Source organism: Gouania willdenowi, chromosome 21, assembly GCF_900634775.1.
Source record: "Gouania willdenowi chromosome 21, fGouWil2.1, whole genome shotgun sequence".
Classification (NCBI taxonomy): domain Eukaryota; kingdom Metazoa; phylum Chordata; class Actinopteri; order Blenniiformes; family Gobiesocidae; genus Gouania; species Gouania willdenowi.
Window position 1 is genome coordinate 11,018,353 of NC_041064.1, and position 144,179 is coordinate 11,162,531.

A 144,179-nucleotide genomic window follows, 5' to 3' on the forward strand; every position below is an offset into this window, starting at 1 on the left:
GAGACACAGATAAAAGCTGTAGAGGCCTTCTTCCAAAAACAGCAAGTCCATGCTGACGTGCTAGGTTAGCTTGAATAAATTGTGTATTAGCGGGCCAAGCCCGCGGGCCTGGGGGACCGCATAACCAGCGGTGCAATTTTTGTTATGGGTAGTCTGTGTGGTCTTCTGTTTCTACCCTGTAAATTTTACAGCCCTCAACATAATAATTCAGCTGAAATAAATGTTTGTTCATTTATGTTATGATGTAATAAGCCACGCCCACTTTGACCAATCGCAAATAAATTTGAGATATGGCCTCAGGAGGGACCCAAGATCATACCCACCAAATTTGGTCTTGCCATTTATGAGATATACATTTCCCATATTTGCATATATATATATATATATTTATTTTTTTTTTTTTGGTGTATAACTTGACCGTCAAAGAGACGGAAAACTTTAAACCCTGGCTTACTGAAACAGAATAACTTTATCCACTAAGCAGATAAATATAAGGCATTTCTAGATGAAGATAAAAAGCAAAATTATTCAATCGCCCATTTGTATTTTACATCTCGGATAGTAAATTGGGCTCTAACAAATTTCTACTCCTTCGTGCATTCGTCAGCGACACCACAATTAACATTAAAGTAGGGTCACATCACACTGAACCTGTTACATTTACTCTTCATTTCAATCTTTGAAATACATTAAACTGATTAACTTGAAAATGTATGTATAAATATGAGCAACCTGGATGTGACTGACTCAGGTGGCTCTAGTAAATTGAAAGTGAGGAGAGTTACCGGTCCAGTTGGTTGTACAGACGCAGCTGGTATACGAGGGGGCATCATCATTCCAGGCATCATAGGTGGCATCATGCCTGCCATCTAAAAAAAGACACATCATGAAATATTCATCAAGCATTTCCATACCAGCGAGAGCGGGCAGACGTTTTAAGACACAGTGTGAGATTGTGTGTTGCTCTCAATTGATGGGTGAAGGAGAGACTGAGAGCGAGTGTGCTTTGCACATTTAGCCTCGTGATTCCACAGCGTGTGATCTGTGCTGCAGCGAAACACTAAACTATGCCGTTTCAACGCTATTTCAGACTTGTTATGGTCACACCTTGATCCAACACCTTCACCAATATCACACCCATTTGTACATGACAGACTCTCATGGACTTGATAATTGTGTTGGGGTCATGCATAAATAAATACAATTAAATTATAACAGGATTTTTTAATTATAATGGCATGCATCTGCGTCTGGAAGATTTCTCCTCTATGTTGACCTTATTAAAATAGTGGGAGAAAAAAATTAACAATTAGCATTTCTGGAAAACATGCTCGTTTTCAATACAAGCTCGGTCATCTTTTCTCAGCTGATATTTTAAATGTAGACAAGTAAAAGTTGAAGAAACCAAACCAAAAAAACAATTTCAGCAACAAAAGCGTTTTTTATCTGCCGCTGTTCTTAAATGAGCATTATAATGTGCCTGACCTTGTGCATCATTACGAAATGAATCACATGATTGTTCATGTGCCAATGAACGTCTTTGTCACGGACTGTCCTCAATGCCCCGACACGGGGACCGGATCACAATAGTTGGTGAAAGGGGTCGGTAGCAATGTCGGTCACCCACCCAACCCGACCTGTCTAGAAACACGGACCACTGTGTAACTGCACAGCAGAGAACAGTGAACGGAAGCATGTTGACCAGCTTTTCTTCTTACATAATTATTTGAAAGACAGCAACAATGATGAGTTGCTGCACATTTGTCTCAGCACGTACAGTACCTGGTATTAATAATTCATTGTGTATTTTTATTCATGCACCTTTTATTTTAAAACCCAAAATCCAGCTGATATTGTAGGTTTCATATGTTTTTAAAGCTGCTTTGATTGCGCACAGCAAAATGTTCCTTGTGGGATTTATGATGCTCATTTAAGTTTTGTTTGGATGTCTATTTATTTTCACTGAATAAGCTTTTGTGTTAGATCAGATTGAAATAGCTGAACAAGCTAATATTCTTGTTATTTTTATATGTATTTATTTATTTTGTAATGTGATTACTGTTGGATTTGGTGATTTATTATAAATAAAGATAATATTGATACATTTGTTTGGTTACTTTAATGAATGAATACCAACACACAGACCTTGTTTAAAAGTATGAAATAGCAACAAAGTGAGGCAAAGAAAAAAAAGATACATAATAAATTGTGACAATCGTTAATATCATAATAATCGTTGACTAAATGAGTCATAGCACCCTGAATCGAAATCAAATCGTGAGGTTCTTTAGATGGCCCACCCCTAAAAGTAAAGCAGTAACGAGCTTTGATTCACTAATTTTGGCCCTCCAAGAGTTATACATTTTCCGCGCTGGCGGTGCTCACTCACGTGCCACGCCCCCTATGCTGTGAAAAATTTCCGGTGAGAACCCTGACGGAGATTAAAACTTTCCCTCCATGAATGCAAAAAGAAAGAAAAAGATAAATAATAAAAAAAAAATGCTTACAAAGTAATTGAAAAATATGTATTGAAAAAGCTGTCTTTGTATTTTATTTCCACATTGCAACTAATTGGGTTCTTACCAAGAAACATCATGTTACTTTAAAATATGGCTGTTAAAAAAAATAAATAATCTTTTTTATAATCTCTAACAAACCAACTGGTCTGAATTCGTGATTGTAATTAAATAATAATAATAATAAGAGCATCTGTAGATTTTCCACAAAGCTCACCTGTCCCATTGGTGGCATTATGCCCGGAGGAATAATACCAGGTGGCATTGGATTCATGGTAGGGGGTCGCTGTCCCATGGGTGGCATACCCATTGGGGGGTAGTGAGGGGGAATTCCTGGCGGTCCCATCTGGACAAAGAAGAAGCGACAGGAAGAAACTTTCATTAAAATAAATGGAGCGTTTTTGTTCACCCCTGCTTGATGACTGATAAATAAACGGGAAAGTATTCTGTCACGCATGAATCTGCCAGTGACTTACAAACGGAGGAGGCATCCCTGAGGCTGGTACACCTGGATAAGGTTGCGCTTGACTCGGACCATTATTAGCCTCAGATGAAGACTGTTACGAATAACAAACATAAAGTGTTAGGAAACTCAGGATAAGTGTAAAATAAATTCTAATCATTGATTAGTAAACACACAGATTGTGTTTGTTTTCTTTTTAGTGAGAGGCTGGCTTTATTTCTGTGCAGCCTTTAAGTAAACGCAAAGTAAACTCCAAAAACACAAAACGACAAAAAAAAACAAAAAAAAAAACATATAGGCTCAAAAACAACACGACATCATTTTTTTTTTTTTTTGAAATGACAGGAAAACATATGAAATGACAGAAAAAACAAAGAAAGAATGCAAAATTACTACAAAAACACACACACACAAAAAAACACAAGACAAGAATGCACAACAGGACAGCAAAGTCACACAAAACAAGAAAAATGGAATATTCTGTACGTGAAAACTGTTTGTATCCAAAACGTAGAACAAAATTAGGAAAGTGTTGTTTTTAAAGGATTTTTAAAAAATGGCTGGGAGTGAAGCAAATGTGTGAACACAAACAGAACAGTATGTCACCAACACCATAAATCGATCTTTTGAATTGTGGTTGAAAATGTTACTTTTTCCACTCTTTTTCTGCTGCCCTCCTTCTCTGTTTTTTTATTGGTTGTAGAACTTAAATAACTTTTATTACTTCTGTTTTAATCTAGTCCTAACCAGGAACAGCGGTTGCAAATTGGCCAAGGCTAGAAACTCGTATGCATGATATCTACTTTGCATATCCTATAAAGCAGTGTAATATGTATTTGTCCATGTCAAATACACAAATAAATAAAAATCAATGCTCAGATCAATCATTATTTAAAATGCTGACGTGAATGTTGATAATGAGGAGCTCAGACCACACAATCACATTTTATTTTGTGCCCCTGCTGTGATTATGTGTCTATGAACATTCATTTTTTGTGCTCCCAATTTTTTACTTTAGAAGAAAATGGGCTCCTTTGGGAAACATAACAGTAAAGAGCAATGCATACTCAAATACAGTTAACTCATTTGCCACTGAAATATCATCACAAACTATAACAAGGAATATTTGGGAGGTCGTTTTAGAAGGTAATGTGAGGTGTTTTTTGTTTTTTTTATCGTTGGCAATCAGACTTCATGAGGTGCATTGTCAAACCTGTCTGTGAGAAAAGTGAGCCAAGAATGTCGTTTCTCTGCATATTTCAATGAAATGTTACTTTTACAACGCAAATAGACAAAAAAAAAAAAAAGTACACGTGTTTTGATTCAGAGAGCTATTCTTTAGATGCATGGATAATTTAATTTTTCCAAGAATGTCAAACACATCTGCCTGACAGCCTGCACACTTAGCAAGTCATTATAAGCTAAAATGTTATATCACAACCGACCATACAAAAAATGTCTTTTTACAGCTCACGATTAATGCCAGATTTGCACTAATAACATTAAATAAAGAACATAGCACATCAACTAATTCATTTGTTTTTAAATGAGCCAGAATTAGAAGAAAAAAAAAAACAACCTCAAATAATCCAGTCGAGATCGCTCTAATACTGTGTTGTATGGTAAAACGAATGAATGAGTAAATAAGGGCTCTGACTACTCTCCGAAACCGAACCATTCATAAGTAACGCTAGCATGCTGAATTACAGCTCCTATAAGATTAAAACACAAAACACGTACCTGAACTTTTCATATACAGACAAAAAGCAGTTTATCTAATACAGTTCGCTGCGACAGAATTGCTTCTCTTTCGTTTCAACACAACCTCCAGGACTTAGTCTACGCCTAAACATTAACAGCTAGCATAGCCTCTTGCTAACAAAACGTGCTAACCGGTGTCGACAAAGCTACTACGGCATACTCGAGGAAAGAAAAAGGAACGCTGCCAACATAACTATAAATGTTGATATTTCAACTTGAATTAGTTATCTGGTTTGATGTCATACTTAAATATAATGAAGAAACTTGTATCTCACCATTTTTAAAACAGACACGGCGTTACCTCCGAGAAGGGTGAGCGCCTCTCAACAACGAGGCAGCGGATTGGTTCGAGGAATGACTCTGTGCAGCGTCCTGTTGCGTAAAAATGCGCATCAATGCGCAAGAATAATACATTTTATAATTTTGGTACGTAATTAATTCAATTTCTTTCATCAACAATGTTCAAATAAATGTCAGTCATCTCTAGGTTTCACAACATATATTAAAGGAAATCCTATATTCAAACTCAATTTATGAGGACGACACAAAGCTATTTATACGCTTATAATAACGAGTTTTTTTTTTTTTTTTGCTTTTGTGGTGTTATGTTGTATACATAATTTCTGTTTTGTTGCATTAAATATAAAAAAAAATAATGCAAATATAGATGCATCAACTTATTAAGTTTCAGCCATTTTTCAGGATTAAAGAAAAAGGAACATATTTTTTTCATGTTCATAATGTTCAACACCTGTGTAGTTTTAAAAAGTTTTAAATTGTGGTATTATAGGTGCCTAGCCCCATAGGAGCGGCATATCTTGCTTTAATTGGTGTTTTGAAAGGTAAAGCTGTGGATTAAACCCCCAACATCTTGATCTGAACGCAACAAAGTTTCACCCAAAATGTTGCACCTCAAAAACGTACATTGTGAAAATGTAATGTGCAAGACGTTGTGTTACAACTGTTAATACGAATTCCGTTTTACACATCAATAGTGTAAAAAAAAAAAAAAAACTATGTAAATGAACAAATATCTAATCTTCCAATTTGTGGTTCCTGTGAAAGACACATCACTGTTTAAATATTCATTATTTATTTATTTATTTTAAATGTGTGGTTGTTGGTGAATCCATGTCTGCAGACCTTTACTGGAACTGGCACTTAACCTGTACTGGGTAATTTTCTTTCCCTTAAAGTTCAGTTAGTCAATGAATCAATATATTTATATCAGTACAAGATTTATTTATTTTTTAAATATGCAGATATTGAATACCATTTGCAAGCTTTAAACACAGCGCTTCACAGAAATTAAGCATAAAAACTCGACCTTAAAATCAAATTATAACATTAAAAAATATCAGCTAATAAGTTTATTAAATGTCTTCTATGTATATTTAATCCCGTGCAGTTTCACATTGTGTTTCCAAAACCTCGACGCACCCTGGAACTTGTTGTACTTGAAGATCACTTATAACCAAATGAGCCTATTTTGATCTGTGGGAAACTGGAAGTCACCTAACAACAGAAAATCTAGGAAAGCAAAAAAAAAAAGTTTACACAAGTAGCATATTCACCTTGAATGATGAACTCATGCAAGGACTAGTTGCTTGGAGGTCAAATAACTAACCCTGAACTATCTATTCTGCTCAAGCATAAAACATTATAAAAAGAACAGAAATTGAAATAAATTTGAATGTGTCAAGGTACTGTATTGAAATACTATATATAATATACAATATAAGATGAGCACCTCATAAACTACTTTGAAACATGAATCATTATGGTATGGGAATATTCTACCTGTTTTCAGACATATTTGAGTGAGTTTTCATTCAAAAAAGGAACTTGTTGGCCTCAAAAGCCCCATAGTTCTTTGTTTGAAACCTTTCTGAAAGTGTCTAAATTAAAAACCCATTTTGCAGCGTTTTTTTTTTCTGTGCCGTTGTTTGCTGGAGCGGTCCCTGGAGTTTAGAGTGTTGTTGAGGTGTGAAGTAAGCCGCAGAGAGTACAGTACAGGAAAACAGATCAGTCTTTATGTGAGGCTGACTGCAATAAATTCTAAAACATTTCCTGACAACTGTGGGAGAATTCTCTATCAGTTTTCTTAACAAGCCTAAAAGGTGACAGCAAAGGGCAGAACATGATCAAGTACCACCACTAATGACTGGAGGCAGTCAATCAGTTGCAGAAGGTATAAATGATTAAAGATTGTGTTAGTTGGCATATTAGTAATATGATGGATGGATGGATAGATGGATGGATGAATGGAGAGTATTCTATTAACAAACGTAGGTTAACATAGGTTGTCAGGACTGCGGTGAATGTGGGTGTGTGTGATTGATTTACAATATATGAGGTGGTCGATTTCTGCCCCGGGCATCACACACTGTAAGCTTTGAGTCGAATATAATGCTGACCTGCCTGGGCACTCTTCTGTCATCTGACAATAGACTTCCTCTCAGGCATAGCTTATGTAACTATCAACAAAGCACAACAATACATCTGCTCTTTCAATTACATTTTTGTATAGCATTTTTAAAAGGCACTGGATATCCGTATGGTTGCCGTATCAATATACTGACATTCTATCTGTACGCAGCACCCCTATTTGTCCAGTTTAGGTCACGTGATAGGTCAGTCATTGGTCAGTTTAGGCTGCATGACTAAGACAAACCTTACCCTAAAACTAACCCTATCCCTAAAAATTGTTGTAATATTGGATTATAACCTAACCCTAAACCTAAACCTAATGGCCCGTGCCTTGCCTTTGATTCCCTATTCCACACTGAATGGTCCGAGGACTGTTCAGGGGGTTTCATCGAGTCCCATAATCAATAAACCTAACCCTAAGGCGCTATATACGTGTACTTTGGTAACCGTACCAATAGCACCAGGGGATGTCCGTACGCCAACCGTACAAATAGACACATTCTTTTAAAAACAAGAGCACTCAGAGAGCGCAAACCTCCTCCAAGCGCCAAATATCCTCTTTGCCAGATATTCACAGTGATCATCCTGTGATGATGTCCAATCTAGATAAAGCTGGATCCAATCTTGATTTAACTCAGTGAGGAAATTGAGGAACCAAAATTCATAAAGATTAGTCAATTATGAATCAAGATATTTTCCAAACTGACCAGGAAACAGTTTGTTGATTGGGATCCACTGCAAAATTTAATGGAATCTAAGCTCTACCTTTGGTTCAAAGTTTGTCAAAATCCCGTAAGTACTTTTATCGTAATCCTGCTAACAGACTAAACAAAAAACAAACAAAAAGAAAATCCATTATATTTGTGATTTGATGTCAAAGATTTCGTTCCCTCATTTGCTGTGTAGATTTTGATTGAGAGTTGGCCAACTGTTTTTGGTAAGATACCTTGCTGGGTTGCAATTATCACTCACCGGTCAGCACACAAAGCTGTTGATTGCTGAGTAGGAGCCATTCCCAGTTTCCCTCACTGAAAGACCAACCTGCTGATTTTACAGATATAAATCACTTAACTGATTAGCTCCACCGTTCTCCTGTGTTTAAAGGTCTTACCACCTGTGTAGTCCACACATACCCACTGCTTTTTAATATGGATAGTTTACAAGTTCTTTTATAGGTATTTATGAAACATTTGTTTGACACAAGATATTTAGCATTTTTTTTTATTTTTTATTATTTATTTATTTATTTTATGAAAAGGGTGGGGAATAGTTGATTATTCTAAAGTGAGAGTGAGATGTGAAGTTGTAGTTGTGTATATTGTGCTTATTGTGTTGTGTAATCAAGTCAGTCTGGTGACAAGTGTGAAGCTTAGGTATAATGGTGGACAGAGGGAAGGAGTGAGTGGTTATACCTGAAACAGGTATTTAGGATCAACGTGTCTAAGGTTAAGCCCAGTATGAGTTTTATCCCACAGCCCAAGGCATTCCAGTGCATCGTAGACCAATGTATGTGCAAGAACCGCGACTGAAAACCCAAGCGCTGCCCCGAGCCCGAAGATGCAGCCAGGCCAGCAGAAATAGCGGGGGCCAAGGAGCCCCATGCCACCCCCCCACGGCCGAGCAGCAGATATTTAGCATTTAAAAACTTTAAAAAAAAAAGTTCACTCTGATACAGTAAAAGCTTTTATTCACATGTGAACTTCTGAATAAAGAAAAGAGCCTAAAAAATTGCCTTCTGGTGAAAAGACGTCAGACTAGTCAACCTGTTGGCGATGATTGGCTCTATTTTCTCTGTAATATTTCACAGATGAAAGACTGAAGGTTCATAAATAGAGCCGCCCCAATTATGTTCTCATTTCAGTGCCTTAGCGAAATCTTGGGTTTGATGTAAATGGCTGTCATTAGAGGAACTGTCATTTTTTTTCTTGCTCAAAATGTAATCATGGCAAAAATAATACATTTTTATCTCTCTTTTGAAGTATGCATTTCAAACTGTTTCAAAATCGTCACATCTACCTTCATTGTCGAACTTGAGATTTGGCATCAAACGTCCTTACTGAATGCATGTTGTTTTTATTAAATAAATGTGCATATATTGTGTCATAATAATACATTAATCAATCAAGCATATAAGGTCTTAGTGCCGATACATGTAGCAACATATACAGTGTAGACTTATAAAAGAAGGGCTTGTACCTGAAGTAATGGGGACTCAGGTGGTGAGTTGTCATTATTTCCTGCAAAGGTCTGAACACTACTATCTTCTCTCTATTTTCTGCCCTCAAATGAGGGAAAATTGTGGGAGAGAAAAAAACATAGACAAAATTGGGACACAGAGATGATACAGCAATATTATATTTGTAATGGAGGTCTTGAAATTGACTTTTATGCTCCATGCTCCACATTTAAAATTTTCAGCCCAATTTTCCACCAAAACGTATTGACTATTGTATTTTTGTTGGAGCATAATTTTTGTCCACAACATTAGGTCTTTGATGACCTTTTTTGATTCTCTTCCGGGGAGGTTCACGGTTTTAGATTTGCTTTCATGTTTGGTTGAAAATAGATGTTCAAAGTTAGATAAAAATGCACAGCTACAGATACATGTACACTTTTACAAGTTAATAAATATAGTGCAATAAACAAGATGAAGTCACCACTTCACTGATCTATTGTGAACTTGCCAACTAATCCAATGAATTTTGGAGCAGGACTTCCTTTAAACACAGGTTTGTAAACTCAATCAAACTCTCCTGGTTAAATAAAGGTTAATTGAAAAAAAGCATATGGCATTTGAAGAACTATTAAGATGCTTTAGAGTTGAATAATAAGGATATTGAGACAATGATTTCCTTCTACACTGAAAAAAGAAAATTGTTGGACCAACGTGATTGAATTAGAAAACATGAGTTTTACTAATTAAATTTCAACTGGTAACACCTACATGAGTTTAAAATAAAAAAGTTAATAAGTTAAAATAACACAACTGATTTAATTAACATGGAATTCATTATTTAATTGTTCTCAAGGCAGTGGTTTGCATTAGTTAGTAAATTTAAAGTTTTTTTTGTTTTTCCAACTCAATAATGTGTATAACCCAGAAGTAAAATACTGTTCCTTTGTTAGCTGATACTGTCTATTTCTTTCTTTTCCTTCTGCTCCGTTAAGACTGAGGCACCGAAGAGCAGTTGAGTCAGGTTTTTCAACCATGGGGTTGTGACCCCATGTGGGGTCGCCTGAAAATAAAATGCGGTCACCAGAAATGTCTAGTAATTGATCAAAAATTACTGATTAAGATTATATTTTTAGTTTTGAAATGATTATTAAATGATTAATTTTTTTTTAATCAAATTTTTATTCTTGATGAACAATAATGAAAAAAAGAAGTAAAAAGGAAAAAAAGTGGAAAAAAACAGGAAAAAATATATTCTTTTCCACACACAATCTCAAACAAAAGTATTCTATACTTTCACTTTCTCAAATAAAATGCATTTTAAAAAATATCTGAGCTGGCACATCTTTTCACTTATTTATGCACTAATCCTGGTTAATCTGTAGGAGGGATCAATGAGCCTGTTTTTTTCACACAAACTACTAGTTTGATGTAAAGCTGTCCTTACATAGTGACAGCTTTAGCAAATATGACAAAAAGTAATTTTCATACTGTAAGAGTTGCAGACTGCACCTTTAAGGTAACAGGCCTTTATCAGGGGGCCATAAAGGGGTTTTAACCGGCAACCCTCCTGTTACAAGGCCACTTTAGTCACCAATAGGCACCACTCTGCTTCTAACCTGATATTATGGTTAAATGAAAGAAAACTTTTTTTTGTTGCAAACTAAAAAATAATTGTTTAGTTTGCTTAATAACAACAATTTTGATTAATAATAAATAATTGTATATAACAATAATAGGTTTTGTTTTTTTTAGCAAAATTCTTGATAAGGGGGTGACGTCATGATATCAGACGTACAGCATCACGAGAAAATTATTGATCGTAAACTGCCTTCACTTTACCAGAAATCTGAATGGAACTCACTCAGAACTTTGAGTTACTTCAATGACTGTAGAAGTATAATTCATAGCGTGGAACAGAAGAAACCTTGAGCCGCACAGCCTCTAAGAAAGGACCCAATAGTTCAATTTAATACAAAAGACAATTTGTTAACTTATGGGTGTAGTAAATCAGTGCACCCAAGCCATGCAAATGCCATACCACATGGTGATGCATTTAAAACGCTTTCTAAACAGACTTTCATTGATGTGAAATAGTCTATCACATGTCATAGTTAGTTAATAACTGGGCCATAAATGTTTGCCTGTGTAGAAAACTTAAGCATTTAGTCTTTGAGAGAAATTATCTCACTCACATGCAAAAGGAAAAAAAACAAACACATTATAGATATTGAAACGTCTTGCAATGCATTGTAATGGCTTGCCTGCCAGTAAACGCATCATGTTATTGACCGCTTGTTAATGTATAAAGCTCCCAAGCTTGTTCTCTTTCCTTCTCAGGCTTTTCCATTTTGTATTAGAAGCTGAGTGCAGCCTCACAAACATTAATACTCCTGAGAACTGCTCCAACATGGGATAAAAATATTTTTTTTTAGCCATCAAATTTGATCAGTTTATCTCTGTAAAATGGGAGCGGGTGACGGTGTAATCTCTGGATCAAATGTGGCTTTTCACCTCTTTCCAACCTGCTGCTCTTGTAAGATTACTTTAAAGCACATTTGCTGCTTTTAAGGGAAGAGCCTGTTTAACGCCCGTGGATATTATTCCTGAGGAACAGCAAATTACGTTCTTTTTTTCCCCCCACGAGTCATGCTTAAATTCATGAAATCAACAAGCACATTGATTCCTATAGTGAAATGTAAATGCTGTTATACAGTCTATACTGTTTTCTCGTCACAGAACGTTGTGCTCTGGTCATGAACGAGCAGTCATTTAGCTAATACAGTGCTCGTGTGTCTGTTAATATCTAGCTTGTTAATCATCGCACATGTGGACTAGAATTCCATGCTAAAATTTAAACGCAACGTACAATCCTGTCAGACCAAATAAGAAGAAGATACTAACAGGTCATTGTGACAAATAAAAAGAGCGTGATATCACAGCTGTTTGGAGCTCAGGTTTGCTAACATAGCTACATGGATCTCAGAGGACATGTCTGTGATCACTGTAGAATTTAGCATTCACTGTTGAATCCCGAGATACTGGGCAATTTGGGATAAATTCCCTGGGAAATTGCTCATCCAGGGGAATTGTTAGACATCTGCTATGAAAGAGGACTAATACTGTCAAGCATCCAAACACACTGTAAACCCGAAAAGTAATTAGGGCCTAGAAACTTAAAAAGTAGCTATAAAGTTGAAAACACTTAGAACTATTGACTTCTGCGTAATAACTCCAGCCAGTTCATTTTGTCTTCATTTTGAATAGTATGTTAACATTTCATTTATTCAAACAGCATTTCTTTTAGGAAATGCACTTTGATTTCCGGACATGTTTTGACTGTCAACTGCCAGTTTTCTTCAGAGGCGTTTGCTGATCGCTTTGATGTGTCCTTGACTTCCGCGTAATAATTCCAATAAGTTAATTTTGTCTTCTTTTGAATGATATAATAAGGTTTCTTTAACAAATTATTCAAAAAGACGACAAAATGAACTTACTGGAATTAGTACTCGTGAGTCAAGGACACATCAAAGCAGACATCTCTCTCAGATTTATCTATTTATAAAGCAAGGAACCTCTGTGTGTGTGTGTGTCTCAAATATCTCAGCACATCAGGATCAGACTGACCTGAGAGTTTCAACATGGCTGCTGCTTGGTGTGGGTGTGCAACGTCGGATTTGTTTGGACCGCAATGATACTGTTCATGAATTATTTAATGAGGCCTGTTCTGTTTGCCGAGGTCTGTCTGTGTGTGTGTGTGTCATTTGCTAATATTAAACTTAATCCTGTAAATAGCAATACATACTTCCTACGGGCACTGCACCAGTTACTTTAATGAACATTTATCAAAGTGAAAAAAAAAAAAATTTTGTGTGCTTTAATTTCTCATGTTTACTGTAGGGATTAACTATAATGTTTTTATTCTTGATAATAGATTGGTCCAAGAAGGCAAACCAAATCTGTTTTTCACGTTGTTTGTGTGGCACATCTTCTCCTGATCAATCATTAACTTTGTAGAAGTATGCCTATAGAGGTTTGCCAATTCACAACCACTTGAAATCACAGTTTGTACATAAAGACTTTTAATTGTGCTCCAAAATGTGAATATGTTGCCTGAGCCGGTAATATGAAATCACCACCTGCTCTATTTTTTAAATGAGTTTGCAGAGTTTGTAGCACATCAAGTGAGGGGTGAAAATACATTAAAACTTACCACGTGATATGAGACACTATTGAGGGATCAGATGTTGCTTTCTGTCTAACTCTCGCCGCTTTTGTCTTTATTACTTTTTTATCCTCAGTTTTGATTTTAACCTTAATCTGGGTGTTTTTTTTTTTGTCTTTGTGCATAAAATTGAACAGTAAAGGCTTTCAGCTAGTATAAATCCTACACTTACTTCAGAAAGCTTTTATTGATATTATAAATCAATGGCGTGTTTACTTTTTAGTGCAGTTTTAAATCAACACAGGCTGACTATTGTATATAGCCCTATGTATGTGGCAATAATACTGTAATATTTGGTCAAATTTGATTTGCAAAAATGCCACAAATTAGCCACTGGTCAGTTCTGTCACTTTAGGAAAACAAAGTAATACTCTCATGTGAAGAGATAAAATGTTGTTTTGTTCTCCAGTCACTTTCAGCACACGATTTCAGCCAAAATGACCACTTCTCACTTGTCTGGCAGTGTTTGATTTTAATTAGATATCAAGTGAAAGTGTCCAGGTTTGCTGGTCCTATTTAATCTTCTCCATCCCAAATGCTCGGTTCTCTCTCTTATCTCGGGGAAACAGTTGGGCTGGAGCCAATCCTGGCCGGCTTTGCAATTGTGTTGACTTCACAAATAGAGTGAGCCTTTCATCCTGTTTCTCTAAAGCTCTGCTACAACAGGTCCGTACTGCCATACAGCCATTTATCAAAAAGATGCATTTCTTTACCATTTGGACTTGGGTTTTTTATCACTATCAACTCACAAAGTGAAGTGATTTAGAAAAGACTGTCTGTTGTTTCGGAAGAAGTTTTGCATTTGAATAGAGAACCTGCAACATTTCATTCCAATGTCAATAAAGTTAAAATTAAAAAACATTATTCTTGCAATGATGCTGAAATGAAGCCATCAGTTCACTAAGTATTAGGACACAATAATGCTGTCAGCTCCTTCACTAGCTGAGATGAAATAAGGAACACACCACGGAATATTAAATGTTTCAAAAATCATATGAAACTATTTGTTTTTTAGCCTAAATTAGATTCTGCCACAGATAATCCTTTCATAAAGCTACATAAACAGAGCGTAGATTCCTATTAAAATGCCCATTTTCCACCATTGAAATTTACATGGACTGATTTATCATATTGCTGTGAGCTAGCTGATTCCCATTAAAATTGAAAAAGTATCTTTGAGACTGTTATCTAACGTAAATCTTGAAGCAAAATTGGTGAGGTCTTAGTATATCTTTGGAAGAATAGTGGTACACTTATTAGGTCTTGTCTCGGTCTCGACCAGTGGCTGTGCACTGTCGCTGTCGCCACTCAACGTTCTGGAAGCCAAAATACGGGGCTTAGGGATGTAGTTTTATGTCATTTGGAGCCAAAGTCTGCGCAGTAGGGTCCGGCAGGAGGAGCCCTGGTAACTTGCTCCGCCCATTCAGCGTACTGCCTTGATGACTTACGCAAGCCCAGCTATGCCAAGAACATACATATCTTTCCTGCCGGAAATTCTACCAACGGTTTGTTCAGATCATAAAGGTTAGTATAAAACCACAATATATTTCAACTCAAATATCTAGTTAAAGTTTCCAGGGGGACACCACAGACGGCCGGGGGAGCAGGTGTGCTGCGACTAGCGGTTCCACCGGGGGCATGCGGAGCAGGCCCAGGCTCTCCATAGCATCACTGTCGAGGGATGAAGCGCCTGGTACTGAGCTTCTGCTGCTGAACGGCTGGTCCTTCCAGGAGTGCGCTACCTTGTCCAGCAGCTCCAGGAAGACAGGGACCTGGTCGTCTCGGTCATGAGGGCAGGCCACGGGATGGACAGACAGGCAGCGGCTCATCTGCAGACATCCAGCATGTCTGAGCTGAGGAGAGGAGAAGCTGGTGTGCTTCCCTCAGCTCCCTCCATGGAGGCGACAGAGGCAACAGGCTGGTGTACAGCCAGGAAGAAGAGGTTAGCTAGCGCTGGCACTAAGCTAATGGAGGGCCGACACTCGGCGCCTTGTGACCGCGTGGAGTGGCGAGGGCGGTATCGTCACCGAGCCACCAACTGGTGTGTTGGGTCCGGTGCTAGACAGCCATGGTATTGCGTTGAGGGAAGTGGTGAGCCGAGCCGAAGACAGGTATGTCAGCGGTCGGCTCTCGACGGCAGTGGAGGGCATCGAAGCAGTGTGAACCCGAGTGTGGAGGCAAGGAAAACACTGGTCGACCTGGTGTAGTTGAAAGAAACAGAGAAGGATATCGATAGTAGCGTCCGGAAACGGAATCCAAAAAAGGGTCCACCTGGGGACAGTTAAGCTGCTGCGAAGCGAGAAGCTTTGACTGAGAAGAAGTTTTTGAATGGCGCTGTATTCTCCGCCCACTCTACTTATAATAGGTGGGACTACCTATAGCGGGATGAATACATTTCACCAGCCAATCAGGATTGGCGGAATGAGAAAGGGCTTCTGAGATATGACGCAGAGGCATATATCCCATAGTGAGACATCGAAACAAACGTTATGAAAGATAACTCCTTTTTGCATGACATTTGCAGTCATCTGGATCAGTGATTATGATCGTGGTTCCACGATCATTCGCACTTTAAAGGCTTGGAAGAAATTTCTACCCACCTCGTCTGTAGTGGTAGCATTTCAGAGCATGGTGGAGGCCGCAAGTCGTTTTATTATTAAGATTAACCTAACCCCTAGGAACGAGTTTCATAATAGTGTATCATATTTTCCTGCAGTCTGTACCTTCTACTCGCCATCCGAGGGCGATAAAAGGGTTATATAGCCCTTTAATAACATTACAGTAGTTCCAAAGAGAGGGGCACCCTAATCTTTTTGAAAAATCACAATTAAATTAAACTTGGTGTGTCATCATAAGTCAAATTTCAGAAAGATTGGTCAACTGTAATGAACCGTGATATTATTTTTGAAATTTCACCAATGATGAGAAATAGGGATTACATTACAGTACATTGTTCTGGATCCTTTTCCAACATGTAATGGAATCGTAAACGGCCTTAAGTCAATCTGTAGTTAAAATGTTGTCAAGTTCTGTTAAACACAAAAGATGTGATCCTGCAAACAGACAAAGGAACAAATAAATGCCTGCATCCCGGTGATAATTACCTTTAGTAATCAGTCGCCCCCACTCAGTGTCAACTGGAAATTCAATGCACCCATTAATTAGAATAATTACCATTGATTGTTGTGTTACCGTTTGAGTGACAGCTGTTCCTTGTTAGAATCCATTTCACGTGCTGATTTCCTAAAAAGAAAGCCCGAAGAATGCGATGCCTATCATATCTGGATTTGAACATGAAACTGAAGGTCAGGAGTGGGAGATGTTAATTCACTTAAGAGGGACTATGGCAATTTCCTGTCACTGCATGTAAAGCTCTGACTGGGAAGAAAAAATAAATAAAACCTGAGAAGCTTTTGATTCCACTCCTGTGTTCTGGCCCCTGAATCCCAACGTGTCATTTTCCTTCTGTCAAATGTGTCCAACCTGCCAGTAATCAGAGCCTCCATTCAAAGGCTTATGTGATGTGACAACTGTCAGAGCCATTCAGCGTGTCATACTCACATCGATCGAGGAAAACACAATGCAGTGCTCACAGCTGAAGGTGGCATCACTGGGAAAATACAGAGTTGTTCATCCATTCCACGACCCTTTTTGGAGTAAACAGGATGTTGACAGACATTACAGATTCATACACACAAGAGGAATATAAAGCTGTTAAAGAGACGTGATCGATATGAGAACCAGTTTTATTTATACAATGTGCATCATACTACAAAAAGAAATGTAGCCAGGGTGATACACTGGCACCTACACTGACTATAGACTTTAATAGCACTATTGTAAATGATTGAATAAAGGGTTTAATTTATTATAACTTCAACATGCAACACTTGCTCTAAAAGGATTTAGAGCTTGTTCTATCTGATGCTCCCTTTTTACTAACAATATGCATTAAGCTGCAACCTATTTAAAATGCTTATTAAAGGTTGATTTAAGTATGAATAAATGAATATTTAATGTATAATGTGGCAGCAATATGGTATAGGACAGGGGTGTCAAACTAATTTTAATCCAGGTGCCAAATACAGACTGGTTTGATCTCAAGTGGGCCACAGACTTTTGCAGAGAAAACAAGTAACTTCAACCCTATTGTGCACTAGTTTGCACTTCTACGTATAAATTATGGTAAACATGAAAGGCAGCAACAATATCTAAGCAATTAGTGACAGATATCAGTCCCTGCAAGATCTTTCCTTGATTTTTGACCAATTTTTATTTGATTTGGGGAAATTTTGTGGAATAATTGAAGGAAACTTGCAGGATTTTGGAAGAATTGAGAGTTTAAAAATTGACTGCCATCATATGATATTTGAAAACTGTGAACCCTGTGAATATTTTAGAGTTTCATTGAATTTGTGTGTTTGGAGGGACTGAGATATAAGCAGTAGTAGTAGTAGTAGTAGTAGTAGTAGTAGTAGTAGTAGTAGTAGTAGTAATCAGTTGGAAATTTACACAATGATTTATATTTTCTCTGTTATTTTTTATTTCTCCTAGGGGCCGATTTGGATGCTCTAAAGGGCCGGATTACGCTCCCGGGCCTTGAGTTTGACACCAGCTGTAGGGGTTACCACTTCTGCCTTAAAGTAACACCCGCAACCCTGAATGCAGGATCGGCGCGTACAGAAAGGACTGAATGACTGAATGAATGATATATTGTTGAATATCAAGAAGCTAATTCTACTGCTTTATGTACAAATTAAAGTGTATTTAAACAGATTTAACACTTAACAGTACAGCAGATGATGCTTTAATTAGGCTGTACATGATGATTATTTTTGTTGAAGGTATAAATATAGAAGTAATGTTAATGAGGTCAATATTTTTAATTAATGTGGTGGAAAATTATTTAAAAGAGAGAGAAAAAAAACACTCTTTCGACCTAATCCTAGTGCCTGATATAAAATAAAACTTTAAAAAAAACTTAAAACTTAACAGAAAGCATGAATTTAGTGTTATTACTAAATTTGGAGAATCCAACCTGAACTTTACAGAATTTTTTAAACAATAGTTGCCTTCATTGTCTGCTAGATCTTCATTACAGAACAGTACTATTTGTGAGGCAAACTAATCTTGACACGAACAGAATCAACTTGTCTCATTTTAGGTCCAAAACAAGCCCTGAAAAATGTCAACACCAGCATAAGCAGCATCACAACAACAACAACACAACAACTGATTAACTAGAGATTTTAATAACAGGAAAAAAAAGACCTAAAATTATTAACTAATATTTCCATGGACTTGAAAGTTGTGCTGCTTGTGATTGCCTGTAAATCACTGTACATTTCTCCTCTAAGTCATTCAGGTATCATTCCCATCCTCCCACCTCTTGTTTTTATGCAGCCTGTTGCTATGTACACTGCTATCTACCGTCCTATCGATCCTCAGTAAACACATTACCACATTTATAGGCATTATTATAGGTCATAGGTTCCCAACATGAAGCAGTCTGGCAGGAAGTGATACAAAAACAATTTATTTATGTAGTTAGATGCAGCTTGAAGGTTTTGTTTTCATGGACTAAGGAGACTACTGTCCCTGAAAAGATTTTAGCATTTTAACACCCAGGGTATGAAGTAACTTACTCACTACTCTGAGGATGGCTGATGTGTTTTGACTCTGCTGTCATTGAAATGCAGCCTGAAAGCAAGCAGAAGGGCACAGAAGAGCTCACAGAAAGAGAGAGACTCATGAATCACAGAGGTGAGTTAGAGAAGATGGATCATTTCTAAAAAAAAAACTAAAAAAAAACCCATAAGGTTGTGCTTGGCAAAGACTGATAGGAGTTTATTCACCGTAAAATTCTCATATTCTGCCAAAACAGTGTTATTATTTTTTCACTATGAAGCAAATGTTTTTTTTTTCTTCTTTGTAATAGATTTCATGCATCAGCAGCTGTCGAGGACAAATAGATGTTTCAAATGCGTCAGGCTGCCATGCACAGTATCTCCTATATAGCAGCGTGTGTGTGTGTTTCAGGGATGACCACTGTCATTTCACTGCAATAGAGCATTAATTTTTTACTGTGTGCCTGAAGGCATTGTGCATTCTTTACCATTTCTCACACATGTCCTCCTCTGGGGTTAGCTGTAAGATCACAGAGGCCGATGAGATCATCATCTGTTCGTTTCCCATCACTCACATCCTTTTTATGGCATGATGCTCTCTGCACTCACACCTGCTGGGTAAAAATAACCCGGCATCATGTGGCATCACACTGACAAAAGCTATTTTTAGAAAGGAAAAAAGGAAACCAATTCACCCCTCCAATAATCTTTCAGGTATCAGGCCTGGCAACATGTGCGTGGAAAGCTTGTGAGATGAAAGTACCCCCCCCCCCACCTCTGTCTGTCCTTGGGTCTATCTAACACCGGCACAGCCTGCCTTTATTGGCTGCCAACCAGGGGTGGACTGGCCATCTGGCATACCGAGCATTGTCCCAGTGGGCCGTAGACCCAAAGTGGGCCGGTCCGGTACGCTAAGTTTTTTTTTTCTTATGAGCGAGTGAAAGCAGACATGGTAACAGGTGGCCAAAAATGGACTAAAAGTGGCAAAAATGTGACAAGAAAAGAGTGAAGAGTGACTAAAATGGTCCAAAAGCAGCCAAAAAAATGGGCAAATAAAGAGGAACCAGGTGGTATGTAATGGTAAAGGGTAGCATAAAAGGGCAAAATGTGGCAAACAATTGTGAAAAATGGCAAAAAAATATGGAACAAAAAGGAAACAAGTGGTTTTTATTGGGCAAAAGTTAGCTTATTTGGATGAAAAGTGGCCAAAAGTAATTAAAGATAGGACAAAGTGTTAAAAAGAACTTGCAATAATGGGGAAAAAATAATAATTTATTGGCAAAAGGTAGCTAGGTCTAAAAAAAAGTTTCAGAACTTTTTGAAAAGAGGCAAAAATTGGACAAAGGAAGTTGCAAAATGGCCATAGGTAAAAAGGGGTTCAAAAGTTTGCCTCTTTTAAGGTTTTCTGAAGGAATAACAATTAAAATGAAGACATAAAGAGCCACATGTTGAGCATCACTGAATTAATTAACAGCGTGTATACATGATGTAATGATAATGTAGTGGGCTGGTCTGGACACAAAATGCCAGGGTGAAATTTTTGTCCCAGCCCATGTAATTGTGACGTGTTGGCTTCTGTCTGTACGCAGCACATGTGACAGGCTGTGGGTGGCCCTGTGGAAAATGTCATGGATTCATTCACATCGATTTGAACTCAGTCTCATAATTCAAAGCTGCTGGTATGAGCATGAGCAACAGAGGCAGCCAGGACAACAGTGGCACGCACATTAATGTTGGAATGTAAAAAATGGCGCAGTGTTTGTATGTTTTTAATGTAAATGGGTCAATGACGTATAAGAATTTCACTGCATGTTCTTTCATAAAATGGACATCATCGGACATGGTTTACATCAATACTATGATGGAAACAATTATACAGTAGAAATACTTTAATATAACCAATATAGGTCAGAAAATACTGTAACATACTGAATTACAGAAGGAATTTATTAAGTAACATGTAAAAAAATAATTTAAAAAATCAAAGTGACAAAATCAAGAATAAAGTCAAAATGTCGAGATTAAAGTTGAAATTTCATGAATAACGTTGAAATATAACAGACGAGATTAAAGTCAAAATTTTGAAAATAAACTCAAAATATAATATTTTGACAAAAGTCAAAGGTCTGCTATGAAAGTCAAATCTACGGAAGCGGACTAGCTCCGTAGCTCTTTAATAGCCACAGACTGGACTGAATGCTCCACCTTTCCCAAACTTCCCCGTTTTTTTGTTCTGAACAGATTAAGTTCAAAGTCCTTAAAGTGATTACAACGCAGTGTTTATGAACTAAAGAATCTCTTTGTTATTAAACCTGACTTTGAAGTTCTAGTTCAAAGCATTTATAGATACACAGCATTTTGTAGACGGCTACGATTTGCGTTTTGTTGTCATATATGTAATTGGCCCTCGTCAGCTTCAGTAGATTTTACTTCATTAGAAGACCTTGGACTTTTATTACGGTATTGTATTATGAGTTCATTTTTGAAATTTCAACTTTTATTCTTGTTTTTCGACTTTATTCTCAACATTTTGACTTTATTCATGACATTTCCCAAAATTGTTTTCTTCTTCAAAATTAGCCCTAATACTACATATTTGGTATGTTTTTATGCATTTGAAGCTTTTTTAACTAAAAGAAATGCATTTGGACAGAATATTTAGGTGTCACATCCTTGACCCAAAAAAAGATGCAAAAAAGAAAAAAAAAGGGGTCAGGTTTCCCATATCAGGCCCTGGTGTAAGGACATGGTGACAAATAATGTAAGAAGGAAAAGATATAAGGAGACATTGTGACTTTTGTGGTGTTAGATTCAGAGTCAAAGAAACCAACTCTAAATCAGCAGTAACTGCAGGGCTCAGATTAATGACAGCCGTGACGCTCCTGTGCCTTCTCACAGCTGCAGAGGCCAGACAGGCTGATTGCGCTCTAAAGAGTCTCCATTTCCACACTTTATGAATATGACCACGGTGCACCGCCCTCACATTCACACACCTGACAGTTTTATACCACCCCAGGATGAGCTGTCCGCTCTTATTCTGTAATATTTGTTAACCCTTCCACTTCTGGCCTCTTTAAACTCAGCTTTCGTTCTCATCGTCAAGCAGAATGTCAGAAAACCATTTGGCACACCTGGTTGGCTGGAAAAAGAATGCTCAGCAGATGCGTGTCCAGACAGCTTGAGGGCGGCAGTGTGTGGAAGTGACAGAAGAGGAAATGTAGTTTGATTTATCTTGTGTATATTATGTATTTCCTTTTTCTCTCATCATTTTTGACAACAGCATTCGTCCTCTGTTACAAGAAAGCCTTAGTGATCAGAAATAATCATGTCAAAGTTCTATTTTGTAAAATTGATGTATGTAATACACTATTCTAAAGCCCTATATGATATCAAAGCTAATTCTAAATGCAGTCAGTGAGTCAGGTTGACTTGAAAGAACAAATTAGATAAAGTTCACTTGGTCAGCACGGAAACCTGTTTAATGCTGTGAAAACAAATCCAGAATGAACAAATAAACATGTATTAAATGTTTAGTTTTTTTGCATTTTAGTTCAATAAATGAGTGAGTTTTCTGTTACACATTTTAGCGATTGACAATTATATTTAAATTGTACAGTCGGTAGATGGCTCGCCATACTTGTATATATCTGTATTATATTTGTATATTTGTATTTTTTGTTTTTTTTTACTGGAATATGTACTCATAATTAATCCTTATTCAAATAACAGTATTTTACTTCATTATGTATTTTTCCTTTTTATCTCTCTTTTCTTTGTTTAGTGTTTCTTTTAATCTGTAATATTTCTTGAGCCACTGTAAGTAAGTTTTGGTAATTTCCCCCTGGGATCATTAAAGTATGTGTGATTCTGATCTTCCCCGTGACCCTGAAAAAAAGGAACAAGCAGGTCTGTAAATGGAGGAATGGATGAATGGATGGATGATTCTGATATTGTGTTATCCCTGATGTAAGTAATTTAACATTTTTGGTACAATGAAAAAGGAGTTTTACAATAGGTTTAACAGTTTCACTCATTTATTCATGTTCTGATAAAAGACTTACAGCTACATTTTAATGTACGGGTAGTGATTGGTTCGAACTAAGAAAATTGTGTTTACAGACTTTTCCAGAGAATGGCCTGAGAAAAAAGTCCTTCAAAGTTCTGCCTGGTAAGTATTGTAATATTAAATAATAACAGTAGGCCAAGTCTTTAGTTTAGTGTTTATTTGAGCTGTTTACATTCATTTACTTACAGAAATCACATCATTACTCAGTAATGGAAGTTCAAAAGGAGTAGGCTGAAGCAAGGAAGCTTATGTGCGCCAACCCCTGTATTCATATTCTCAGTACTCGTACATTTCACATTCGTATTCCCATTGTGAACTCAACCGACAACAACTGCATCTCACAAATTACATTACATTGGAAAAGTCACCGTCAAAGTTCAAGTCCACCATTTTCATACCCAGACACACACAACCACGAGCATGTACCTGTTTATGAGTTACAGTTTCCTATTACAAATGCAAATGTAAGTAGATCAGTCTAAATAGGAATATCAAACTCTGTCTAAAAAACACATTTTATTTATTTATTTCTCTGCATTAAACATAACCTGTCCATGATGAGGAGCTGTGCACGGCCACGGTGCATGTGTCATACCATTCTCAGGAGCCTGGTGTTAATGATAAAGATGTGAAACGTTAGTATCTCCTGCTGATCTTCATTTCCTGCCCTCATGGTAAATTTGCTAATTCCTGCTCACAGAGAATGTTCCGGCCTCTTGTTTTTTAAAACTCTTCATGTGAAGTATGTACAGTATGTGTTCCTGCCTTACATTATCAACAGCAGAAGCAACTTCAAGTGGCTAGTTTTGCATAGTTCTTTCCATCCCATCACAGCATAGTGCGAACATCATTTTTCTACCCTGTCAATTCTGCAGCTACTATTAGAGCGGTAAAAGCCACCCACACTGCAGCATGGTGTGTCTGGAAACAAAGACAGCGCGCCTCCTTTCTGCTTTTCAAATTACTAATCAATTTCCTCTCAAAGGGAGCTGATTAATGGCTACAAAGAGCAGGAAAACAAGCAGCAAAACAGATCAAAGCATCCTTTAAGATCAAGCCCTTATTTAGGTGGTGATTGAAGAACTGTGCACAGCATTTGGAGTATTATAGCCAGGCTTTATCTTTTAATGGATTGTTTCTCCACTCAGTTCTCACGTAAAAGCAACAACATCTAGCACCATTATCAGATTTTTTTTTGTTATTATTTTTTAGGAATATTCCTTCATTCTACTAACAGGACCACTTTGAGCTGCCACAGTCGGACAGGCAGGAGTTTATTGGTCAGATGATGGAGCTGACCTTTGATTTGCAGGAAGAAACAGCGAGGACAACAGAACAGCAGAGGTCTTTTAGAAAGCAGCTCCTGGAGAGTTGCAGGCTGGATGCTGATCTTTAGTGGCAACTGTTAGCGTTGTTAAGGTGGGGTTCCGTTAAACTGGAATGTCATCCCACACACTCGTGCAGCAAACATTTGGTGGCAATGGCGGCACCTGTGATGCAGGCCCTGACAGTGTGACAGAAGTTTTACCCTTGAAAACGCAAGCACATGGTAGAGGTATAGGATGCTGTCCTAAACAGAACAAATTCTGAACTGAAAATGTTTAAAGTCATGAATCGAGTCATCGTTTGAATCTTTTCCTTCTGATCATTGTCATTGGATGCTGGAGTCTGCCCTGACTGGATGTCAGTTTGTTGCAGGTCTAAAACTGTATTAATAATTTATGAACTACGTGCATTTATTGCATGGGAGCAAATAGAACTACCTGGAGAAAACCTACGCATGCTTATATGATTTACACAAATTCACAAGTTATTTTAGGTGTAACGTTATTAACCATCACTACTGAACAGACTTTAGTGTAAACGAACCATTAGTTACCTCAGTTAACTGGCATTTATTTATTTGTTTGTCAATTAGTAGGATTGTGACAAAAGTGTTTTGACAAAAGTTTGGTCAAATATAGACCTTAAGCCATGAAGATTCCATTAAATTTTGAGGGGATCTGGATTAAAAAATGCTAATTCCTTATCAATAGTGAAAATTAAAAACTTTATATATCCGTATGTCATTGACGTATTTTTATGAAATTTGGCTCAGTCAATTTTTTTTTCTGTTATCCCACCAAGTTTCATCTGGATTGAGCATTTCAACGCGAGTTGCCAAAAAGTTAGTGTTCCCATACGTTTGGAGCAACTGTATGGTTATTAATGGGGAAATACAATTTTTCCAATCTTTTAAATTGTGAATGTTCATAGTACCATGATCACGGTCACTGATCCAGATAACTGTGAACATCTAACAAAGAGGATATTTGGTGCTTGGCTGTTGTTATTGTCACAATTGGTAAAAAATAAAAATAAAAAACACACATGTGAACTATATGAGGACAAGGCACTGCTGTGTGGTAGTTTCTTTTAACAACATACTTCTTTTTGCTTGTTGTGAAGTCACATGGCCTATGAGATAAAGTAGATACGTTTGATAAAGCTTAATTGAAGCAGCAAGCATAAATCTATCACACCATCCTCCACAGAACAGAAATAACTTTTCCACTTCCTTCCATTCCCAACTAATGAATATATGCTGTCATTGGAGAAGCTAATCTTTACTCTGCAAACTGTGCATCCCAACAAAGTATGTTTGCTGCAAATTGCAAAGCAATGTGCTAACTGGCATTAGCCACCATTAATAAATCACTTTAATTGCCAGACTAATATGTCATTGATGCTGCCAGCTGTTATTACCATGTATATTCATGGTTGTATTTGCATCAGAATGATGATTACTGTGCTGGGTGGTATTTTTCTTCTAAGCTCTGCTGCAGCACAGCCCAAATGGATGAAATCAGCGATGTGCCCGTAAAGCACCTGCAGAAGGAGCTGGGGCGATAATGGAGCCAGGCCTGAGGGAGGAAGAAGCTTGCAGCACTGTGAGAAGCAATTTGAGGAGGCTCAATAAGTCATGACCCTGTGGAGGTGTTGTCATACGGTACTCAGGCTTACTCGCATTGTGCTGTGACACAACCAAGAGTAGCACCATTAAGCATCAATTCCCAAGGAAGCGCATCTGATCTGAAACACGGGACACTTTGCTCATCTGGCAAATCAGAACTGTAGCACTGTTGATGGTGAAGGTACAACTCAGCAAGTCTTGTCATATGAATACCTGCAGAAAACTACTACACTTATGAAACAATGCAGTGTTCCTCTGCAAAGTAGAAATGATAATAACTCCAGTAAGTTCATTTTATCTTCTTCATTTATTCAGACAAGGTTTTTCACGAAATTTAATCCACCTTGAGGTGTCCCTATGAGTTTTCTCACAAGTTCTCTCCTTATGAGAGAGCTCGTAGTGACACATCAAGGCATATCACCTCTGAGGAAGACTGGCAGTTGACAATCAAAACATGTCAGGAGATGACATTTCCTGAAAAACCTTGCCTGAATAAATGAAACCTTAAAGCTGATATCGGAATTTCTGAGAAACCTCTCGTCCTTCCACTGCCTCTGCAATCTACCAGAAGCCACGCCTCTACTTTTCTGCACGCGCATCGCAGAACATAACAAGGTCGCATCAGGTCGCATCGATATAGGTTTATGGGTCAGGTAAGAGCCAAAATCATATTTACCTGTTTGCTGTTGTGACGCGCGGCCTTGTTTCACAGTTGCACAGTTTAGCATTCACTTTGGTTGACAGTCTCAAAAACAGGAAGTCAAAGCCTATTGGCTGGGTGCACTCGGCAATCCATCCAACACAAAAAATAAGAGAAAAATATACTGAATAATAAACTGACAAACGACAACAAAATACACAAAATGACACCAAAAGCACACGCACTAAGAAAGAAAAATACTATTACCAGGCAGCAACACACAAAACGACAACAAAAACACACTAAATGAGAGAAAAATATACTGAATAAAAAAAGAACAGACAAACGACAACAAAACACACAAAATGGTGATGGAAATAATTTTGATTAGAACATGAATTGAAAATACAAAGGTCATTGTTGGTTCCACACCGGGAGGGAGATGACTGTAAAATATAAAAACTATAGAAATAAATCTATTCAGGAGACAATAAATACTGTTTCATACCACTTATTTACAAAATGAGATTCTTTAAAATGTGTGTTATCACTCATTCATTCCATCATTATGCTCTATAGTTGTTTTTTTCACAGAATTATGAGTAAAATGTTGGAGCCGGACAAAGGGGGTACTTGGATTCAGAAATAACAGAAAGGGGGTACTGGAGCGAAAAAAGTTTGAGAACCACTGAAACAGTGCTTGTAGAATCTTCTGTCGATGCTCTGAGAAAAAAAAAAAACATCATTCAATGCTGTTTTGGTGCAATGCATTTAATGTGGTTGGTTGGCTATGATGTGATGCATTTGCTTGTCGTGTGGTCATTTCATTTTCATAGTTTCACGAAGTCAGTTGGTCATTTTAAAACAAAAAATAATAATTGACTTAGTAATGGTTGGGTGTAGAAATGTAACTAATTACTTTACTTCTTTTAAAACTTACTTAAACACAAGTAAAATTACTGATATATATATATATATATATATATATATATATATATATATATATATATATATATATACAGTATATACTCAAAAAGTACAAGTACCCATAAAATCAACTAAATTACAGTAACGTGAGTACTTGTAATCCATTACGTTGAAAGGTGGTTCATTACTCAGCATTGACTGACGACAGTTGACAGCTGGGGGCAGTGGAGTGTGGTGCACAGGCAGGTCCAGACTGTTACAGCTGATTCCTCCAGATAAGAAGGAAGGGAGCACTTCGCATCACTGCATCTTTGTTTATCCAAGAGTTCAGCCTGTTCTACATCAGCTACAAAAGAACACACAGTGCTTTGAAAACACCATAAATCTGAATTGTGTTCTCCATTATGTTGAATCATAGGTTACATAAAACATTGGGATATCTGGGTGAGTATAATTGTTTTACCAAGTCAACAAATTGTTTTGTGATGCCAGCCTGGGTCGATTGAAGAGAGAAACTATTAAATATTGTTTGTTGTTTTCATATCCTGCTTTTATTTTGAAGTTGATTTATTTATTCTGCCTGTTCTGCTTCCAACAGTAATTTAATAGACTTTGTCGTCTTTTTCTTTTCAAAGCTGTAGCGTTTTTCAGTATTTTCTTAGTGATAAGGTCATCAAAAAAATGGTTTAATCTTCATCCATGTACACATTTTCAATTGCACTTTGTTTAACCTTTATTGATGATTTGATTTAAAATTGCAGCTCAACACATTTCCATCCATTAAACAATCCACCTTGGTTGATTTTCACAAACTGAGTAATATTTTCTATTATATAACATTTTCACATTAAAAACACTGTTTTAAAAGAACCTGATGTTTCGTGCACTAATTCATCACATTGTGTTACTTAATATCTAGTCTGTGACTGTGACAAACCTCAGTCTACCGTTAAAATGATAGTTTGTGTTCTTTTTTACAGTGAGTTTGTTTTTTTATCTGAGTTTAAAACTGCAGTTTCTTTACATTTATTTGAGTTGAGGAATGGAATTGTTTCTTTATTATGGGCCACAGCTATAGTTATAAAGGCATTTCTGGCTATAGGCAGACAAGGCATCTCCATTGGGCCCCATGCGCCACTTGGGCGCCATAAAGCTGAGTCCTTTATATTAAATATACCTGTCTTTATACATGATATGCATAGAAATGTAATGATGGATAAAAGAACAAGATAAAGTGACATCATAAGCTGTGGCTAGTTGTTGTTGTCTTTAGAGGCATAAATAACTCAAAATTGTTGGTCTCCATATGGCCAAATATGGGGCAGTTTGATGTCAAAAAGAGAAATTTCAACATTTTTACACACAAGTTGGAAGGTTCACGAATAACTAAAGCCCCTACAATGTCCAACCAATAAATGGCAGATATCAGTGATGGACCTTCTCATGAAAAAAATCCTTGAATTTGTCACAAAAAGCTTGTATAATTTAGGACAATTTTGTCGGATTTGTTTGTAATCATTTAAGATTTTAGAAGATTGGAATGTTCTTTCGACAATTGTGATTAGATTGACGGCAGGAGTATGATAAAAGCACAAGAAAACTGTGAGATCTGGAAAATATTGTGGAGTTTCATTGAATTTGTGAATATGAAGGGACTGGGATATCAACATCGGACTTATTTGGTCATTTACACAAAGATTAATGGTTTTTTTCTGTCATTTTTACTTTCTGCTGTGGGCCAATTTGGATGCTTTCAAGGGCTGGATTTGGGCCCCGGGCCTCCAGTTTGACACACGTGATTTAATGCATTACAAATCTCTCTATGTTGTTGCAAATTGTGACACTCCCCACAAACAGAATCTTTTATAGTCTGGGTGGTGGTGGTCCTTGTGCAGTTGGAAACCACTGATGGAGACAATAAGGGAAGCATTGGAGCTCTGTCTAATCCATGTCAGGGAATAAGCAGAGTAAGTCCAAAGGTTGTGCACAGACTGATGCTTATAGAGTGAGTCAACTTGAAGCTTCACAGAGTTCACAGATCTTTTATGACAGGGTGTTCTGTACATAATGCAGAGTCCACCATTTCAACTCCTTATTAATGCAAACCTAAGAAATGTCAATGATGGCTGTGAAAATACAGGTTTCAGTAGTAAAAATACAGGGTATTTTTTCAAACAAGAATATTTAAATTAGCCTGACTAAATAATGTAAACATCCATTAAATGTGCCGATTAGGGTGTTTTCTTTTCTCACTTGCCTTACATTATTAATAGCAATCCTGAAGCTCCCATCCTGTGTAATGCATACAAAATAGGATTTTTAATGTTAAGTGGATTTTAGAAATACACACTCAATCTAATTAAAATGTGAAAAGTGAACTCTACGGATTAATTGTGTGTAAAGGGCTTACGGCTTTTAAGCTGTGAGCAAGAAACGTTCTGCATATCTTTCTGATTCTTCTCGGAATTTCCGAGGAAGCGCGTACAATTGCTCTGTCTCATGACGTTCTTTAACAAAAGGCTTCTTGCTTTCTTAAAATGTTCTTTTTCCACGGAATAAACCCTTGTTTTTAAATCTAAAGAAGAAACATTTGGTGCTTTGTCCTGTCGAAAACCAAATTGCTCATAAGCTGAATTTGCAGCTGCAGAGTTGACAGAGAGGTCAATAAAAACAAAGTCGGGCAGGAATTAAAATGGATTGCAGAGTCAATACTACATCATCTAAAGCTTTTTATACTCGTACAACAAAATTCCATGACTGAAAGGAGAAATGGGTTGCTCCTGTCATTGTATCACAATGTAAATAGAATAACAAGCAGATCTGGCACAATCTGGTCAATGACGTGACTAGAATAATGCTCCATGAGTGGAGCACTGAGTCATTCTGGGGTGGTGATAATGGTGGTGATTATAATTATTTTATATATAATTTTTAGTATTATAATTCAGTTACTTTCGTTATAAAAAATATAGTTTCAATAGAATTATTCACAGACCCGCTGATCACAAGACATAAAGAAGCACAATATAGATGCAATACAGTAAAGCTTTTTTAAAGTTTGATTTGATGAAGTATATTGCCAGAAAAAAAGGTGAAAACTTACATGCCAAAATATGATTTTTAGGCCTTATGTTGACCTCTTCTTTGCTTGGGTGAGTGATGTTAATTCATGAGTTAATGAGTCATTACTGCAGTGGTTCCTAAACTTTATTGAGTCGTGACCCCATTTTGATGTCACAAATTTCAAAACATAACTTTTTTTTTTTAAATCATGTTTGTGATAGAGTGTTACAAGTAGCACTATAGTGACAAAATGCGCCAGCTCAGATATACTTACCTGTATACTGTATTTTCTTTAACAAGATTTATATTTGAGGAAGTGAATGTATAGAATATACAGTTGTTTGAGATTGCGTGTAGTGTTTTATTTTGAAAAATGATAATAATCTAAAAATGAACAAAAGCAATTTCAATCAGATTTTTTTCTTTAAAAATGTAATAGGCATTTCAGGTGACCCCATTTGAATTCCAGGCGACCCCATATGGGGTCGCAACCCCAAGGTTGAAAAAGACTTGCATTTCTGCCACTCAAGTTGGCTTTTGAATTTCACCACTAGCTAAAGATGAGTCAAAAGAAAAAGTTTAGGAGATGTCAATTAGTAATACATGTGTCGGCGTTTCTGGCTATATGCTATGTAACTGCAGAGCGCCCTAATCAACCGATAGGCCCCCCAAAACACACAAGACAGAATAATATTTTTTTTAACCAATCAGTTAAACTTATTTAAATTTGTTAAAGGTAACCATTGACAAGAAAGTATTTTCACGTCCAATAAGTATGCTTATAATCACTAATAATAATCGTACACTTTCTGCTGGATGCTGAATTCAACATTAATGACAATGAGAAATACATCATTTCCCCTGCAGTAACCCTTTGGATGCTAAAAAGCCACGCCTTTAAATCCAACAATGCAATTTTAATGATGAGCATTTTTTGACTGACCCATTCACACATTGGATTCCAATGATGGCTGGATTTTTTTTTCTTTTCAAACGTTCACATCTCTGTGATCTTCTGCTGTGAAACACTGATAACAGAACTGTGACTCATCCCATAGCTAGAATCCATGGAGGTGAGGTAATGCAATCACTTTTCATCACCACGTGGATTTCTCACAGCTTGGTTTCCACCAGCACAACAGTTGTCATTGGATCCTGACACCAGGTGCCACAGCTGGCTCAGACTGAAAACATATTACAACAGATCAATCTGCATTTCAAGCTGGTATAAAGATAGATAAAGTAGCACATTAAAAAAACACGCACTTCCCTTTCTTTTGAGGCAGTGTGCTGGATCAAAAGGTCCGCACAACTGCGTGGTTAGCTGGGAGCTAACCACGCAATAGTGCGGACCTATTTCTTAGCATAAAGATAGATAAAGGCAAAGAAAAAAGAGCCATACACAGTGTAGGATAGTATGAACAAACTAACCTTAAAGTTTGGGGATCTGGTACAATTTAAGACTGCACAGATAATGTATAAAACAAAATAAACTGCTACCACGAAACATACACAATAACTGTTCCCAGACAGACGGGGGTTATAACTTCAGAGGGAAACTAAACTTGAAACAGCATTAGTCTCGGACTAATTTAATGTGTATTTCCATTTGTGGGGTGGTTTTGTGGAACAATCGTGATGAAACAATTAAACTAAGTATGAATATATCTTTGAAAAGTACAGAAATGAAGAAGGAGAACGTAATGTTGATTGCGCCTGTGCATTTTGTCTGTTTTTCTTCATAGCTCGAGGAAGCATTTATTTGTATTATCAATTTAGTTTATTTCATTGAATTTTGCAGTTGTTAATGGTGACGAATGGGGGTAGGACCTGACCAAGCTTTGACTTCTTTCCATTCCTTGTCAAACAAATCAAATGTGTATGACATTAAAATTGACCTTTTTTTTTTAAGTTCATAGAGATTACTGTTGAGATTTGTTTATTCATTTTCATTTTCATCCATTTTAGTTGGAAATAAATGAATAAAAGGTTAAATCCAACATTTACAGTAGAATATATTCATCTATTTGGGAATGTATGATGCCATAAAAGATAATATACATTAACAGAATAAACCGTTGTGACTGATTTCCTGCTATTTGGAGCTTTTAGTCATTATCTAGTTCATTGACTGGACTCCTATAACCAACCAATCAAATGACAGCAAGCCAGGACCCTGGAGCCTGTTTTAGCCCATAATCAACACCCTGCAGATGCAGTCGCAGTCGAATACAGCCCACATACAGTACATTTCACATGTGAGGAAGGGAGATTCTACTGTTTTCAGTTCAGCTGTACTATTGATGAGCAGAGAGTCAGGATACCTTAGGAGATGTGTTTCTTTTTCCCTATTTACAGTGCTATAACTCGTGAGTAAAAGCTGTTCATTGTATCTTTATGACGTTTTAATATGCAGAGTAACATGTTAGGGATTTATCATATGTGGATCTGCTTATAAGCCATGCAGACAGCATGGAGTTTAAGTGCCTGAGTCTACTGCAGATGATTGCTTGATGTTAGTGACTGAGTGAAAAATGTCTAAGATCTCTGCAAAAGCAGATCCAACAGTCAGTCAAAGCATTGACCCAGAATCAAAATCACTTATGAACAATATTTGCTGTTTTTTTTTTTCTTTCTACATTTATCTCCAACCTCTTTGAGGATCTTGGTAATCAATGGGTTGGCAGCAGACTAAAGATTGCTCTCCGCTGGATATCTAACAGCCTCAATATTTTACTGTGAGCTATTCTCAGCGCTCACTAATGGAAGCAATCACACAAAGCTGAAGGAAACAATGGGTGCGATGTATTGGGACTTAATCCTGTCTGCTTCACATTGTACAGCACAAGGCTGAATATATTTCAAGGATTTTAATCCGAGTTATTTATTAAATATATAAAAAGCAGCTGTAATCTAATGTATTTAATAATGAGGTTTTTAATTTTGGTCACGTCTTCAGCAAAAAAAAGAAAGCTTAAGTCTAAAAAAAGCTTTCAAGACACATTTAAATATTAATATTCCAATTAAAAAAGATGCGCGAGTGTGTTTGTGTTTGGTGAAAATAAACAAAGACAATAATGTACTTGTAATTTTGAGTTTGATTTTCATACATCTTGGAACATGCAGCAAACAATTTACAGCCTTGGATTTATGAAGATGTCCTGCAATCGTTACTGCAAATGTTAACATTTGAGTGCATGGCTTACATACAAACCAAACGTTTATATTAAATTAACCTTTTTTCCCCATTTATAAGTATTTCAGATTTTTCTGACATGGGAATTGAAAAGAAATGACAATATTTCTCTTAATTTCATCACATCATAAGCAGTGGACGGTTGGTTCTACACCATAACAAGTCACAATAAGGATTTGTAAAAGAAGGTATGGTTAGAAAAGGAGGCATTTCAACATTTAGTTGTAGTCTTTATTTTTTGACTACTTGCACACATTTCTGAAGCTCCTGGGATGTTGGACTCAAGATCAAGGTGGGTCAGGAGAAGACGCAGCAGATGTTTTTTTTTTTTACAAGAGCATAAGAAGATGTTAAAAAAAGACTAACATAGACTTTCCCTGGGGGTTTATAAAATACAATTTAATAATGTGGAGTTAAAGCATTCTTTTTTTTAAAAAAAAAGGTCTTCTATAGAAAGTTAAAATCTTCACACAAGTCAGTAAATACCCTACATATGCATACTTGTGCAGATTGAAAAGTGACTGTGCGTGTGCGTGCGTGTGTGTGTTTTACAGCTTTGTATAATTAGGGAATTGTAACTTCAAATAACGTAATACAAAATTTCTGCTTGGGCAAACGAGACTCATCAATATTCATGAAATAATATAAACCTTAATTAAGAGGAAAGCTTTGAATACAGGATGGATTTATTCCAATTAACAAGATACAATGGATTCTGGGCTTTCTTCTTCTTCTTCTTTTACACCCATGAAGACACTCATTCTCTTTCCCAGCATATCCATAGAATAGCATTTAGTATCTATACAAGTGCACATGTTGAACAATATTAATTCCTCATTGTATATTTACAAAGTTGAAGTGAGTTTTTAAAGCAGCAAAGACAAATTGTTTGACACAAAGCAGACAAAGAGCCCTGCTACTGAAAATACAAAGAGTGCATGGTTGGATATTTCCAAAAGATGCTTGTTTATACCTCTGGGAGACGAATGAGGTCACAGCAGTGTTCATCAATGATACCTCTCACATGTTGATTGTTCCTTTGAGGTATTTCAAAAATAACAATAATAATAACTAATGTGGGCTTTGTTCTGCTTTGATCATCACGGTTTCCATAGTCACCAGTCAGTAGGCTCCAACAATAACCGCCTCTGTTTCTTTGGACGGTCTTCTGTCTGTGACCAAAAAGTTGATCATCCCCTCGGACTTGATGAGAAGGTTACAGCCCAGGAAGAAAATGCCGAACACCACCGTGAGGGACAGGACGCACATGACGGCTATCTGGACCACCCTCATGATGAAGAGGCTCCTCTCATCCGGAGCGGCTGCCACGAAGCCATTATCAGTGACCACGGAGGAAAAGTTGCAGCACAGAATCTCCTCGGTCTTATTGAATAGTCCGCCTTCTGTTTGATTAAAGCCCGTGTCATTCATCTCTACTTCTGGAGAAAAAAATAAACAGGGGAAACAAACTTTCACGGATGAAGCAGAGGAGAGGAGACGCGCCCTGATGCTGCTGCTGGTGGTGGTGGAAGTAGTAGGAGCTACTGATGAGAAATGAGCATGAAGTAAGCTGAAAAGTGAGGATGAGGAGGCAAGAAGAAGAAGAAGAAGAAGAAGAAGTGATCCCTCTGATCACTGCACAGCATTCCTCTGGAGTTGAACAAGTTGTGAGCGCATCGCATTACTGACGATTTCACGTGCTGCTGTGTTTAAAAAAAAAGAGGAAGCCACACACCACTGCATGCATTAAAAAGGCAAACAGTAATACATGTTTGACCATGCAGCAACAGCGCCCCCACCTGGCCAGGCTACAACTGGGATATAATACTGTATGTTGGATAGTGCAGTGGTCACCTAGTGCAGGGTTTCCCAACCAGGGGTACGCGTACCCCTAGGGGTACATGAACACATTGCAGGGGGTACGTGGAAAAATTAAGAATTTATTTCCAAGATAATAAAATATATTCTGGGTCATTTCAAAAGTCCATCAATAAAATGGTACATGTGCGCTATGACTTGTTTTTAAAATTGAAATGCCTGTTTAAAGGGGATATATTCAAAGAAGCCCCGTTTGTGGTAAATGTCATAAAAGTTATAGAAAACATAGACAGGTTATATATCTGTTTTGTATTTATTTATTCATATTATTTATTTATTCTTTTCTAATTTCAACTATTATTTTCTTTAATAACAATATAATCATAATATACAGTATAAGTATTAATAATACAACATTAATAATACAAACGTTTGCTATAATATTATTTCTTATATTTTGCATTTTTATTGCCTTGAAGGCAGCATCATTTTATGTTTCATTTGAGTTAAATAAGAAGATGATGCTTGAATATTAATTGTTCAATTTATGAAGATGAAATCTAATGACTTGCGTTGAATATTCAGTTGTGTTATGTTCTACTTTTGGAGACTCATGAACACGTATGAGTGAGGGGGTACTCATGGTATGACAAAAAGGCTCAAGGGGTACACAAGACAAGAAAGATTGGGAACCACTGACCTAGGGCAGTGGCTCCCTATCTTTTTTATCCCATGTACCCCCTTCACATTTTTGTCAGATCATGTGTACCCCCTCCCCATATCACAAGTACCCTCTCCATAATTTAATATGCTTTATTGTTTGTGGAACAGCAGGTTCTCCTAAACCCCAAAATGTTTCTCTTAATCTACAAATTCAAAACATAAAATTAAGTCAAATGTAATTCAAATACACAGTTTAAAGTGGATTTATTAAAAACAGTAAGTAAATACAGTCTTCTATTTAAAATGTAGCTAATTATTGTCTCCTACAATCAGAAGTGTGATAAAGTGGCCTATAGCATTAAATAATCCTGTTTCAATATATTACAGGAAAATATAGTATTTCATTGAGCAATAGTACTGTTAGTTTGTGGTGAACTTGGCAAAAAAAAAAAAAGCCTAAAACGGCACTATATTTCCCGATTATTACTACATTTTTGGCAAATCTTTCTGAGTACTTCCTGCAATGTGCTCTTGAACCCTATAGGGGTACACGTACCCTTGGGGTCCATCCATGAAGTCAGCAACATGATGGTCCATTGTTCCATGAATCTGTGATAACCACATTTATTTATTTAGTTATTTATTTGAATAATATCTACTGTTATCCAGTAAGTTTACCCTTACGTCTTTTCCTCTATTCTGAACTGCTCTGTTAACACACCTTCAGAATACTTGTCTTTGTTTATAACCTTTCACACTTAGCATCAATATATGTTATGTATGTGTGTATATACAGTATGTTTGTGTTTTTGTATGTATGTATATAGAGGTGTTAACTGTCAGTTATATTTGTGTTGTGTTACAGTATGAAATGTATGGTGTTATATATGCAATATGTTACACCAGTGGTTCTCAAATATTTCACTCCAAGTACCCCCTCTTAAAAAGCTTGACCTTCAAAGCAGCTTCATGCTGAGCCCAAGATTAAAAAATTTACTTAAAAAGGGTATAAAATGCATGTAAAATGTATCCAAACCTGACTAAATAATGTTTAAATTAAGTGAAAACCATGTCTAATGATAACTTAAATTCCTTACTTAAGTAATTAAAATTTCACATGCATGAATAAAGTCTAAAATTGTAGCCGGATCCTGAGGATCCTCTTGAAAATGAGAGGATTCATGAGTTTGGGTTAAAAGTTACAAAAAATGGAGGGAAAGGTGGTGAAATGGGATTTTATAGACCACAAAAATTGGTTAAAATTAGCAAATTAGAGTGGGCAAAAACAGACAGAAAAAGCTGTAGAAAAAAAAAAAAAAAATGAAAAAAAAACTCAAGTGTCAATATTGCTTTAAAAGAGGCAGAAAAAAGTAGGAATTTTTTTTGTTTAAACTGGCAAATAATGGGCTTGACAAATTGTGGTTAAATTGGCAAAATTATGGACCATTGTTATTGGGGTAATGTAATTTAAAATAGGGAAAATTAGTGTAAACTGGCAAATAATGGGCAAATCATAAATGTGGTTCAATTTGCAAAACATTAACCTGAAATATAATGAAAAGAGGTTAAAAGTGACAATAATGGGTCAACATATGTAGCATTAGGTGGAAAAGTGATGGATGATGGAAAGGGTGTATAAGTGATGAAAATGTCTTGAAAGTGGGAAAAAATGTGCAGAAAAGGCATTGAAATTTAATGGAAAAGTGCCATAAATGGGAGTAATGTAGCAAAAATGCAGTAAAAGGAGCAAAAATATGGCAAGAAAAAGTGATGATATATTCTTATTTTCTTGAGGGCGTCACGCGACCCCCTCCCTGTGTCTCGCGAGGTTGAGAACCCCTGGCCAAGTGTGTTGTGCTTGGGTCCTGGTGCATGTTAATGTGACTAACATGCATGCATTCATGGAAAAACAGTTGCTTGTATGGAGTTTCTACTGACCTTGTGTGAGTCAACTTTGAATGAATGTTCATGTCAAGGATTTGAACAAAGGGCTCACTTTGCAGTGTGACTAAGGCAGACCATGATAACTGGCAGCCCTCTGTCTAATTTTCTGCTTAAATGCACAAAATGGATCCAGACAAACAGAAAAAGAAACAAAAATAGAAATGTTTCATGTTAGCTTTTTGGGTGATATCAAATGTGCCGATAGTGTCCAACACTAAATTTCCAATATATGCCTACCGATATAGGTTGGCATATATTGGAAGAGATAAGATAAGATAATTACATATTTTTACTGCTTATTAAATTTTTTTTTACTGATTATTATATAATTACATATCCTTACATATTATTACAAATCATTACTGCTAATTACATATAATTACATATCATTACTGCTTATTACATATTATTACACATCATTACATATCATTACTGCTTATTACATATTATTACACATCATTACATATCATTACTGCTTATTACATATTATTACACATCATTACATCTCATTACTGATTATTATATATTATTACTGCATATTACATATAATTACATATTATTGCTGCTTATTGCATATAATTACTGCTTATTACATATTATTACTGCTTATTACATATTATTACTGCTTATTACATGGTATTATTGCTTAATATATCCACATATTATTACATATAATTAGGGCCCGAGCACATCAGTGCATAGGACCCTATTGTAATACACCTTGTTTTCACTATTATTTTTGTTATAGAGGAAATTATTGCATTTTTGAGGGCCTAAACACATTTAAAAACTCATGAAAATTTTTACGCACATTCGGACTGGCAAAAAATTTGAAAAGATGAAAATTGCAAAAATCAGACCGATTTACAAGGGTGGAGAAAAATGGAATTTCACTAATTATCGACCTATATCAATATTACCACAATTATCAAAAATTCTGGAAAAACTGTTCATGAACAGACTCGACAAATTTATAGAAGACAATAATATACTACATGAAGGACAATATGGATTTAGAAAAGGACGTTCAACAGCAATGGCTATAATTGACATCACGGAGAATATAAGAGAAGCATTAGAAAAAAAACTATTTGTATTCGGAATTTTTCTGGACCTAAAAAAAGCCTTTGACACAATTAATCACGATATTCTTGAACAAAAACTTCAAAATTACGGAATAAAGTACAACGCCTTAAAATGGATTAAAGGCTATATGACAAATAGGAAACAATATGTTGACTTTGAAGAACACATATCAAAATGCCAAACTATACAATGTGGTGTTCCACAGGGTTCAATTTTAGGGCCAAAACTGTTCATTCTATACATAAATGACATTTTCAAAGTCTCAAATTGCCTCAAACTAACGTTGTTTGCAGATGACACAACCATTCTATGCACAGGCAAAGACATTAACACTCTAATAGAGTCAACAAATGAGGAACTATTAAAAATTCAAACTTGGTTAGATGTAAACAAATTAGCCCTAAACGTCAGTAAAACAAAATTCATTAATTTCGAAAAGAGAAATAAAACGGTAGATATAAGACTGAAACTAAACATGGAAATAATAGAACAAGTAAAAGAATATAGGGTACTAGGAGTGTGGATGGACGACAAGCTGACCTGGAAAAAACATATACAAATAGTTAAAAACAAAGTTGCCAAAAGCAGTTACATCCTATGGAAGCTTCAACAAATCCTACATACCAAATCACTTAAAACAATCTATTCTTCACTCATAGCATCGCACTTAAACTACTGCTCCGAAATATGGGGTAATAACTACAAAACGTATCTTGAACCACTATTTAAACAACAAAAAAAAGCTATAAGAATTTTACATAAAGTACCATACAACACACACACAAACGATTTATTTGAGAAGTCAAAATACCTAAAACTGCAAGAAATAATACACTACAACACACAAATACACGCATTTAGGGCTGCATCAAAAAAACTACCACATCGAATACAAAAACGTTTCACATACAATCAAAATCCCTATGAATTCAGACATAATAATGTGTTTAGACCAAACAGGGTCATATCAAACGTTGGCAAACATAGTACTGTGCATAGAGCCATGAACCTCTGGAACAGCCTTGACGAAGAGATACAACAGTCAGATAATCTGAAACAATTTAAGGACAAAACGAGGAGTACATTTTTACACACATACAGATCTCAAGTCAACTCTTCAATGAACGCTACAGTGATGACATGGAACTCATTAACTGGTCACTGAGCGCCATTGACAAAATCTTCTCAACGAGGCAATTGCTTCAGCACGAAATACCGTGTCCAAAGGACACATACCCAAGTGGATATGTCGTGGATGCACGAGGGAGAAGCCAGATGCTCTGTCTCTCCCAGCTGACAGTAGAAGATGTGGAGGACATCTATCTGCTAGGAGTCATGATCTTTGGCCTGCTAATGATGGGGGTATGTGTATGTGCATGTGCCTTCCGGATGGATCGTAAGCAGAGGCGACTTTCAGAGGATATGAAGGTACTCCGAAAGCAGAAGAACTTCACGTTTGGAGAGTTGGAGGAACGTAAACAACGACTGGAAAAGAAAGCCCGAGGAAATACGGAGGAAAAAGACTGTGAGGAGGAGTAACAACAGGAACAATGACTGCAGACGAGAACACATCACAAAAAAAAAAAGGGAAAAAAAAAAAAAAAAAAAAAAAAAGGGAAGAAACGAGGTTGGATGTAAAATTACCTGTGTTCAAATTAGGGGACGGATCTGGATAAGCATAATGCTTTTTTCCATCGCCCTTTCCGGCATGAAAAAGGACAAAAAAAAAAAAAAAAAAAAAAAAAAAAACAATGATGTGATTTTGCTCTGAATGTCAAATGAATTTCTGTGAATGCAACCATGTCGGAAATGAACTGAATAAATAAAATAAATAAAAAATATTTTGGGGGAATTGCACATGTGATCGGCAAAATGACTCAATAGCACCCCCTTGAAAATTGTATTGGCTCCCAGCTTGAACTGAGTGGAACTTCTACGAAATTCTGTAGAAATGTGACATCATCACTGTAGAGAGTGATGACATCATCACTGTAGAGAGTGATGATGTTTGTGGATGAGTTTAGTGACACAGAAATAATAGCTTCAAGTAAAAAAAAAAAAACAGCACAGAGGCTGTGGCTGCTCTTCTTTCCCAATATTACAGTTATCATGATATGATGAATGTTAATGAAATGCTTGGTTTGGATTTGATTCACTAAATCACCAAAGGGCAAATTAACCCCACTCTAAGAATATTTCATCAGCAGATGGCAGCATTGCTTAACCTGCTTCACCAAATGTCTGAAATCAACAACTTTAGATACATAACATTCATTCCGCAACCAAGTTCATCCGTTCATTACCTGACAGGTGGTTTTGTTTCATTTATTCACTGTGTTTAAAACAACCTGTACATTCCTCCATTTATTGATTATCATCAGCACCTGTTTAGGAAAATTGATTACAACATAAAGGTAACCTATATTACAGATTTTGTATGTATATATTTTTTGGTTGGACGGTAGATGAATGAATGAACCAGAGGAATTGATGAAAAATTCAAAGGTTATCAACGTAGTGCAGCAGAATCATTGAAGCTAAGGATCGGGTGCGGATGGATCCACCACAAAAATATTTTGATATCAATTATTTATGGCGATTATTTAAATAAAAGGACTCATTATTTATGTAAATTCATTTGTTGAGCGCATTTCAATTCATGCACAAGGCAAATCAATGTGCTTTAAATCGGGTGTTCTCAAATGGTGTCACCCTGGGACCCACATGTTACCATGCATAGTTCATTAAACTGCAACTCACTTCTTTTTTTTTTTTTTTTAGAATTCAACCAGCCAAAGTTAGTTTTTAAAAAAAATTGCTGTTGAAAACACACATATAATCTTTTAAAAAACACAAATCTATATATTTTCCTATGCTACATGCATTTCACAGCATGCCTGTCAAAAAAAAAAAAAGTTTCAGCATGAGAGACATTGAGTATGTATTTGTTTTTGCCCAGGTGTCCACGTCCCACCCAATACAGGTCTGTGAGCCACTTTTGGGTCCCGACCCACCAGTTGATAATCCCTGATTTAAATTATGATTAAAACGTGCGACAGAAAACATCAGAGTTCAAAATTCAATAAAAACCTTTTAAAAATGAACTCAGTTTGAAATAAACAACAAAAACAGTAATTTAACAATAAAATGATTAAATAATAAATAGTAGATGGTGGGGGAAGCTCCAGCCTACATTTACCAGACTCGTCTCTTGAGTGACGTTTCTATCAGCCAATCAGAGAGCAGAGTGCTACCCATCAGTGGGTGTGTCACAGCTGAGGTTAGATTGCGCTGAGTATTATTGCGCGTGCCCTCTCCCTCCGTTATAATACTCACTCAGCGTGCGTGTGCGTGCGTGGAATGAATTGTGAAAATTCTCGTAGACCGGCTGACTGAGGCTCACCCGAGGATCTTAACGGCTAAATGAGTCCAAATATTCACAATAATGACAGGCTTTACTGGACGGACTGTGGAGCTCTCTGCAGCGAACTGGACTGCCACGCGCGCTCAGGTGTCGCGGTGAGATGAGGTGCACGTGCAGAGTCAGTGTGCGTGTGGGCTCCTTTAATTCAGTTCTCAGGTACAAATAATGTCCTGTCCACGCTCAACACGTTGTCTGAGAGCAAAGCTGGAGCAGGTCAACGCTTCACTCAGACCATAATTTAGGTAAGTCATCAATGTCTTCTCTGTTACCTGCTCATCCTGCACAATGTCACCATCATAATGTGGATAAATCACACCGTAGGGTGTTGTGTGCAGACTATATATACTACACGGGTTAGACCTCATTCCCTTTCAAATGTGTGTCATTTATATGAACGCTCCAGTCCTATTATTACTGACACTTTCCACAGCTGCTGCACAATCATGTTTTTGATCGATTTAATCGAACTTGGAGGCTTCATGTGTGTTTAGTTTTGAAAATAGCAGAAATCATGAACACACTTTTACGTGCCCTGCAACTCAATGTTTTTTGTATTTTGTCTGATAAAATAAAAGACTACTGTCATGTGCCTAATGGGTTTACTCAGCCCTTTAATCTCCTCCTGTTCCTGCCATGGGCGGTTTTTATTCTTACTACTACTTAACTCTAGCTTACTATTGTATGTTAACATGATTTGATCCCAAGTGTTTAATGCATGGGGCTATAGACCAACATATTTTTTTATTTAGATGTTCTTATCATGGTCTAAGTCAGGGGTCTGCAACCTTTACTCTCAAAGGAACCATTTTGCCTCATCTCACCTGGATTAAAGTTCTCCTGGAGCCGAAAAAATACCTTCTCAATGAAGACAATACAGTATATTAAATTATATACAGGTCAAATTATATATAATAATGTTTTATTTGATTTGATGTATATTGATGATGTAAATAGCAACTTAAAAACAGTTTAAAATGAAATAAAATAAATTGACGTCAAGAAAGTTGATGGTCTGTAGATGTTGCATAAGGTGAAGTAGGAAGGTGGCTGAGTCATTGCACAACATGATTAATTTACAAATTGTTGTACCTTGATTTTGTCATTAATAATTAATAGCCTCTGTAAAAACAAAACAAAAAAAAACTATTTATTTCAATTGTTTTTTTTTTTTTTTAAAGCTATAGGGAGCCATTGCAAAAGAGTGAAAGAGCCACATGAGGCTCCAGAGCCACAGGTTGCAGACCCCTGGTCTAAGTCAACAAACCCAGTGTGACTTGGGGATTGATTTTTTTTTTTTTTCCATTAATAATCTGAATCAAGAAAACAGTTTAAATTCTTAGATTATCTCAGGGAAAACTGCTGTAAACCTGGTGTTCAGATAAGGGAACAATAATAAATAAATTTTAATGATTAGACCAGCCAAACACATTATAATTAGTTGCCTTCGGGTGTAATAAAAACATTTTTGTTGAAAACAAATGTGTTTGGGTATGTAGTATTTGTGATAATAGGATTTATTAGGATTATAGTGTTTTTAGATGTTCTTATTATGGACAGAGTCCGCAAACCCAGTTGTTCCTAAATAGTGTAGCTCAGGGATTTATTTCCCATTCAATAATCTGAATCAAGAAAACTGTTTAAATACTAAATTATTATTTCAATAATAATTAGTTTCCTGTGGGTTTAAATACAAGAAAATAAGTGTAACAAAAAGGAAGAGCGCAGTTTGAACTTCTCAGAAAAACAAAAATGGCAATTAGTGTGTGAAAGTGTTATAAGAAATTGCTCTTATTTAAAAAACAACTTTTGGGATTTTGATATCAATTAAATGAAAACGGGTTCGAAGTTGAGAACCAACGCAATTAGCTTAAAAACTAAATTAATCCACAAATCACCTTTTTTTTTTTTTCTCTTGAAAGCAAATGTATTTGGGTATGAAGTAGTTTTAATTGGTTCTTTTCCAACTCTTAACATTTTCAAAGTATTTCAATTTGTTGTATTTTGTTGTAAAAATGTAAGAGTGACTCTCCTCTATGGGTTCAAACCAAGCGACTACTGTCAAATTTTGCTATTGGCTGAGAATGGTAGTTTGTGACGTGTTTGTGGCTTCTTACGTCATGATCCACCACTGTTGGCCCCGCCCCTCCTATAAAAACTAACAACTGTCAACTCTGTAGTCTGTGGTGAGTACTAGGTTGGATTGAGAGAATTGTGGATAGAGGGGTATAGTCAGTATTGAGGAACTAGTTAGCTAGCATAGATAGTTCTTTGGAGATATTATAGTATAGACTGGGTGTGTTTTAACTGCTCCAGGAGCAGCTTTGTCCAGTTTCTACCAAAATGTCAACCAAAACATTGGGATTTAGGTCCTGGTTCTGCTGGTGTTTCTTTCCCTACAAACAAGGACGATTTAGTTGTCTTAATGGTTTTCTACAATTGTAATTTCTACCCAATCAAATCAAATTCATAAACCTGGTTTCAAATGTGTTTAAATTGGATTGACGTCTTAATGATTTATTTCCTGTGTTTGGATGTATACATGAGTAAGAGCATGTAACGCCTTTAATAAATCTTTTTGGTCAGCCGCAGAACCATATTGTGGCTTTTCATCGAGCATTCTAACACAATGATGGTCTATACTTTACCCACAGTTACATTGATAGGTGGTCCGTCCTTTTTAGTTGCTTTTAATTACATTTAGGTCAAACTCAATTTTAAAAGGGACTTCATCATGCATTCAGAGGAGGCAGTTGCTAAATGGCCGCGCTGTTGTGACAGCACAATTATCTGTCGCTACAGAGTGCTGTTAATAAAGGATTGTAAAACTAAAGGATTGAAAAATAGTTTTTCTTTTTTTGTAGTAAATCAAGAAGCTTTTCGTCATTGTTTCTTGGACAGAAAACTAAATGTCTGCAGGTTGTTTATAAGTTTTCCCCAAATATGCCACAGCAGATGGGTAAAGATGTATACAAATAACATGAAACTCATTTATCTGCCTATAAAAAGGGGATAGCTCCATACCGACAGATGTTTCTGCTGACTTAATAGTTTAATTGATAACTCATCATCTAGAAATTCAGATTTGGTCTCCTGTGTTTGTTTCATAGCCAGTGATTTGTGTGGATACTCAATGGTCATGAATTGTGTAACATGTCTTTCTTTTGGTGCAAAGTCATTCCCATTCTGCGAGTGAAAGATGACAAAATCTGTCAGATCTATGTTGGAGTCACTGTAGCTCTTTTCTTAGTTGTTGAAGTAATGTAAATGATATGCATTTATAGATAAATTAATCTATATCTGGCTGTTTAGCATGGGTTGAAATGTCTGCTGTGGCACGGGTGCTAAAGATTTAAGCATTTTCATATGTCATTCTAATCATAACAACTTCCAAAATAAAATGGGTTGATGAAATGTACATTTAAGAAATGTTTGTTTCCTTCTTAATCAGAAATGTATCGAGGCATATACAGTGTCTGATGCCAATGAGATGTCTTCACCCTTGCAATTGCTTTGGGTATTTAAGCTTGGCAGATAAGTGTGGGTAGCATGGCTAATGTGTGGAAGAAGTCTTTAAAAGGTAAATGAGCTTACGCTCATCCTTTTAAAAGGAAGAACGAGACGGGTTTGTGGTCAGTCTAATGCAGGATGTTGGATGTGACCTCCAATTGTCCATTCCTTTCATTAATGCAGGAGGAAAACGCAGCACATTCACATCTACATCACGCTTTCAAAGCTGGCAAACCAGGCATTGTAGTTGTTTATCATTAAAAAAACACTTAAATTATGATAGAGATTGTAAAATCATTAATTTATGTTTTTGTTGTACTTGGATGCTTGAATCCCACTGCCTCATGATCCCATGCTGGATAAATGTGATATTTTAAGCAGAGGAAACCAATTACTATTCAATGATGATCCAATACAACTACTAATGAAACTTTTGTTTTAATGTAATCTTTTTACAACTCGAGGGGATTTACAATATAAAACTTCTACTTCAATACGCTTTTGTTTCTCTGCGATATTAAACTTTACAAATCAGTTTATTTCATCTTTTAAACTCTAATGAAATTTGTTATTGCAATTGTAGTCCCCAATGAATTATCCCGCAGGCAAGTTTGTTTTACATTTTAATCATTTAGGGAATTGAACTTGCACTAAGAAAAATAGTACCAAGAACAATAATATTAGCAGAAAAATAATAGAGTTGAAGTAGCTGGCCGATTTAAATTAGACAACTAGATTCAGCTGACACACTAACATTTTTCTGTATTGTTCCCTTTGCTTTTCTTATGATTGTGTTGTCTTTGTATGCAACTGGTAAACTAATGACAGTGTGTTCAACCTGAATAAGCTGGCAAAGGCTTCACCATTCCTCTAAACTCATGGACTAATAAAAAGCATTGAAGCAATATTTATTTCCAGTCGTTACTGTAAAAGTAATGTCTCTTTTATTACACTTTTATGTTTTCCTTCCCACTGCAGGATGACACACCCAGGTCAAATCTGCTCACTCTTGGCCCTCTTTCTTCGCCTCGTCTCCAGTATTCCACCACCTCACCAGCCACGGGACACATCCTGAGGAACTCGCCACCAACGTCTGTGTTTGGCACCTGGCTGACATCACAAAGAAGTGATGCGGCGGTTTGTCTATTGTAAAGTGGTGTTGACCACCTCCTTGGTGTGGGTCCTGGTGGATGTATTTCTGCTGCTGTACTTCAGCGAGTGCAACAAATGCGACGACAGGAAAGATCGTTCACTGCTTCCTGCGCTGAGAGGTGAGTTCTAGCGAACACCGTCGGAACACATTTAATAAATGCTTTAGGTGACCAAGTAAGCCACAAATTAGATTTCATTGCTTTTTTTATCAGATAAATCTATAGTTTAGGCCTAATGGATTAATCATTTGCTTGCTCAAACACAACTTTTTGTTGCCATTTTAGTGTATTGCATTGTGGGATGTGGATTTGCGGAGATGGAAGTGTTTTTACTTCATTCTGATATCACAGGGAATACAAACTAGAGCAAAAATTGCATCAAGTGAATCCTTGTTGTCCTTGTCTGGTGGAAAACGTAAGAATAAAGTAAAGATATTCCTATGCATTTGTATTCGGCGCTCCACATTCCCAAAATGCAATGCGCAAAAATGTCAACAGTGTTCAGGGTGGAGGTGAAAACAAACTTTCAAGCTGCAATATCAACTTTTTTTCTTTCTTTTTGGAGTAAATGGTTTTCGATTTGTTACTGTGAGGCATACACTGATTTTATCGAATCAAAAACAATATTGTTGGTAGCAGCTTTGAGTTTTGAACAACTTGGATTTCCCTGTATATCACCTTCAAAATGTTTAGTCTTTTTAGGTTTGTGCCTTTGAGGTGTTGTAGGCTAACATAATGAGGCTAATCATCAAATGAGGAAATATTTAGAAAACATGAACACATTCAGCCTACTTTTACCATGCATGCAAAAGACACTCCCTGCATTCTTTAATAAGCAGAGTCAGGTCCTTGATCAAGGGCCCACCAGTGGTGTGATTAGATTGAGGGCAGGTGATATCTCTGTCTAACCTCACCCGCAACCTTGGCTGGTCTGGTGATTAAAACAAGGCTGTTTAACTAACCCTTAGGCCACTAATGCCAGTGAAGACTGTAAATGGCAGTAATAACAAATCAGTAATGTGTTATAGAGTGAATCTGTCTCTAATTTTATTCTTAAAATAGTAATGTTATAGAATTACAAAAGAATTACTATTGCTATGGTGAGGTTTAACTCATATCAGTGTGGGGCTAAGGTCTGTGCCTGACACCAACATAGTACAGTTTCTCATTAGCAATGTTCATTTCCTTGCATGCCCTCAAGGAAGCAGGTTTCTAAGAGGCTTACTAATCTGCTTTTAAGGTTACAATGAGGAAGACCTGCAAGCTCTTCTGACCGATTACTGAACAAAGGTCTAACTTTTCTTTTCACTAAGTTTAATAGTAAATAAGATTTGGTGCCTGTGTAAACAGTCTTGAATGACACCTCTCTTGCTGTGAGGTGTTTTGAGTTTGCATGTTAAGGTCTCGTTCTATAGAATAAAACAGAGATCTTCATCTTTCTCATGAAGTGAATCAGTTCATGACACTGATCAACCCTAAACATGCCCATGAGTTACTCAGAGGATGACATCAGGTTGTGCAAAAAGCAGATCCTAATCTGGTTAGGATCTGGGTCAGAGCAACGCTGGATTTGGCTAAATCTTGATTAATTAGCAATCGCTCAGATACTCTGTGTCCTCTGTTGTCAAAATAAGTCCCTATTTGTTGACACTGCCACGGAGTAGGGCCCTGTCCTGGTATACCCTATTAGCTGATTCGGCTTAAAACTATGGATGGACCAAAATTAAAATGTGTTCCTGAATAAAATATAAACGCTTGGCCGAATATCGAATGCGGTTAAGTTTTTCGCTATTTTTTTTATTAGTGCATAAATAGCTTAGAATACATTTTTAGACATGTTTCTTAAAGAAAGAAAATGTTTATTGAATATTCTGACATCTTTAAAATATTCCAGTAGCCTTTGCTTTTCAAAAAAAGCACAACAAAGTTTTTCAGTTATATTAGCCCTTTCATTTATATTAGTTCTGTTTCCTTCCTCCCTTGTTATTCCACATTTTGTAAAAAGTCAGCTCCAAACGGGCAAGTTGGATTTTGCCCACGTTGGCAGGTGATGTCACCTAACACGCCTCCTAGAATGTGAGCTCCTCCCTCTCTAACTATCTTACAGCTAAAACACTGCTGTTTAATATAGAATATATATTGTACTTTATTGCCATATATGTAAATACAAACTGCACTACTGGATGCCCAAACTGCACTACTTTATCTGCTGCCGATCTTGTTGGGAGTCACTGCTTGGAGCCACAGCCATTGTTCACACACATCAGCTGTTAGCACTTCGTGCTAATGCTACACCAGCCTATACAGCAAGACCCGACATCGCTTGTGAACTGAGGAGGAAACAATGGGGATGTTTGCGCTAACAATGGACTCGGTTGTGGAATTGGATGACTTCCAACTTTTACGTGGTGACGTAGAGCAGTGAGTGGAATTGAGAGACAGAATCTGGTTGTGTTTGTGTGTGGAAAGAAGGAGCTGCTGTTGCTACTGTTGCTCTGGTTATGCAGCAACACGCACACACTTTTCTGACTCAAAATCACTGCACGTTGTTTAATTGCGTCATTGCATCACATGCTACTATTCAGCCTTGCTTTTAACTCACTCCACCGAAGGCCGAATGTATTTGGTTACCGAATATTTGATGCATTGCTACTTAAAACCAGTATTTGGTAAATTCTGTGTGAATTGGTGATAAATATGCACAAACAATAACATAAGAGTACTTATACAGAGATTTAATGGCTAACTTGTGAGCAAACATTATTACCTCCACCAAGGAAATTTTATTTACGCCATGGAAGATTCCAATAATTTTTGTAATGGACTTATCTTTATAAAGTTTGAGTTGACATTTATGTCAGGTTGGTTCCTCAGTTATCCCACTGAGTTTCATCCGATAGGATCTGGATTGCACAGTTTTCCTAATTGCCAGCAGAGCTGAAGTCAGCATCCAATGTGAACATTTTTAAATCAAAGTTAAAGGCACTTTTTTTTCTCTACTGCATATGATTGAGAGAGAGATTTTTTGTCATGATGATTTTACTGATGATTTTAATTGATTTTACTGATGATTTTAAATGTTCTTATTGATTTTAAACAATTGAATGTTTTATCATGTAAAGCACATTGAGTTGCCTTGAGTATGAAATGCGCTATACAAATAAATTTGCCTTGCCTTGCCTAATTTTCTTACCATGATCAGGATCACTCATCCAGAATGACTCTTACTTGGCAGAGGTTTGCGCTCTGTAAATGCTTTTGTTTAGTATTGATTTTTATTTATATTTTTCACTGAACTCCTGATTTATTCTTGACTCCACAGGATCTGAAGACAAACAGAAGTTGAACTTGAACTATTTACAGTAGACATACACAGAATGGAAAAGAGTATTCCGACGAATGACAGTTTTACCAACAGTCAACCGTGATAAACTTTAGAAAATGGAGGTCTGAATTTTTCTTTTGTGAAAATCTATGTAGATGAGGGCATAATTCATCTAATAATTCTTTCTAATTCCATCCGTTTTTGATGACTGTGGACAATCAGAGGCTCCATGTTAAGATGGTATTTTACTAGAGATAAAAGCCCCTGCCCAAATGACTGTGCTGTAATACCTTTGTCCATATATTGTACTAGCTCACAATTGCCAGATAGGATATTAAAAATGTGTTCTGCTGTGGTTCCGACACAAAAAGGTAATAGAGAGCATTAAAGGACCTTAAATGTTATTTTTCTCATTACATTCATTGATATCTATGGGTCAGTGCTCCAACATGATTCACTCCCCAGATCATAACGACCTTTTTAAGGATGTTGGTCTTAAATTTCTGATTAGAGTTGGTACAGAGCTGTGCTTCTTACTTTGACAGAACTGAACTTTATGGTTACCTTCACTTGGCTAGAAGGTTTTATAATTGCTTGACATATCAAGCTGAAGTTGTGCGGATTGAGACATACTAGTAAATGAAAGGACATTTCATAAAATCACATCAAGGTCAGAATGTAGAAGCGTTGTGAAGTTAGGTATTCAATAGAAAATGTGCTAATACTTTTTAGAGTCACAGCATGTTTTGTTGCTAGTTTTTCCTTAAACTGAGGTATTCAAATCATCTCAATGCCAACTAGTAACATTTTGCATTTCCATGAAAATGCAAGTGAGAATGTGAAGATCTAACAAATTTATCTCAAAGAATGTCTTATATGTTTAAAAGTACAACTCTACATATTAATAGAATATGTCGCTGTAATGGTTCTTTCTTTGGGTGTTTTTTGTGCACCAACATGTGATTGCTTCTGTGTACCTACTTTATTAATAACTGGCAGTGACTATCCGTACGGTTGCCGTATCAATATACCGACATTCTATCCGTACGCAGCACCCCTATTGGGCCAGTTTAGGTCACGTGATAGGTCAGGCATTGGCCAGTTTAGGTCACATAACTAAGACTAAAGCCTTACCCTAAACCTAATCCTAACCCTAAAAATTGCTGCGATACTGGGTTATACCCTAAAACGCTACGTATGTGTGCTTCGGTAACTGTACCAATAGCACCAGGGGTTGTCCGTACAGCAACCATACAAATGGATTTCTATTTACAACCTACTGTATGTCAACTGTAAGTTTAGCATTAACTAAACCATTGATAACACGGAAACCAGAGATGATTTGGGTCTAATGAGCACTAATAACATTTTGGGTGTGATTGTGACTGTTAGTCAATGTGGAATAACTGTGTTATTGCGTAAATTGGGTACTGTTTATCTTAAGATATTTTATTTTGTGTGTGTACTTATAATATATGCAAATTTAAGTAATAAAGTACTAGATTTTAACTTGGTAGCCCAAATTAAAGAGCAGTGTTTAGTCTGTTTGAAGCCCTTGGATTTCAATGGAATTATTTTTTGCATAAAACCTAAAATTACTTTTAATGAACAAAAGTTATCTTTATGTCACTGGGCAGCACTTGTGTCAGTGACCAGCTCCACATTTTGCATACTGAATAGTTTGAATTGATTAAGAATTTCCCAGGTTTTAGCGTGCCACCGTTTGTGGTTGGAATAATAATCCTCAAGATATATCCTCAATATTTGCTCAGTTTGTGGAACATTCTTTATCCTTAATCTCTTTTATGATTTTTTACACTCACCAATATGCAGAGCCCTGATAACATTATCTTGATTACATTCTTGAACATTCCAAAACTTTATAGAAGGCAAATAATTGACATTACAACGGCTTTCTCAGGCTGTGAAGTCCCTCTCATGAATAGAGAACCCTCTTTAAAAACAAGTGAAGCACTTATCGTAGCCCGTTTCAAGTTTGTTTTCCTACTTCAGGATTCAAAATGTTTCAATTCTGTTCATAGTACCCTTTACATTGAAGTTTGAGACTGTAGTTTTTGTGCTGCTTTTCATTTTAAACTGTGCCTGGTTCCGTATTTAAAATGTAACAACTACACATTTATTGGCCAACTAAGTACTCCTATCTGAAAAACCTGGAGGCCATTGTAGCTCAGTTAACTCATTTTTTGATGCCTAATCTGGGAGTGTGCAATAATGTGTTCCTATTGAGAAGCAAGTTCTATGATTAAAAAAAGTCAAAGAAGAATAAAAGAAGTCAGAAAGGCAATAGCTAATTTGAAAAACATTAGAAACTAAAATCTGGGGGCACAAGAACATCCTTCTTTCAGCAAAAGAGGATAGTTTAAATTTAAGTGTGTACTTGGGTTTTTGTAATCTTGATGTGGTAGCAAAGGGCACAGAAACTGTTTCACGGAAAAAGTGACAATTTAAATCCAATGAGCACAAGCAAAATAGTTTAAGAATTCAGATTGTGAGCAATTTTCTGCATACAAAGTAATCCAAGGATATCTTTGGTCTTAAGATTTTTTCTTCTGTTATGTAGATGTACTGAATGGTTACATAAACTTGGAGAATGCACGAGTCTTTAAAACCAGAAATGCTCGTCATTGCAGTAATGATTGAGTTATTTGACTGTGAAAAACTGCTTCAAATAAACGTGATACACTTTAATCTTGTTCCATCTTGATGCTTCGACAAACACTAAAAGTGCATGCTGTTACCAACATAGTTTGATAGAATTACGTTACTGAAAGAATTAAGGAAGGTGACGAAAGACACGTTTTACACTGTACAGCGTTTAGAAAAAATGAAAGGATAACACAGTAACATATTTTTCCAAAATAGCACTTCCACATTTCACCAAAATTCAATTTCGCTAACTGCGCTCAAATGCAATTCCAATTTAGAAACAAACTACTTTTGCAAGTGCGCCTCGAGACGCCAACAGATACTCCCAGATTTTTAGTGTTTGCAAAATCTTCTGTGAAACAGTTGATATATATATAGGTTTAGACTTAGAACATTAGTTTTAAATTACTAAAGAAAGTCACAGCCTGAATGTGACTTGCTAGTTAATAGATGCACCTAAAAAACATGTATATTTTTATGTTAAACATTACCCCTATATAGTTCTCGGCAACATATTGAGACTTGAATTCTATATATCGAAAAAAAAAACATTGTTTTCAATAATATAGTTACTGAAGTATTTTTGTGTTATACAATGTCACTCTTTTTCATTTAAGTTCAGAGCTGGTCATTTCTAGAGTTAGACGCCTCAATCTTAAGAAATACAAGAATGAAAAATATCTTATTACACATTTCTCCATTAACCCCCCTCCCTTTCTTTCTTTCCCAATCCCATCTAATGTTATTCGAAGGGTTTTCTTGATGCACATTGTTTTTAAATTAGAACACTGAACACACTCGATCCATATCCATCAACCAAAAACTGATGTTTGAATGGAGATCATCAGCAGCATGAAGAAATGGTTCAGGGTTAACAATCCAGCCAACAACAGCTTCTCGGTACAATAAAGGTCATAGGGAATCCTCTTAGCCCGAGTGTGTGCTGCTGATGTGAACTGTGCTGTGTCCCCCTTTCATGCAAATCACTGCTTGTGTCTAAGAGATTAATAGAGAGAGAGAGCAGGGGTTGAGCGAGTGCAGTCATAAATCCGTGCTAGGGTATTTATTTACCTTTGGTGAAGAGAGCAGGTTTTGTGCACAGCCGCAGCAGCAATCCAGATAATGCTGATGTTTTATGGGATTGAGACTGCAGGCAAGGATATATAATAATAAAATACTATAGAGATGGAAGGAGACATTTTATTTTCCAAAATCTCTAGTTTATTACTGCTAATAGATTAAATCTAAGCTGCCAGGCAGAAAGGCAGAACAACGCATTCAGAGTGTGGCAACATATAAGTAGGCAGAAAATACATTTAGTGTTTAAGATTTTATAAACAAGAAAACACTAAACTAAACACTAGGATAATAAATGTGACTATATCTGAGGCACCATCACAAAGGGCCTTTAAAATATAACGTAGTGCAAAATGTTAATTTTACAAAAGCTTTCTTGGAAAGTTCTTCAAAATATAATTATTGCTTCAGCTTGAACCAGTTTGTTTACGCCTCTTCTTTGCTACAGCGGTGATGTCACGAAGCCATGAGGGTCCCGGTGAGATGGGCAAGGCAGTAAACATCCCCAAGGACGACCAGGAAAAAATGAAAGAACTTTTCAAGATTAACCAGTTTAATCTGTTGGCCAGTGACATGATTGCACTCAACAGGAGTCTGCCAGATGTGAGGTTGGATGGGTGAGTACACAGGCCAGCACCACACAATATTTACCTTAAACATAACTCCCCAGTCTTTATTCAATTACCTGAAATATAGAGGGATGATACATCTTCTGTTGATCTAGTATGATGTGACAAAGACCAAATACAAGAAACTACTGAGCCAAAGCTGTCACTGACCTTGCATTTTGTAACATGGGTTATATTAACACAAAAACAATAAACACTCCTAAGTGCGCCGTCAAAAGCATATTAACACGTAAGCAAACTTTAATTGCTGATTGATACTTCTTTATTTCAATTCATTGTTGTCTCCATCTTCATTAAATGTTTTGTTTGTGTTTCTCCCAAAACATTACTGTATTTTATGAAGTGGGATCGGTTGAAAATATATATTTATCAAAGATGCTTAATGGAAGCGTTGCAATAAATGACTTAATGGTTAAACAGCTATAAAAGGGGCAAATTAAAACCAATCTACTTGTTTTCTTACAAATCAAATTGAATCAAAATATTTTTATATTAGATAAAATCATTGTGTAGGCCTCATACATCATTAATCAAACATTTACTCCTGGGAAAAAAAGGAAAAAGGTCGAAATTGCAGTTCAATAAACAATCTTACATTTTTGCGCATTGCATTGTGGGATGTCAAGTCCTGTAAACAGATGCATGATAGGCTTGACACAAGTTTTTGTTCTATTTTGTTCCCAGTATTCCCTGTGATATCAGAAGGAAGTATAAACACTTGTATGCACCCGTCTCTGCGACTCCACATCCCACAATGCAATGCTCGAAATGTTGTTTAGATGGCAATTTCAAACTTTTTCTTTTTTTTTGGGGGGGCTTATACTACAAAGCTAGATAATTATACCGTTGATTTATCTCCATTAGCTGGCTTCATCTCACCAAACATTGCCCGTCAGACAGAAGCTGTCCTACTAATCTCGATCATAACTCGCTAAGTTAAGCCAGTTAATTTCAACCTGGCTACGTCCACGCTCTTGTGACAGAGGTGGGAATTACAGCATCAGACCAATCACAATCAGGGAAAAACGTCACAACTGAGGAATAATTCTTCACCGTCACCGAATAATTCTTTAGTGTCACCACAGAATACATACATGAATGAATGAATTCATTAATAAATGAATGAATGAATTCATTAATAAATGAATGAATGAATTCATTAATTTATCAGTCTGAAAGCACCCGATGCAAGCAGGCTTTATCAGCTGAAATATTTTACTTACTTCACTTTGTCAGTCCATCTATATTTTCTATAGGATATAATCGGTAAATGAAAGGATTGCATCGATGCATAAATATTCGCTCTCCTGTCAGCTGTTCACATCAGATCTACACAGACATGTTCACAATGTTCCTCCTTTTATTGGACAGGTACATTTCTAAGAGAACTGATTGGTCAGGAGGTGGGACTTAAGTACTCGCTCAGATCCTAGCCACAACAAAACCTGGTCCTGACCAGGTTTTGTTGTCGTTAGCCAGCTTCGTAGGACAGCGCACACTGATTAAATCCAGGAAGTTAGCGCAATGAGGAAATCTAGCTTCGTAGTATAGGCCCTTGGAGTAAATGTTTGATTCATTCATCTTTGAGGTACACACTTGGATTTTATCTGGTAAAAAATATAATATCCGGCGTAGCAGCTTTAAATGAAAATGATATATTTTTTTGCTTTGTTGTAATGATGTCACAAACTATAATGGCAGTGAATTAAATTATGATGCTTGGGGTTAGTAAAGAATGCTTTGATGTTAAAGGAGGAAAAACCTTCAGAATAGTGACTATTGGAGAGAAATTTCACAGAGCTGTTGGTAATTATTCAGCATTAATCAATTCTATCTTTTCCACCATGTAATGATAATAAATAAGCTTGGTTTTCATACACAGTTCAGCCGTTACCAGCTGTACAGTGGACATCATTCAGAACTGTCATCATTGTCAGTTGCCATCTGTTGAAGGCAATACCCTTGTGTCTTATGGGCCGTGTACTAGCCTAGATCTGTCAGTCTGTGCTGTCGCGCCAAAGAAACAAAGTAGCTCTGCTGACTGTTCAGGTGACTGCTTTTGTCTCGTTATCTCAGCCCACTCTGTCTGTGCTGTCCACCTGCAGAACTATCAGAGGACTGCACTTATCACACTGATGTCCAGCCATGTTTTTGCTTTCTTTGCTGATGTGCATGTCATGGAATAAAACTATTTCTAGGTCTGGGATTGCACTAAATAATAAGAAGTTACTGGACATTCAACAGTGACACATTCATATCTTTTTAAAAAACCAGATGCTAAACTTTCTTAATAAATCAATGGTTCACTTCCTTTGTCGCACCTCTTTTTTCCTACAGCTGTAAAACTAAAGTGTACAACGACGATCTGCCCAACACCAGCATTGTCATCGTTTTTCACAACGAAGCATGGAGCACTCTTCTACGAACTGTTCACAGTGTCATCAACCGCTCTCCCAGACACTTACTGGTAGAGGTTGTGTTGGTCGACGATGCCAGTGAGCGAGGTTGGTGATTGGTTCTTACTTTATTTATATTATTAAAATAAAAATGCCAACCTCATCCATTCCTACTTTATTGCACATAGAAATGTATTCACAATGTATTCAAATGACGGACTAAATAATACTAAAATGTAGCTGAACACTGAGGAATCACTATCATTGGTTTGTGTTTTTCTGGTCTGATCCACTCACTGGTTTAGATCCATGAGGAGTAATACAATACATTTTAAGAGCCAAAGGAATGTCATTATTGATTAATCTTACTATTCCCAGTTTATACTAGTTAATGAAGCAATAATGCTTTATGACTTGGTTGATATCAAACAGTCATTTTCTGAAATCCTTATTTCTCAGTGGACTACTATGTAATTTAGTTTAAATTAATTCACACATCTCATCAAATTTAAATTCAACAGCTTTATCTCATATTTTGTTACTACTTCTTTATGCTTAATGCAGAAGGAAATGATCTCTGCCACCTTTATCACTGGTGTTTTAAAAAGATGATCAAATATGGCATCCAAGAGAGGTTTTTGTAAATGCCGACTTGTTAATTGGCTGTTTGGATTTGTCATAATTAGGGTTGGGCATCGTTTGGATTTTAACGATTCTGATTCGATTCTCAGTTTTGATTCCTGTTCTAAACGATTCCGATTCTTTGAGTTGTGCAGGTCACAGGAGAATTTTTCCACTTGAAAAAGTCTTTACACATAGTTTAATTTGGTTGCTGTACTGTAACTAGGGTATTCAATTACAAAGGTTTCCAACTGTAACTGTAAAACTGAAACTTGCTGAAATAACACTACAAACAAAAAAAAGTTGGCAGCAATCTAAAAAACAAAGGTAGATGTGAAACAAAATAAAACGAACTCAAACCCTGGAGCAGTCATGTGACAAATGAATCAACAGTTCTATACAATGGAAACAGAAACTATAAAAAAAGTTATATTTTGAACTTGTTTATATTGTAGGGAAGATATTGTATACATAACTGTAATTGGAGTCTAAAGCCACAAAAAATGCACCACTTTAAAAAGAAAATAAGACCTCTTTACATTGAGTATAAGACAAAAGAACAGTGGAAACTGGACATTTTTTAATCCTTAAATCTGTTAATTAAGTAAAAGTATTTTTTTCTTTATGTACTTTTGTAAATTGTATATGTTTTAAATAAATGTGTGAATTGTATATATTGTAATACTTGTATGGAGTGCACATGTCAATAAAAAAGCAACAACTCCCCCGGCCGCCACAGTCTGTAATTCCGAGGCAGCAGCCCCTCCCCCGGCTACAGAGAGATGGCAGCAGTAGAGGACTGTCTTACACTTCTTCATTTAGCGGAGCAAAATTAAACCTGGTAACTTCTTGAATAAGCTTACACTCAGGGTGAACTCATCCTTTAGTAACTCCCTAAGTTGATCATTTAAACCGTAGAAGTGATCAGCTCTATCTCTCTCCCTGTCAGCCTATGGTCAGCGGCTCCGCAAGCAGACACACACACACACACACACACACACACACACACACACACACACACACACACACACACACAGATTGCAGTTGCTATAGTTGTGTTCTGAACGCACCCTATACAAACCCCTCGTAAACAGAGCAAGCCACGGAAACAAACTAGTGCGGGCATTTAGGAATCGAAAAAACGAATCAAAATTCAAACATCTTCGTAACGGTTCCTTAACCGGACGTTAGGAACCGGTTCCTGTTTGGAATCGGTTCTCGGTGCCCAACCCTTGTCATAATTGGTTCTAGTGACCTGTGGAGAGTATTGGACTTCAGTAATTTAATCAGTAGCCGTTTTGTTTCAGAGTTCCTGATGAAAAAGCTGGATAATTATGTGCGGACTCTAGAGGTCCCCGTGAGAATCCTGAGAATGGAGCAGCGTTCAGGTCTGATCAGAGCCCGGTTGAGGGGGGCAGCTGCCACCACGGGTCAGGTCATCACCTTCCTGGACGCTCACTGCGAGTGTACAATGGGGTGGTTGGAGCCCCTTTTGGCTCGAATCAAAGAGGACAGGTATAGGACAAGACTCACCCCACTCAGTGATTTGAAAGTACAACCAACAATAAGAATCACAATTTAGAAACTGTATTACAGGTTTTTGAGCCATTTTTTTTTTTCATTTTACTTGTGTTTATTTTCTCAAGAATTTTAACATTCACGCAGTACTAGATATTTGTACATATCTTTACTTTCTACTACATTTTGAAAATTGCTTCAGTTCTTTTTTCTGACTCTACAGCGGGAACAAAAACCATTATTATTCAAGACCAAGAGAAACAGTTTAGTGTTTGTTTTTTTTTCCTTCTTTTTTTCAATTACAGTTTTTAGACAGTTGATGAACACAGCAGGTATAATTTGTGAATTTATTATACAGGTGAAGCCATTACAATGTGCAAGCATGATAATAATAAGCAATTTCACAATTATTCAAAGGTTGCTACTGACTGGTATAATGCATTATGTACATTTTGTACACAGGTTTGAGGTATGCACATTCTGAGTGGGAGATGGTATTACAAGCTGTATCTTGTGTATATACAAGGAGAATGATGTTTTTTGTGGGGAATACAAATGTGTCTAAACCATGTGAGCAGTCGTTCTCCTATCCTGTGTTTTTCAGGACAGCAGTGGTGTGTCCCATCATAGATGTAATCAGTGATGAGACATTTGAATACATGGCAGGCTCAGATATGACTTACGGTGGATTCAACTGGAAGTTGAATTTTCGATGGTACCCTGTTCCACAGCGTGAGATGGATCGACGCAAAGGGGACAGAACGCTTCCCGTCAGGTACGCACACCAAATAATTCAGTCAGTGATGTGATTCCAACTTGTGTTAAGTCATACTTTTCTGATTCAAGTGGGTGGAGGTCAAATAAATTGTTTAGTTGGAGTATAAAAGAAACAAGAAGAGGTTTTAAATGCAGCCAGAAATAGATGCTTTTCTATTTATTTTGCTGATGAAAGCTTCCCTGCTGCCAAAAGAGCACCCATTGAGATCGGATGCTTTTCGTTTGTAGTGCAATTATTATTTATGTAGCCTGAACCACTAAATAAGAACTACACACAGCCCTCATGGAGTGAGGTACAATTTGTCATCTGTATGCAAATCACTGCCAGTTCTCCTTTCAACATACAGCAAAGTAGTAGACAAAAGTAATTACCCCTCCAAGGCTTTGTTTCAATTCATCTACAAATTAGACTGTTATTGTACCCTCCATGTTACTCCTATTAGGTTTTAATAGAATGCTAACAAAGCCAGCATGAGCTGCACAATTCTGTGTGTTTTGTGCTAATCTGTTGTTTGTTTCACAGGACTCCCACTATGGCAGGAGGGTTATTCTCAATAGATAAAAGCTACTTTGAAGAAATTGGAAGCTATGATCCGGGCATGGATATCTGGGGAGGAGAGAACCTGGAGATGTCTTTCAGAGTGAGTGGCAGACGGAAATAGCCGAGTCAATGACATTATTCAGTAGTGTTGGTTAATACCAAATACACAAAATTTACCGAGGGCACCAATCTTTTTTGTTTTTACGAAGGAGGCCCATCATGTTTTTTATTTTTATTATGTGCAGCACAAACATACATCAGTTGCAACTTCAATGCTAAGTTATCTGGGTTATGAGGACATGAACTGACAGCTAATCTTTAATCTATAATGTCACACAGAAACAGTCGATGGTTTGGAAAAAAAACCAACTGCCATTATTTATAAGCTTCAACAGTAAATGTCAATTTATGTTGAACACATTTTAAATTTTTTTTAAATTCCGGTTGATAATTAATTCATGACTTGACATTATGAAAAAGTTAGGATGTTTTGTAGCCTCATGCCTTGCCTACATGTTATTGGTCTGTGTGTTTGCAGATTTGGCAATGTGGCGGCTCCTTGGAAATCATGACCTGTTCTCACGTAGGCCATGTTTTCCGAAAGGCCACCCCATATAGCTTTCCTGGAGGAACGGGCCAGGTCATCAACAAGAACAACCGTCGCCTAGCCGAAGTCTGGATGGACAGTTTCAAAGACTTCTTTTATATCATATCACCAGGTAGAAAAATAATGAATGCCGTTCCTTGGTTACTGCCTCACTGATAAGTTTTAGGAAGAAATGTACATCTAGAATGGTTGGTTGGTGGTTGTTTTACCCATTTTCTGCTGTAGTTTCTTTCAAGAGTCCCTGTCAACCTTTATGGATCTTTTATCTTAGTGTTTAGGATACCACTCATCATAGAAGGTCTTATTTATAATTTACCAAATGTACAGCCCAAATTAGGCCTTTGTTCCAGGCAACCTGAGCCAGGTTTCTCCACAAGTCCAGACAGGGCAAGGGTAGTGATGGATGTGTTTTTCATGGTTTATCATGAACCTCCAATGAAATTCTGAACAATGAGACTTAGGGGAGTTTGACCTGAGCTGCACTTTTGTCAGACCTCCCTTTTTGGATCTGAGACACAAAGTATGATGCCCAAGCTGAATTGGGAGGTGGTTTTTAGAAATACCACTGAAAGAGTCTTCCTGCACTTGCAGTTTCAAGATCAGAGAGGCTATTTATCATCTCTGACATGTTCCCACCACACAGATCGGCTGAAACAAAAGGGGAAACGATGAAATAGAGCCAAGAGGAGTAAAGAGTGCCCTTCAGCCCATTGCTTTTATCTGCCAAGTTGAAATTTCTGTTTCAAAGTAAAAGATCATGTTGGCATCGCTAATGGAGCTCTCTATGGCATTTGGTTTAGAGTCAGCACTGGAAAGCTAATGGTTTTGCATTATGGTTGATTTTTGAAAATTGTCCCTTCATTTCATCCATTGCAATCATCTTCCTTTATATTAAATTAGCAACGTGCTTACATCTACATGCATGTGACAAGTCTTCAAGAGGCTCTCTAGTGAGAAATCATCTGCCTAATGTCTTTGTAAGCAATGTCTAGGACTTCATGGCTGATGTCAGCTAAGGGTAGGACATACTTGTGCATTTCTGTAGAAGAGATGCACATTTTTATATCGAAGAAGGAAGGGGAGTTGTTTGACTTTACTATCACATTGTATCAAGTTTTAGAGCATTGTATTTCCAAATATTTTTGATGAAGGACCACTTGACTTATAAATCACACAACACTGAAAGCTGAATATCCTCTAAAATCAAGTTCAAACCAAGAAAGTGCCTAATTACAGCCTTAAATGAAAAGGCCAACATTGATCTCTCCACATTCATTATGGCCTTCTTTTGATTCCTGTTTTTTCCCAAAGAGTGAAGCAATGTCATTTTTTGAATGTGTATGTTGCTACTGTTCTAAGCCAAGGAATACACTCTAAAATTCAGATTTTAATGTTTGCAGAAAGTGACTTAACTGCACATTTTTACAAACTCTTTGGGTCACAGCAGGGGGTGCCTGAACTATCTCCACTGCTTCAGTCCGACATTTCCACTAAAAACAGCCAACTCAAGTAAACAAGTTGAATAAATGTTGACTCTACATTGTAGTTGAGTATTTAGAGGATCATTGGTGGGGTCGTCTGGGAACCACACTTTGAGAAAGTCTGTTGTTGGTACATGATGATGTACTCTATTACCTTTTGCATTAGACTGCCTTTATTTTTCTGTTTTTTTTTTTAGGTGTAATGCGGGTTGATTATGGAGACGTCTCTTCCCGTAAGGCCCTCCGTCATTCCTTAAAGTGCAACCCTTTTTCCTGGTATCTAGAACACATCTACCCGGACTCCCAGATACCAAGGAGATACTTTTCACTTGGTGAAGTATGAATGCCCTTGTACTCTTGCCCTGTTCCTGCATTCTGTCAGCTTTCCTTTTCATTTTCAAGGCTGTTCTAGAACATCTAACATTGCTCAATATGCAGCATTCAGCAGGGCTCGAAGAGGCAGCGAAAAACCCCATCCCAAGCCGTTTGTATTGAACACGTGATAAACAAACATGGTATGTTCGTACAGTCAGTATTGATCCTAGTTGCGTGTTTACACAGCATATACAATGCACGCGAGGGAGTGAGATAAAGCTAATGCACACATTCTGCTCAGCCTAGTTTTGTTACCAGCTCAAAGGACAAATTCTTTTAAAGGCCTGTTTCAAATATGTTTGTCCATGAAACCAAGCACTTCATATTTTTTGGAATGCGTCTGAAATACAAATTAATTTAATACTCTACTACAAATTGTATTACTATAAAGATGAATGAAAATTATTAAACATATACAGCAAAAAGGAAGAGAATAAATTGATTGAGAATTACAGAGAGGCAGTTAAAGACAGTGGGGTTTTTTATGATGTAAACTGAGACAGTCTTTGTGACCAGAGTTTTCCTTTTAAAGTTTAAAAATGCTGTGCACTGACATTTGTGTGGCCTTGATGTTCAGTCTGCTAAAGGAAATGATAGGAGGCAATTCAACGCTGTAACATCAGCGGGAAACCAGCCTCGAAAAGGCACAGGGCTGGGATGAGGTTTTTTTTCCATCTGTGGGCAGAGATTCTGCAGTGAAACAGTCGTTTTTCTCACTTTCTCTCACTATTGCTCACCCTGTCCCCTGGAGCCAATGCAGCACCCCTCCTGTCACTTTGCTTTAAACCCAAATGTTCCGACTTATTCTCATCCTGCTTTGCACACAGTCAGCTGAAACCATTAGGTTTTATAACACTTGATCAACAATATCGTTCAGTTCCTGCATAAAAGGCCTAATATCAGCTTCAGCAACACAGACCAGCTTTTTTATCTGTGTGGATGTATGACTTCATTAGATTGCTGCGTTGACTCTAAATTGCTCTGAGCTGTGATAACAGAGGTTACTCAGAGCAGTGCAGCTGGGTCAGTTCTTATTCTCAGATTTCAAAGTGGAAATAATTCACGACTTAATTACATAATCATTGTCTGGCACATAGATTCTATTTTATGTGCAAAAATGTGGTAAAGCTGCTGCGGTAATGATGTATTTTCACAAAAACATTTGATTTATTTTTTCAGAAATGTTTCTTCTAAACCTAAATTGAATTGCTAAGGTGTTTATTTTATCTCAACGAATACAGTGTAAAATGATTGCGATCTTCTTGTTTGTAGATCAGAAACGTAGAGAGCAACCAGTGCCTGGACAATATGGGTAGGAAAGAGAACGAGAAGGTTGGCTTTTTCAACTGTCACGGCATGGGAGGAAACCAGGTGAGAAACAAAAATAATACGTTATTATATTAACTAGACAACAATATTTGTACATTCAATATTCTTAATGTTTGAATAATTGAAAAATTGTATATCAGGTTTTTCCAACCTTGGAGTTGGACCCCATGTGTGGTCGCCTGAAAAGTCTAGTAATAATAAAATTAAAATAATTACTGATTAAAATGTTTTTTTTTTATTCTATTGTATTTATTTATTTATTTATTTTTTATTTACCTATTTTGCACAATTAAAAAAAAAACGACCTGAGAAAAGTTTGGAGCTTCTGTTGTACACACTGCTGTATTTGGTGATGTCTATTTTTATATAGTATATATGGTGCAGAGAGGAGCAAAATGTTGCAGGTCTTTTAGGAGAGTACAATCCTCTACACCAAGGGGCAGATTCGCTAAAGGTTTAGGGGTATTATAACGTGTATAAACGTCACTGCATGCGCTAATAAGGGTACAAACCCCAGGGAATCAGGAGTACGCGGCTGCTGCACGTCAAACTGCGCCCTTAATCTATTGAGTGCAACTGCCTCTAATGAATATGTAAAGTAGGTGGAGCTCACAAGGAGAACAAAAAATGGGAGGAGGAAATGCACATAAATTAATGCAGGGAACGCAATACAATTCATTAAACCAGGAAATGTTTGCGGTGACTGTTTTATGCGCCAAAAATAGTACGACTCAGAAGCAGGTGCAAACTCACACACATGGCTGCACTGAATGTTGACACAAAACACAGTGGAGATGGAAGAAAAATGCTCCAGTTAACATTTCTAGAATAAGAAAATGTTAAATATTGATTATTGTTTTATTTTGATTAGTCACTGATTAAGAAAATTCCGTTTTAGGGAGAGAAAAAGCTGCACCTTATTTCAGATCTTATTGAATCTGCCCCAGAGTGTACACTACAGAATTGGACCCATGTTTTTGCACTGAATATGTCATAGTGTCAAGGTATAAATAACCCTGACACTGACAGCTAACAGAGCTAGAAAAAAGATTGACCTACACCCTAAAAAACAAACTAGCAGAAAAATAACAACGTCAAAACAAAACGGAAGCTTACTTTCATTGTTTATGCAATACAACAAACAAATAGAAATGAGGATTAATTAAACCTGGTTTCTGTAAGACAAAGCAGTTCTCAGCATTATCGTGATATAAGCTCTGAAACTACAAATCTAGATGAAACATGCTAAACATTTCATTGACGTGTCCACAATGCATTCATCTAAAGCTAAGTGAATTCATGCTTAGCAAGACTTGTTAAAGGCATTTTTTTTTTTGCAGGTTTTTTCTTACACTGCGGATAAAGAAATCAGAACAGATGACCTCTGTCTGGATGTCTCTCGACTCAACGGACCTGTCGTCATGCTCAAATGCCACCACATGAAGGGCAATCAGGTGTTTGAGTACGACACTGAGGTGAGCACATGTCATAATGTTTCTACAAAATGGTGACACTTTGGGTTGTTACTGCAGAGCTTGTTTGCTAGTTTAGAAAAAAATTAATGGGATATTGTAGGAGATTTAATCCTCGTACTGTAAGTAGGACAAAGGATGACATATTCTCTGCCACCAGGTGGTGCTGGAGTGCTTTTTAATGAACTCACATAGGCAGTGAGAGTTTTTTTTTTTTTTTTTTTTTTCACTCAGCGTATGTTTTCCTCATCTTTTATTTTACACAGTTTGTTGGAAAGTGGGAATATGATTTCCAGGTAAGCTGTTTAGCTCTGAGTGTTTCCTCTCTAGTTGTTGTATTTCTAGTATTGTGAAATAGTCTGTTCATTGTTGTTAGAGCAGAATTCAAATTTTACGTGAAAGGTGGACTAATTAATTTTTTTTTTCAAATCCCCGATGTGATTAATACATAATGGATACATTTTCTATTTGTCATTTTTTATTAAAAGCATGAGCCTAATATTTTTAAACACCTGCTTAAAAGCAAATAATATGAATAAATCTCTCTATTTATTGCCAAGATTCCCTGATCAATTTTGGACTTTAGAGCTAAAGGTGTTAATGGGTATCTGGCTCCAGCACATCCCACTAACAGGTGACTCGAGTGGTTCTCAAGCTGTGTGTGGGGTTCCCCTGTAGACCCAATTATGTCTTTTCCACTCACTAACATGTTAACTTTCTTATCACTTTAAATATCAGTGTTCCAAAACGTAACCTCACTTTAGATTTTTTCACGACATACCTTACCTATAATAGTGTTTTTCGTTAGAATAAAGAAGCAGGTTGGATAAGAGAGACGGGTTTAATCTTACTGGAAAACTGAAAAATGTATTCTGGGCCTTGTTGCCTCAAAGCTTGAAATGCATGACAGACAACAGAATAAAAAAATACATTATAGTAATATTTTAAAGCTCTTGAAGACAATTAACATAAACAGCAGGGCATAATTTTCTCCGTGGGAGTGATTGAGACATCCTATAGCTGACATACAGATATGACAAGGTATGGAAGCCCAGAGGCTTTTCTGCTAAGCAGAGAACAAACCCAGTGAGAAATGCTTTCATTACACTTTGTTCTGTTCAAATGAAGAAAAAAAAAGAATCTGAATTATTCATAAACGAGGAGGTCTGGTCCCTGTTGTAAACAGCGTCAGGGATTCACCGTTGTTGATGGTCCAGGTTATTTTCAGCCCAGGTGTGACTGACAGAGACCTAATCCTCTGTGACATCGTTATTAACATTTCATCTGTTCATCAGTTTCACTTTCCCAAGAATCCCTGATCTTACGTGTTCCCATTATACTTCTTTCACAGCAATGACCGACAGCTTTCCTTCTCATTCTCCTTTTCTGCAGTTTCAGCTCTAAATACACTCTTAACTATCAGTCACACGAGAACGTAGCCGTTACAAACACTGCAGTAATTAAACTGGTTCCCCACTGAATTTCTAACTCTGCTGACTTTTCAAGACATTTCAGTGTTTTTGCTTCACTGCACACGTGAAGTTTGATATTAGTGTAGCACAGTAATTACTCTAGGTTTCTAGCAAAAATCTGGCAGCGGTTATTTGAGGTGTTTCTTATTTATTGAATTAATATGCATTCACTTTCATTGGTAGAAGTGTGTGCAGGGGATGTCTAAAGCTTAAAAAGGACAGATGTCATTTTGTTGTTAAAAGCCAGACATCACCTGTGCTAGTTTAATTTTCAAAAAGTCAATTGGGCCTCTCCAAACAGAAGCTATTCTGAGGACACAGTCGGCTGCACGTCTCACTTTAATCGTGATGTCTCTCCCACACAGACATCACCTGTGGTTTTTGTCTCCCATGTGGCATTTTGATATTTTAAACTCTTAACAGATGGGATAGGAGATGAATAAAACGTAAAATCTGCCACGATTCAGTGGTTTTTGATCAAATTAACACAATTTGTTACATTTCACCTAAAGCTAGAACAGAATATCAAGAAATTTAGTCGTGTTGACAATTTTGTTGATGAATCGTTTGAGACATTAAAATGAAAACAGTTTTTTAACTAAAAGAAAAGATGTGCTGTTTCACTAAAGATTTTCATCAATGAGTTTCCATCAATTTGATTAAATCGTCGACAGATTGTTGCACTTTTCCCAAAAGCCAGTATAATGCTAAAAATTCACATTAATATAGAATATTTTGTCATTTTTTAAAATTATTTAAAAAAGGGCCCACAACACAATATGCACAACTGGAACATCACATTGCACTTCCCTTTCTTTTTATATTCTGTCTTTAATAAAGGTTTTTTTCACCCTTCCTTAGGGAGGGCTGGTGATGGTCACAATTATGCAATACAATACATGTTTTTATATAATAACAGTAATAAAACCTGCATAGATGGCTGTCATGAAAAGATTGCACTACATGTATTGTTGACTGTCTACTGTATGTCAGACGTGCCCAATCCTGAGGGAGGAAAAACGCTAGTCCTGAAAGTGAAAGGACAACCACTTAAAGACAAAGCTACAGCTAATAAGCAAAATACAGCTGAAAACATACAATTGTCATAGATTTTTGATCATAAACGTGCAGTAAAAGCCAATACATCTTAAAATGTAATTTTGACTCATTTAAAGCTTCCCCATCAGCAATGAAGTGTCGGACTGTGATAAACTACATTTAAAATAAATAAATAAATGGCAGTCAACATGTGATTTAAAAGTCGGCAATTATATCCAAGTTTTCCAAAAAAAAAATGAACAAAAGAAAACTAGTCTTTGGAATCCAGAGACGATCCCTCCTTAACTCATGTCCATTTTTCCCTTCTGCGTCGTAGAAACATACCTTCCTCCACATCATCACCCAATCATGTCTGACCATCAGCCGTCTGGAGGACGGCACCTATGGCCCCACAGTGGAATACTGTAACAACAGTCCCATACAGGCGTGGATCCTCCTCAACTACACTCGCCAGGAAGTGGCTAGACACCTTTACTTCAGCCCCACAGATTATTTTCTTTAAAGTAGCTTCTGCTCTTTGGGGGACTGTGGAGTCCTAAGGTGAGCTAGACTAGAGTTTAGTCTCTATTTTAGTTTTTCTGTAGCATTGTAGCTTAGCATCATTAGCGTCTGTAGAGACATTGTTTCAATGGGCATCATAATAATTTTGATTTGTTTTGCCACGGTGGGGATTCTAATTCAGCGTATGTTGTCTTTTTTTCTGTTTATCAGAAAAGGCGAGCGCATTGTTTACTAAACGTCTAAGAAGCTTGAACATGTGACCTTTTAGAAAAAGCTCACCAGATGTGGCACATCTGCAGAGACCTTTACCCAGTCTTTTCACTAAATTAGATCTCAATTGACGTTTATTTAACATGCTTATTGCATGTCGGCGTGAAAATTCCCGATCTTTTTCCTCGGGCAACGTGAGCTTTTTGAACGATGCCTGAGATGAAGAATGTGGTTATATTTAGCTGATGCGCTGCGCCGATTGAAATGAGCTCGCCATTGTTTACCAAATCTTTTGAAGTGATCCTTCATTGTGAACCTAGCTTTCATGGCTGTGGCTGATCAGGCCAATGCTCTCATTGGTTGAAAGCGGCTGTGTACACCATGTTCCATCTACATATTTTGAAAGCCGTAAATCTCTATTATCAGAGTGTTGCACAATCAGGAGGCCTGTTGACATTGTTTGTCAATGTTTATTTGGCGCAGCATTGTTTCAGATATTTTTGTTATTAGTTGCTAGTCCGGCTTTGACTTTTCTCTAGTTTGCACGTTTATGTATACTACACGTTGTACCTAGAGGTGAAAGTAACGGATTACAAGTACTCACATTACTGTAATTGAGTTGCTTTTATAAGTACTTGTACTTTGAGTTTTTTTACTTGTACTTAAGTACATTTTAAAAGAAGTAAAGTAATTTGATACATTTCTACACCCAACCATTACTGACTAATGCATGTTGATCATTTTAAAACAAAAATAATTAAGTCATTTAATTTTTTGTTAGTTTCACAGACGACAATGAAATGCATCACATCATAGCCGACCAATCAGATTAAAAGTAATGTATTGTGCCAAAACAGCATTAGCTAGGTTTCCATTACAGATTTTTGCAAAATAAAAGCGATATTTCTAAATGTTGACAAAGTATAATAGCGCTTTGAATGTATTTCTATTGAACATTATTTTGGGCAGGATCCTCCTAACTCCTGTGAAATCTCATCCCGCGAGACTTCGCTGCAGAAAGACGGATGCTCAGAACCTCCTTATAACACTCAGTATTCCTTTTTTGTTTAACGTTTAATGTGGCAGTAATAATTTTAAAGTGTAATGCTAAGAAATGTCCAAGTCTCTTTCCATTTACACGTGTGCGGGGTGCCTGGCCGCCGCGCCGACCCTTAGCGAAGGGAGCCAACAATAGCGGCGAGGCCAGGGAGTGGGGGGTGCGCCTTATCCCGAAGTTACAGGTAAACTGTCTGCATACACAATCAAAAGACAAGGGAGTCTGGCCCGACTGACTGACTGTTGATTTTTGCGACAGTGCTACGTTGCTTGTGTGAAAGTTATTGGTCTAGCGCCCCTAGTGGCCAAAAGTTACACAGCGTGCCTTTAAATTCCCAATTGTGCAAGATCGTCTCTTTTTTAAAAAGTTTATATATAAGATGTTTACTGTATGCAAGGGAACCGTGGCAAGATTTATTAAAAAATAAACATGGGGGTAAAAGTAACTAGTAACCTTTACTTTGAGTACTATTAAGCTACTTTTTACTTGTACTTGAGTACAATTTTGTCTACTTAAGTAGGATGTATGAGTACGCTTTACACCTCTGTTGTATCTCATCTGTTGTTACACGGCTTGATCTGCTGTTCACACTAAGAGGTCCACCCTGCACAGCTAGTAAAAGGGCAAAGGCCACACACACGAGCAGGAAACGAGAAAAGGGAGATGGCAGCTGATGCTGTTTTTTTTTATAATCCTCTTTAAATTTCCTTTAGTCTGCGTTGGGTCCAGCAGACACTTGTGGTCCTGCTGACAGAGGATTCTGTTCCTCAGCCGGAGCTCCTGGTTAGAAATGATCCTCTTTTAATTAGCCCGTCCCAGCCGTGCACGTATTACATTACCTCTCTGCATGTTTTTCCTCTGTTTGCAGGGAAGACGGGATGGGACTTCCTTGCCTAAAGCAAGCGGGAAATGATTGAAGGCAAAGATTCCCCTTCATTTTTAGTGATTTCCTCAAGTTTGCCACGGTTTTTAAAACCCCTAAAATATTTACAAGCTTTTTTCATTCCATGTAAGACTGGATCTTTTGTTAAAAGCACCATTTTTAAGACTTTCCCAGTCTGACTAATGATTTATAGATTAGATCGCACTCCGTCTTAGAGAGGCTCTATGTATGAATGTGTCAACAGTTCACAGAGGGTTTTAAATTAGCACTCTGTATAATTCTGCTGTACTTTAGATGTAGGGATAGCCCTGCCACAAAGGTGGGATTGTTTCTGACTGAAAGAAAGCAGCAAAGTCAAAGTGTGTCTGTTGACAAACCTTATTGTTCACCACCTGCTTTCTTTGTTCTTTGCTTTTGTTTGAACAAAGTCTGACCTGCAGGGCTGTCCATGACTTCTGCACAAAGAAATGTGTGTGAGTGTCTGTGTCTGTCGTTTTATAACCTGAGATCAATCCCGAACATCTGGGTGAGGTCATTAGTGACATTAGCTACACCGTATTATGCTCGCTCACATTGGTTGATTTTAGTTTTTTTCCACATGCGGTGTGTTTTTCCTCAGCTGAAGCAATGCTTTTCCAAGCAAACGATCCCCTGGTTCTCTCCATCTCTGCGTGTGATCATTAAGGCAAGAAAAGCAACTGCAGTGAGGAATAGAATTGCAGAAGCATGTTGCTTCTGAGGGAATGAACGGGAAATGGTTGATAAAGGCTTGTTGTACAAAGAGGCAGCACTTCTCCGTTTTCTTGGCCAGAACACCTGCGCTCTGAATATTTGTATTGTGTGTGTGTGTGTGTGTGTGTGTGTGTGTGTGTGTGTGTGTGTGTGTGTGTGTGTGTGTGTGTGTGTGTGTGTGTGTGTGTGTGTGTGTGTGTGTGTGTGTGTGTGTGTGTGTGTGTGTGTGTGTGTGTGTGTGTGTGTGTGTGTGTGTGTGTGTGTGTGTGTGTGTGTGTGTGTGTGTGTGTGTGTGTGTGTGTGTGTGAGCGAGCGAGCGAGCGAGCTCATTATCTGGGCAGACAGGTAAATTTGTAAAATGTGGAAAGTCAATAGCTGAGAGTGTGTCTGTGAAGATTCTTCACAGTTATTCTGAGTCTTCCAGCTTTGCACGGACAGAATTGAAGTGCAGTTGATGAGGGAGCTAAATGTCGAACCACTCGTGTGTGTTTGTGTGTGTGTTTATGTCTGTATTTTCCAGTCTTTTTCAACTCTCTCTATCTCTTGTTTCCAGCGGCTGACTTTGCTGCATGTGAACAGCAACCAGTGTTTGGACATGCCGCTGGAAGAGGACAAGATGGTTCCCACCCTGAGGGACTGCAGCGGTGGCCGCTCTCAGCAGTGGCTGCTGCGTAACATGACGCTGAATGCGTGATCCATCACCTAATCACAACTAACCAACCAGTACTGGATACCCATACCCTCTCCAGGTGGCTTTCACTACACACATCATTTGTTTGGTTGGATCTCCCTAGACCCAGGCAGCAGTGGCTTATCTGTCCTGATGGAGGTGTCTCATACATCTCACAACAAGTTGATGCAACTGAGGACACACAGTGAGCTGCACGTCTGATTTCTGAGCGATTCTGGGACTGAACAGTGTGCAGGGTCTGTGTTTGGACAGCACTGATATCAGTGTTTCCCACAGGGTTGCAACGTGTTCGCTTTTCTCTTCAGCTGATGGAAAAACAAACAGAGAAGTTGATATGATGGTGCAAGACTGCGATAGTCTTCTTTTTGCTGTGTCAGGGGAGGGGGGCATCCCCTGTGGGGACGATCTGAAACTTCATTAATGTTCCATATCTGTGTCTGTTGCTTAAAAAGGAAGAAGTTCCTTATGATAGGAGAGTTGAACCAATTCTGGACTTCTAAGGTAACCGCTGAGGAAATGAATTTGACATTTTGAAACAAAACAGTCGACATCTGGTGTCAGGAATAAATTACTCTAGATATTTTTGCTGCTTTTTTTTGCTTTCTGTCATACCAAAAATGTAAAGGGATTGGATTTTCTGTCTATATGTGAAGCGACTGCTTCTATGGCAACAGCTCATCATTGTCTGATAGTCAGCATGGACTGCAGACATACTGTCAGCATTTGGTGTATGCTACTTGGCTAAATTGAGGCTATGATACATTCTTTGTCGGGCAAACACATTGTAGCATTATTGGTTTAATCCTGTCCTTTTCATTGCACTTAGCGGTGTTGATGGGGCTGTTGGTCGGAGAGCACAGGCCGCGGGCTACTGACCAGGCAACATTACACTCTTGTTCCAGAGCATCCATTGAACACATTGTTTTATGTTAATGTTACAGAAAAATTAGCATTGAGAACTTCTGATTTTTAAAGAATTATTTATAACTTATTAAGACAAATATATTTGATTCGGTATCTCCAATTTAATGATCATTGTTAAGTAAATTACAAAATATTTGTAATTAGTTACAAATTGTGTACAATTATTTCGGAAAGTAATTAATTTATGAGGAAAATCTCCAGGTCCATCCAAGGAATGCAACGAAGATGCAGAAGTTCACAGTAACTGAGAAAAGGATTTGTTTTACTTGCTTATGTGTTAATAATCTGTCTGCCTTTCATTTTTGTTCCCTATTTTAAACAGACATGTTATTGTTACGTGTGCTTCAAATTTTGTTGAGACAATATTGATCTAAACTGTGCTTAAGAAAACGTCTAATTATACACCATATTGTCTTTTAAATTTGGGCTTTTATAGAGTCTGTGATCTGCCATCTGCTGTCCCACAACACGACAACCCATGATGCTTTGGGGGAATTACAGAATCATCTTTAAAAGACAATAAAATAAATACGGTGCATAATGAGGTGTTTTCTTAAACACAGTGATCGTCTAATAAGCATTTATGCCAAACTCGTCATTTTTGCTTTGGGGCCAAATACGGATCAGTTTGATCTCAATTCGGGTGAATAAAAAAAAATACTGTAGAGTAGTTTTCACTTTTATGTTTGTATAATATACACAGTATATAATGCACCTACAATATGTGACAGATGTCAGTCCCTGCAGAATTTTTACTTCAAAATTTAAATTTTTTTTTTTTTTATAATTTTGAGGGATTTTGTGCAGACCTTAGTAAGAAATTGCTGGATTATTGATGATTTGATGATTATGATTTGGGGTAAAAAATGACTAATCGTGTGATGTAGGCACAGTCTCTGTAAAGATTAATGCGCTTCATTGAATTAGTGAATTTGGACGGACTGAATTATTTAATTTACACAATAATGAAACATGTTTACTTTTTTCTGCAGGCCACATTGAAGGAATCTAAAGGGCAGGGTTGGTCACTTACATTTTTCAGTTACAGTTACGTTTGAAATTTTCCATGTCCTATTACAATATAATTACGATTAGTTACCAGCATTTTTTCCAATTACAATTAATTTACAATTATTTATATCCTCAGTCAATTACAATTGCGTTCTCAATTACTAAAGTTCAGTTACTGAGCCTGAAATAAATAACCTGATAAAAGTTATCTTTCCTCTTGTGTTAGCTTTCTTTCCTATCTATTGGAAATAAGCTACCTAATCAATGAAAATATAGGTTTTAGTATTTTTTAAAATATGGGAAAACTTGATGATAAACATTTTAATAATTAACTACATAGAACTGTATATAGAACTGAAACATAGTTTTCCAGTTTTGCGTTGAATTATAAATGACAATTCTTATAGAATTTTCATGGCAATTACAAAGTCAGTTACCTGAATTCAATTACAAATTAATTACGAGTACGTCGGTAACATGCAATTATAATTGACCCCAACCCTGCTAAAGGGCTGAATTTGGCCCCTGGGCTTTGAGTTTGACACATGTGCTTTAAAGGTATTGTCATACATGAAAATTTGTGTTGTTACATAATCTTTACCGAGGTTAACAATCATCACACTATTAGAACAACATACGTACTTAAAACCACATTACAGTATTCCATTTTGTCTCATTTTATTGATTGTTAGAATATCAAATTTAACTGAAAGACTGTTATTTGTGCTGGGATTTCTAGCTCTACATTTGATTCTTCATTTGAGATGCCTGCTGCTAGCTAATGACCGTAACTGAAAAACGATTGATCGTTACTCCTCCTGTCTCCAAATGTATCCAATACCACTAAAATGTCACTAGATTTCTTGCTAAGTTTCTGGAGGCGTTTTAAAAGCAGGAAGTGCCAGAGTGGTTGCTGTTGCCACAAACTGATCTGCCCTTCCTTTGCTCTGTTCACAGAATAACAGATGTATTTGCATGTCAAGATTGGTAACACATTTTATACTTTAATGACAACAATGACAAAATATTTGGTACTGCTCAACACTGGTTATGACCATCTGACAGCCGATTACTAAAAGGCTTTAAAGCATGCATCATTTATGCTCAGATTTCTTCCTTTCAGACAATCTGGAGGAATTGAAAAGCAGGAAGAATAACGTGTGCCTTTAAAAAGTTGCTTTTATTTACGTTATTAGATATCTGTGCTGTTAAAAAGGTAAGTTAATGTTCTGGGTGCTTTTTTTCCCCCCCCAGACACAAGTCAACCTCATATCACTTATATTTGTTTTGTATTTCTCATTTGTGTGTATGACTGGCACTGTTTGAGATTTTTAGCTGGGACCATAACTAATATTATATATATTAAAAAAAACAAAGCTGTTAATAACAAGTTTCTCAAACCACTGTTGCACATATAGTAATATAGAAACGGTTATTTTTCTAAGACACTGTGAAACTTGAACGCTCCTCAGCGTAACAGGAGAAAGGGTTTTGGGATGTTGTATTTTTTCATTTTTGTCTGATGTAATAAAAGCAGTGTTTACGCTTGGGTTGGGAACTGTTGTTTGCTTGGATTAGAATATAGTACTTGTTTTACCTCTTTTGGTCAAAAAAGAAAACAAAACTACAGAAAAGAAAACTTTACTGTAGGCTAATATTTGCATTGATATAACCGTTAAACACATGGATGGAAATATAATTCCTATTGCATAGCACACACACATTATCAGCGTTGAACATCCTATTAGGACCGCTTTAGAACTAAGCTTTTTTCCAGCCCGTCTCTGTAATGACAACACTTTTTTTTTTTTTTTGACCAGGATTGCCAAAGGATGTGCTTAAATGGATTTTGCGCTCTTTTTGTCTGGCATCTGTAAATGAGCCTGCTTTCTTCGATAAAAAAGGTACTTCTCACACGGATCATTATTCTGGATCTTTAAGCAAAAAGGCTTGACCTATGTGTCTGCTTTTGTTAAAGCTTGAGGGACAAAATCACTCTTGCTAAGGACAGAAAAGCCTAGTGAAGGACAATTGAAGACTGGACCGAATGACCATTGTGTGTATTTCACAGTTAATAAATCTTTTTTTTTCTTTTTTTTTTCTCCATTGTGGTGTATGGATTAAAATTCAATGTCCTATTATGATGATGCTAAAAAGAGATTTTAGTCCATATTTAAGTGCCAAATGTAAAAAAACTAAAAAAAAAAAAAGTGCTTTAGTTTAGACCTCGTCGAGGTACAAGTATTGTGTTTCCCTTCCATTTATTTATTTTAATTAGGACATTACATAGTAATCAATGTGTCAGCAAACACCTTCAACATAAATATGCCGGAGTTAGCACAATAGCTAAATTTAATCTGTTGTCCTAAGGCAGGTAAACCAGATATAACATAGTTTAACTATAATTTTTTACATGATACCACATGTACTATTTACAATACTGTTTTGAAGGTTTGCTCATCTCCACAGTTTCTGATATTTTCTGGAAGTGTATTCAATAATTTTATGCCTCTGATAGACACCACTATTTGGCTAGATTTAGTGCGGCACCTTTGTATTACGCGGTCTCCTTTAGTTAAGGCTCTGGTTCTTATTCCAGTGTTAGGTTTTTTTTTTTTTTAAACATATAAAATCCATTAATGGTGGACAGGCAAGCCCATATAGAACTTTAAAAATTAAGCATGCATCCAGGAACATTTAACTTTTGAAATTCAATATGTTGTACATACTTAGAATATTGCAATATTGATACTGTAAAGAAGTTCTACCTATAAAAAAGTAATGGCTGAAACCAGAAGTTCAGCTCATACAGGGTGGAAGGGAGTGATTAATATGTTGCTGCCCATTGCACAGCTAACACAACGAAAATTACAAATAAGAGGATATGGAAACGCTATCTCATGCAAATTCTGAAATGTAGGAAACGACACAAACCTGATTCTTCAAATATCATCACCGTTATGCTTGGAAATCCACAATTCAGATCTCCTGCAAAATTTAGTGGAATCTTCCAGGGCGTAAGGTCTATCTTTGGGTAAAATTTTGTCAAAATCTGTAAAGTACTTTTGATGTAACCTTAATATTGTGTTATTCAAACTGTCTTTTGTGCCATGTATTTAAATAATATTAACTGGTATAACCACATACATCATTGAACTAACTTTAAACTGGAATATATTGGGTCTTTCAGTCAGTCTGAATAACTCGGCACCAAAGGAAAGAAAGAAGCTGTTTAAGATACAGAACACTATGATCAACTATTATCTTACATATTAACCTGTTGTAAACACTTTGTCTCATCCATATAAAGAATGTCCCAATTACCCAGTTGGTGGATGTATAAATGTCTGTGAGTTTGGCTGAAAGCCTCAGTGTTTTTAGCAGGTTGCCAATGAATTATGCAGCACATTGAACTAATTACTTCTATTAAAAGCCTGGCGATGTATCTAAACCCACTATTTGGCTTATTTGTGGCTATATTACAAAGAAATGCTCTTAGGACTTTGGATTTTTGACACAAGTGAAAGATTGTTGAAACTTCTCTGACAGGCAAAGCACTGTACATCTTTGACATAACGGGTTTATTTTACAGCATTATAGGCAAGGCAAATGTATTTGTATAGCGCATTTCATACATAAGGCAACTCAATGTGCTTTACATGATCAAAAAGTGCAACAGAAAACATTCAACAGCTTAAACATTAAAATCAGCAGTAAAACAATTAAATCGTCAACAAACACATTACATCAACAACAACAAGACCAAAAATCTCCATCATTCATACGCAGTAGAGAAAAAAGTGCCTTTAACTTTGATTTAAAAAATGTTCACATGTGATGCTGATTTCAGCTCTACTGGCAGTTTGTTTCACTTCTTTGCAGCATAACAACTAAAAGCAGTGTCACCATGTTTACTGTGAGCTCTGGGCTCCACTATCTGACCTGTGTCCATAAATCTGAGAGACCTGCTGGGTTCATACCTGACTAACATCTCACTGATGTATTCTGGACCAAACCCATTCACAGATTTACACACCAGCAGCAGAACTTTAAAGTCTATTCTGAGGCTGACTGGGAGCCAGCGTAAAGACTTTAAAACTGGAGTAATGTGCTCTGACCTCTTTGTTCTGGTTCATTATGAAAGTTTCTGATATTGAAATATATTTCTTCAAAATGAAGAAAGCAAAGACTTATAATGCAGATGCTTTGTAGGGAACACCCTGGAAAACTATGCCAGTCCAGGGCGTACGTGTTAGTCTACCACAGGGGTGTCAAACTCATCTAACTCTAACCCAAATATAAAGTAGTTTGATCTTAAGTGAGCCACATATTTTAGGCAGGAAAACAAGCAATTTCAACAATAATATCCCCAAGTTTGCACTTTGAAGTATCAATGATACATAAAGTATGTAAGGCACTGATATCAGGATTTTCTTTTAAATTTTAGTGATTTTGAGACAAATTTTTATTCAATTTCAGGAAAATTGAGTCCTTTGAACAACAATTTGAGATTTAAAACGACTGCAGTCGTGATAAAACCATGGTAAAATTGCTTTCCTCCAAATATTGTGGCATTTCATTAAATGTGTCTTTAGAAGGGCTGAAATATCTACAAGTGAATTATTTGGTAGTTTACATAATTCATCTATTTTCGTTCTTTTTTTTTTTACTTTCTCCTGCGGGCTAAATTGGATGGTCTTAAGGGCCATGACTTTGACACATGTGGTCTACCACAAGACTAACACATAGAAACAATTACTTTCACACACACAGCCACAAATATGGTGGGTGATATCTAAAGATTCAGTATCACAGTACAGCGTCACCCCATTTCCTCTCATAAATGATTTTATCCATTTATCAATCCATCATATTGATCTAATTATCAGAGTCATGGCAAGAATACATTTGTTTGCACTCTTAAGAGTACAGAGTATTTGTCAAATGTCCTGCAAGTCTCTGACGTAGCATCTGAGAAGAAATGACCAGTTGCAGCATCTTACCACACTCTCAGCAGGAATCCTTTGGAAACCAATTGCATCTGCAGTCAAACTCAGGCTGGTTAACTGGGCCGGTGAGGATAAGATAGCACGTTTGCAGACAGGCCAGGGGACTCCATTAGTGGGTGAGAAGGTTTTAAAATAATGGTACTAATGGAAGCCTTATCTGTGGCTATTTGCAGCTTGCTATGGCTTTTAAAAGTACAACACAATCATAGTGGAAGCTCTTCTTCAACTGCCTGAGACATGAGTAGATAAAATACAGAAGAAAATCATCCATTGTGTCCAGAGTGCCTCAAACATTCCTAATACAATGTGTGTTCCATAAGCAATGTTCACCTACTTATAGAGAATGTGAGGTTAGACCATTGTGAGACAGGTTAGTTTTACTCTTGTGTAGTATTGTACCTCACAGTAAGATAGAGAAATACTGACCCTGGAAATCCTTTACGACCATCTAAGAAAGTCAACAAAAACTCAATAATTATAGATTTGTATTTGAAGAGTAACTAAATGCTAAAACCATGTTTTGTCTGAAAACAAAGTAAAAAGTCGTGTTTTTGATTGATCCTAGGCCAACTATTGCACATTTTAGTCAAAGTGTTTCCTATTTTGTGTATTTGGCTATTACAATCAAAATTTTGCTATTTATTCCCAGGTAAAATCAGTGCATGCAATAGATGTAACCATCCCCAGCCAATCACGTACATACAGTATGTTTTGGACCTGTCCTAGGCTGAACAAAATCTGGTCTGACATATTCGAAACCCTCAGCCAAATTCTCACTACCCCTGTCCCCCCTGATCCACTGACTGCTCATTATATAAATTCCCAGCCTAGATGCACATCAGCCAAAACCTCTTGGTTTAGTTACCCATTAAAAGTACATTTTAAAAACAGAACAGATGTTTTATTGGTGTTCAATACCAAAGGGAAGACACAAGATCTTTTCACTAAGCTGCTTCTATTAGACCATTGGGACAAGAAGCTCTTTACATACCCGTGCCTTGATTTCAAATGCAATACTGTACATTTACTACCCTATTTTTTTAATCATCTTTGCTGAGATTCACTGGGTGATATTTGACAATCTCTCCCCGCTTCTATGGTCTTGGTGAATCCAATAAAGGATAGGGCATGAGTGGGGTGGTGGGTAGAGAGAGAGTAATCAAGCATGTGGATGTCACTTTTCTGTACACTTGAGACCAAAGAAGAAATCCTGCACTTAATTGTTGAGGGGGATCTGAACCTTTAGAGAGCGCCTGCATTGAAAGGCAGCTTTAATTAGACATGGTTCTAAACCAATATCTCTGAGGGGGTCAGACGCACTGCCACGGGAATCAAGCACTCGCGCACGCACGGCTGCGTACTGTAGGCAAACTGCTGTGTACAATAATACTCGTGTCAACTTAGCAGCAGCCCTGATGAATCAAACAAGACATTGCTGATGTATGTCTGCAATCTCGTGTAATTTTTTTTATTGATTTTTAGGGAGGAAGTGGCTCTAACAAGCTTCTTCCATGTGATAATCTCCTTTCAGCGACTAAAGTAGTGATTAAGAGAATGGTCCCTGCTGCTTTCAGCAGTAATTGTACAGTAATCAATCATCAATCTCTAGAAGCTGGAGGTTCTGTTCCTGCTTACATGCTGTTTTTGAACACTGTAAAAACATATATTTTGCAGTTGTATCAGTTAGGAGCACAAAAAACCCCCCTGCTTTTATATTTCTAAAGCGAACTGTAGATTATATAACATGGAATTGTCAATCTTTGTCGTAAATATCATTCTGACGATCAAGAATCAGTTGGTGGGGAAAATATTGCAGCTATTCAACACTGATGAGAGACTGTAATGGCATTTGATTACCACAAGATGTTGATAATTTCCAAGGATCTCTGTTTTGACCCAATTGCTTGAGTCCCAAGGAATCTGGGCTGTTTACATCAAATGCCAAGCATTGAAAAAAAAAAAAAAAAGGCCCATCAAAGCCTTAGCATCCAGCAAAGAGGCTTCGGAGCAGGTTAAAACCCAATCTATGCTGTGAGGAAATAATAACACGTGTCTCTTATGAGAAGAGTATTGTTTGTTTTCAGAATTCGAAGATCGATACAGCAGCGACTAAATAAGATTACAGAGACATTTCAAAGAGCGAGTTACAAATTTGTTGAGGGCAAAGCGGAACGGATAATTCCAAGATAATATCAGAAGTGAGGCCGTTTTCCCTGCTCACACTTTGATTATTGAGATTACAAACGGAAGGTGAACATTTAGAGAAGATTGTTCTCGGTGATTGACTGATAGTTCTTGAGAATGACCTCGAGTGCTATCTTGGTTGATTTAAACAGGGGGACAAATGCTCCCAGTGTCTGATTAGATTAATAAATCAATTCCATCCCCACCCACCCACCCATCAACTTCGGCCAAGGCTATTTTTACAAAATGGGTTACCAAGGATCATCAAAAGGGTTCCTGGTCTCTAGATAACACAAGTATGAGCTTCATCTAAACACAGTAAACTATAACTACAGGCAGCTATAAAACTGCCCTTTACAGAAGGTCCTAGATCTCCTGTCATTATTCAGGGTTTACTTTGCGTATATTCCAATTAATTTAGGGCACGATGTTACACATCAGTCGTCTGCTGGAGTGTGAGAGGAAGGAGTCTGGACCTTCACCTCTTTCTTGTATCAACCTGTCACTGGCAAAGAAAACGAGTGTTTCTGTGCGTTTGAATGAGGATTCAAATGAGCTTTTCTAGGCTCGCCTTTGAAGTTTAAGGTAATGTACATAGCTCTTCCTAACAGCACATGGCATGTATTTAAAGTCGAATTCAATTTGAACTGTACATGGATATAATCCTCCTCTGTAAGCAGGCTGTTACATCCATGTTGCGGTTACATCACTCCAAGACCTTGAAAACATCCGACTTATTCTTACAATAAGAAAATGGAAATTCTACATGAACAGCCTATTTCTTGCCTTAGCTGTATATGCATTGAACGTTAATGGTAAATTGAACTACACGCACGTTCTGCATCAATAAGAATTATTTCCTTCATAACAAAAAAATAGTCCATGAGCCTGGCCTAAACGATCATTGGTTTCTTACTAATCCACTGAATTTAAACTTATAAAGATAAGGCAGTTATTCAGAGAAAAGAGGAAGAAGTACGGTTCTCTATAAGTACAAACTGACAGTTGTGTGAAACTTTTGTATCATTTCATGGAAATAAGCAATTAAAACTTTCTGGCTCATGGTACTTGCTGACTGTTGGGCACTCCAATACAGTTGTGTCTCTCCCATACACAAATATAAGAATAGCCTTCTCCTCCTAATGAGAGCCAGGATACATGGACTAAGTGACCCTCATCCCGCTGTATTCATTAAAAAAAGCACAAGTTCGACACAAGTTGTTCATTTGGTTGCTGATGGGAACGTTGTTTCCTGTCTGCAACACTCAACAGAACCAAATCGTAAGAGCCTCGCAGACGACGCTTGCAGGCATTCCTAACTTTGCACTGTAAGGCTGTGCACTCATTCATTTGGAAGCAGTTATGTCAGCCCTGTGAGCTGTTTTTAGCAACTACCAGTTATACAGCCATGCTTGCTGGGCCCTGAATGGAAATGTAATATTTTTTTTTTTTAGTCATATTTTTTTTATTAATTATAGAGGTATTTACAGAAAAAAATTATGTTTGGAAAATGTCATAATCCACCACCCTCCCACCCCTTATCCCCACACATTTTAACAGGGAGGCTACAATCAATCAATAAAACCTTAAAAAACCAAATGGTAACACTTTACTTGAAGTTTGATATACTGTACATAAGGCTGACATTATGCTGTCTTTAGCATGAATAAAGTGATTTGCTGTCACTAAGTGTCGTTTGCTAAATTATGACACCTTTCGCTAAATTCTGACACCTTTGGAGCTATGTTGGCATTTTTTGGGTTAGGTGCAGGGATCTAGTGGGGTTAGGAATGGTTAGGGGGTAGGGCAGAGGTAGGCAACTTTCATCACAGCGGGGCCACAAAAATGTGTTTGTTTGATCGGAGAGCCACATTATCAACATTCCGGTCAGCATTTAGAATGAGCACTGTGAGCATTAATATAGGAAAGAAAAAAGAGTTTTTATAGTCATTTTTTGTGATTTGTTGTCATTCTATGTATGTTTGTTGTTGTCTTGCTCATTGTGAGGCATTTTGTGGATTTCTGTTGTCCTTTTGTGTATTTTATCTGTACATTTTTTTTGAGTCCTATTGTGTATTTGTTGTCATTTTGCATTTTTTGGAGTATTTTTTTGTCTTTCTGTTGTCGTTTAGCTTGTTCCTTTGTACTGTGGGTTTGAGTCATTTTTCATGTTTTTCTTGTCTTTTTGTGCACTTCTGTTGTCATTATCTATAATTTAGTATATTTTAGTATATTTTCTGAGTAATTTTATGTATTACTGCAATGCTGTAATTCTTGGCATTTTTTGATGTATTATTGCTTTTGTTTTGTGTATTTTTCTGTCATTTTGTACATTTACTTTGGGGGCCGCATAAAATTAGACGGAGGGACACATGTGGCTGCCAGTTGCGACGTTTGGGTCAGGGTACGAACCACTCTTAATGACAGCTTTCATTACACCTTATTCATGCTAATGACAGGTGTCATGTCATAATAATGACAGCGTAATGTCAGCCTTTATGTATAAAAGTTCAAGTAATCTGCTGCCAAACCAACAAATATATAGATACATAGATAATACTCATACAAAGGCAATTGCATATGCATTAAAAACAGCAACAGCAAAAATACACAAGTAATCCAAAGTTCATGAAATACTTTCCGTCCACCTCATTCTTATGCACGAGGGAAAGAAAATCTCCCTATAGCTCATCAAAAGTTCCCAGATTTTTTCTTTAAGTTGTACAATATTTTCTCTGGTGTAATATAAGACCACATCTCATTAAACCACATATTATAGCATGGAGTTGCAATACTTTTTCATTTCAGAGATATATATCTCCCAGTAACACCAACTTTGGATTTAAGGCAAACACAGAACCAATTACTTTCATAATTGTATTCTTAACATTTTTCCAAAACTAATACTCATGTAATATTTTGTGGTAAACCACTGGGAGCTGCAGTAATAAACACATGGAGTCACAGTAATAACTCAATATTGATCTATGTATATCCAAAACACAAGATCCAGATAGGTTTAAAAACTTAAAAAAAAAAACAAACATTACTTAATATTTCAGGAGATGCTGTTTCATGACCGGAGTGACATACTAGATTTTACTTTAATATTAGAGTGCTATCCTACGCTGTACAAGTGACCTTTACCTACTTTGATGAAAATAAATGCTACTGCTGCAGTGATGTGTAACACATATCCACTAAATGGGGTTTTGTGAAAAGCTGGGGGCTCTGCAGTGATGCTTCGTTCAGGTGGTAATTGTCTATTCAGAAGGGAGAAACACCAGTAAATCCTATTGATGCACAGCAGCAGACAGAAGCGTCACAAAATAAAAAAAGAAGAGGAGGAGACTGAAAACAAAAGACAAATACTGTATGTTTGAAAAGGTAGTGGTACATTGTTTATTTAGCCTGTTGTGTGAGAGAGAGAAAGCCTGTGAGCTTAGGTAACTATGGTGTGGGTGTATTCCTCTGTGGCCATGATCTTGGTAGGATGATGATGAGTATGTAGTCCTGTTTGCAGGTTTTTTTTTTTTTTTTTTCCCCTCTTGAGATCCAATACAGTGTGCTTTGAGTGTCAGCGGCTCTGTTGAACACTCAGGTGTGTGTCGCCTTTACAGAGCAAAGTGGGTGCAGTCACCCATGGGATGGAAGTGGGGTCATCAGCGGCTTTCTGCACGGGTGACCCAGAAGAACAGAGGAGCAGAAACAAACTCCAGGGGCTGCAGATGTGTTTAAAAAAACAACTCTGCAATGGAATGATTATTTTCATCAATAATAGGGGGACAATTGGTCAATATCTTATGTAATTACAGTCATGAAAATATGAAAAGAAATAGTACAATAAAAAATATTGGGTAACACTACTTGAACGTTTATACATAAGGCTGACATTACGCTGTCATTAAGTGTTGTTCATTATCCATAACCCTTTGTTACCCTAAATCCACCCCTAACCCCACTAGATCCCTCCACCTTACTCAAAAAATGCCATCATAGAGTCAAAGATGTGATAATTTAGTGAACGACACTTAATGACATCCTTCATGATGCCTTATTCATTGCTAATGATGGATAATGACAGCGTAATGTCAGCCTTATCAACGTTAAGTAAATTGTTACCAAATATTTTCCAATGTAAAGGAAATTCCGGGAGCTTTTGATGAGATATGGGGTGATTTCCTTGTCCTCGTGCATATGAGGTGGACTACAATTATTTGATTAACTTTGGTTTGTGTATTTTTGTTGTTTTTTATGCATATGCCATTTGTATCATCTATGTATCTATTTATTAATGTGTTTGTTTGTTTTTGGTTTATTGATTGATTGTACCCTTCCTGTTATGATGGGGATAAACGGTGGGAGGCTAGGTGATTATGAAATTTTCAGAACATTGTTTTTCTGTAAATACCTTTATAATTAAAACAAATATGACTGTAAAAATATACTGTATTAAAGAGTAAACTTCTCGTTTTGGTAAATTAACAGAAAACATCTTGGTTGCAATATAAAACATGCACAGGGGAAACAAATGGGTTTCACTTTCAAATACAGATATTTCAGGTTACAAAAGTAGTTTATACTGTTTTGAAAAATGACAACTTGGACAATGTTAAGTATTTACACAAAGGGTTTGATGCTAATGATCCTACAATATTGTATTGTATGGAAATAAAAAGTTTAAAAAATATCAGTCAAATCAGAATGAGCCCTTCCCCTCCTCCTCCTCCTCCTCTGCGTCTATGTAACACCTCCATGCAACAGTGCGCGCACCACTGGAAACGTGGGTGTGCGCCAGAGCTGAGCAGAGGGAACCTGAGAGGAAAGAAGAATCCAAACAGACAAAAGCGCTTTTGTTGGATTTTTTTTATTTTTTATTTGTGGACCAGCAGCAACAGAGAGGAGCAACGACCCTGACAACCAGCATCAATGCGCGCTGCCGAACATGACGACAGTGGGACGGTGATCTTCTCCCTCCAGCTCTTCGTGTTTTACTATCACATGCATGTATGCGGTCTATCTCTTATGTGTGGAGACCACAAAGGAAGGACAGTGAAGCAACTCGTCTCCAACGCAGTGGCAAACGCGCACAGGCAGGTTTCATGGACGCCAACGAACTATTACGCAGAGGTATCAGCATTTAACAGACCACTGGGGTGTGTTTAAACTTTTCCAGGAAACTTAATGTTGGAGCACACTTTAGATTTGTTCAATATTCAACAAAAATGTTAACAAGGGAAGCTTAATCCGCGACGCAGCAACCTGTAAAAGCCGGACTGCGACTGGCACGCTTTGGACACCGTATCCATATATTTATATCATTTATATTTGGCTCACATCTTTGGAGTTTTGAACTGCACGTAAATAATTGATGTTTCATGGCTGTGGAGTGCAGCAGCTCAAGTGTGAGCAGAAAAAGGACCGTGCGCGTCTAACTGGGGCGAAGACATCGCACTTTTATCGCCTTTTATTCCCACAGAGGATACAGTACGTTGCGCACGGACACCAGAACCACTGCAGCAACTACAGGCAACACTTCCCCACACTGAAAGCCCCTGAACCCTTTGGCATTTCTGTCATCGGAGTATGTCTGCACTGCGAAAGAAATTTGGGGACGATTATCAGGTTGTGACCACCTCATCTAGCGGGTCTGGATTCAACCAGCCTCCCCCGGAGAAGAAGAGGAAGAGGCAGCGGTTCGTGGATAAGAACGGCCGATGTAACGTCCAGCATGGGAACCTGGGCGGTGAAACCAGTAGATATCTCTCTGACTTGTTCACAACACTGGTAGATTTGAAATGGCGCTGGAATCTATTTATTTTCATCCTCACCTACACAGTGGCCTGGCTCTTCATGGCCTCCATGTGGTGGCTCATCGCCTACATCAGAGGAGACCTGAACAAAGCCCACAATGACAAGTACACCCCGTGTGTGGCCAATGTCTACAACTTTCCCTCAGCCTTCCTGTTCTTCATAGAGACCGAGGCCACCATTGGATACGGCTACAGATACATTACGGACAAATGCCCCGAGGGCATCATCCTCTTTCTGTTCCAGTCGATCCTCGGATCGATAGTCGATGCTTTTCTGATCGGCTGCATGTTTATCAAAATGTCTCAGCCCAAAAAAAGGGCCGAGACGCTGATGTTCAGTGAACACGCTGCCATATCTATGCGAGACGGAAAACTAACTCTCATGTTCAGAGTTGGCAACCTGCGCAACAGCCATATGGTGTCTGCACAGATCCGCTGCAAACTGCTGAAAGTAAGTCACCACTTTCAGAGTGAAGCATCTACATAAGAGTCCTCATCCTCATCCTCACTGTATATACAGTACCAGGTCCCAAAATAACAGACTCATTCCACAAATGGATAAATAAAGTAGGGCTTCACCCATTTCCCCAATTTGATTCATTTCCAATAATTCAATTCTCGATTTCTTCTCAAACCAATTTTTGATTATTAACGATTCACAATTAATAATTTGATTTTCATTTGACTTTTGAATTACACCTCACAGCACCTTCAGTATTGAAGTGTCATTAAAATATGTAAAGTAGGAGGACTCGCCTGGTTTAAATAAAATTTTAAAAATGTTAACGATAGACCTTTGGAAATTAAAGAACTTATTCATAATTGTCAATAATATTATCGTGATTGTCAAATTGACACCCCTTAAATATTGTCCAACATGATTGATGTTTAAGCCCAAACCCACTTTTAAAAAGTTACAAATACATCTGCAATACACTGTATTGGCTAAATATTTAGTTTCATAACAAGCTTGTATACATACAGTGGATATAAAATTATTACATATTTGCTAAAAACTATACATAAATAAACAATTACCAAAATGTATTTCATCAAGTTCACTTCCAGCCAACACAAGTTTGAAATTTTTAACAGAACAAACAAGTTCCTGAATATTTCCATCTATACATCCATCCTGGACTCCAGTTTACTCCTGACTAGAGGTGGGCGACGTCATCGCCCACCGATATTACCATTGGCCGATTTTAGCCATTAAATGAATATCGGTCAAAATTGGTATTGGCTTTTCCACCAATATTGATAAACGTTTCTCTATTGTTGTTTGAGATGTGTTAAAAATGAATACTTTTATCATAACTAAAGTTAAGACAGAATCCTTATTTGGCACAGATGATGTTTATTTGTGAAAACAACCACATTAAATGTAGGATGGACCTGTTATTTCCATGGAAATACACATTATGTGACGTAAAAGTATAGGTTGGTGGGGAGGGGGTCTATGTATACATCGGTATTGGTTAGTTTTGGAAGTTTAGCGTTGGACGATATCACAAAAACCGTATATTGAACACTCCTATGTACACGTACACGCTTATTGCCAGTTTTAAGAATTCTAGCTAAAAAGTATCTAACCATGCATTTCCCATTTGAACATTTTTGTAAAACGGGGAAAATGTATCATTGGTGGGTTTATACATACAGTGTATGTCAAATCAAGATGTGTGTGACCAATTGCTTGCACTTTAGGAGATTCTCTGTCATAAAGTGTTCAAATAAAAAATATGTATTAATAAAATTGCTATTGTTTTCATAAAATAGAAAAAAGCTTAAATATTTGTAGTTGGAGATATTACAGATGAAACTGGTCTGTTTGGGACCCTTAATGAGTTTGTGACTCCTGATTAAACACGTATATTTGGTCTGTGGGAGGAAATCAGATAAATCAATGCACCCTCAGGGGGAACATGCAAACTCCCCACACACAGTCTTAGGCCACACAGACTGAAAATAGAATCTTCATGCTGAGCAGTGGCAATGTTACACCGTCTCACACTTTGGCATCTCCTTTAATCTGACAAACAACACACGTTAATCTAATCTTAATGGTTTGTTATTGAAGGTTCTGTTAAAACATGATTTAGTGTATAATTCATTATGGCAGCCGTGCTTTTGTTTTTGTTCAGGCACAGCAGGTGAGTACAAGGCAGAGGAAAGGATTGAGAAATTGAAACCAGCTGTTTTATTAAAGTCAACATTTCACCACTGAGCAACGCATCAAATCCATGCTGGGATGGATGCTCCTTCACTATAGATGTCTCTGTAGACTTAATTTAAGAAAATTACAGTAATTTCTCTGACAGACTGATGATTGGATCTGATTGCATGTTAAATGGGAGACGCTCACACAAAGGCTCCTGATAAGTGGGAGATGAACACGTCTCATCCTTTCCCCCTCCTGAACATCTCTCACCCATGTCTCCCTCTGCGTGCTTCTGTAGTCTCGTCAGACGCCCGAAGGCGAGTTTCTTCCGCTGGATCAGTTGGAGTTGGACGTGGGCTTCAGCACTGGGGCAGACCAGCTCTTCCTCGTCTCGCCGCTCACGATCTGCCATGTGATCGACACCAAAAGTCCCTTCTACGACCTCTCCCAGAGGTCCATGCAAACAGAACAATTTGAAATTGTTGTGATACTTGAAGGAATAGTGGAGACCACAGGTGAGTAACAACTTTATTGCATTTTTGATGGCATGTACAGCAGGATTAATGTTGAGTAAAGAATGTTGTAATAGTTTTCGTCAACAATAACAAGACTATGACTAAATAAAAGAGAACAGACTTGAAGGAAAAGTATAAATATAGTGATATTTGTCAACTAATAAACAAAAATTTATTAGATTTTTGTCACATGGGATGAAATCCAATTCCTGATAATAAAGGTGTAAGAAAGAATAGATTTGGCAATATATCGTGATATTTCACTGAGTGACTATCGTATCGATCCAAAAAATGTCCAAATCGATTTTTTTAATCATGTTTTTTAATTGAATTTTTTTTTTAAATAACATATGCATAGCATGTAAACTAAGACCTTGTTAAACTACCTCACTCCTCAATGCATTTTAGCTTGGAAGTTAATTACTCTTCATTTTCACAAAACATACTGGGCACTTTTTTAGATGTATTTGATTACTTTTTAAAATTTTTTACAAGAATTTAAGAACTTAAAAGAACCAGAATCTGTAGAAGCAAAAGTCAAACTTTTTTGAAAAATTTAATTTGACAGTTTGTTTTTGATATTGGTACTTGAATTACAGTTACCATTTACTTGGTAACGCTCGCAAGTTTTTTAAAAAAAAAAAAAAAAAAAGTATAAATTGGATTTTATACCATATTGTACATGTAAAGGTGAAATTTCTAATTATTGATATTGCGATATATTGTGATGCAAATTGTATTGTTTAGTATTGGGATGTATTGTATCGTTAATTGAATCGTATTGTCAGATTCATTGCAATGCACACCTATAGTTGATAAATGGTAATAGAAAAAATGCATAAACGTTTTATGTTTTAGTCTATATTTGTAACAGCTTAAGTCGACTAAAATCTTAATGTAATTTAGTTGACTAAAACTAGACTATAACTGAAATATTACTGATGACTAAAACTAAGTTACATTTTAGTTAAGGCTACGACTAAAACTCAATTAAAATTTGGTGTCAAAATTAACACTGATTAGGTCCAAATAATATCATGTAACCTCCTTTATTACATGTGATTTGTTTTGTGAAAGACACAAACTAACTGGTATTAGCACTGATTAGGATTAATCAATGTAAATATTGATGAAATATGCAATTTTATTTAATTTTTTTAATGTGCTACTTTGGGGTGGTTGGGTTGAGTTTAAAGCAGCATACACTTTAACCGCTGGCTGTTAGTTTTTTGTTTTATACATTCTTCTTTCCTCCAGTGCAACAAATTCCTTCTTTCTGCCTTTGTGCCTGAATAGCACACATCTCTCAGCTGCTATTCTCTCAGGGCACAATAATTTGCTTTTCGAAGTCCTTTTGGAATTAGGGGACTCCATTTCCACAAGATGAGCAATGCCCCGAGTAAAACTCTCCACTGCGGTCATTTTAAACTCAACCGCTTATTCGACACAAGTGATGTAGTGTGTAGAGAATTCCTTTAGTGTTACAGAGGAAAGAAAACACCATTTGGAAATGTGTGAGAAAGATTAGGATTATGGTTGTGGAGGTTGTGGATGATATTTAGCACAGAGTAATGATCCATTTGTTGGTAAGATCTCTTAACGAATCAGTTAATTGTTGATGTCGTCTGTTCTTAGTCATGCGTAGTGTGGAAATAATCAAAAGTTGCCGTGCTCAGCTAATTAGCACAATCATGCCGGCATGGTTTCACCCGAATCATTTCTGCGATTGAACAGTGACACCGAGTTCCCATTGTTGGAGTTGCTGTTATTTTTAGTCGTACAGTGTCATGGAGGCATGTGTCATCATATCATCTTAGGCTTCATTATTTCAGGCTTGTTTTTTCTCACGTTTTAAGCTACAGAAGTGCACAAACATTAAAGAGTCGTTGTCTTTGTGTGAAGTTGGCAGAAAAAAGCCTAACGTAGAAACAATCCATGCTTTAAAAATTGATGTACAGTGAAAGTCTAAATCCTCAGACGCTTTCATTTCTAGCCAATGTAACTCTGTTTCCATGGCAACCTCTCCTTGAGTATTCAGGATCTCAGCTCTGCACCTAAACTTAGTTTTTCCTTTTATTCTTATGCTATAGGAAATCATAGCACACGTTTAGCATTGTATCGTGGCAGCATTTCACACTGAACATGAAAATAAATAGTGTTGGCAGCATTTCCTGACACAGAGAAGGATCTGCTGTGAAATACAGAAGTGTACAAATGTGTTACTGTACTACAGAGAGCCGGACAGCACAGGTGATACAGCAGAGAAGAAATGAAATGAAATATTTATGAGGCTCTGTGTTTATGAGTGAAGAGGCTAACGATTCCCCACATACTTTGTTTCCCTTCTGTGTTATAGTGGAACACACGCTATATTGCGGATTAAAACGTTGCCTAATAGTCCTGTAACTAAAAATCTTCTTTTTAAACCTACAAAGGGAATTTTATTAGATAATTCACCATTTAAATCCTAACCTAAGGCACAACTATTAACACTATGTCGTTTCTAATGACAATGTATAATTATTTCCATGGTTTTACTTTTTTGTTAATTTGCAGATTATAAAAACGACTCCTTCCAGTCAAAATGAGGTACTTCAGGGCTTTTTCCTTTTTTAAAGGTTATTAAGTGTTTATTTCACTGATCTTACCTATACTGAGGTATGCCTCGGAGGTATAATGCTTAGTTTCTCTTCCATCAGCAAGATAACACAGTTCCCAGGAAGACTAATTGGCTTACATCACACTGAAGTTAATGTACTCTCCTCCATGTTGTGTGAGATGTTTGCTGTCTGCAAGAAATTATCTCTAACAACAAAGCCGGAGCAACAAGTTTTGGTTGAGTTAGCAGAGGTAACGGGGGAATGGTTTGACAAATTACTAATCAATACGTACAGCACATAGCCTGTCACTCCTTTGCAAGTTTAACGCTGACAACTATTTATCAAGCTTTTGTGCGTGTGTGTGTCACCCCTTTAAGTTGCTCTGATATTCTTGCACTTACAGTTGCTTAGTTAAGAAGTAAAGCATTTGTTTGATCTGCATTAAAGCATAGGGTAGGATATGTGAAATAAATAAACATTCATTTTAAGTCTTTTAATGCTAGTGGGTGATGAAGCATTAAAAAACCAGAAAGAATGAGCCCACACACATAGCTCCCTTTTGCCTTGAACAGACTATATGATGCCTTTTGTTCGGCCTGAATTTCTCACGTAGTGCTATGGACGTGACGCTAAATGAAGCTAATGCGCGTTCTCGAAAGCTTGTAGAGGTGTCCACTCTGCCGAAAATAAAGAAGAAGAATAATAATAACAAGAAGACGGCTTGGAGATTGAACAAAAACGAGCCAGGTGGACCAAACTGTTTGGTTCCGCGGAGGCATGCGCAGAGGTCTTGTTGTAAACAGGCATGTGAACAGCGAGTAAATAAATAACCGACAGGCATTCAGATATTTTTTGAATATCCGAGCCCGACCTGAACCTGACAATTAAAACCAAATTATTACCTCATACAAATGACATATTTACGTTTGTTTAAAGGTGTGGTATTATGTAAAATCGACTTTTTCAAGATTTATGTCATGTTACTATGTCGTTCCCTCATTAAAAACATGCCTGGAGTGTTGTCTTGGCTCATTCATGTATGTTTGAGTAATCTTTAAAAACTCTGACGGCATCCATTTTAGGTGTAAATACGCCCGAGTCCTCCTAGGAAAGCCCCCACCTCCTAGAAACGCCTCTGACCTTTTGTCACCGCCCACCGCTCCACAGCAGAGCGCCCCTCCCCCACGTCTCGAGCAGGCAGCAGCACAGGGTTTTATTGCAAACATAGTTTCATAATGATGTATGCGACTTCATAGCAACATGTTGCTTCATAACTGTCCATAGCAAAACATCTGGCTCCAAAACATAACTATTTATGTTGCTTTGAACATAAAATAACTTATTAATCAAACGTTTAGCTGTTGCCTTTAATGATAAAAAAGATTGTGCATTTTGTTATATTTATGATTTCATTGCAACATAGTTTCATTATATATTAATGAATTGCAAAATGTAGCTTCAAAATTACATTTATTTATGACAAGAAAGTTGAATATTACCGAGCAGACTCGTTTGTTAGAGCCTCTGAACTCTCAGTTTCGTCTTCAAAGTCATTTTCCGGGTCAGACGGCGGATTTAATTTTTACGTATGCACAAAATTGTTCGTGGTCATTGTTTACAAAGTGATAAAGTGTAGCTCCTTTCCAATAGTCAAATTAAAATGCACCAAAGATCGATAGTAGTTTCAATGCGAGTGGAGGAGATGCAGTAGTGTTGTGATGACGCCACAGACAGCGTTCTGAAGGGCGTGCCGGAAAGGGTAGGAGCTTCTTAAAGAGACAGAGGCCTATTTCAAGGCGTTTGATACAGCCATGATGCAAGAGCAAATTTATTCAAAACATTTTTTTTAATTTACTGCATTTACAGACCAACATGAGGTTGCATCATCATTGTAGTGTGCTATAGAATGGTACTATGTGATTGAAAAAAGCACAATACCCCCCCTTTAAGTGGCGGCCATGATAAGGAGCGTTCAAATTCTCTAAAAGCTAAGGAAAGGAGGTTCAATGCTTCCTTTATAACCTCCTTTATTTGGCCTAGGAAACACAAATGCATCCTTTACCAAATATGACGAGATAATGCTGCCCCACAATTCCTTGCGACAACAACATTTAAAGGGACACGGTCATGCGAGCGTTCACGGAAACTCAGAAAGACTGAAAAGGGACGCATATCATGTAAGTTACCAATGCAAAAAATATGCCTTGAAGTTTGAATAACTTTAAATAATGTAAAACACATATCTTAGGATTTATAAGCCATATTATCAGATGATAACTGACATAAAACAGAACATTCTGTCGTTCAAGAAAAAAAGTCTTGATCCTGCCCTATGCTCCTTTAAATGACTAGTGATAACTGCTGCCCAGAACCTGTGTGTTTCCATCCATCCATCCATCCATCCATCCATCCAGTTCAGAATCAGGACTCAGAGTCTTCCCCCACATGACTCAGGTCCAAAACAGGTCACATCCTGGATAGGTTGCCACTCGTCTACTAAAGTGATTATACATTGAGGCAGAGGAGCAGTAGACTGTGGAGAGAAACTAAATTACCAAGAGAATAATGCTTCCACCCTAAAGGAAGAACATGTAGTTATATCACAAAGGTCAGGTTTCAAACCCCCAACCTTATAAATGTTTCTGTTTACCTCTGCAGTATGAGTTGGTATTTCAGTGTTGGGTTGCAAATACATAACTACTATGCTGTAGTTTTAATCTAATCTAAAAAATAATACTATTACCTTAATTTCCTTTATTTTGTGTGCATTTTTTTATTCCTCTTGAATCAGCTTCAGCTTTTTTCCCTTTGAAAACAAAAGTGCAGTCCATCTGATCACAATAAGGCAAATATGTTTCAAACAGAAAATATCTGATTCACAAAATAACAGTTATTCAGTAATACTAATTTACACATATAATTGCCTAAACTAGCATTCTGGTTAGGGTTGTCCCTCATCCAACTTTTTTTAATTCCGATACAATACCAGTATTGCAGCTTTGAGTATTTGCCGATACCAATATCAATCAGATATATTATTAGCACGAATCATACATATTTTCATTACTTATTTTGTAGTGTGGAATGTAAGGAAAGGCTTGATCAAGTGATACTACTCAGACAGAGAAAAACTAACCAATGGGTTCCATACATTTTAACCTTAAACATAATATTCTACAACTGAATGAATAAATAAATTAAAAGACTCAGAGAAATAACCTCAGTAATTAAAATTTTAAAGTGCAAATTAACAATTCAAGTTCCCTTCAGTTATTTTTCACTGTCAGTATTTAGTTCTGTCAGCTGCTGAAGTCATGTTTACTTAGATCACTTTGAATAATACTAATTGAAATAAGACATACATTAAAGAACAAATTAGGTTTTTTTTAAGGCAACAAGTTTTTTTTCTTTATAGTGTGATAGATTGCAATTAAAACATCGGTAATAATATATATATAATATTGAAAGCAATCATTATTAAAACACAATCAGTTACAATTTAAATCATATAATCAGAGATTTGTTTACTTTGCTGACGTTAATCTGATCTGCTATTAAACCAATAATGATATATTTGTGTCTACATGACTATTATTTAAGGCTCTTACATGATAACTTGTCATACATACTCTTATTAGGTCTGAGTTGATTGATTTAATGTTTGTAAAGCATAATAAATATGCTTTATTTCTTGCTTCATATCCATCAGTAGTGGGACTCTGAATTCCTATTAGTTTTTCTTTTCCCAGACAGACTTTATTGTTGAGGCTCCTCGTATCTTTGATTACTCCTGTCACTGTGAGCTATCATTTCTTCCTTAAATGCCCAGTCCTCTACTTTTAAACCATTTTTGTTGGAGAGATTTATGAGGAGTTTAATGTTCAAAATTCGGCTGCAAATTAGATTTTGATGAGGTTCATATCTATACAGTTAAATACGGTGTTAGCAGAGACAATGTGGTCGTATCTGCATGCAGTAAGTATAGTCAAATGTGAAAGCAGAGGATACTAAGGAGTGATTTGTCAGTGTCACACTACCTCCTACTTCTCGTGTATAAACTGTAATAAAATCACATGATACATTAAAAGAAGTGAATGAGTTAAGGAAGCCAGTGATGTAGAACTTTAGCCTAGTAGAGGTGCAACTTCTATCACAGTGGGGGCCACAAAAATGTCAGCATTTAGAATAATGACCACTGAGCATTAACACAGGAAACGACAATATATTCATTTTGTGTGTTTTCCTGTCATTCTGTGTATAATTGTTGTTGTTTTGCCGTTATGATTGTATTTTGTGCATTTCTGTTGTCCTTTTGTGTATTTTTTTTCCTTTAAAATTTATGTTTTTTGGAGTCATATTGTGTATTTATGTTGCCGTTTTGCTTGTTTATTAGTACTGTGTGTTTGCACTCTGTTGTCTTTTTGTGTACTTTTCTTGTCATTTTCTATTATTTTTTTTGTCATTTTGTGTATTTTTGTTGACATTTTGTGTTATTTGGAGTCATTTTGTGTAATGCTATTGTTGTTTTGTCCATTTTTCTGTCATTTTGCTTGTTTGTTATTACTGTATGTTTGCAGAGTAATATTTTGTGTTTTTGTGTACTTTTGTTGTCATTTTCTGTAATTTTACTTATAAATTTTTTGAATTACTGATGTCGTTTTGTTGTTTTTCTTGCATTTTACTGTATTTTCCTGCAGTGTTGTAATTCTTTGTAGTTTTTTAATGTATTCTTGCTTTTTTTTTTTTTTGGCGTATTTTTCTGTGGTTTTGTACGTTTACTTTGGGAGCCGCATGTGGCCCCCGGGCTGCCAGTTGCCCACGTCTGACCTACAGTATCTCCTCATCTGCTCGAATCAGCAGGAGCTCCCTTGTCTCGACATCAGTCCAATTCAGCACAGTGCTTCAATTATCTCGATGTGAGGAAAACAATAGAGTAAGTGTACTGACATTGGGGATGTTCTCATGAAGATTATGCAGGCATATTTAGGATCGTGAGTGATTCAGGGTTTGGTGTTTACACTAGTAGAGCAGTGGGGCGTTGAGTCTAACCTGCCAGCATTGGTAGTAGGTGGCCTGGTAGCTGTGCAGGGTTAGTGCTTTCAGACTTAACACTGCACCTGGGGCAGGGTCATAACTCATCATATATAGCAGGCTGCAAAAGCAGGCACTTAAATTATTGAATGTGGGTTAGATCCAGATGTTCTTGACAGATGGAGAAACTGCATATAATGTTCTTCCTATTGCACAGACTGTTCTAATCCTCACATTCATTCAGAGCTGTGGTTTTTTTGGGCTGAATTTGGAGCATATGATGCATATTATTTGGAGAAAGTTGGTGCCATGCTGTGGAACACTTGATAGCATTAGATTCAGTTTTAATTGCTTTTATTTTGAAATCCTTTAAATCCAGAAAGTGTATTATGCAATTTGTTTGGAGTGAAGGACTAAAAGCTCAAGCAAAAGCGTGCAACAAAGTAGTGTTATGTTTAGCATTTTGGCACTTTAGTAAGAACGCTCTGGGTTTGAAAACTGAGGTGGTGCCGTTTACCTTTCTGTGTGGAGTTTGCATGTTCTCCTGAGGTTCTGCAAGTAAGGACTTGTTCACATCTTTTCAAATGTGAATATTGATGCAGCTTATCTTACCCTTTGACTCTGATCGGCAACTTTGCTGTTTAATTTGTTGTACAATGACCGTAAATTGTCTTTATTTCAATACAAAAGTGAAGCTTCAGAGACTAAAAATGAACTGTGTAGTATAACATTGGCTGATTCAAGTTATTGTTTAGGTATTTAGAGCCCTTTTATTTATATTTTTAGTAATTGATTTCATTTGATCTGGAGTGAATAAAAGAAAGAAGGTTGAACTGTACGCATTGAGAACAAAAATAACAAAATAACGAGATTGCAGCCTGGAAACTCCATGTTAAACTCCTCATAACCAGAACAGATTAAGTTTGTGCTTGAACCAATTCTTCGCATGTGTTAAAACACTTTCACTTGCATTGATGGCGATTTAGGTGGAGATTCCCACTACAAAACCAGCCAATATTTTTGGCGAGATGGTCTCACGGCAAAACTAGCCAATGACACTTACTTTCTCAGTGTCTGCTACATTCTGTGTAGTCAAAAGCCACACTAACCATAACCATTGTGCTATGGTATCAAAATTAATAAAACATTAATGATATTGTTCATTTTTTAATATTCAGGCAAAAGTATGAAGTTTGAATAATACGGAAACAGAGAAACCAAATTCCGACATCCATGTGACATATATCGTTGACTTTGGAAAACCTCAGACAGTATACATTAACTTTACAATGAATGTCATTCAAAGTAAACAACATCACTATACAACGCCGTGTTGTTGGTAAACCATTATAAACAAAAGCAGGTTTTTTTAATTGCAATTTTCGCTTTAAGAATGAATGCAAATTATGCTTGATTGACATTCTCCTCACTCTTGAATTTGACACTCTTGTGAAACTTGGATTACTGTCCTTGTTTTCAAAGCAGTTGTTAAAATTGAATGATGTTTTTTCATTTGTGCCTACGATTATTATTCCACTCTATGAGAGGTGTAATCACGCTGTGATGGAAAAATACTTTCTAATGGGCTTTTGGGCTCAAAGCTGAACAGGACGGGTGTGAAGATTGGGTATGCTATGCTTCCTTCCATCCAATTAGAGGCACGCACGTGTTGGCTTGTATGGTTAATTTAGAGACTCCAATTACATTTTTTGGACAGTGGATTGAAGCCATGAGCACTTGGAAAAAAACCCACTCGCTCTCTCCCACGCACAAACCCAAGTCTTTCTAGCTGAGAGGCAGCATTGCTAACCTCAAAGCGCCCCCACTTTGTTACGCGTGTTGATTTAAATGGAAAAAATAAATTGTGATATAATAATGTATTAATAGCGCTTTGGATTATTTTCTCTGTTCAAGCTGTGGAGTGGACTGTGACCTATCTTTGACTCGCCAGCTGAATCAGAACTACAACATTGCCGGTCTCAAAATAAATCAGAACTTCGTATAAGTGTGCCATTAACAACATTAATGTCGTTCATCACTATGAAGGTTTGAATGCTGAGCCAGAGGCAATCTGTTTGTTAGAGCCAATTCTTGTGAGCCCAAAATAAACTGTAGCTGCCAGTGGCAGACGTTTAGGTCCCTCTAGCAATGAAGCTAATCAGTGAACAGCAGCTAAACTCCTTTGATCCTAACACAACACTGCAGCTTGAATGCTGTTGTTCTTTTATTCAGAAATCTCATATGCTTGTATGTAATTTAAAACGGGGCACTTTTCTGATTAGACATAATAAAAACCAAACAAACAAAGGCATACCAGCAGATGATTCAATTCATAAGAACTCAATTCCATTACTGGACTACAGTAGTGGCAACATGTCAAAGAAAAATCTTTACCAAGCGTTAAGTGTTTTTAAACAACAGCTATGAATAGCAGTTCTTCGTGAGCTATAAGTGTTATATCTGCATAAATCTTTCCTTTGGCTTTTAGGAGATGCTACCCATGCTAATGTGTGGCGGCTGAACATTTGAGTGACTGCACATCATGCAACACAGCAAATAAGTCCAATTAAGAGTATTTTTTTTTTTTTTAGCTTGAAGCACAAATGTTTCGTTGATTCCCTAATATACTTGTTTTCTCACTGAATTTTCAGTTAAAATGTATTCCTCTTTTCTCAAGACATCTCATTGTTCATGTCAGTCTCCCAACACCATCTGCTTACTCTGCAAACTAGTGACTAATGACTAGCGAAGACTTTTGGTAATCAAGACTGGGATACAGACCATAAAAAAATATTTTAAATATCATGACAACGTTAAACAAGTTAAAGAGCATCTCTTTTTAATTTTCTTCCAAATACATTTGACAGACAAAAACAAGGTGCAACTCTTCCAAAGTTCACTATGCAAAAATCTCAAATCTTAAATTTGTTCAGCTAGAGAAAAGTAAGAAATGAAAAGAAAAAAATAGTTTAAAAAACACAGATAAGTCCAGAACTATTTTAAAATATCTCAAAATAAGATTTATCAACAAGTGACTGAGGCCTAAAGTAAAAATTCCGAGGTATTTCAGATGAACTGATGTCTAGGTTTTTGCAAACGTGTTTCATACAAAAGGCACTCAAAAAGATTTCCAAGGAGGCGGAACAATCAGGAATGTTTTGTGTCAAATTCCAATATTAATTAATCAAACAGTTCCAAGTCCCTCCACTTTTTATCACTTTAATAAAGTTGAAAAATAGCAGATCAGTGCTGGTCTTGAAGGCAAATCTCAAGTCTGACCGAGTAACAATGCTTTCAAGTCTAAAACAAGAATTTCAAGATGTGGTCTTGAGGCCAAGGTCGGTCTTGAGTATTACAACACAACAAACTAACAATCTCCATGTTGAACATAAATTAGGGAGTCACATTTTATTTGTTGAAGTGGTTATGAAGCAATTTAGAGGTAGAACCTTACAAAATGGGGTTTATTTTATTTTACTTGTTTTCAGAAGTGTGTCTCAACCCACATTTTTGTCCAACTGCTGCAAGGCCTTATTAAAAATTACTTCCATGGAACAAAATAAAATAGCATGTCCCTTTTCTCCTATTTTAAAGTGAGAGTGGGAGGCAGAGACGGCTGCATCAGCTAATCATGTTTATTCATGTCCTTCTTTACGTGTGTAAATGTGGTGTGTTATTGGAGAGAATTGCTCTGAATAATGAAGTGCTTACCTGTTTGCTTTGAAAATGTCACACGCGTGTCCTAGAATAGGACTTTATCTGGGCTAGTGTTAAAAGGGTAGGAGGATATAATGGAGAAAAAAAAAATTAACATATATTTCTACATTTATCAAATGTATATATATGACCACTCACAGACATGGATGAATAAAAAGTGTAATGAATGAAATGAATGTTACCATACCACTCCCGTTCCAACTGTAAATGGGTTTGTTGTGTCCCCATTATGAATGCCGTGTAGTTACAAAGCTATAATAGCGACAATAATTGCTTTGCTATGCATATACAGCCCGGTAGTAAAGTCTGCCATCATAATAATTGAACATACTGTATTTATGGCTGTTGATTAGCAGAGTAGCCTGTGTCATGGTTTGATATCTGCTTCATCAATGTCAGCAGTAATTGAAATAAAAATTAAGTCTTCTGCCAGGGGCCAGATAGATTTATTAATGAGTGGAAGACGGGGGTCCCCCCAGGTTTGTCTGATGTGGTTAACTTCAGAACTTGGGTAAATGCCGGCGTAAGTGGAGGCAGGAAATTAGTCTAGCGTCAAAGACGTCAAAGGACTGCCAACGGTATGATTCTTTGGGAGCCGCAGCTTTAATGACAGCGTGTCGAGCACCCCGCCTCAGGCCTGAGGGTCAACGGGTGAAAGGGGGTTCAGAAGGGAATTTAAAGCTGCAGCTCAGGTGAGCGCGGGAGCTTCCAATTAAATCTAATGTACTCTGGATGAGCACCCAGGGGGGGCAGCCCCTATTCCCGCTGAGCTCCACTTATACCACTAAAACAAGAGGCTACATGTTGGATCTACTACAGCTCTACGATTAAAATGTATTTTACGCCAGCTATTCATATACATGTAATAATATACTATCCAAGCTGCCACATAGCCTTGAATTTTTCATTGCAACACACATGGATAATGATGAGTGTAACAAAAAGATGTCAGTGCATAAGAACAGTGCAGTGCAACCAGAAATCCACCTACTCTGGATTTAAGTTCAATAATGATTTATTCTCATCATGTTTTAAATTCTACAAAAACAAAGTCTACTAAACACTGTTTAGTAAGTAAGTAGCAAGCATAGAGAAACATATTGTCTCCCGAAGTGAGAAAGTATCCATTGTATCTTAATTATTTAATGCTAGTGAGAAGAGTTATCTATTAAACATGAAGTCATACACATTTTTACCTGAAGTCTTTTATAACTGGTAAAAACCTTTGTCATTTATCCCTGGAAGTGTTTATCCAAATTATTTTTGACCAATGTAGCACAACGGACAAAATGAAATTAATCTCACTTTGTTTTTATTGCATGTCATTAAAATTGAAACAAAAAACCATGACACTGCATTAAAAACCCTGGTAGTTGATTAGTTACTGATTAAAACAATTATTTGACTTAATGACGTCATTAACTTCCTACTGCTTTTGTCAAGATTTCTGTTTTTAAATTCAGTTGAAAATATTAAAATTTCACAAAATCGAGATAATGTGTCAATTTAATTTTTAAACAACAGTTTATATAGGGTTGATTATTAATGCACGATACTTAGCACAACAAAAGGATGAATCCCATAATGTTAAACCTTTGTGAAACAAACTTTACTTTAATCATTACCTCTATTGGAATCAGTTGATACGCAATTGTATAAAGTTTACTTCAGTAAGCAGGAGGTAAAGATGACAGATTACTTTCAAGTACATTATCTTTGTTATTGTGAAAGAAAACTTGCTTTTCTTTAAAAGCAGCAGTTATAAATGACAAACCTGTGTTTTTTTTAGCTAGAGCCGAAGTGTCAAACTCATTTGACCTCAGAGGCCACAGTTTGATCCTATGTAACCCTTTCCATCATCACATTCACTGAGAACTACTTCACATGCATACAGTGAAGAAAATAAGTATTTGAACAGCCAGCTATTTTGCAAGTTCTCCCACTTAGAAATCATGGAGGGGTCTGGAATTTTCATGAAAGGTGCATGTCCACTGTATGAGAGATAACCTAAAAAGAAAAATCCAGAAATCACAATCTATGATTTTTTAACAATGTATTCGTGTGATACAGATGAAAATAAGTAGCAGCTCTCTACGCTGCCTTTGGACGTAACCGCGCTATGCTAAATGCTATACGTAAGTTTACAGTACATTAGTGAATAGATGCCATGTGACCGCGGCTGCTACGTTCTCTAGCTAGTGGGCGGGATAACACTGCAGGCAGGATGACAACTCCAGAGATGATAGAGAAACTTTTTTTTGAGGAAAAACGACAGCTTTTAAAAGATGGGAGACCAACACCTGAGTTACCAGAGCTTCAGCAAAGGTAAGGTCAGAAAATGTTTCATACTTTCTACAGTGAATGGAACAAAAGGAAGGATTGGCTTTGTGAATGCTCCTCACTGAGGCTGTTCTGAGTTATTGTTGTTGCCATTTTTTCTGTGTTTCTGTGTTTCCAACACAAACAATGGATGTGCTGCCGTGTCATGAGATATATCTCGTTGGGAGAGTATGTAGGCTATATTAAATAATTGTTTGTTTCTTTAATGATGTTTATGATGTTGATTTTGTTAGATGGCTAAATGCTTGTTCATGTGGATCTTGTTGGGTTTTTTCTTTCTTATTATGAATTTCATATTTTGATAAGCGCATTGAGATGACTTTGTTGGAAATTGTTTTATACAAATAAAATTGATTTGAATTGAATTAACACTTGCCAGCAGAAACATATGAAATTGTCAATGGTGGTCTCGATTTGCAACGTGCCTACCCAAGCCTAGTGGTCACGGCACATCACTGCACAGCACCACATACTAACACAGAACATGTATGGACCTGAGTGGATTATTGATAATGTTGCGATCGTGAGATAAAACCATCAACTAACCGAACCAAAACGGTCATCGCTGCGTGTCGGGAGGAAGAGGAAGTAACGTCTGTTTGATCGACGGGGGGAGGGTGGGCCTCAACTGTGAGCCAGATAGCAAAATAATAGGTGACATGTAGGTGGTAGCACCGCATCTTTGGATGCAGAGCCCAGAGGGAGAGGAAATGAGTTTACGAGACACAAAATGGCGCTACAAGAGATGATGTCGATGTTCCTACCAGCGCACAGCAGCTCACAACCAACCAACTCCTTAAAGTGGAACTTTAGCGGATTATTGGAGAGTGTGGCGATGGTGAGATAAAAAACGAGGCAAGCAGTGAGACTCGGCATGTCCGTGAGGAGGAGGAAGTTGCGTGTGTGGAGAATGACTGGGGGAGAGATTGGGAGGACGCCCAAAATACAGTGAGCAAACCATTCAACTCTGACCCAGATAGCAAAATAATAATAATTTTCTCATCAAAAGCCCTGTCTCAGTGTTTTTTTTTGTTTTGTTTTGACAGGGGTTTTTTTTTAGAAAAAGGCTGTTTTCTCAGCTTTTTGCTCATCTGATATAACGCACGTAGCCACCTTGACTGGTTTCATTATTCAATATCCCATCTAGGGTCCTTGGTCTGCTGCTAGGTGTCTTATCTGACTTGCCCTAGCTTTATGTCCGGATGGTGACAGACAGGATTGAGCAGAAATGTTCGTTGTTACTGTTACGGTGAAATTTACGGTTACCTCGTCTTTGACTTGAAAACACACTCTGTGGTGATAAATGATGAAGACCAGACAGGAGAGATGATGAAGTAATAAAAAATGATTTAATCTAAACTAAATAAAAAGGTACAAAGCGGGATAGACAAAGAAGTGGTCTCCTCTGGCCAGAGGAGAGATGCGAAGAAGGGCCCAAATGTTCTTTTCACACACATTTATACCCCACTGTCCCACCTCCCCCCTTCCACAGACAGCAAAAAAGAGACCAGGGGGGGAAGGTCAGTCTGCCGGAGGTGACACCTCCGATGTCGGGGTGAAAGTTAGATGTGTGTGTGTGTGTGTGTGTGTGTGTGTGTGTGTGTGTGTGTGTGTGTGTGTGTGTGTGTGTGTGTGTGTGTGTGTGTGTGTGTGTGGGTGTGTGAGTATGTGTATATGATGTGTGTGTGTGTGTATGTGATGTCTGGGGTGGGTTTGGACGTGCTCTGGCCTTCGAGATTAAACTGAGGCCAACTGACATTCCTTTAGAGAAGCTGTATATTGGGAGTATGGGCCCACTGACTTTGCAGGAAGAGGAAAAGACATCAGACAGGCGTGGAAAGTTAAAAATTGGGGTATTAAGTTGAATGAGATCAAAAAGCAAATATATGAGTATACATAATTAATCAATTTTGCCACCACATTACACAATACGCTACTTTAATACAGCTTTGGTCATGTCTAAATCCGTTTGCCATGGAATCGATCAAAAGTGTATCCATACATTTGATTTAAATTGTACAGGTGCAGGTTTAATCATGGTTGTTGGTTTGTTTGCTAAAGGGAAACCCACGCTGCTGCAACTCTTCTTGTGCTGCAAGTCTCCCTCGTGTTTGCACTCACTTGTTGGTGCATTACAGCCACCGAGTGGTCGCCCACAAAAATGTGAAAAATACACTTAAAAAAACCCAATACTGGAAAACAGAATTGGTTATTAAAATCGGCACCCAAAAATTTGCGATAAATAGTAAAATCAATTTTTTTCCCCACCCTCATATTGTACTGGGACTGGCTTTAAGCTAAATATCAAACATCCTCTTTTCAAAACAAAAGCATATCTTCTTGTCTTCAATTCGTTTTAAACACTTTTGTAAATAGGGCTCTTGTTTTAAAGTGTACTGGACATTTTGTCAGTAGGACAATGGTGAGTCTCCGAAAATCTCCAAAATGTTGGCATGAAATGTGTTCTCTTTGATAACATTCGTTCCGATGTCTCACTATGGGATATGCACCTCCGCATCATATCTCAGAAGGCCTATCTCATTACGCCAACTGTCCATAGGTGGACCCTTTCTGGATTCTGTCGCCGGACCCTGCTATCGTCATTTTTTGTTTTTTTTACCACCAGGTCGACCAGTGTCTTTCCCTGCCTCCACACTCGGCATTACACTACCTCGACACCCTCTACGGCCGTCGAGAGGCGACCTCTGACGTACCTGTCTTCGGTTCGGCTCACCGCTACGACACCGCCCTCGCCACCCCGCATGGTCTCCCGCTGAGTTTTATGGATCAAATGATCACATGTTGATATGCTACTTGGTCACTTTCTCGCTTAAAATGTTTTCACAACTTTCAAAGGTGGCGAATCAACAGATATATTTAGCCTCAGTGTGCTTCCGTTTTTTTTCATTGTCGGTTCGAAATGCATCTTGGGAAACTTGGAAGTATACTCGTGAGAACAGTCATCATCCTAACCATACTTATAGTATATAGTAGAAAGTATATACTCATGGAGTTTTTGGTGTAAAGTACGTAGTGTGCCATCTGAATTGGTCTTTTTATTATTTGACAATCTCCAGCTCTTGCTATACAAAACCATGAACCTGCTGTATAATGTATGTAGTATCACGTAACATGCAATTAGTTTTACTAATTTGAATAAACAAACAAGGCTAGTCAACATTACATCAATGCACTTTGCCTCATATGTACAGTACATACAATAATTGCACTGGAGACGAACTCCCCCTAATGGGTATCGCAGTGAACTCGCTATGACATCCTGGATTCATTATCTCTTGTAGATGAACTGTGTTGGCTCCCCAAGAGAGAGCACGATAATTGTGTCTTTAGGGATTTGTCGATTCCCAGTTGGATAGCCATAAATCATTAGTTGAGGAGGTTTGGTGGCGGACCTGGAATGAACTTGAGTGCAGAAAAAAAAAAGCCAATGTCACAGTTATCTATTTGCACAATGAAGAATAAGATGTAACTGATGAGGTCTCACCTGATTTTTGTCCAATAAGATGTGCTTGTCATGTGGTAAGAGGAACACTTGGTTGGTGATAAATAACACAAGCTGAGAGTAAGAGAGCTACATGACCACATTTGAGATAATCTTGTGTTCTGCCTGCTTGGAAGGTTATCACCTTGAAGAAGGTTGTGATGCACTTCTGGTGTTGGTCACCGGCAGCATTGATTGTTGGAGCAGTGACTGTCCCTAAAGTGCTGCAGAATCAATAATGAAGCCTAAACGGAGAGCCACAGGAACATGTTGTTCTTCGGCCTTACCCTTTTTCTCGACCTTCTTTTGGGATGTCTTATTCGTTTTCCATCAATCGAAATGGCCAGAGTTTACGGGAAATACACTGCCTCCGATCTAAAGTGACACACTCTGAACACAGAAATAATGAGTTACATCTCTTGAGATCTTTTAGAGCCTAAATTGATTTACTTTCTGCACCTTTTAGGCAGTAACTCGTCATTTTGTGAAGGGAATTATCTAAAAGTGGGCATCAATGTGAGATTATACAGCTTTTTCTCTGTTTTTACTATTATTTCCTTAATCATTTTTGCACTCAGGCTACAAGGCGATAAGGATACATCTTTTATAGTCTCAGTTGGTGTGGAAACATTGAATAATTCCATCTACATGACCCATAAAAGGTTGTTTAGACATGCATTGATTGGCATTTTACTTAACTGATTTCCTTAACGACAGGATTCAGCATTGACTTCTCTGGGTAATACGCTCCCTCCCGGCTGCGTTAATGGCCCTCAGCCATATGTTCCACTCGCCAGCTCGACACCCCACCTTGCGTGGAGATGCTTGGCAGCTTTGCTCCTTTTCCCTTTCCTTCCTTCCCTTTTCCAACAGCCTCCACACTCAAGCAATTGCCTCAGCATCCAAGCTTTCCCCTCCCCCACAGCAGTGCACATCCCCTTGCCTTTCCCCTCAATCAGCTTCCTTCTTGTTCTCCTTACTCTGCCTGTGTTGTGAGGCTGTGATGAAATCTCAAACAACTAAAGGATGCCATCACAAACAAACAGCACACTCAAGAGTTCATTGGGGGGCAGATGGAGTTATTTACCCCCCCTTTGAAAAGTCAGCGAATGCGTCTGAATTTTCCCACACTTTACCTAATGATGGTGGTCACCATAGAAACAGGTGATCAAGACATGTGGCCACAATAGCTGCAATTGCTGAAATTAAATTTAAGAAACCGTTTGTACGCTGTGGAATTTCTTTTAAAAGAGAAAATAAAGTGATTTATAACGACGCCACACTGAACTGAACTTTATTTTCATTAGATGGCTTTTATCATGCTGCTCACTATCATCGTATGCTGCTCATCCTTAACTTCCCATTATCCGATGCAGCTTGTGTTTTTGTAACATTAGCGTTAAACAATAGATATACAATAGTTGACAACAAGAAAACACCACAATTATCCTGAATCGAGGGGAAATGTGACATCTAGTGTTACTGCAAAGGTATTTTTGTGGAGAGACCAGCGCTTGGGTGGGGTGGGACAGGGATCGTGGATGGAGTGTTGGCACAGAGTGTGTATTTAACACGCAGAATCTCGTGCGCCTATTTTGCAAGCATTTTTCTCATACTTAACACTTGTGCCGCTTCCACGGTCGTGATAGACTCTCAAAGTGCTTCTCTGACAGCTGCGTGTGTGTGTGTGTGTGTGTGTGTGTGTGTGTGTGTGTGTGTGCGTGTGTGTGTGTGACTGAGTAAAAGAAAAAGCCAGATAAAGAGTTCAGCATGGAAAATGAAACATTATTTTGAATTGTGTCACCAAATGTGAGGTTTTGGAAAGAAATATTTGACACCCACCTTTCTCGTGACTGAATATGTGAAAGCGATTTGAATAAATCCTCATTTTGAGCATCAGTTGCTCAGTGCCTGTGGGATGTCTCACCACACAATGGCTTTAATTCATTTAACTAAAATACTAGATTGAGACCGTGCCTGGATGATTTCACAGAGCTGGAATAGATGCTCTTTGACTCAGGTCGGCCCACCTCACTATACTCAGTCTTCACTGTCTCAAGTGCAGCTGTGTTTCTGAAGCTTTCACTGAGCCGGGCACTGAACCAATGTGATACTGCATTCACGGTAACATGGATGAACCTCTATTTGCTTGTGAACTCTGAGCATATCACTGTTTTCTTTTTCACCTGCTATCACAAAACACTGGCAGCCCGCCTCTGTGTTTACTGTGCTTTTCAATTCCAGCCACCAAAGAGCCAGTTTTATCTTCGCTGTCACTCCAATTCACTTTGTCAGACCACAGGCGCAGCTCGCTCCACGTTATCAAGAAAGGTGCATTTATCTGGAGTCTCAAGCTGAGATGGCTTTTGAGCAACTAAATTTAAAAGTCTTTTTTCTTAGACTACTACCTGCCATGTGGATTTATAGACCATCCAAAAATCAGTACCTTAAATAATATGCTTTACTGTACAAATGCAGCACCTATAATCTAGATAGATTATTTTTGGTCATATAAAAATAAACTTTCAACAGTGATATAGATGTGTCCTTAAAACGGAACGTGAGTTCCCCAATTCCTGATTTCATCCATCCATTTTCCAACCCGCTTGCTCCTTTTCATTTCATTTTCCTTCCCAAAACCAAATAAAGCTTTATGTAAAATCACATCAGATACCATAGAATATGACGAAAGTTGATAAGTAATTACCATGGGACAAATATCAAGATTAAACTAGTTTACACAAATGTTAACTAGTCTAGCCAACTCCCACACCAACACAGGCAAATGGTAATTTAATATGAAAGTTATTAACTTTGCTGGTGAAGTTGTTTGTTCACCAGTTTGAAATGCACATGCATACACTTGTAAAGTAAACTTTACAGTTGATTTGAATAGCCTTTCAACCAATGGAGGTTGTTTTAACTTAACCCACGGCAATTTTATGTATGTTCAGTAAATTTTAGACATGCTTGACAAAACAAAAGTATCCGTGTTTTAAGATTACGGCACTCTCGGTAATGTGCGCAGTATTGAGTGCGCTACTTCTGGTTCTGGGTTTATGACGCCACTGTGTCGCAGTTTTTTTGGGTTTAAAAAAGCTCAATATTAAAAATGTTTATGTACTGCTAAAAGTCATTTAAGTTAATATATAAACCATGGCTATTCGTACAGAAATGTATCACTTGACTCCATCTCTATCCGTATGGAGTGCCCCCTCATTGGCCATTTTAGGTGACGTGATATTGTGATATTAATAGGTGACTCTCACACGCTAATGCGTGTGAGAGTGCCGGGATGTACATGTTAAATGAACACAGAGCTGTTTAAAGAGAGATAATAATAAAAATAAAACAAAAAACTAAACAATATTTATACAAAAAGTACACAAAACGACAACAGAAATGCACAAAAATATACAAAAAAAGTTATAAAAACACAGAATCCAGAATCACACTACAATGGCAACAAAAACAATACAAAAAATGCACAAAAAGACAACAGAAAGATAGAAAAATACTTGACTCCAAAAAAGCATACATTACAGAAAAATATACCAAAACGACAAAAACTATAAAAATTTGTAAAAAAAACAAAAACAAACACATTTTTCATGCGCATGTCCCATATAATTAAATCACGGAAATCGCACACACTATTTTACTTTGCACCCACACATATAACCCCTTTATAACACTACAGAGTACAGAGTATGTACACCTCTTTGTACATCCAACCTTCAAACACATACTCATTTGGCCATAATTGACAACTCTACTTAAGCCCCCACTATATGAATACATACTTCTGACAGGCACTGTACTAGTTGTTCTAATATGCAATTTCTATTAAAATGCAGACATAAAACTGGGTTAATATATAAAAAGAAGAAATTTACCATCGGTGTGCCTCACTGGGGAGTAAAAATCTCCACTGGTTTGAACAAGGAAGAGCTGAGCGGAGCTTTCAAGAGTCGAATTTATGCCGCGTATTTTAACTACGGAAATTTTTACCAACACTGGGGGGCATTCTACTCAGTCTGTTGTTGTAATCATTCTGAAAGAGTCAATTAACTTTAACACGGCACATTTAACACTGCGAAAATGACTGTGCAAAGTTGTGTGGGTCTGCTGGTTTCTATCTCCAGCTGTCATTGGGCGCTAGGCGGGGGTACACCCTGGACAGAGCGCCAGTTCATTACAGAACAACACACACACAGAAATTCACTACTACGGGCAATTTAAAGATTCCGATCAACCTAACAGTCATGTTTTTGGATTGTGGGAGGAAGTTGCTGTACAGAAACTCACGTAAGCAGGGGAGAACATGGAAACTCCACACAGAAAGGACCCAAGTGTCCTGTTGCTATGAGGTGGATGTGCTAACCACTACACCCACGTGCTTTCCAATTCTGATTTCTTGCAATCTAAATGTACTTTCAATGAGAGCCAATCATTGTGTGTGTCATGAGTATATGGATTCAGCAGAGGATTATTCTATATTCAATATATTATATTCTATATAATTAATGGCATTTATGCTTTCAAATGAATCGTGCAAATGCTGCAAGCCGTGCTCTAATAAATAAACTGAGTACTTTATATTGACTTTTTACAATGCCTACCTGTGCACCACTGTATGCAATTATTTGTATTAAATTAAAAAAAGGGGGAAGAAAACTTTGTGCAACCTATTTTGGGATTACATACATTCCCTGTTAAACATTTTGTAAAGTTAAAAAATAAAGTAAAAATTTAACATATGTATTTAATAAAGTGACAAAAATTTTAAAAAGCATGAACCGGGTTGTTATTACTATATAGGAAAAACTATTTAATTTCATATAAAGGTAAGAGTAGTAGTAGTAGAGTACGAATTAAAAGTTTTACTGAATAGCTGATATAATGTAGTTGGCAATCCATTATGCCATCCATTTTTAATATACCCAGACTATTTATACTGGGATGATGGGCTGCTGAGTATGCTATTTTAAAGATCCTTCATACATACCCATAATCACACCTCCATCTCTTTATACTCCGTGGTTAGACTGACAGAAGAAGGTACCAACAAAATAACTCCTACATGCAACAGGAGAACATGCAAACTCAACATCAGAAAGTCACCAAATATCTCTTGGCATCACTTGGACAATTCGATTTAATCATGCATTTGCTCGTGTTTGGTCTACAAAAATGTCTAACGTTGTTATGCATCACGTGAGTTTCTTTCACCAACATCCAATGAAATCCTTGACCTGGTGCTAGTGCGTATGGATTTCTAATATTTCCCTCTTTTAAAGCTATCTCATGCTTATCATTTAGTAAATACAGATTCATATTTAGATCAGATACTACCCAATAACTCTTCCAGGTTAGCATGTAAGACGCTGCAACAACTCTTCCAGGGTTGGGGTCAATTACAATTTGAATTGTGTAATTGCTAATTAATTACAGTTATGGTGTAATTATAATTGTAACTGTAATTAAACCATGTTAGACCTGTAACTTTCACGTCAAGCACCCCGAGTGGCTACAAGCTCCGCAGCACTGTCACAACAATCAACAGTCAGTCGGGCCAGCCTCCCTTGTCTTTTGATTGTGTAGGCAGACAGTAGTTGACCTGTAACTTCAGGACAAGAATTGGCTCGGTCGGGCTAGGGTGTGAAGCGGGGATGGGCTCATGCCGCGGCTGATGGAGCAGCCTCCACCGCCGCCCTCCTCTCCTCGCTGCCAGTGGCCTGGCTCTCGGCCCTCCTCGCCGCGACGGTGGCGCTCCCCCCTACTCCCTGGCCTTGCCGCAGGGGGTCGGGGCGACCCGGCGTGTGCGAGGCGGTGTGCGACATAAGGCGGGTCTCGGCAGCGTCTTTTTAGCTTCCTCAGAAGCAGTTTTAAACTTTTTGCTTGCCTCGTTCATGACCAGGAGTCAAACAGGTGGAAAAATAGTAGCAAGTGCCTTAGCCCAATGAGTATATCAGAGCCTGTGGTCACGTGACTGCCGTAAAGTGACCAGGCCAAAGACGGTCCATCTCTCCAAACTTACATAGTCGGTATTTCAAGAGGGAAGCTTGGAGCATTGATACTGTCAAGCGCTGTATATTGGCCTGAGGAATCATTTAAAATAACTCATATGGGTCAACTCTTTACGTCAAAAAGTCAGCGGTGTGCCTTTAGGTAATTGAGAGCATAATTGTAATTGACTTTCTGAGGATAAAAAATTATTGTAATTTAATTGTAATTGAAAAAAATGCTGGTCGCTGTAATCACGATTGGATTGTAAATGAACATGGATAATTGAAAATGTAATTGTAACTGAAAAACGTAATTGACCCCAACCTTGAACTCTTCTTCCTCAGATAACTTAACATTCACATGCTCATACTAAAGTGCATGTTTACTCCTCTCTAGGTAGGTTTCCTTAAGATCATCTGCAAGGATGTATTCCAAATGTATTTTAGGCTTATACGTCTGACAATGTTTGACACCACATTCTGAGCACATTCAGCCACACTTTAGATTTTTTAAAGCTTCCAGAGCATGTTGAACAGTTATTAAGACGTTTCAATGACAACACAACTCTCGTTGATGGCAAAACAATGAAACGTGAAATGAACTCTAGGAAATATTAACCTACATTGTGTTAAGTGTCTGATCCCTTCATTTTTTTTTAAAGTCATTGTCGAACTTTGTGTGATGTCTAGGAAATTACACTAGATCGTAATCACAGACTTGACTTCATAGCTTTACAAAGAAAGTGACATTGTCGAGATACGCCGTCATTAATTTACTGTGGAGTCTGTGGGCATGAGGCAGTCATATGTCTGACATTCATTGTCTTTTCTAAAGATAATCCTTTCAATTAAATGTGCACTTTCTACGATGTCTCTGTGCTTGTACCACTCTGATATACTGTAACTTGCATGTTGGGTTGAATAGAATCATGTCTCAATTGAAAGTGGCAGTTAATATGTGTGAATCTGCCAAGCAAATCCAGTGGCCAACCACCATAAACAGGATGGGTGAGACAATTTCTTATCTATTTTCACACATCTGATAATAATTGGACAAATATGTTTTGTTTTTTTCTCATAAAACAATGGTTCTTAAAGGGGGGTGCGCAAATCTCTGATGGTATGTAAAGGGATTCCAAGGGGAGAACAAGATTTTGCAAATAAAAGATGCAATAATGCAAAAAAACAAAAAACAAAACATAAAGTGATCATTTTAGTAAACTGGCTGAAGAAAAATTCACAGGGAAAACATCACTGACAAAAACTTGCCACTGTTCTGAAGTGTTCTATACAACGGCCACTCCTCAGATGATATAAATACTACCTTATATTGAGATGAACAGATAACCAATTACTGAATTGGCTGAATGAGGAATTGTGTGTGTGCAGACACCAATCATGATTGCTCTCCACTACAGGGATTTTCATCCATTCATTCATTCCTGCTTTATCATCTCAGTGTTGCTGGTACTGCTTACATTGGGTGCAAGTGAACATTTTTCGATTACATTCAAATGAAAACAGCATTACCCCCACCCCCATCCTATGCACTAATTATGGGCTGAACGCCAAGCACTAATTGCATTTTTAAAAAGGTAGATTAAGTTGCAGCACAATGGTGCAGTTGTGATTAGCAAGTCTGCCTCACAGGAGAAGAAAGGTAGGATTCATTGTCCTTTCAGTGCGATACTGAAAGGACAACGAATCCTAACTTTCTTCTTCTGTGGAAAGCGATGAAGTAAAACTTGTACAGTAGGTGGCGATATGCACCTATTCAAGTTAGCAAAATGCCAATAACTAAGAAAGAAGGAAAAAAGCTTGCATGTTCTCCTAGTGTTTGTGTGGATGTAACCTGGTTTCAGTCCAAAAACATGCATGTGGGTTATTGAGAGCAGAGGTTCTCCAACTTTTTTAGATCCAATGACCGCTTACATAATCCTCACATTAAATAATCACATTTCACTGTCATTTGTAACCTTAACTACCACAGGAATGACATGTTGAAACATTCAACTTAAATATTTAAGATGTTTGGAGTAGAAATGCACTTAAAAAGTACCTGTACTAGTCTCCTCATTAAGATCCTCTGTACCCAGCCATGTACAATATGTCATTACCTTTATTTTAACCTGCGTGTTTGTAGTGGCCAGACATTTTTTGTAACTTGTAAAGCACTTAGAGTTTCATCTCTTTGTATGAAAAGCACTTTCATAAATAGAGATTGATTTATAGTCTTGCATATAACATAAAATGTGTTTAATGTAGTACCAACAAACAAAATGCGCACATTTATTTTTTATTTCTTGTATTTATTTTTTTCAGTGGGACAGTGTGTATTAATGTACAGCCAAAGTTGTAAATACACTGGATTTAGCTAAATGATAATTTCCATCTGTACTTCCATGGTGCAAGGGTTAGAAGCAGACACATCTATCTATAAAAGCAAGCAACGTCTGTGTGCGTGTGTGTGTTTGTAGAGTAAATATCTCACCATTGCAGTGTCTGATTGATCTGAAACTTTGTCAACGGCTTGTGCATACCCCGAGTGTGTACATCCGTAATTTTGGAGTAATTTGGTCATTCCAAAACTAATACCAAACCAATTGGAAACTACCAATCCACACTTTGGAACTCCTGTCAAACATTGTTTTAGAACACTGATGAAGTCATCAAAAGTGATGTTATCAGAGTTCCAATTCAAACTGATGATGTCATCAACAGTGACTTCATCATCAGTGTTCTATTCAATGCTAATGCTAATGCTAAACTAACGCAGTGCAACGCTGTCTGTCTGTACACAATAATAATAATAATAATAATAATGCTTCAGTTTTATATAGCGCTTTATCATAGACACTCAAAGTCGCTTTACAGAATTAAGGCATTATTCTTTCACTCCCCACTTAGTGGTGGTAAACTACTATTGTAGCCACAGCTGCCCTGGGGCAGACTGACGGAAGCGAGGCTGCCATAGTGCGCCATCGGCCCCTCCGACCACCACCAACACTCACTCACACACTATATTCATACCAGGCAATGCAGGTGAAGTGCCTTGCCCGAGGACACAATGACAGATACCACTGGGGTGACTGTCCCCCACTGTGGCACCTGGAATTCTCAGTGGTCTTCCATCCAACTACTAACCAGGCCCAGACGTGCATAGCTTCCGAGATCTAACGGGATCGGGCAATGACAGGCTGGTATGAAAAGTCATGAACGGATTTTGATGAAATTTTCAGGAAATGTTGATAATGGGTCAAGGAACAGCTGATTACATTTTGGCTACCAAAAGAAATTATATAGTTATATATATCTCATTAATTTTCCCATCCACACTGTGGAACTCCTGTTAGTGTCAATATGAATACATACCTCCGACGGGCACTGTACTAGTCTATCTATAAAAGCAAGGTGTGTCTGTGTGTGTGTGTGTTTGTGGAGCGAATATCTTCTCGGCGTGGTATCTGATTGACCTAAAACTTGGCTTCCAAATACCCCGAGTGTGTGCATCTGTAATTTTGGAGTAATTTGGTCTTTCCAAAACCAATTTAAAATCAATTTAAAATGACCAATCCACACTGTGGAACTCCTGTCCAAACATTGTTTTAGAATACTAATGTCAACAGTGATGTCATTGGTGTTCCAAGAATGTTCAAACTGATGATGTCATCAACAGTGACTTCATCATCAGTGTTCTACTCTATGCTAATGCTAAGCAGTGCGACGCTGTCCGCCTGTACAAGATAACTTGAAAAGTTATGAACGGATTTTGATCAAATTTTCAGGAAATGTTGATAATGGGTCAATGAACAGCTGATTACATTTTGGTGGTGATCTGGCTACCAAAAGAAAATACAGCATATATATATATATATATATATATATATATATATATATATATATATATATATATGGCATTCATTTTTCTATCCACACTGTGGAACTGCTGTTAATGTCAATATGAATACATACCTCCGACAGACACTGTACTATTTATATAAAAGGCTAAACATACACAACTCCACAACAATATATTACAATACAATTGTAATTGGGTTGGAAGATGCACCATTGACCATTTTTACAGAAGTGTTCTCAGTTACACGACATGGATAGGAGTTGTTTTTTTTTCTTTTTAACTGCACCAACGCACTGTTGTTCTCACTGACACAAAAACACATTCATTTTTATGTATTTTCTGTTGGTTTGGATAACAGATATAACACATATCGAGCACAGGATGTGGATATAATGAAGCAGAAAACAGGGCAGTGTTGACTGTGAGGGTGATTGATGACGGTGGAAAAGAAAATTAGTCTGTGCTTTGTAAAAGATGGCATTTGTAATACGAGTTGTGCGCCGCACTGATGAAACCTCACAGAATTGTATGATGTGCTCATTTAACCTCGAAGAAATCCACTTTCGTCTGCATGGGTTTCTGTTGTTAAAGGTCATGTTTCAGTGACTGTAGAAAGCCTTTTAGTTTAACTCCAGAGGCACAGAAACGATCTGACCCCTCGACTCAGAGGAAAATCTATTCTCGGACATACAAATCTTTTCCCCCACCCCCCACCCCCCACCTACATGATCTAAGCGAGAGACTCTTAGCGAGAGGTGTCACTATTACTTTTGACCAGACTCAGCAAAGAAAAGGTTTATGTCTGTCGCACGCACACATTCCTACAATTGTGTTTCCATAGAAACACAGTCTTGGGCCGACTGGAGTTTAGAGTTACATAAGGATTTACCAGCAATAGGACAAAAAAAACAAAAAAAAAACCCCAGATATTCTTACCTAACTGTGCTTCTATATATAGAAAATATGTTTCAACTTTAGAAAAATATCTAAATGAGGTTTCATACAGCCAGAGGTGTAAATAATATACTGTATATCTTACTCAAGTAGAAGTACCGTTACTTCATTGAAATTGTACTCAAGTATAAGTACAAGTAAGTCATGCATAAAATACTCCAGTACAAACAAAAAGTAGCTCAATTAAATAGTACTCACAGTAAAATTACTAGATATTTTCACCCCCACGTGTTCATGAAGAGACAACATTTTGCACAATTGTTTTGGCACTGTGCATTACGTTTAATCTGATTGGTCGGCTATGATGTGATGCATTTGATTGTTGTCTGGTTATTTCATTTTTTGTAGTTTCACGATATTTGTTGATCATTTTAAAACAAGAAATAATATTTTACTCAGCAGTGGTAGGGTGAAGGAATGTAACTAATTACTTCTTTTAAAACTTACTTGCGTACAAGTAAAATTACTGATTTAGAAATATACTCAAAAAAGTACAAGTACCCATAAAAGCAACTCAATTACAGTAATGTAAATACTTGTAATCCGTTACTTTCACCTCTGCATACAGCTATACTCAGCTATTTTAGAGGTTTAGCTATATTCAATGTTGTCATTTAAAGGTTCCTGTCCCAATTTTATAAAGGACTCCATTATATTTGAATTCCCATACAAATATTGACCATGTTGTAGCAGTGAGAAAGCCAAAGTGCAGTTTTCCCCCACTGCTGTGTCTGTTACACTGTGTGCCATATGAATGTGGGCGTTGCAGAACAGCAAGTCTTGAACAACACAATCAAACATACAAAATGTAACCGTGTCTATAATTACACTGTAGCTCAGACTTCAAGTTTTGAATAATTAATGTCAATAAATGTATTTTAATGCTTGTGATTAAGTGAGTGATCATTGTTTCAAGAGTGAAAGAGCTAATTAGACCCCCACCCCCGCCCATGGGACAGCATGTTTTGTGGTTTGGAGAGGAGTTGGAATGGGTTTTTTTTTAACAAGGCTCAGGCTCCAACCCACAGGACCCACTGGTCTCCTGAGGAGATCTTATAGAAACTCTTACACCATCTGCAGGACCAATAGAGCATCATTAATAGATGCAGGATGAAGCTATTTATGTGTTCGCCTCAGGCAAAAATGTTATTTTACTTGTTCCAACTTTATTTTTCTTGGTTGGTAATGATGGTAGTTAGGCCAGTATACACAGCCCAGATGTTCAGTAAGGGAGAACTGTGGGAGGCTACAGTTGGATATAGAACATTTGGTACGACTGCTGGTATAGAAGCAAAAACAAAAGACTGTTGGACTGTTTTTTTTCTCAGTCAGTACATGAATGTCTGATGATGGTTGTTTTGGCTGGAGGCATTTTAACAGGATCACTGTGCAATATGGTTTCCCTCCACGCTAATCCATCGTTCACTGTGGTCTTCTCATTAGCTTGGCCCACAATATGCATACTTTGATTCGCCTGAAGGCTTTGCAAAGCAATAGTGCCGAAATAATACTTTAAATACCCTAAATGAGTAGATGTGCAGTCTCTCACACGTCTGCGATTGTGTCGAGAGCTATTATCGCGAAATTATTTTTATGACCCAGGGAATTGCGAGGAATCACAGATGACTCCAGTTTTTGATGATGACATCCTGGCAATCAGCAGCAGTGTCTCACAGCGAGTTAGTGCTTCCCTTCATTTGGATTCAATTGTCACTGACTGAACAATGTTAGGCTGGTAAATAAAACACACCATAACCTCCCGCTCTGCTGATTTCCTCAAGGATTTTAACGAGTTTTAACATGAGTGTTCGTGTCTCCCATAGTTGTCACGTTCTAACTTGTAATTTCGAACTTGTAATTTATGCAAAAGGATAATTACTGAAATAGCTGCAAGGGCTCATTTCCACTATCATTTTTCTTCATAGGTACATTTCTAAAATCACATATAATTATTTTGTTATATTTATTATAATATATTTTCTATGTCAACCAATGATGTAATATTTTCACCAGCGGTTATTTATTTGTTTCATAGACACCATTAAAAATAGAAGAAGAGCTTCCTATGCATGTAAATAAAGGCAACCACGATTCACTGCTGCTCATTAAAATCAGCAGTGAATCCACTGCTGCATTGACGAAACAGCAGAGTGGGAAATGTCGCCCCCTGTGGCCACAGATTTTTTCGGGTCACGGCTTTAATTTATCATCTCTTAAGTAAACAAAATAAATTTACATTGAATTTTTTAAGTTTTACTGATTTTTAAACATAATTTAATGACGTAATTTTAACATGGCGCCGCACAGGGTAAAGTAGTCCCAGTTTTAAAAGTTAATAAAACAATAATGGTGCAAAATAATGCGTTTTGTTAGGCATAGATCTTCTAATAAGGACGTTTCAAAGGTTTTAGGCCACATTTGTAAAAACAGTGGAGGATCCCTTTAATGACAGCCTTCATGATACTTTATTCATAGTGATTACAGATAATGACACTGTAGTGTCAGCCTTATGTATAAAACTTTTTGAAGTATTATAGAAATTTCTTCCAAGTCTTTTAAGTGTGAATGATCAATCATCACTGGCTTTGATGTATAAGAATACGTTTCCCTTTTTTTATAGTAGAAAAATAAATAAAGTCAGCTAGGCTAGTTCCCATTATCTCTATTATCTTCAGAATGAGTGTCGATCACGTAGTGAACTGAACTGTTAAAAACCTTAGAGGTGATGTAATGAAGAGTGAAATTAAAAAGGTGTTTTTATTCCTACCATTTTTCTTTCATCTTAATATTTCTCCTTTGGAAAACAAAAAACAGCAAAACTAAATCAATTAAAGTCAGACTTTTATTACTTAATTTAATTTTAATTAAATTTGTTTTTTGGGTGATTCATATTAAGTCCTTCTCATAACAACACACAGCTAATTGATCCATCTTTAATTATTCTCCCAAGTTATATAGGAAAGCACAACACCATCACATTTAGGAAGCGCACATTAATCACTGTTGTTTGTTTAGGCAGTAAATGCTTCATTACTGCACCTCTGTTTGCTTTGACATCAAACTGTGAATGACATTGTGCTCGTTCTGATGGAACATTGCCAGCCACATAATTACCTCAGGACTCTGGCTTTACATCACAGACTTGTGAAATACTTTGGCTTTGAACATCAGTCTCTGCTGTGTTGCTGTGACTATGCCAAATCATTGTCTCAGTTTGAAGTGTTTTTTCTGTTGTTTTGACAGGGATGACCTGCCAAGCGAGGACTTCGTACACTGAGGACGAGGTTTTGTGGGGACATCGTTTTTTCCCGGTCATCTCCTTGGAGGAAGGCTTCTTTAAGGTGGACTACTCACAGTTTCACGCCACCTTTGAGGTGCCCACACCTCCTTACAGTGTGAAGGAACAGGAGGAGGCTCTACTCCTCTCCTCGCCTCTAATGGCTCCGTCCCTGTGCAACAGCGGGGAGAAGAACAGCTCACTGGACTGTCTGGAGACCCTGGAGGACAATGACAGTACCACCAAGCTGCCGACAAAGCTCCAGAAGATCACGGGTCGTGATGGCCTGCCCAAGAAGCTCTTAAGAATGAGCTCCACCACCTCAGAGATGACTTACAGCTTTGGAGACCTGCCCATGAAATTGCAGCGAATCAGCTCTGTTCCTGGTGTCTCTGATGATAAGGGGGCTGGTAAGGCCTCCAAGATTAGCACAGAGCCTATGAGCAAGTCAGTGGCAGACTTACCTCCTAAGCTGCAGCGACTGGCAGGGGGGGGCGGGGGCCGGATGGACGGACACTTGCCGCCCAAACTTCGAAAGATGAACTCGGACCGCTTTACATAAAGCAGGAAGCCTATTTAATCTTCCCCCTTTCACTTTTGTTTTCCTACTTGATATCCTCCTGCTATTCCTTAATTTAACAATGGACAAGTTCTTATAATAAAAGAAATGTAGAAAATGTGCACAAAGGTAATTGAGCACATTTGTTCTTGGGGCGGAAACGAAGGAGGACTTCAGATCTTTGCTTTTTATCGTATTTATTTATTTCTAGAATTATGTACAATTAGCACAATCTGGCATGTAAGAAACAACGCATGTAGAGCAGAATCTATCGGATAATTTCTGGCATGACATTTATTGATAGATGATTTTAACAAAAAGAAATCTCATCCGTGAACTTGCAGACAGTGGAGAAGTTGCACAAAGCCATACGACTCACATCCTGGGAAACCATCATGCGTTCGTTTTGAGTTGAATGCTTATTGTTTAATGTACAATCGTGGCAATGTTGCGTTGATTGCATGCTCCTCTTACTGACTTAGCTATACAAAGGTAATAGAGAACGATGTTTAGCCTTAACTATATTACCTTGTTTCCATTTTCATGTTTGTTCACAGCTGTATTTTTGGTATTTCATAAATAGACTATTTTATCATGTGGGATTTTACCATTTTTAGCAGATAATCAAATATTGAACACATCACTAGACAAAATACAGCATTATTAGCGTCAAAGGGTTTTTAATTTGGGCACAAGGTTACATAATTTGAATTTTTCTCATTTGAGATTTAAGTTTAAAGACCAGAAAATCTACTTGATAAGCACAAAAGTCATTAGATAGTACCTTGTAATTATAGAAATGATTCAGGGGTCTTTTGTGTTAAATGACATGTTTAGACCAGTAGTTTAGTATTCTACAATGGCTTTATTTTGATGAATAATAAAACACAATTCTACTAAGCCCGTGTGCTAATAAAACACACTCCTTTTGAATTTGATTTAATGGGCTTAAGAGAACGTCATAACATTTGATTTAAGAGCCCATAACATTCTTCCGCTGTGATGAAAGCAATAATATTATAATGACTATAATCCCTATATAGCCACTATAGCCACAGGGTCTACCACAGCCCCAACCCCCCCACAATCATCATGTTTACTGAATCCATGCCATGAAATCTCTCGTTCCAAAAATGGCATTGTATAATACCTTATTCAGGAATAAAAATCTAACTCTCTAGTTTTGACTATTCATTTTTGGGGAGCAGTTTGTTTTGTCTTTCCTTGGACTTATTTACTGGTAGGTTTTATTCCTTAAGGAGTGTTTTTCTGGCTGGGAATCTCCACATTTCTCCAAGTTGCTTTGCCTGATCAATTATGTGAGAATTTATAGTATTTTGGAGTGAAACATTCACAAGCACTAAATACATTTAAATGTATTTATTTGAATAGATAAATTCATCAGTAGTTGATGTGTTGTTGGTTTGACTGTTCAATACATTTAAAGAGAATCAAGATACATTGCAGGTTATTATTTTACTGCTGAGAATTTTATGTTCGGTGAACTTGAGTAAATGCGATTGGTACAGGCAGCATAAGTCAAGAGAGTGCCAAGTAGTCACACTTCCGCGTTCCACATCCTTCCCGCGTTCCCACAGGAAGCAGACATGGATGAAAGGAAGAAGTAGCGAGCATTCCCTAATTTTCTAGCATCACTGTCTTTCTGTGATATGAAAAGATTGTTTAAAATGTATCAGACGTTATGCACTTGAACACATCTCGGACGGTCTGAGAAAGCTTGACAAGCATCACTAAATCCTCCTCTGACAGCGTTTTTCTCCAACACCACTTTGTCAACAGTCCCCCTCAGCAAATATGATCTAGCAGTGAGCTCTTTATTTATGAATTTGAGTTTCATTTCTGTTTTTTATTCACATCCTCAATATTTAGTTGGTGAAAATGTGTGGCAAACTTATCAAAATTATCTGTGAAGACAAGCAACGCTCTTATCGCACACTCTTTAACGCATGCTCAAAATAAATTTGTTAATTGAGTAAATATTCAACATGTGCGACTGCAGATAAGTAAACAAAGCCTTTGCCATATATTTCTGGGGCAGAGATGCAGATTATTTTTGAGATGATCTTTTTTTTTTTCAGTGCTGCACAGAGAGAGCTGAAATTTTTACATGGATTTTCCCTATTGAATGGCTTTACATTTCTCGTATCTTGTTGATAAACGATGCAGGTCTACTGATGCAGTCTGCCTCCCAATCTGGTCGGATAATTCATACTACACTGAAAATGAATCAGTGTCACTGTGCCAAGTTAGTTTTTCTGGCGCTGCCATTGTTTAGAGTAAACTCTGTCAATCACTGCTGTGCTTCATATTTTTTTTGCCCACCCATTGTTATTTTTAGACATAAAGAACAACTTTTTCAAGAAGAAATACAGTAGTCAGGCAATTACTGCAGAAAACACAAAGTTGGGTTACTTTTCTCCTTATCCTGAGATGACCCTCACTTCTGACTCTTATAATACAGCCTTGGATGATTCAGTATATCAAAGTGACTAATGACAGAATTCTCTGACACTTTGGAGTCGGGCCACAAATCCCTTCAAGGCATCTTAAATCAGCACTTTCAAAAAAATAATCCAATGAATATTCAAAATAATTTGATTTCAAAAGCTCTTGATAAAGTCTTGTATAAGAATAAAAAAAACTTCATGATGCAATCATCCTTTCTAGGGAACGATCATAGTACTGCTTGGCAGTGAAGTCTAATTGGAGATTCAAAGTGAAATATGGCCCACTGACTGGCTGTTTGGACACTTCTCTCACTTTTCACACCACGTCACTGAAAAGATGGGACGTTATATTGCACATCAAACATGATGACTAGTGCAACATAAGATTGAACTGCTGATGACTTTGCAAAGAAGAAAATTAGACAGAAGTGTCAGTCATTGTCGTGTTTTTCAATACATGTCTCGTTTGTCGATATGAACCCAACTCGGAACAACTCTGTACTTTGAGATAATGAAGAACAGTCCTAAGAATGAGCTACCCAAATTTCCATGAGCCCTGAGCATTAGCAACCTATTTAGGGCCTGAGATTTTTTGTGATCGCGGAAAACGGACAGAAAAAACAGAATTCACGTTCTGAAACGGAAAAATCAATTCGACACAGAAAAAGCAATCGGACCTGTTTTTCTTTTTTCACTCACCATCTTGAAAAATGGGCCCCAAAATGACACAGAAATGCCTAACAGACATTAATTTCAACGATATCATGCATTTACAAACCATTTTTACCAGAAAATAGATGACTGAATGTCCAAAAAAATATGTCCAGTTCCACCCAGACTCCTGTTCAATCTCGCTTGCTACATGTTTATCAAGTGAACAAGTGATTGAAAATGCTCACATGGTCAACTACCAGTTCTTGCATCGTAATCTTGTGTAATTTTAGTGTAACATCCACATTTTATTTTATTTAATTATCATTTGTAGCATATAAAATGTAAAATAATAACAGTCGTTGAGTCTGTTAACCCTATTTAGCAGGTTTGGTCTATTATTCCGGGAAGTTTAATAGCCAATGAAATCATCCAAACAGGGAAAGACGATGAAATGGAAACGAAACAGATAAGTGTAACGTAACGCGAAAATGGGTAAACCCTTAAAGGGAATTTGAGAAATTTTGAAACGGAAAATCAGAGGCACTACTTTTTTACCGGGCTCTTAAAGGTCCCATGTCATGCTATTTTTCACCCATCTCCATTTGTTCTAAAAACCCCCAAAACATAATATTTGAGGTTTATTTTCCCAAACTCGCCTGTTTTCCACAATTTTAGCTTGAAAAGTCACTTTCTGACCAACTCCACACAAACAGGATGATTTGTGGCCTACTTATGCATATTCATGATGGGACACTGACTTCCTCCTCCCTACATGATAACGTAGAGTCAGTAGACGGCCCGCCCTCCTCTCACCCACTCCGTAGCCTAGCTCATGCTGCTTTACAAACACGAGACAGTGTGGGGGCGGGGCATTAACTGGTACATACATAGAGTGTAGAAAATACATACATAGCACTGTGCAATGGACACTGAAATGCTCCCTTTGTGGGCGTGTCTGTTTTCATGTCAATCACGACAGAGAGCTTCCTGGAGGCGTGGCTTCTCCAGCTCAGTGCCATGTTGAATTCATCATCAAAGTGGGAACGCGTCATCAAATTGGAGCGAGGTGTTTGGGCTCACCCTGCAGTAAGAAAAGAGCAAATCACCCTCTAACTAACGATTGAGGGAATCAATGAAAAAAACACTTTGGGCATGTGTATGAAGCCCAAATAGCACTTTTATCATGTTTAAAGCAAATGCTTTCAAATTATACTCTAAATACTCGCCTTCTGCCCGCTGAATTTTTAGCAACCCCCGGTTAAAGAACCTACACATTATGCAGTACAGGTACATTTAATGAGTTCACACAGTATGTTGCCTTTTTACAAACTCCAACTTATACAGAGTATAAGTGACAAGCTCACATTTTAAAACACAGTCGATCTATAACACTCATTTGTTTCCCAGATTCAGCCAGCAGTATTGTAAACTTGTTGGACTGATGGGAAGAGTTTGTGCGCTCACACACTTTGGAGTGTCAAGTGTTTTTACATGGTGGTCGTCATGAAGAGGTCGGATTAGTTTTAAGCCGATGTGACTGCTGAGTAAATCAACTTTTCAAGGATGCTACGCTGATTTCTAGCTAATCTTCAACACCGAGGTGCCTGACTCATGGGCAATGGCTGTGATTTAGTGAGGACGTGCACAGGCTGGTTCAGGAAGATCAGGCTCACTCTAAGTACTAAGTGATCACAGTGATTGGATTATATAACGCATAACCACATGCTTCAGACGAACTAAATAATATCGAGACGTAAAATATTTTTACAATTCGTGATGCTTTTCTTTTTGAAATTCTCAGCCACCATAAGAATGTTTTTCTGTGACTGCTCGTAGTGAACAAAGGATAAAGCTGACAGGGATATGAGAGAAAGGCATTACCGACAGCAAAGAAAAGCCAAATTGGTGTGTTGCATGAATAAAACATTTGTCTCAATCCTTCCGATGCTGTAACTTTGTCAAATGACAGTGATCAAAGTTGAGTCTGGAGGAGATTATATTAAGGGAGAAATTAAAATGGCTGAGAGTGTCAAAGAGCGCACGAGAGAGAGCGATAGAGAGAGACGGGGGATATTTCGGTCTCTTGTCAGATTCTGTCATGACTTGTTTTACATTTACACTCTCCCTCTGTATCCCTTAGCTCTTTTCCTGGCAATTCAAATTGGTTTGATAATTCGATGAGGAAGCAGCTGCCACAGCCCCAATGCAGCTGTGGTCGGAGCCACACGCTGCTGCACACAAAGAAATCCTCCAAAGTCCTGAAAAGAGTGTATTTTTAGAAGTTTGCATCAAATACGATCAAATTAGATGATAAAACTGTCACCCCTCTTTTTAATATTCACCTTGATGTTTTCATGCACAGAAAACACAGAGCCATACATGCTGGGTCTCTGCTGTATTATATTTGTAGGATAAAAGGTGAGTTCGGGGAGTGGGGGGGGGGGGTACCTGTAAAACAGCTCAGTTTGCACTCGAGTCAAAATGCATCTTTGCAGACAGAGTGAGGGAAAAGCAGCTGAGAAGGACACATCACACTGAGCTTCCTCTCTGTGTGTGTACAACACTGAGGTCGTTTGTTTGCCTGCCGCTGGCTTGATCTGTTCCTCTCCGCTCCACATTCAAGATCTTTGCACAACTATTGTCCTCCTTTGCCTAGAAAACACACTTTGTGACCACAGGCGATGGGAGTCATCGGAAGCCAGTATAAGCTGCTGAGATTGTGATATACAGCCGAGAGAGAGAGTGAGAGCCAGTAATATGCTAATTTGGCAGAGATATTTTTGGTGTAGTTTAAAGCTGCTACACACAATACATTTATTCAATAAAATCATGGTGGAGGCCTCATTATTTATTCCAAAAAGAAAAAGAAAAAGTTGACATTGCTGCTAGAACATTTGTTTTTTTATCTTCACCGTAAACAGTCCATTTGTTTACATTTACACACATTGCATTGTGGGATGTGAAGTCCCGTTAACTGTTTTTACTTCGTTCCTAACGTGATTTCTTGTGTTTCTTGCATTGTGAGATGTTTTCCACAATGCAATGCAAACAATTTCAACAAATAGAGTGTTTAAAGTGGAGATGAAGATCTTTCTAATAACAATTTCAACCTTTTTTTCTTTCTTTTTGGGGTAAATGATATTAGATACAATCATAGCTAGTGTAATTCTTAGATATTAATGAATCAAATAATGATAATACAAAGATTGTGGTAGCAGCTTTAAGTAGAAATGCAGCTTTGATTTTATTTTTTTAGAAATAAAATTTAAAGTGAGTCGAAATGCTTGAATTACCAAAATGTGTGGAAATGATCCTCTGAAATCGACAAGCACAACTGTTGTGTCTAAATCTGGTGTGGTCATGAGGAATGGCTCCTCAGGACAGTAGTAAATGGCTTTCAGACAGAATGACAGGAGTCATAAATCCTGCCACCCTTTGACCATTCATGTATTAAACATATGCCTTAGGAAAATGCTCCTTCATACTCAAAGACACCAAACATTTTTGATGCTTTAGGCACAGCCAGAAAAGACTAAAAAAGAAGAAAAGAAAGTGGTCCCTCACAAACCCTGCCAGCTAAAAATAATCCCGTTCAGACAAAAAGTGTTGGATTCTCAGCTGCATGCTCTGCTCTTGTGCTGTGGACCTAACTGCTGTTTGATAAGTGAGGAGCTGAGACACAGAGACTGTACGACACTGTGATTCGCTGACATACAGTACATGAAGGCTTTTGATCTCACACACAGTTACACTATCACGTCCAAACGTTTTCTACACATCCTACGTTAGGGAAAATTACCACATTCACTGCTTGAGCTTTGTGCTTTAGGAAATAAAACACACTGTGAGATGTAATCAAGAAAATATACAACAAAAGCAGTTCATCTGCAGTGTACGCCTATGTAAGGTAAGCTTTCATACACTTCTATGTGCAAATTAGTAATTAATGATGCATTTTTAATGCTTCATAATGAGGGGTTTCCCATGAAACACTTGTTACCTAGCAACTGCAACCAGAATACCATACTTCTATCTGCATGTTGCACGAAATTAACATGTTCTGCTTGAAACAGATTTACTGTACATGTCTTTTGTTTCTCTCTGATAACAAGAACCCAACTAATTGTGTTTTTCTGTATCTTTTGACATTGCACGACATAAAACCCACAGCAGACTAAAACTAAAGGCTGGTTTCACTCAGATGAGCAAACTCTGCCCTGCTGTTGTTCATTCCCTTCATCCCCCAAACTATTTAGGAAGACCAAACACTACCACCCACTGTGTAACCACAGCTAATTTCTTGGACAGAGTTTATTTCATGCTCTCTCTTGATTTTTTGGTACGCAATTAACACATCAAAAGTTGGAGCGAGCTGTCTCAGGAGGTAGAGCAGCCCATTCAATAATAAAGGACTCCTGCTTTTACTATGGGAATTGAATTTAGGTCTTTATTATGGGAAAATACTTACTTATGACTAGAAGAAATACTCACATTGCAACCATACCTGCAAATGTGGTAGAAGAACAAATTTATTTACATTGCATGGCATGTCCTGCTGTTCTGTAATATGTCACAGCTTTAAACTTAGCTTGTCAGTCACTTTTCATGCTGAGATGTTGCACAGCCGTGCATTTACAGGGAATGTGGATTTGCCCGCCGTAGCCCTGCATGTAACTCATAATGCACTTCCCTCCCATGCAATTTTGATGCTATAGAAAAATAGAGCAGCCCCACTTTCCTTCTCCACAGGAGCTGGGCCTCCCATTGGTGTTCAGCCTCAAGGAGCTGATTGGATTAAATGTTGCAGAATGAAGTACTTCAATTCCTCTTTGCCTTCTTTTTTTTTTTTTTTTGCTGAAATGATTAAAGAACAAAAATATCCCTTGTTATATATTATGACAAACTACTGAGATCAATAGGCAACGAGAGCAGGGATGTTAAAAAGAAAATAATACAGAGACTTTAGGCACAAGTGATAGGTTGAGGTGTCATTGAAAGATAAAATGTTTCAGACTACCTAATTTAAAGGCGGTAATGAGTTGCTGACATACGGGGAGAAATATCGATCATATCATTGAGGACGAGCAAAGTTCTGCACATTCTCCACAAGCGATTGACTGACTGCCCTTCTCATTAAAAAACTTCTCCATTATATTTCTTCCAAACTGATTTGCTGCATCTGACTCTGTTCACGGGCATGGTTATGCTCTCTTTAAAAAAAAAGTCCTAAATCATAACAAAATTCAGCAATAAAGGTACAAGAAAAATGATGAGGGATGTTGGAGTGAAGTGTGCACTACTCCCAGTGAAAATGACAATTTCATATGTTTCTGCTGGCAAGTGTTAATCTAACAAAATCAACATTGTAAAACACCATAAGCAAATATTCAATATAGCTTCCATACTCTCCCAAAAAGATATATCTCATGACACAGCTGTGCATCCATTGTTTGTGTTGGAAACACAGAAACAGGGAGAAAATGACAACAACAACAACAACTCAGAACATCCTTAGTGAGGCGCATCCACAAAGTTGATCCTTCCTTTTGTACCATTTACTGTGGAAAATACGAACAATGTTCAGACCTTTCATTTGCTGAAGGTCTGGTAACTCAGGTGTTGGTCTCCCATCTTTTAAAAGCTGTTGTTTTTCCTCAAAAGAAAGTTTCTTTATCGTCTTTAGCGCTGTGATCTTGCCTGTAGTGTTATCCCGCCCACTCACTAGAGAACGTAGCAGCAGCCACGTTAGATCAATTTACTAATGCACTCTGAACTTACGTATAGCATTTAACATAGCGCGGTTACGTCCAAAGGCAGCGTAGAGAGCTGCCTTTGGACGTAAATGGTTTTCATCTTGGGGAACTGACTGCGCATGCGGAAACACGTAAAAACATGCTATGGAAACAGAGGCAGAGCAGCAATGTGCTTTTGGGAGGGGGTGTGGCCTCCTCCTGCCTTACAGCTAAGCAAGACTGTGCAGAGTCTCTGCCGTACCAGGAAATAGCGATGTTTAGTCATTTGGGCTATGAAACGCACAAAATGCTGACACTTTCAAACTTATAGGTACTGTAGGCTGTCGGAAATTGAAAAATAAGTAATTTATAACTATATTATAATTAAAACAAATAATCAAAATATCAATTTACCCTTGGGTAGGCACTGACTGCACGTCACTGACTACTCCAATGTACATCTTGACACTTAATGTTAATGTATTTGTATATTATTGTAATGAAAAGCAAAAATGTATTCATTTTCAATTAGGGTATCGTAAAAACTAAATTAGGAGTCGACGGTTGCTCTACCCTTAGAACACCCTCAACTAAAATTGCTGCTCTACCCCCTGCAGGAAGAAATCACATTGTATGTGAGATAGCTTTTACAGCTCTGCTTCAGAATACTCCAATCAATAATAGGCAGCGTGTTGGACAGATTGTATTTACTGAATGTAATGCATAAGACGATCACACAAAATTTACTTGAAAAAACTCTGCAGAGGTAATTACCAATGAGATCCAGAGAAACTGCCTTAGCATCAAATGTCAATATTCATCATCACGTAGAAAGAAGAAAGAACGAGCTGCTCTGACCTGTTGCTATAGCTCCCCATTCTAATTGCGGTTTGTGAGAATTTGAAACACTAGATGAACCAGGCTTTATTTTAGACCTGGTTTCCTTGATTGTGTCCTTTAAAAGTAGTCAATGATAATGAAGCTAATCTTAACAAAGGCTCTTCTACATACGTAAATACTACAAACTATCAATCTAGGTATACTTGGTTAAGTTGAGGGATGACAGCCGCCATATTTCCAGAAAAAGTACTGCAAATTGCGCTGCCACCTCTTATTTAAACTGACAGGTAGGTCTGAGGGCATCTGTCCCCTCAAGGACGGACATCAAGCATGTGAACCCAAAGAGCTAAGCTGCTGTAAGCAGAAAGTGTCAGACACAACAGCTTGTTAAAACAGTAGAACAGGAACCGTCACAGTGAAGGTTGGGCAAACCAAAGGGATTCAGTCTGAGAACAAAAACGCCTTGTGAATGCAAACTTAGTCTATTTTACATGCATTTTAAATCAGCCAAAAAAGGGTAAAACACCTGACACTAAAAAAAAGGACTTGTATACAAACTAAAACTTTACAACCTGTAAAGTTTAAACATGTTTACACTATGTAAACTAGTTGCTCTATCATCAATTGCAGGAATTATTCATTCAAAATTCAAAATATGCTTACCATCTGTGCCAGTTTATTACAGTGGGCGAACTCATGGCTCATGTTTAATGTATCTGTGCTAATGGAATCGTCTGTGTATATTCTACAATGACCGGCTCCACAGCAGGAAATCAGTGAGAGCAGTAAAGCAGGGGAGACCTTGGCTAGATACCTTCAAAACACCCTTTTATCTAAATCATTACCATCGCCTTTGACGCTGAATAATTGTACGGCTAAAATAAATGCAAGGCTATTACAATATTGCCACTCTGCCATTTAAATAGCACATTGTCAAATGTGCGTGTGAAATATTAGGAACCTATCAGAAATTTGACCACGATTTGACCATTGCAATCACATTTACAGTCTATATAAATCTTTTGCATGGTCAAGTGTGACTCACTCTAATAGGATTATTCCCCCGAGAAATACATGTGGAACATATGGAAGTGGAATATGTAATGAGCCTTCTGGCCACATTTGCTCATACATGCACAAGCACATACAGTATACTATATAAAACATGAACATCAACACATGCATCCTCACATACTTTACCTTGGGTACATTTTGAGACCACAAATAAAGCCCTGATGAAGAAAACAGAAATGACTTTGAAGATGTGAGTTTGCATGCTGAGCAGAAGCTTCAGAAAGATTCCAAATCCCTCAAATCAACCAAATCAATATTTAGCTTTAGAAAAAAAAAAAAGAAAACTCTTCACTCATGTTATGAACTAATAAGCACATTAATCATTATCTCTTTCTTTTCTGAAAAACCTCAGAAAATGGTAAAAGCCTGTGGTAACATCAAGACAACTAATCAATAGCAGTGTCTGAATCATAATTTCATTACATTTTACCTGACTCAAGCAGGTCAAAGTTAATTAAAACTTTAGGTAAAATACTGAAATTTACTGGAATTTTGTGTTAATGGGTGGAACACAATGTTGAACAAAAACTCTCAGAGAGTGCAAACCTCCACCAAACGCCAAATCTCCTCTCTACCAGATACTGGTAGTCATCTGGATCAGTGATCCTGTTAATGGTATGATCTAGAGCTGGGTGATATGAACCAAAATTCCTATCTTGATATTTTTAACTCAAATAAAGTCTTACCAAAAAGACAATTCTAGGTTAAAGTTGCTGATGCAAAATGTCACACAGATCCATTTATTAACAAACAGCTGCACAATACGTACAGTCTGTGCCATGCTGAGGGACAGCATGTGTGTGAGTTCTGTAGTGTGGTTTGTTTAGGCGAAGGTCTGGGCTACGATGTATTCAGCAATCTATCCAACTCTGCTTTTCATGCTGCTCTGTGAAATATCAAAAGCAGCAACTCCTAAAATGAGTATTTGAATTCATTATCGGTGATAGTGTAATTTTCAATATCGCCAAAACAGAGAACTTGATCTTGAATCTTGATACATTGCCCAGGCCTAGTATGATCATTCACACTGAGCTTTACACAATAAAATAAAATTAAATTAAATTAAAAAAAACATCAGAATACAATATCACTTCAAACTACACTGTTTGAATTTAATAATTTAATCGCGGAGGGCACAAAAGAATTGGAAAACCGATTTGTTTTCCATGCTGGGGCATTATTACGACACACTGAAGGCAACAAGAAAAACTCCGAAAACAGAGAATGTTGGGGCTGAGCCAGAATGCATTTGGCTTTTTTCAGCACCTGCTCCTCCCAGAAAGGATGGAGGTCCCTCATTCTGACCCCAGTGATTTTAGAGCATGTTTTAACAATGCTCTGGAGCTTATTTTGGGCCTTCACTGACAAGCCTTGGAACCAACAAATAAAAGAAAAAGGGAGGAGGCTTTCAATAAAAGAATAGTGAAAATTATCAAAGGTCCCATGTCATGCTATTTTTCACCCATCTCCTTTTGTTCTAAGAACCCCAAAAACATAATATTTGAGGTTTATTTTCCCAAACTCGCCTGTTTTCCAGAGTTTTAGCCTCTGAAAAGTCACTTTCTGAGTAACTCTACACAAACAGGCTGATTTGTGGCCTACTTATGCATATTCATGAGTGGGCGTGTCTATAGACGGGGACAATGACTTCCTCGGTGACGTAGGGCCAGACGACGGCCCGCCCTCCTCCCACCCACTCCGTAGCCGAGCTCATGCTGCTTTATAAACATGAGACAGTGTGGGGGCGTTCACCGGTACATACATAGACTGTAGAAAAAACATACATAGCACTGCGCGAAGGACACTGACATGCTCACCTTTGTGGGCGTGTCTGTTTACATGTCAATCACGGCAGAGAGCTTCCTGGAGGCGTTGCTTCTCCAGCTCAGTGCAGCATCAAATTCTTCATCAAAGTGGGAACACGTCATCAAATTGGAGCGAGGTGTTTGGGCTCACCCTGCAGTAAGAAAGGAGCAAATCACCCTCTAACTAACAATTGAGGGAATCAATGAAAAATGGGCATGTGTATGAAACCCAAATAGCACTTTTATCGTGTTTAAAGCACAGAAAAGTTGATTTAGCTTAACATGGGCCCTTTAAGAATTGTTTGCTTGTAAACAGGCTAACAGACAAAGAAATAGATAAACATTGGTGAAAATATTACTTCTTTGAGCGGAAACATTTTGATAATTGAACTTAAAATACCAGTAAAGTAATATGATATAATCAATTTTAGTTGACAGAAACTGGATCAAAAGCTAATAGTTACTTTGACGACCAAATTAAGACAGATTCAGCTTTGGACAAACAATCAATTCCAACACATTCCCACTTCTCGGTGTAGAGTGAGGGTATGGCATATAATATCTCTGCTGCCAAAGGCTGCACGACCTTTTAAACGCCGTGATGGGCCAAGCCAATCTTTCAATTTATCATTTGAGAAACACTTTCATCGAAACATCTTTGTGCACGTCTTCATTTACAACATGTTAAGGGGAATGGGCCAGCCGCCTGTACGGGCCACAGTAAATAGCTATAGCTTTGAAGAAGATGACAGAATAACAGCATCTTAATCTCTTGCTTCCAGAAAGTGCCGTCACTCCTACTTTTAATCACCTTGCTGTGAGTTCTTACTGCTGGCTCATGCTTCCTCATTTCTTTTTATCCTCACCCAAAAGCACCACATGGCCTTGAAAGTAAACCACAGTGGATGGCTGAGGTGGCTCATTAGCACCAGACAGACATGCACAGGTCGGGGAAATGTGCAGCTTAATGGCTTGATTAGAACACAGTGCAGTAATTCAACTCCAATAAGGCAACTAGAAACAAATAAAATATGATTGCATTGCACATTTAATACATAGGCATAATTGCTGAATTCAATAGCTTTTTATAACAACAAACCACATTCAGTTTAATTAAAAGCTTCAGAAGATTCTGAGTGTAAAAAGGATTCTAATGCTCATAAATTCAGACTAGATCTGATATATCCAGGTAATACTGTCAAGGGTCATTTCTCTATTCAACCACTATACAGCTGAGGAGAAATGGATGAAAAAAAAAGGAAAAAAGAAAATGTAAAGTCTTCCACAGCATATAAAGGGCTTGTGTAACAAATAATCTCTTTCCTCAAACCCTCAAGAAATGATTTTCACACCTTTTACTTTGCTTTAATTTCAGTATACTCATGCAGCAAAAAGAGCTGCGAGGACAGAGAGAGACACTGTCTGAAGTCAGCCGGGTGAGAGACAACATGTTCTTCCAAAGAGGGAAAAAGCAGTGGACAGGAACAGGTGAAGACTGACAGGAAGAACATCCAAGAATAGAGAACTAACGCTGATCTGTATGTGAACCACATCTACGTCCTGCACACCCAGAGCTCAGAAAATACAAGACATTGAAATTATACTCAAGCTCAATTACATAGTACTCAAAGTAAAAGTTACTAGTTAATTAAACCCCCATGTTTATTTTTGGTAATACATCTTGCCACTGTTCCCTTGTATACAGTAAACATCTTATGTATAAACTTAAAAAGGAAGAGGTTTTTCCCCCACAAATTCAATTGTGGGGAAAAATTCAATTCAAAATAATAAAAACACATTCTCAGGCTCTAAGTAAAGCTAAATTTATTAACTCTAAAACTGAGAAAATAATCGGCATTCAATGCTGTTTTGGCGCTGTGCATTACGTTTAATCTGGTTGGTCGGCTATGATGTGATGCATTTGATTGTTGAGTGGTTATTTCATTTGTTGTAGTTTGGCAATGTCTGTTGATCATTTTAAAACAAAAAATGATACATTACTCAGTAGCGGTTGGGTGTAGAAATGTAATGAACTACTTTACTTCTTTTATAACGTACTTAAGTACAAGTAAAATTACTGATTTAGAAATTTACTCGAAAAAGTACAAATATCCATAAAAGCAACTCAATTACAGTAACGTCAGTATTTGTAATACATTACTTTTACCTCTGCCAAAAATAAACATAATGCGATGTAGGTTGTGCGGTTGAAATGTAAAGCAGAACACACTGAACTGTTCTTTTTAGTTTCCATTCTCCATCTCAATCCACTCGTTTTAGATGCATTTAATGTTTACAGTACATCAACAACCCACCTGCAGTTTCCCTGTGTGGTGATATGAAGAACACTCAGTAGCAATTTCACAAGACAGCAAGAGTCATGATCTCCGGTCCTGTAGAATATACAGTGTCTGTCAGCTCCATGATGAGCAACCCCTTATGTGGGCAATAAATTTCACAGCCAGAATCAGGAGACAACAATGCATGTAACGCCAGGATTTATCACCTGCAAGCAATTGCTGTGCTGCTGCTGTGACCTAGCATTTAAATTCTAGTTAAATTCTCACCGCACAGGTTAAACCAAGACAACTGCTGCATCACAGTTCTATTGTAACACACAGTATGCTGATGGCTTCATTTGGAGAGCTTCATTTTACACAATGAGCTCTTTTGGTAACATATCTTCACTTATTGAAACTGCCTCTCAGGCATGCAGTGCAGTTAATGAAATTGCCGGGGTCAAATTCATTCTTCAGCAGAACACAGGCTATCATTCCGACTCAATTCAATCGGAGGAGCAAACGCTCATCAGCACTTTCTCCCCTCACTGTACAAGCAGCAGCTATGGCAGCCGTGCATTTTTAAAAAAAAAAAGAAAAAAAAAGTACTGCAGGCATCAGGAAGAAATGTGCCACTTGTGAAGCCCACTTCATCCCAGAGAAGAATCCACCCAGGTGTCGAGCCTACATATTTATGCTGAAAGGACAACGGTCAAACACACACGGTTGCAAATGCACCAGCAATCTAACAAAGCTTACATGGAAATAGCAAAGCAGATTATTGAAGGCGCCCATGAGACGGGGAAGTACTGTACAGTACATTCAAGAGGCGTTGCTAGGAAACGCAACTGCTGGGTGAGTCAATGAGCAATCCACAGGCTCTAAGAGGAGCTACAATACAACAGACTGATACACAGCCGCACAATAATCTCAGTCCACATGGTGGTCACTGCAATCATGCTAATTAATATCACCCTCGTGGCCACGCTAATGAAAAACATTGCACTTTTAATTAATTTTTTCCATGTTTCAGGGTAGAAAATCAAAGCCTTATGTATTAGATTCTGAAATGAAGGAGCAAGATGTAAAATTACGGGTGAATAGTGCACGTTTTAAAATACACTGTATCGAGAAAGGTTGTCATGAGGAAATTGTAAAACTGTAATTGAGCGTGCAGCAAAAAATAGACTTTATGTAACGTGTCCCGCCTCATGTTTATATCCAACATATGAAGCCTTACTAATTGCCATGTATCCATAAATACTCCAATTAGAAATGTCCAGATGTGCAACACACACACACACACACACACACACACACACACACACACACACACACACACACACACACACACACACACACACACACACACACACACACACACACACACACACACACACACACACACACACACACAGTGTAAAGCAGATAATAAGTCACCTATAATGGCACACTGCTTTCCCTGTCAGACAAGCGCCATCAGGTGCACACAATTTTCCATTTTGATGCTGAGAGCAGGGCCACCTGCTCAGTAGGGGTTATGAAAATGTGTGTGTGTGTGTGTGTGTGTTTCCAACCTTGCACTGGATGTGCACACTGTACAATTAGAACAAATGTTACTAGCACACTCTGTATTCAACAGATTCCGACTATTATTCAAAAAGCTCATTTTTCCAACCCAGCTTCATGGCTTAACAACAGCACAATTTGCATTGGCAGGTTTATTTGGGGAAAAAAAAAAAAGGTTTGTTTTCAGTAAAGAATATCATTGTGCACAAATCTTCTCTTTTCTGAGTCATTTTATGGGTTTATCTGATCCTTCAAACAATGAGGATCTGTCTTTTGAAAGAATTTCCTCTCAATAGATATCAAACAATACAGAAACACAATGAGAACTCCATTGTGTTTCTAGTAGCTGACATAAAAAAGGGCTTAGCAAGGTGACGTTTCAGCACAATGTGAACACATGAAAGCAAATGGACAGCAGGATGTGAGCCTGTTAATTCCATCCACCTTCATTTGAAATGACACACTGAGTATATGCAAAAATAACAGAGCACATGAAATATGCAATACTGCTTTTGATGTCATGCATTTACAAAAACCATTAGATGGACATACGGGGTACTGTATAGCAGGGGTGTCAAACTCATTTTAGTTCAGGGGCCAAATTTGCAGCAGATGGACCTCTAGTGGGCCACAGATTGTATGCAGGAAAACAAGTAATTTCAACATTATTGTGCCAAAGTTTGCACTTATACGTATACATAAAATACAATATATGTAAGAAACCGACATTATTCAAGCAATAAGTGACAGATATAAATCGAAACAGGGTCTTCACTTTACATTTTCTAGATTTTGTGACCAATATCTATATATTTAGGGAAAGTGCTATGTAATAATTTGCATGAAATTTAGGATTTTGCAAGAATTTAGAGTTTTTTTTCAATAGTTTAACATTAAAAAATGACTGCAATCATGCGATGTAAGCACTGGTAAAACTGTGAGCAACTACAAATATTGTTGAGTTTCATTTACACAATGACTCGTGTTTTTTCTGTCATTTTTGTTTTCTCTTGTGGGCCAAATTGGATGCTCCAAAGGGCCGGATTTGGTCCCCGGGCCACTGTATAGTATACTATCTCCCAAGAAAATATATGTACAAGTTTAAGTACAAGTTACAGCTCCACTGGAGCTGATACAAGCTAACATTTGGTACATGAAATGCAAAATACCATCTATCACAGGGGCCAACAAGTAAAATCAAATATTATATTTATACACCATTATACTCCTGTGGATTTTCTAAAAAAAAAAAAAAACAATCTTACCCGACATCACATGCTTTTGGACGGTGTGTGGAATTACAGGGAACACCATCAACGGTTGATCATGTAGGTCAACTGTGCAAACCACCACATCACTGTGTTGAACAAACACAAATATTAAAGTTCAACTCAAAGTACTGACTGTTGAACAGTTTAACCTTACCCAAGGGTCCATTTACTTAAGTTTAAAACTCACCAGGGAACCTCAAACTACTTCTGAAGAGCTTATTTCAGAAGGTCCTCAAAATCCACATCAAACTGACCAAACATGGATGGCACCTGATGTTGCCAAGCTTTAGGACTTCTTGTATTATTATTATTATTATTATTATTTCAAAGCAAGGAGCTGCTGGAGGAGAGATGAGGGTAGCACTCTACCTCCATCAGCTCCTTGCTTTGAAATAATAATACAAGAAGTCCTGAAGCTTGTGTTTTCATACATTTATACTTGACTTTAAGTTTTCATATTTCTTTAAAAGGGTAACAGCACCCTCTACAGCACATGCTGAATCACGTCCGTGCAGCATCTGCTGAGGTTCTTACAAAACTAGAATAAACAAAACTATAACAACAATAACCTCAGGTCAGCTGTAATTCCTTTGGTGTTGTTTAGTCTTCTTCAGCTCTTCTTTATTGTCCTTAGGCCTCCATTTTAGACGTGTGTGTGTGTGTTTCCCTTATATTTTGTTTTCCATTTGCTTTTGTTATCTATTTATCAAAGACCTGCACTCTTTTGAGGTTTGATATGAATAAATTATTTAATGCATACATTTTCTTGTTCCAGACAATGAATCAAAAGGATAGTGTGGAAACAAGCAATTGTGACCAGCTTTATTTACCTATTCTTGGTTACTAATAATAAATGTTTTTTGTGTCATGGGCCGGACTCTCTTTATAGAATCAAAGATTCAAATATTTAAATATAATTCCTTTTTGAACATTCACGTGAAACCATTTCCTTGGAAAGAGATACATCGCTTGTACAACATCTCCATCTTGTGGCCTCTCATTGTTAGTACACATGCACATACAGTACATGCCATTTTAGCGCAACTGTTCAGTCTGGAAAAATAAAATTACTTATGGAAATCTTTAATTGTAATGACAGATTTTATTAATTAATTTATTTTTTTTCAAATCAAGTTGGGAAGGGAAAAACACAACAACAACAGACCATTATAGCTTCATCAATACCTATCAGAGATAAAACAATCCAGCAACAATGGTTGGTAATATATCAAGTTACAATATAACATTAACACCATATATGAGCACCGTATAAGGCCCTATTTAGGAGTTTAAAAAATGCAACTGGTGTTTTATTTGACTGGATAAAAAGAAAAAATATATGTAACAAAACAACACTAACAATTATAATTATACACACGCAAAAAAAAGGAGCAAGAAAAAAATGTGCAAATGAAATGACCTGTCCATCTTGCGCACTTCCTTCAAATTTGTAAATTTAAACAATACAATAGCTTAATAAAAAATAATCATATGTACCTGGTTAATGAATGGTGTAGCTCATAAATGTACCTTTTTAAAGTGAGAACTCATCCCTGGTGTCAAATAATGGCTAGTTTATATACATGTACAGTACATGTCTGTGATATGGATCAGTTGTTAGTCATGAACACATCAAGATTAGACCAAGTCACGAAATAGGCGATACAGTATATTCTGTTCTTCTCTGTGTATTTTCACCATCTCACATGTACCACTACCATTAATACATATTTAGTTATAATTTACAATATTAAACAATATAATATATCATTTATATTTATCAATTTTATTCACACAGTCAGCTAACCATATATTATGCCAGGCACTTTAAATTATATTAAATTACATTTATTATATTGGAATGGAATTGGAAAATATTAGGCCTACAAAAAGTCAACCAGGGTCGTGTTGACGTTTCTATCCCTCTTGACCTATGACCCCCACCGGTCGCGCATGCGCACTTCCAGAGTGCGAAAAGGCTTTAAACCGAAACTAATTTACTGCACTTGTAAAAATTAATCCAATATGTTGTTTGGATGCAAATTTTAGTCTTAAACACTCTTTACATTATTACTTACCGAGTGAAATGAGATGAATCAAGACGAAGGCAGTCGGAAGTTGTCACAACATGAAGTTTCGCAGGTGTTGATAATTACTCATTAATGGCTCGCGTGCTCCGACCATCCTGATGACACGTGACTGGTTTTCACAGGAAGGATATGGAAACCCATGAGGACCAAAACATGATAATAACAAGTAAGTCAACTACCGCCACTACTCTACCTCAGGTGTGCTAAAGTCAGCAACAGTTCTGATTAAAGTGCCCAAACATGGCTGCCATTGAAACCACTCGTTAGTAACTACGAGCTTACTTATTTATTTTAGGTCTAGTAATATTAATACTATAAATAAAAAGACACAAATATTGAAAGATTTACTTTGGCCACAGGCCAGGGGTTAACTATAGTTAGTTTGAGTGGTTCTCAAAGTGAGGTTGGAGGACCCCACTAAAACAACTAATATTCATGTTGTGTTATTACAAAAGTTTATAACTACACACAAGGACCAATGCACCAATAAAACAAACACATTTTACATGTACAGTTTGCAGGGTTTCCCAAACTAGGGTACGTGTCCCTCGATTTAACAAATGATTAAAAACTGTTGGAAAATGTTCCTAGTTTCTTTTTGGGCTTTTTTTTTTTTGTAGCAAATTTACCACAACCTACAAGTAATAATGTTCAATAAATTACTATATTTTCTTGTAATTTATTTAAACAGGATTATTTAATGCTGTAGAGGATATTTTATCACACTTCTGGCAATAGGAGACAATAATTAACTACATTTTACAAAGGAGACCCTATTTATTCACTATTGAAGTAATCACATAAGTTGCATGATATATTATTTTTAAATAATTTACACTTTGCACACATTGTTTTGAATTTGTAGATTAAGCCTTAGGAAACCAATGTTTGAGACACATTTAGGGGTTTATGTGAGCCTGCTGTTCCACATAGTAAAAAAAATATAGAAATTATGGAGTGGGTACTTATGATATCACTGCAGTATTTGATACATGACGTACTGCTGTATGACTGTGAATGATAGCTGTCTCATTTAGGGCTGGGTGATATGGACCAAAAGTTTCTTCTCAAAAATGGTGATATGATATACATCTCAATAATTTTTATTTCAAATGAAGTCTGATGAGAAAGATAATTCTGGGTTAAATTTGCTGATGCAAAATGACACACAGGTGCATTTGTTAGGCAAGGCAAATTTATTTGTATAGCGTATTGTTAGCAAACAGCTGCACAATATGTGCCTGTTTAGTCTTTTTTTCCCCCCTCTAAGGGACAGCACGTGTGAGTGAGTTCTGTAGTGTGGCTTGTTTAGGGGAAGGTCTGGGTTAGAATGCACTCAGAAATCCATCAGACTGTGCTTTTCATGCTGTTCTGGGAAATAATTAGTAAGTTCACCAACGGTAGTGTTTACACCATTGACGCATCACATACTGCAATGTTTATATATATTTATAATTTTGAAAGTTTCAAAACAAATCCTCGTGATCAATGCTGTAGTTCCAAAAAATCCAAAATGTGTTTTTACTGGTGTTCCCAGAGCTGAATGTTTGAGCTTCATTCGTCAGAATTTTGTACATGCACTGTAGATTATGACACTTGGAGACCATTTTTACATTATTTTGCAAAAAGCATCTCTGTGCTAACTGAAAATATTTGTACAGGTAGACCTACGAGCATGATTTGTGACATCACACATATACCATATACACCCTTGTTTGATCACAAAAATGGTTAAAAATGCCTGCCCATGTATAATTACCCCAGGGATCTAAATCTTATAATGTATATATACAGTTAGGTCCATAAAGATTTGGACAGACATTTTTTTTTCCTAATTTTTTTCTGTACAGTACTAAAATTTATTTTAAATAAACAATTGA

At 37.4% G+C, this 144,179-nt stretch overlaps 4 protein-coding genes across 7 annotated transcripts in view; 2 read left to right on the forward strand and 2 right to left on the reverse strand.

Annotated features, from left to right (window-relative positions):
- prpf40a (PRP40 pre-mRNA processing factor 40 homolog A) overlaps nucleotides 1-5,093 on the reverse strand; it is an 18,220-nt gene extending 13,127 nt beyond the window's left edge. Inside the window, exons 1-4 of one of the 2 annotated variants that reach the window (XM_028436721.1) lie at nucleotides 5,016-5,093; nucleotides 2,993-3,073; nucleotides 2,734-2,862; nucleotides 786-869 (exon numbers count right to left, since the gene is read on the reverse strand). In XM_028436721.1, the coding sequence (XP_028292522.1) occupies nucleotides 786-869; nucleotides 2,734-2,862; nucleotides 2,993-3,073; nucleotides 5,016-5,018 (297 nt within the window). In that variant the 5' untranslated portion in view covers nucleotides 5,019-5,093. The remainder of the gene's footprint in view (nucleotides 1-785; nucleotides 870-2,733; nucleotides 2,863-2,992; nucleotides 3,074-5,015) is intronic. The other variant, XM_028436722.1, reaches the window with a different exon arrangement.
- A 29,615-nt stretch (nucleotides 5,094-34,708) lies between these two features.
- rprma (reprimo, TP53 dependent G2 arrest mediator candidate a) lies at nucleotides 34,709-35,709 on the reverse strand. The gene has a single exon (XM_028436674.1). The coding sequence runs from the start codon at nucleotides 35,469-35,471 to the stop codon at nucleotides 35,163-35,165; it is 309 nt and encodes a 102-aa protein (XP_028292475.1). The 5' UTR covers nucleotides 35,472-35,709; the 3' UTR covers nucleotides 34,709-35,162.
- A 7,147-nt stretch (nucleotides 35,710-42,856) lies between these two features.
- On the forward strand, nucleotides 42,857-80,658 carry galnt13 (polypeptide N-acetylgalactosaminyltransferase 13). 3 transcript variants are annotated; one of them, XR_003672613.1, is made up of 13 exons: nucleotides 42,857-43,217; nucleotides 47,461-47,753; nucleotides 55,151-55,319; nucleotides 57,669-57,835; nucleotides 59,656-59,863; nucleotides 60,471-60,641; nucleotides 61,167-61,284; nucleotides 61,723-61,903; nucleotides 63,470-63,609; nucleotides 64,920-65,018; nucleotides 66,317-66,451; nucleotides 72,916-74,571; nucleotides 80,647-80,658. XR_003672613.1 is itself a non-coding variant. In XM_028435442.1 (13 exons), the coding sequence occupies exons 2-13, from the start codon at nucleotides 47,612-47,614 to the stop codon at nucleotides 69,479-69,481; spliced, it is 1,746 nt and encodes a 581-aa protein (XP_028291243.1). In that variant the 5' UTR covers nucleotides 42,857-43,217; nucleotides 47,461-47,611. The 3 variants fall into 3 exon arrangements, 2 of the variants coding, with proteins under 2 accessions (XP_028291243.1, XP_028291244.1); XM_028435442.1 differs by lacking the exons at nucleotides 72,916-74,571; nucleotides 80,647-80,658 and adding exons at nucleotides 66,715-66,744; nucleotides 69,296-69,481; XM_028435443.1 differs by lacking the exons at nucleotides 72,916-74,571; nucleotides 80,647-80,658 and adding an exon at nucleotides 69,296-69,481.
- Nucleotides 80,659-87,767: 7,109 nt separating this feature from the next.
- kcnj3a (potassium inwardly rectifying channel subfamily J member 3a) lies at nucleotides 87,768-123,697 on the forward strand. The gene is made up of 3 exons (XM_028435444.1): nucleotides 87,768-88,445; nucleotides 90,454-90,670; nucleotides 121,925-123,697. Exons 1-3 carry the CDS (start codon nucleotides 87,768-87,770, stop codon nucleotides 122,518-122,520), a joined length of 1,491 nt encoding a protein of 496 aa, XP_028291245.1. The 3' UTR covers nucleotides 122,521-123,697.
- The last annotated feature ends 20,482 nt before the right edge of the window (nucleotides 123,698-144,179 follow it).

Bases quoted from the DNA above. Each gene is read 5' to 3' on its own strand.
- rprma (XM_028436674.1), bottom strand. From the start codon at position 35,471: ATGAATGACACGGGCTTTAATCAAACAGAAGGCGGACTATTCAATAAG.
- galnt13 (XM_028435442.1), top strand. From the start codon at position 47,612: ATGCGGCGGTTTGTCTATTGTAAAGTGGTGTTGACCACCTCCTTGGTG. The intron at 47,754-55,150 runs GTGAGTTCTAGC...TCTTTGCTACAG, and splicing joins ACTGCTTCCTGCGCTGAGAG to CGGTGATGTCACGAAGCCAT. The intron at 60,642-61,166 runs GTACGCACACCA...TTTGTTTCACAG, and splicing joins GACAGAACGCTTCCCGTCAG to GACTCCCACTATGGCAGGAG.
- kcnj3a (XM_028435444.1), top strand. From the start codon at position 87,768: ATGTCTGCACTGCGAAAGAAATTTGGGGACGATTATCAGGTTGTGACC. The intron at 88,446-90,453 runs GTAAGTCACCAC...GTGCTTCTGTAG, and splicing joins TCCGCTGCAAACTGCTGAAA to TCTCGTCAGACGCCCGAAGG. The intron at 90,671-121,924 runs GTGAGTAACAAC...TTGTTTTGACAG, and splicing joins AGGAATAGTGGAGACCACAG to GGATGACCTGCCAAGCGAGG.